Source organism: Quercus robur, chromosome 8, assembly GCF_932294415.1.
Source record: "Quercus robur chromosome 8, dhQueRobu3.1, whole genome shotgun sequence".
Classification (NCBI taxonomy): Eukaryota; Viridiplantae; Streptophyta; class Magnoliopsida; order Fagales; family Fagaceae; genus Quercus; species Quercus robur.
Genome location: NC_065541.1, coordinates 42,603,980 through 42,734,094, shown reverse-complemented (window position 1 = coordinate 42,734,094; position 130,115 = coordinate 42,603,980). Strand labels below are relative to the sequence as shown.

General features: G+C 33.8%; 11 protein-coding genes across 17 annotated transcripts in view; 8 read left to right on the top strand and 3 right to left on the bottom strand.

Moving 5' to 3' along the window:
- Window positions 1–8,366: 8,366 nt before the first annotated feature.
- LOC126695575 (protein TPX2-like) lies at window positions 8,367–14,217 on the top strand. 4 transcript variants are annotated; one of them, XM_050392386.1, is made up of 19 exons: window positions 8,367–8,679; window positions 10,033–10,118; window positions 10,250–10,455; window positions 10,570–10,806; window positions 10,888–10,987; window positions 11,080–11,205; window positions 11,317–11,430; window positions 11,517–11,687; window positions 11,796–11,858; window positions 11,948–12,028; window positions 12,122–12,280; window positions 12,374–12,505; window positions 12,601–12,681; window positions 12,765–12,884; window positions 12,979–13,145; window positions 13,236–13,344; window positions 13,443–13,502; window positions 13,583–13,677; window positions 13,793–14,217. In XM_050392386.1, exons 1-19 carry the CDS (start codon window positions 8,505–8,507, stop codon window positions 13,887–13,889), a joined length of 2,379 nt encoding a protein of 792 aa, XP_050248343.1. In that variant the 5' UTR covers window positions 8,367–8,504; the 3' UTR covers window positions 13,890–14,217. The 4 variants fall into 4 exon arrangements, with proteins under 4 accessions (XP_050248343.1, XP_050248340.1, XP_050248344.1 ...); XM_050392383.1 differs by having other exon boundaries at window positions 8,368–8,679; window positions 10,558–10,806; XM_050392387.1 differs by having other exon boundaries at window positions 8,369–8,679; window positions 10,558–10,806; window positions 11,535–11,687.
- Window positions 14,218–15,002: 785 nt separating this feature from the next.
- LOC126695576 (putative E3 ubiquitin-protein ligase RING1a) lies at window positions 15,003–24,140 on the bottom strand. 2 transcript variants are annotated; one of them, XM_050392390.1, is made up of 10 exons: window positions 23,536–24,140; window positions 23,359–23,401; window positions 21,384–21,442; window positions 18,274–18,355; window positions 17,985–18,105; window positions 17,855–17,896; window positions 16,789–17,280; window positions 16,444–16,551; window positions 15,518–15,733; window positions 15,003–15,261 (listed from the first exon to the last, which is right to left on the bottom strand). In XM_050392390.1, the coding sequence occupies exons 1-10, from the start codon at window positions 23,885–23,887 to the stop codon at window positions 15,232–15,234; spliced, it is 1,545 nt and encodes a 514-aa protein (XP_050248347.1). In that variant the 5' UTR covers window positions 23,888–24,140; the 3' UTR covers window positions 15,003–15,231. The 2 variants fall into 2 exon arrangements, with proteins under 2 accessions (XP_050248347.1, XP_050248346.1); XM_050392389.1 differs by having other exon boundaries at window positions 16,789–17,310; window positions 23,536–24,134.
- Window positions 24,141–37,331: 13,191 nt separating this feature from the next.
- Window positions 37,332–39,415, bottom strand: LOC126695574 (squamosa promoter-binding protein 1-like). The gene is made up of 2 exons (XM_050392382.1): window positions 38,835–39,415; window positions 37,332–37,899 (listed from the first exon to the last, which is right to left on the bottom strand). The coding sequence occupies exons 1-2, from the start codon at window positions 39,179–39,181 to the stop codon at window positions 37,662–37,664; spliced, it is 585 nt and encodes a 194-aa protein (XP_050248339.1). The 5' UTR covers window positions 39,182–39,415; the 3' UTR covers window positions 37,332–37,661.
- A 14,471-nt stretch (window positions 39,416–53,886) lies between these two features.
- LOC126696312 (uncharacterized) lies at window positions 53,887–56,894 on the top strand. The gene is made up of 3 exons (XM_050393074.1): window positions 53,887–54,273; window positions 55,318–55,561; window positions 56,616–56,894. Exons 1-3 carry the CDS (start codon window positions 53,891–53,893, stop codon window positions 56,892–56,894), a joined length of 906 nt encoding a protein of 301 aa, XP_050249031.1. The 5' UTR covers window positions 53,887–53,890.
- A 1,252-nt stretch (window positions 56,895–58,146) lies between these two features.
- LOC126696311 (uncharacterized) lies at window positions 58,147–60,040 on the top strand. The gene is made up of 2 exons (XM_050393073.1): window positions 58,147–58,699; window positions 59,762–60,040. The coding sequence occupies exons 1-2, from the start codon at window positions 58,148–58,150 to the stop codon at window positions 60,038–60,040; spliced, it is 831 nt and encodes a 276-aa protein (XP_050249030.1). The 5' UTR covers window position 58,147.
- A 6,419-nt stretch (window positions 60,041–66,459) lies between these two features.
- LOC126695572 (mitotic checkpoint serine/threonine-protein kinase BUB1) lies at window positions 66,460–71,855 on the top strand. Of its 2 annotated transcripts, XM_050392380.1 has the most exons (14): window positions 66,460–66,627; window positions 66,744–66,882; window positions 67,479–67,636; window positions 67,761–67,851; window positions 67,978–68,088; window positions 68,183–68,270; window positions 69,090–69,193; window positions 69,270–69,341; window positions 69,426–69,515; window positions 69,598–69,755; window positions 70,530–70,584; window positions 70,673–70,807; window positions 70,897–71,018; window positions 71,234–71,855. In XM_050392380.1, exons 1-14 carry the CDS (start codon window positions 66,560–66,562, stop codon window positions 71,418–71,420), a joined length of 1,578 nt encoding a protein of 525 aa, XP_050248337.1. In that variant the 5' UTR covers window positions 66,460–66,559; the 3' UTR covers window positions 71,421–71,855. The 2 variants fall into 2 exon arrangements, with proteins under 2 accessions (XP_050248337.1, XP_050248338.1); XM_050392381.1 differs by lacking the exon at window positions 67,479–67,636 and having other exon boundaries at window positions 66,744–66,857.
- Window positions 71,856–72,870: 1,015 nt separating this feature from the next.
- LOC126695571 (ADP,ATP carrier protein 3, mitochondrial) lies at window positions 72,871–76,463 on the top strand. The gene is made up of 4 exons (XM_050392379.1): window positions 72,871–73,038; window positions 74,530–75,022; window positions 75,211–75,582; window positions 75,931–76,463. The coding sequence occupies exons 2-4, from the start codon at window positions 74,552–74,554 to the stop codon at window positions 76,225–76,227; spliced, it is 1,140 nt and encodes a 379-aa protein (XP_050248336.1). The 5' UTR covers window positions 72,871–73,038; window positions 74,530–74,551; the 3' UTR covers window positions 76,228–76,463.
- Window positions 76,464–83,921: 7,458 nt separating this feature from the next.
- On the top strand, window positions 83,922–85,421 carry LOC126695570 (pollen-specific leucine-rich repeat extensin-like protein 1). The gene has a single exon (XM_050392378.1). The coding sequence runs from the start codon at window positions 83,944–83,946 to the stop codon at window positions 85,195–85,197; it is 1,254 nt and encodes a 417-aa protein (XP_050248335.1). The 5' UTR covers window positions 83,922–83,943; the 3' UTR covers window positions 85,198–85,421.
- Window positions 85,422–85,831: 410 nt separating this feature from the next.
- LOC126695569 (transmembrane E3 ubiquitin-protein ligase FLY2) lies at window positions 85,832–100,500 on the bottom strand. Its single transcript, XM_050392377.1, has 15 exons — window positions 99,787–100,500; window positions 98,651–98,723; window positions 95,610–95,737; window positions 95,061–95,176; window positions 92,904–92,964; window positions 91,493–91,559; window positions 91,312–91,389; window positions 90,985–91,142; window positions 90,841–90,900; window positions 90,616–90,709; window positions 88,979–89,146; window positions 87,583–87,911; window positions 86,809–86,925; window positions 86,562–86,730; window positions 85,832–86,150 (listed from the first exon to the last, which is right to left on the bottom strand). Exons 1-14 carry the CDS (start codon window positions 99,964–99,966, stop codon window positions 86,629–86,631), a joined length of 1,731 nt encoding a protein of 576 aa, XP_050248334.1. The 5' UTR covers window positions 99,967–100,500; the 3' UTR covers window positions 85,832–86,150; window positions 86,562–86,628.
- An 8,730-nt stretch (window positions 100,501–109,230) lies between these two features.
- On the top strand, window positions 109,231–113,199 carry LOC126695568 (protein ACCELERATED CELL DEATH 6-like). The gene is made up of 4 exons (XM_050392376.1): window positions 109,231–109,373; window positions 109,484–110,389; window positions 111,508–112,040; window positions 112,380–113,199. Exons 1-4 carry the CDS (start codon window positions 109,331–109,333, stop codon window positions 112,998–113,000), a joined length of 2,103 nt encoding a protein of 700 aa, XP_050248333.1. The 5' UTR covers window positions 109,231–109,330; the 3' UTR covers window positions 113,001–113,199.
- A 16,122-nt stretch (window positions 113,200–129,321) lies between these two features.
- The window catches only part of LOC126695567 (uncharacterized), a 7,379-nt gene continuing 6,585 nt past the window's right edge, over window positions 129,322–130,115 (top strand). The window contains exons 1-2 of one of the 2 annotated variants that reach the window (XM_050392375.1): window positions 129,322–129,631; window positions 129,722–129,949. In XM_050392375.1, the coding sequence (XP_050248332.1) occupies window positions 129,419–129,631; window positions 129,722–129,949 (441 nt within the window). In that variant the 5' untranslated portion in view covers window positions 129,322–129,418. The remainder of the gene's footprint in view (window positions 129,632–129,721; window positions 129,950–130,115) is intronic. The other variant, XM_050392374.1, reaches the window with a different exon arrangement.

Sequence of the window (130,115 nt, the reverse complement as noted above, 5' to 3'; positions counted from 1 at the left end):
TTTTTTTTTTTTTTTGGGTGCAATTACTGCCATTACAATTTATAGCCACCACTGTCACACAACTCACACCACCACTACCACAGTACCACCTGGTCCACCTCTATCCCCACTACATAATTTCCCTAACAATATTCATTTTCGGACACAATCAACACATCATGCCACCACTGCACCATTGTCGGTGTTACAACTCACAACCATCATCCCATCTTATGAAATATTAATATATTTTTGTGTGCATCAAACAATTGGAAAATTTTCTTTAAAAATTTTCAAAATTGCTACCAAATGTTTTTTTTTTTTTTTTTTAACTCTTTTTTCCCACAAAAATTTTCTATTGAACTAAACCGAGAGTTAATTATAAATTTTGTAGATAATTTTTATGAGCTTTGATTTTTAGTTGTATTTTTTGGCGTGATGAAATTTGAGAAGAGCCATAATAAGAGTTCAATATTTTTTTTGATAAGCATAATAAGAGTTCAAATTACTTGAGCAAGTTGCCGATTCTTTTATTTCTTGGACTTTAGATCATTTTAAAAGCTTGTGCTCCTAAGCTGGAATTGTCATTAAATTAGAGCAGGCGTTATAAATGATGACGTGGACTAGAAAACTACATGTGAATCATGTGATCAAAAATAAAAATAAAAGATGGGTGCTTTTAATTTTAACACCCGTGGAATCGGCATGTGACTTGATCCATATATAAGCAGCCTTTTTGAGATGTGAAAAAAAAATTTTATATATATATATATATATATTTTTTTTTTTTTATTGTAGGGATGATAGATCCAGTAGTATATATTGGGCTAAGAGCCTAGTACGAGGACTCCTAATAATCCGAGGACAGATAAACATTGTTATAGAGGTCGGCATTAATGAATAAAGGAAGGGATCTGGTCATGATGGTCTAAGAGAGTAGTCTGAGGAGGGATACTTTCTCAGTTGAGCAAAACAGAGGTCAAAAGGTGTGGTTTGCCATCCAGAGCAACATTATGGGAGATTCTATTGATAAGAATGCACATCATGGAAGCATGAGACAAAGGAGAGTTATGAAATATCTAAGAAAAAGTTGTACTACCGTTTTGAATGCTCTGTAACTAACTCTCTGATCACATTAATGAGAAAGTGATACCTGAATAGTAATTTTCAGCCTTACAGCTATTCTCAAAGACTTCAGGAATGTGTTAATGGGATAAGGATCAACACCAGCGATTTGATCTACACGTAGAAGGTGGAGATGAAAGGAGTGAAGCAATATAAAAGAGAAAGAATGCACTGAGAATAGGGATCGGAGAATTAAGAGGAAAACACTATAGCAACAAAAACTGTGTTTGTAATCCAATTCAAGTGATATATACAATAACTAATCTCCTCGAATTGTGCCGATGACGATTCTCTTTAGATAAAACTAGTCTATCTTTACTTTCTTGTCATCTGGATCTATTATAATTGTTACTCAACTCATTAGAGCCTAATTTTTTTAACTCACTCTCTACAAATTCATTGTATTGGGCTCTTTGAGCCTAGATCCTTATACCTTTTGGGCTTAGGAACCAAATTGTGACCTTACATATAAATATATATATATATATATATATATATATGTATAAAATAAAGTATGACAAAATTTGGCTACAAACTTAGTTGTAGTCAATGTCTATAACTTCACTCAATATTTTTTTTAATGGATGTAAATTTTGATAAATCCACTATTGGATAACATTTGCTTTTGATATCTTCTATACTTTTAAAATTTCTAGAATATCAAAGATCAATAATTATGTTATTAATCAAATGATTAAATTTCAAATTTTTGTAGTCTAAAATTATACATAAAAAATAAATTTATAAATCAAATAGTAAATAATATCAGATTGACACTAAATCTGACATACCTATTAGGAACATAAAGAACATGCTTTCCAATAGTTAAATTTTGAAAACATGTAGTCATATTAATTTTTTCAGTAGAAGTTGTAGATATTTGTTACAACCAAGTTTGTAGACAAACTTTCTCCTTTAAAATATTTAAAAAAAAAAAAAAAAAAAAAAGTATCAAGATTTCACATTAGGCGAATGATGTGGTATAACTTGGAGTATTAAATTTTAAGTTGGTAGGTGCCTAGTTTGAATACTCAACAATACGGTTGACAATGGGTCTGTTTGGATTGAACTTATTGTTGCTAAAACTGAAAATACTGTAGCAAAATAATTTTTGCTACACTGTACCAATAGTTAAATTTTGAAAACATGTAGTCATATTAATTTTTTCAGTAGAAGTTGTAGATATTTGTTACAACCAAGTTTGTAGACAAACTTTCTCCTTTAAAATATAAAAAATAAATAAATAAAAAGTATCAAGATTTCACATTAGGCGAATGATGTGGTATAACTTGGAGTATTAAATTTTAAGTTGGTAGGTGCCTAGTTTGAATACTCAACAATACGGTTGACAATGGGTTCGTTTGGATTGAACTTATTGTTGCTAAAACTGAAAACACTATAGGAAAATAATTTTTGAATGTGTGAATAGTACCATGGGACCTATTTTTAATATTTTTAGTACGTGAACAGTGCTGCTACAGTGATGAACAGTAATTTTTGTCCATGAACAGTGAACCCATGTGAGGTTACTGTTCACGTGCAGGGGAAAAAAAAAGTGGAAAACGTGAACTGAAGAAATGTGGACGCGCAGACGCGCACCCCAAACACATACAATGCATCCAACTAGACTTGGATCATACATTTCCGCACGTCTATGTATTAAGCTTATTAACCTGAAATCCTGTAATAATTAATTAATTTAGAAATTAGACAAAGATAAACCATAAAATTTTCATCTTTAGTTTTAATTATATTGCCAGGAATTAATGGTTGTAAAGTTGTAATACATATATATCTATATTTATGGAAAAATAATAAAAAACCATTTGGACTAAGAGCTTGTAACTCAGTGACATTGATTGGTCTCTTTTATTAAAAGAACGAAAGTTCAAATTCTCCTTCCATCACTTGTTGTAACAATTATCCGAAAATATAAAAACTCTTAGACTTCTTAATAAAAAATGGACCGTGAACCCGCCAACCTAGAACAAGACCAGGCCCAATATCCAAATAGGCACGTTACTGCTTAAAGAGAAGCTGAGGTTGCAACAATTTATGACAACCTTAGATGGGGTCTCAATAGCCATCCCTCAACCATGGGGGGCGGTTGAGGAGGCCTTCTTTAGAGTTGCTTAGATCATAGATCATCCATGACAAGATAATGGGCTAATGTGAAATTTTGAATATATGTTGCCCAATGAGAATGAGTGTGACGCCAAGGCACAAGGCCTTTATTAAATCACATCCATAGACAACTTTATGTGTAATGGTCATGTGTGTTTTTTATCTCCCACAAGTTTGAACATTAGACTACTTTAGGTGTTCCACGATTTCGGTTGAGAATTAAAAGAAAAGAACTATTAAAGACTCTTACTATCTATCTGAGCAATTTAAAGAGATTTGTGTGGATAAGGGGATTCATAGACAATTGATAGTTAATGATACTCCAAAAGAAAGGTCAATGATCAATTTCACAATCTAATCTCCCTATATCCTTCTTGTAGGATGTATATTAGTGGCTCCAAAGTCCAACCTAGCTATATCCTATATAAAGTGTCCTCTAAATTAGTAGTCTCCACTCCTAATAGTAAGTTTTTACATATGGTAACAATTTCACTTTAAATTAATAGGGGATTATGGATCATACCAGTCATGTCATCATAGATTTTCTTTTCTTCAACTACGTTCTAAGTAGATCAGTGGATTAATGAGATGCAAAAGTCACCCCAGGATGCGATTTGAGACTATATGCCTTGATTTTAATTAGTTCATTTCATGCCACTTTTGTTGGATAAACGATAATTATTACTAATACTGTCTAGGCTTAGTACAATAGAATTCATATTTGAATTATGTCTGTTTATTATGTCTTCTCAGTAAAGGGTCATCACCATCTCTATAATCTATATCTTGTCGGGAACCCTATACAGCAAGACAAGAACGCATAGTTAGTTTGTATATATGTGTCTGTGTATTTTTATATATGTGCATGTATATAATTAATTGGTGTGATAGTGTATATATGTGTATCTGTGTGAGAGAGAGAGTAGTTGTTGGGAGACCACAATTTAACTCCCTACAACCATTCTAAAAACAGGTCCAAGTGATGTGATGTTGAATGTATAAAAGATTTGAATATGTTTTTCTCATTACCAATTGGTTTTGAAATAGAATGGCACAGCTCACAATCCAACAAATGGAATCAGAGCCAAGGTCATGGGTTCGAATCACGAGAGTATTATTGTGAGGAGGGATTGTTGGAGAGACCACAATTTTACTCCCTACAACCACTCTAAACTCACAATTAAGTTGGATTTATGATCTAATAAATATATTCAAAATTTCATAGATCATCCCTCCAACTTTATTGTGAGTTTACTTGGGCGCAATGCAATCCACGTTAATGAAAATATGAAAACCATAACGCACACGACACTTTTCTGATAGATGATTGATACGGGAGGCAATGTCTGGAATGTTTAATTGAAGACATTTCTTCAATGCATCGACAAAACTTCCATGGAGCTCCCTTAGGTTTTGCACGTTTGTTGAGTCTCTACTGAAGTTAATTTTCACAGCAACTGATGGTTCGCCAGTAAACCTCTCAAGGAACTTCATGCAATACCCTACGAAGTTTTGAGACCCGGCCTGTGGGACAGAACTGGAATTCACACCTTGCCATGGCTGATCCAATAAACAAAATAATAAGAGTTAGATACAATACTAGACGAGCCATTATTTATATATAGTTAGCTTTCTTTCTTTTTCTTTTTTATACAAAATAGAAATTCTAATCTAATTTAATCTAAGTGTATATGTGTGTAAAACTTCTTTCTGAAGAATTAAACTCCGGCCCTTGCCCACCACATTTCATAAACACTTATATTTGTAAAGTGACCATCACGCCAATGGTACACGGTGGTATATATAGTTAACTTTTGTAAAAGCTAAGTGGGTGATCAACTTTATTGGTGGTGTTATATTTTAATCAACAAATGGTAAAGATAAGGTATAAAATTCATGTTTTAAACCATCCAATAAGAGATTGTCACGTCAGTTTTTTACTTAAAACTCAATACATCCTACTACACATAATAACATCTCAATAAACTCATAATTAAGTTGGATTTTCAAATGGATATTATAATTTATTAAGTGTGGTTGTGTCTATTCTTTAATATGTAATATGATGCTGTGACATATTGGGATTGTAGGGGTAAAACTTGGATTTTACGGTTTACACCACATCTTTATAGAAGAGTAATACTACCGCCACAAATTATTTTACAATATTTTTACAAACTGTTGATATGACCAACTTCTTATTGGTTCTCATTTTGGCCCACCATTAACATCATTTTTTCATTTATCAATAACTATTCACCACAACAGTTGTTTGTAAAAAATTTTGTAAAAAAGTTTGTATCTCTAGCATTACTCCCTTATAGAATTTAATCTCTCTATATATATAACACTTCATAATCTCAAAGGTTGTTTACATTAATAGTTTTAATTCATAGTTCTAAGTAGACTCAATTACTGTTAATTTGTTGTTGTTTTTTTTTAACATGCAAATATCATGCTCCACAATGTATGGGCTATTGTTAAAAATCTTTAAAGACTTGTATATGGTATATCATTAACTCCAGAAAATTTTAATGTGTCATGGTATAATTTAAATATTTGGTGGAGTCGTGAGTCAATTACGACTCTTCATGCAATGCTAGCTTGCACCTTATTACAGTAGCATACTTAATCAATGATTCACCGATCTTGGAGACCTTGAGAGCGGTTATCACCTTATGATTAAGCTTTTGTTAGGGGATCGACCGAAGTTTTAAAAATCTTGACCATTTTTTCCACTTATTAATGAATATGTGGTTTATATTTTAATCAACAAATGGTCAAGATTCTCATAGCTTACACAATGTAAATCATGATATATTTAAGTTGGTTTTGCATAAAACAAGATATTTCTAATTTATATAATACCATTCCTTCAATGAAACTTTTTTTTTTAAGAGAGTTTTAACCTATGGCGTCCGTTTTTAATGATGATTCTTTATTATCAGATCAAGACACCAATCGGTTTTTGGTGTAGGCGGAGATTAAATCTCAAATTTTTTATTCAACCATTAAAGATTTTACCCATTGAACTAACTGGAACCCATTTTCAAAAAAACTTTTTTGGTGGATCAAGAAACCACGTGTGATATTGAATTTATAAATAATAATAATAAATTTCCATTTTGGCATTTCCTCTCTCACGATATGTGGACCCCATAATCGTGTGAAATCCACACCCTATGTATGCCTACAAGCTTCCTAATCTAATTGTGAAACGGGCCCTTATAAACCTTACAAAATCCTATTCCAATTGCAAAAGGGACCCTTGTTAACCTTGCTGAAATCCTGCTCCAATTGCGAAAGGCATCCTTATTAACCTTGTCACCTTAGCACTCATGGGCTCTAATATCATCTATTGGGGAAATTACACCTGGGGAAAATTCCTATTGAGTAGTTAATAGTATAACATATAGTAATACCACTTAACCCAAAAAGTTTAAACCTATGGCTTTGGGCCCAACTATATTATATTAACCTTTCATTTTTTTTCATTATTATCTAATGTAGAACTTCAGTCACAATTCACACGCATATACTCAAAAACGATACCTTCTCATGTGCATTTGTGTAGGGGGTGTTCACGGTGTAGATTTAGGCCATTTTTAGCATCACATTTTGTGGTGCGGTTTAGCCAAAACCATAACCACACTGCACCTCTTTTTTTAGTCACTATGTGGTGTGATATATAAGATGCGATTTGAACGGTTTGAAGCCGATATATTTTTCAAATTTTCAATGTCTCCCCAATGCTTCTCATATTTTTCCTTCATAGATTGTGCCATTTCTTTTTAAGAGAGGATCACCATCAATGCCACACAATCTATGTAATTCATTTTGAATGCCCACCAACTCACAAAAATAAGTATTTGAAGTAACAAATAAAGAACCAAAAAACTATCTTTGCAATTCATTTCAATTAAATTTTTTTTTTTTTTTTTGAAAACTAGGGTTATTAAACTATAAATAATATATTAATATATAGAGATGGTACAGTGCGTTAGATTTGTACGGTTTTCTTATTATAAAACCACAAATTGCACTGTATGCACTGCAATTGCAATTATGTCATTTAATTGGCGATTTTAATGCGGTTTTTACGATTTGATGAACACTCCTATATGTGTGTGTGAGAGACAAAAATTCCTCTTATTACTTTAACCATTACAAGTATCCTTAAAGTGTAATTGCAATGTAGTAAAGAATTTTTGCTTTTGCTCAAATATTTTCATAATAGAATAACACTATGATAGATGTACTTTTTTCGGGCTGATTGAGTAACGAAGATTCAAGAACTTCTCATCAAATATAAATAAATAAATTCTTAGACATAATATTGTTAGAAAGGTAGAAATTCTATAGTATATACTTTTTTGTACACCATTTTCTTTTTACTAACATACCTATCTAATCTAAACCGTTAATATAAGAAGATGTTATCTTATTTAATATATATTATTTTATAATAGTAGCAATAGATAGACAGTTAAAATTAAGTATGATCTATTTTTAAAATTTTAAAAAAAAAAAAAAAATCATACTATAGTACAAAATGATTTGCTATATGAATACCAAAATTGCCGAGCTTTTTATAGAAGGTGGGGCTTGTTTGGATAAAACTTTAGATACAATATCTAAGGTGTATACTTCCTCACAACAACAACAACAAAAACCTAAGGTGTATAATACATTAAATTTCTCAATTAATTTTAAAATTTTGATTACACTGTCCAATAAAACACAAATAATTTGTCTTTTTAAGGATAATTAAATTCAATCTACCTTAGTGTTTAAATTTAATTAAAGAATCTAATGTATTGTAGTTACTCATTAGGATTTAGGGCTAACTCAAAATCTTTCCAAGGAGCCCCGTTTATCTTTTAAATAACGCACACAAACCAGAAGTCAAAAACCCTTTTGTTTTTTTAATTGGAAAAGTAGAACGACAGCGTTTAAGGACAATAGGACCGTGAAATATGACCGTTAGGAAAAAAGAGAGACACACACACAGAGATCCGAAGAGTTGCTTGCTTGCAAACGTGGCCGTTGGATTTTAGAGAATAGAGTAATAGAGAGACACACTCCCCCTAAATTCAAAAAATTCGACCGTTGCAAATCCCCAACGTTATACTTCTCTCCTCCAATCCACCCCCCTTCACACCAAACACATATCTCTCTCTCACTCCTACTCTCTCTCACAATAAACCACCAAAGAGATCTTCTCTCACAGAGAGCCTCTCTCACAAATCCCTTCAATTCTCTCGAATCGGTGTAACATGGCAGAGGATTCAGATACAAAAACAACAACAACAACAATGACTACGACGATGATAGACGAGGCGTACGAGTTCTCGGCGCCTCGGTTTTACGACTTTATAAAGGGAGAGACGGAGGAACAACTACTAAAAGCCGAACTGTGGTTCGACTCCGCTCTCAGCTACGCCCCATCACGTACGTATATCATCCTCACTTCTTCTTCTTCTTCTCTTTATTTTCTACAAGAAGAAGAAAACTCAGGATTTTTGTCTCGGTTTTTTGCTTTTCTTTGCAATGTACTCACTTTCTTGATTTTTCTTTAGGCAATTTAAGTGGAGAAAATTCTAGATTTTGTCTCTGAGTGTTATTGGATTGGTCCTAATTTTAGTGTTTATAAGTGAAGTGTAAACTATCTTGGATTTTTAGGGTTTCTTGTCTTTGATTTGAGGATAATCGAAATGTACTCTCTCTCTCTCTCTCTCTCTCTCTCTCTCTGAGTTCTCCGCTGTGGTTTCTGTTTGGTTTGGTTCGAAGTTGGGGGTCTCTTTTTGTGGACTGAGTAAATTGATATTTTCTGCGTTTTTGATTGGTTCTTGAATCTTAGGGTTTGTATTTTCATTTCTGTATGCGAATCTTTCTTGAAATTTTAGGGTTTTCGTGTGAGGCACTCTTTGGAAATTTTTTTAGGGTTTTGGATTTGAATGTAATTTTATCCAATTTTAGGGCTTTTTTGGAAGTTGAAACTCATGGAAATGGATTTTCTCTGTGGAAATTGTTAGACTCTGTTTGGCAGTTGGGAAAATTGAGCAAAAGAAACGAAAATGAGTAATTTTTTTTTTCTCTTTTAATCTAAATAATTTTCTCCTTTAAAAAGGGAAAAGAATAGGAAAAGCCTTAATTAAATCAAGCAATGAAATCCGAAATTTCTGTTTTATCATTTGCATTCCACATATTCTAAGAAATCAAAGGGAGGTTTAGGGTTCAAGGAAACCTTGTTTGCCATATAGTGTATTTTCTATAGCCCTTTTGTTTGCCATATTGTATGTTTGTGTTTTGGAATAGAATGGTTTCCATCAGAGAGAGATGAATTGGGAGTTCTTTTGGTTTTTGTTTGTGATGAATATACTGTATGTTTGGTAGTTGAGAAAATGTAAGAAAATTGAGATTCTGACTTCTCTCTAAGAAATAAAAGATTCTGCTGGTGTCAACTAAGGTTGACTAACTCTTCTTATGTAGGTAAAGATGGTTTGAATTAGGACCAGATTTTTTATAGGATTACAAATGACAAATAATGCAAGATTTCAAAGTATTCATTCCCTTCTTAGTTCTTACTTTTCCAGCACTTTTTGTGCTATCAAATAGGCCTGTAGGGGTTGTTCTGTTGCGCGTTGATTAGTGTTTCCTTTTGAGGTGGATAGGATTTTGGAATATGGATTTTGCTTACTCCAATTTATTGCATTTGTGCTTGAGTTTCAGATCTTATGCTTGTTGCTTTTTTTTTATTACTTGTTCAAAATGTTTGATCTTTCTGGGTCTTAATCTATGCAGCTTGCATGCCTAGAATCAAGACTGGCAGTAGATCTTTTAAAGTTGAGAGCTTATGTGACTTCAATGAAGCAGACCAAATGCAGAAGGTGGTGTGATCATTTATGTATTTCTAATTCCTTTTGGTCAAAAATGGCCAACTAATTTTCTGATATCAAGGGTTTCAAAATTTGGCTTACTAGTTTTCTGATATCATTGGTCAATTAATTTTTTCGTGCAGACCTCAGAGTCATCAGATTCCAAAGCTACTACTGATAACTCAGAATCTAAGCCTGCTGAAATTAAGGAACAGGAAGTGACACCCAATGAGGCCAAAGAAGGAAACAATGGTCTTCTTGCTAATTCAAGCATCCTCCAGGTTTCTGCTGATAAGGGGACAAGTGAAGATGATAAGGGAGTGAGTGCATGCACTCAAGAAAACGGATGGTTTGTTTCTCCTAGCATTAATTAGTGATCCATATAAAGTCCAACATGTTAATACTGTGATGCTTATTCTCTCCCTTAATTGCATTTATTTGCTGATTTCAGTGTTTCTTCCAGTGTGAAAGTAGAAGCAAGCGATGATAAGTTGGACAAATCCAGTATTCAATTAGGAAATGAAGCCTGCACACCTAAGCCGACAATGACTTCTCAGAAGGGAGACCGAATGACTGATTCCAAGAAGCACGAGACAGCTAAAAAGATAGCTAGTTTGGTTAAGAACCCATCAACACTGAAGCCTAAAAATCAGTTGCAGTCATCAAAAACCAAAAGTATCAAGCCATCAAGTGTGAAAAGGTTGGTTGATTTCCATAGTCTGATTTGTGTTGAAATCTGTTTTTATGCTAATGTACTGATTGGGCTTCTCAAAATTTCTAGGGACACGAATTTGAAGAAAAGCTCTGCTGGAACTCCCAATTTAGCTCAAGAGAACCAGGCCATCAAGCGGCAGAAATTGGAAGGAGGAAGAACTAGACAGGTAAATTTTTACGAATTTTCTTTTCTCTTCTTTAACTATTACTGTTTTTATTTTAAAACATCTGAAATTTTTTTTTCCACTTAAAATTTCAGATAATTAGTCTTAAACCTCAAAATTTTCCCCACAAATCAAAACTGGGCATTACCAGTAGTAGCACTTCCAACTTGTTCTCTTCAACTGCTGAAAAAGCTAATAAAGCTAATAAAGAAGACAGAAAGGTTTGCTGGTTTCTCCGGATCCTATGAATTTATTAAAATATGTTACAGTTATTATTGTTTTCCATTCTTCAAGATTTAACTCATTGTGACTCCTTCTTGTTAATTTAAAAGGTTTATGTACGGGAACCACCAAAACAATTTGTTTCAATGGCAGAAATGATGAAGAAGTTCCAATCAAGTACTAGAGACTTGTCACTGCCACATGCAAATGGTTCTCTTCCACATGTAAATGACTCCAACTTTAAATTCACCCTTAATTGTGTGCATGTCCTTTTTTATACATATCAAATTCCCTTCTATATTAAATTTAGGGTGCTTTCATTATCCAGATGAAACCTAAACTCACACTGACTAGACCAAAGGAACCTGAATTTGAAACGGCTCAACGGGTTCGCTCAGTCAGAATAAAAAGTACTGCTGAGCTTGAGGAAGAAATGATGGCTAAAATTCCAAAATTTAAAGCTCGACCGCTGAACAAGAAGGTAAATTTTCTATTGTTTACTGTCCTTGTGGTTCTCTTCGTCAGAGATGTGGTCAACTTGTGACACAAATGTTTCTCTCTTTTTTTCCCATTCTCCTCTTTGTTACAGATCCTTGAGGCTCCAACATTACCTGCAATACCAAGAAGTGCACCACAGCCACCGGAATTTCAGGTAAACCAGAGGAATGGACTGAGAGAAATGGATTTTTAAGAAAGAAAATTGCTATTAGATATCAGACTAATATTTTTTATTTGCCGCAGGAATTTCATTTGGAGACAATGGCTAGGGCAAATCACAATGCAGAATCAGCTTCTGTAGCTTCGACAGAAATGTCCAATCAGGTTTGGTTTGGAGACTAATGCCCATCCCTGTGAAATTTATTGTGTTTTTATACTATACTTCTTGGTTTTGTTTACTTACTATGTTTATAACAGAATAATAATCCATGGAAGCCTCATCTGACTACACCAAAAACCCCCTTACTTCATACATCATTGAGGGCCCGTCCCCACAGGGTGAAAAGCTCTTTTGAACTTGAGCAGGAAGAGCTTGAAAAACAACCAAAATTTAAGGCAAAGCCTTTGAATAAGAAGGTATGACTCTGCACCTATATTATGGACAATTTATGTTGGTTAATTTTACAACAACCTAGTATCGCTAAAAATATATTTCATATTCTTTTATAGATCTTTGAAAGTAAAGGGGAGTTGGGGATGTTCTGCAATGCAAAGAAACAAGTGACCATACCTCAAGAATTTCATTTTGCAACAAATGAGAGGATTCCACCGCCTGCAGCTGTTTTTGATTTGTTTGACAAGGTAGTCATTTTATGAAAGGTTTTGTATTCTATTCAGATTACAAACAAATATGAATACATCAATTGCAGTTTCTCATCAACTTATTTCTTTTGCAGCTTTCTTTGAATTCAGAACCTCGCCATGACAATACGATTCCAAGAAACACTAATCCAAATCCGTTCCATCTCCGCACAGAGGTGTGTGCCTATTAATTCTTTTGGTCAATGGGGGACAATTGAGTTATGGTTACGACTAACTTGTTGTGGCTTTCTGGCATCAGGAAAGAGGAGCTGAGAAAGAGAGGAGATTTTTTACAGAACTCATGCAGAAGCAATTTGAAGAGGAAAGAGCTAGGGTTCCCAAGGCTAATCCATACCCTTATACCACTGACTATCCTGTGGTACAGAAACTTAATTCAATCTCATTTCAATTTCAATTACATTAGTAATGATGAAGATGGTACTATGTTAACGATTTACTCATATATTATGCAGGTTCCACCAAAACCAGAGCCCAAGCAATGTACAAAACCAGAACCCTTCCAATTGGAAAGCCTGGTGAGGCATGAGGAGGAAATGCAAAGGGAAATGGAAGAAAGGAGGAGGATGGAAGAGCAAGAAGCCCAGATGAGAATTTTCAAGGCGCAGCCAGTATTGAAAGAGTAAGCAGCAATTCTTAACAATAACCTTGCATGCATGCATATGTAGAGGAAGAATTTTATTTTTCATGGTTTTTTTTTTTTTTCATGCAGGGACCCTATCCCAGTTCCAGAGAAAGTGCGCAAACCCCTCACTGAAGTTCAGGAATTTAATCATCACGTGGATCATAGGGCTGTGGATAGATCTGAGTTTGATCAAAAGGTAAAGAATTTTACCAGCTTGCTTGTTTACATGGCTTTGTGTGTGTGTGTGTGTGTGTGTGTGTGTGTGTTTTAGTGCTCATTAAAGTCTATTTGCAGATTAAAGAGAAAGAAATGATGTATAAGAGATATAGAGAAGAGAGCGAGGCATCTCGGATGGTATGGATGTAATTAATTGTTTTTGCATTATTTTATTGTCAATATGAGAAAGCTCAAAATTTCCTGGCACTGTTTTACAGGTGGAGGAAGAGAAGGCCCTGAAACAACTGAGAAGAACATTGGTTCCCCATGCAAGACCAGTGCCTAATTTTAATCATCCTTTCTGCCCTCAAAGGTATGAATAACCAACTCCTACTGATTATCAACAAAAAAAAAAAAAAAAACTGCTACTTATTCCGCTTACAGCCTTCTTGATGGATTGATTAATTAATGTTGGCATGATATAACAGGTCTTCCAAGGAAACAACGACAGCAAAGTCACCAAATCTGCGTGTGCTCCAGAGAAAAGAAAGGCGAAAACTGGGCAGTGCTTATCATATGAGATGAGTGCTTGCATTGTTCAGTGGACAAGTGTTCAAGCACTCTTGAACCCCGGTAAAAAAGGGTCCGTACAAGTCAATGTGTACTCCCACATAGTTTGCAGCATTGGAATTTCATTCTGTTTAAGGGTTTGTACAACCACATAATATAGTTGCAGCATTGGGAATATCATTCTGTTGTTACTATATTGTACTATTGTTTCAGACTAAATCATGTAAAGTTGTACCTTAGAAAGAAGATATTAGATATGTACTAACGATTCAAGGACTAAAGATTCAAGGATGCAAATTCTATTAAATTGGAACAATTAATAAATGGATTGTGTTAACTGGCACCGCACGGTGCCGCACACCCCTTTTAGTGGAAGAAACTGAAATCTTCTTTTCCACATACTACCACCTTTGTTTAGACCTTTGGGCTTCATCTTCTTTTCCACATTATTTTGAACGATGATTGTGTTGTTGATTTTATAATCTTTAAACCGTTCAAAATTCAAATGCAAATTCTTTCTGCAATGGGGAAGTAAATTGTCTAATTAAGCAGCCAAAAAAAAAAAGTTGAGTGAAAATAACACGAAAATTCCTTTAGCTTTCGCTGCTTCCAAACTTTGCCAATGGTATTATTTACGAAAGCCTCTTGTTACAACTAAATGCTGTTATCAGAAAACAACAAAAACAACCACTAACGCAAGCTTAAAAACAAACACCACACGGCTTGGTCTCCATGGGAATATTTTCTGAAAATTTTTGCCTTCAAAAAGAGATTTGCTTCCAGCTGTATTTTGGTTAAGTTACAAGAGTCCATCTTATCTTGCAAGCCAAAAAAGAGGATTAAAAGTTATAATAAAGAAAAAGTCCCAAAAGGTCATATCAGTGTGCTCGTACTGGAATTTAATTTTGGTGGCCCCAGACAGAGCTCCTTGCTCAACAACCACAGTACATGATGACTTTCATAAACACAAATAACGTCTGACATACGGAAAAGAAACGCTATGTAATAAATAAGATGCAGCTGTTGTGTGCTCGTACTGGAATTTAATTTTGGTGGCCCTAGACAGAGCTCCTTGCTTAACAACACACAGTACATGATGACTTTCATAAACACGAATAACCTCTGACATACGGAAAAGAAACACTATATAATAAATAAGGTGCACCAAGCTGTTGTGTTTTGCATTCACGCTGTGTAAATTTACATTATCAACAATGCAACTGGGAAAAAAAAAATGCTTCAATTGGGTTCAATTCATCCTATGACTATCATCCTCTACAACCTCTCTTATCAACAGCAAATGCAATGTAACTTTTAATTTTCTCCAGAACGCCAATAGCAGATCTTATGGGTTTGACTAAGTCACCTTCCGCCGGTATGCTAGAATCTGAAAGAACAGAAAGAAGTATAATTTGTGATTGTTTCAAAATAATTCTATATCAATTTGTGAAGAGCATCCAGAATCAAGCATGCTTGTAACAGAACCATAGAAAATGGAGTTGTAATTTCTTCATAAGAGAATACGAAGGCTTTGCAGTTTTTGAAAAGTCTATAAATATAAGTGAGTTAGCTCACAGTAGTATTTGGTTTCAACAGACTGCCATAAGAAAATATTCCCCCATTTCAGGTAAATGCTTACTCACCAAATGATTCTTCTTCGAAATGCAATTGGCTTTAAGCCCTCCCAAAGTTTCTTGCCCTTCCAAAATGTGCAGACACGGATCTTCCAATATGGGAGCATGACCTGGATCACCTGCATCTTCCAAAAGGCGATTGGCTTTAAAACCTGAAGTTTCTTGCCCTTTTAGCGCCAGAATTTCAATTTCTTCAGCTTGCAAAGGTACCTGGCGAGCAATATACTGCATAATAAATGCATTACAAAATCAGATGAGGACCAGAAAAGTTGGGGAGGGAACTGAATATAATGCCAAGAGAAACAAATAGAATTACACTACCTTTGTCATATAAGAATGCCTCCAGAAGTGGTGAAGGGACAAAACTAAACATGTTCATGTCTTATCAGAAATTGGGAAGGTCTAGGTTCCTCAATGTGGACCAGACTAATCAACTCATAACTAAAGACTATATGCATTAGAAACTTCCTATAATCCAGCCTAATTGAAAATCAAGAAAGGCAAAACTCAGAGGTGCATGGTTGTGCTTTGTGAGCTGCAAGCCATGACTTTCTTTTGGGCAAGCAAAGATGCAATAGAGGCAAGGCATTAGTCAATGTGGTGCTCCCCAGTCCAATAGGATGTCATACCGATCTTCTTTTTACCCTGTTCATTGCCTTACTATTTTTTCCTCTTTTTTTTTTCTTTTTTTTTTTTTGGTTGTTACATCTATATTTGTATTGATTGGTATTCAGGTCAAATACATCCTGGACCTAACGTCCTAAAAGTATCCCACTAAGCCTAGGCAAATCAGCAGTAGGGTCAGATATTACCTGCTTTACATGTATCACTACTTTCTTGGCAGTGATGTTCTATTACTAATGCAGTAATGCATTATAGAAAAATGAAGCAAAATTTACTACTCTAGGAATAAGGAACTGAGACAGAAATCTTACTTCACATAGGTGTTTAACAGACAAACTTGGCCGACAGCAAAGGTGCGGCTGCTGCAATCTTGGTATACTTTGTAAGTCCAAAGAACGAAGCATGAGATGAATATCTAACTGCACCCAAAAAAAAAAAAAAAAATAGAGAGGGTTTAATAATGGAGGATGTGAACTTACAGGCACAAATCACTGGTGGACCATATCAGGCCATTGAGGTGCTCACTAAAAGCCAAGGACTTAATAAAATTTTATTTCATCACTAGCTGGACTTATTATTTAGCATCCTTGAGTTGGATTTGTCACCCATGGACCTATTCATAACTCAAACAAAAAGTGCAACAGACCCTTCTATACCTCATCGTTTTTTTCCTCTAAGCTCCGGAGATATTCAACCAGCTTGGACAAGCGAGTGCTTTGGGCACTCTTACTGTTGTAACCACTAGCATTGCCATGCCGTGTGTGACTCCGGGTACCAGCCCGGCCCCAAGCAAGCATTTCAGGGTTCCAAACAAGACCAGGAGATATTCCTCTGTTTTCTCTGCTGACTTCTAAATCATTTTCAATGCACCCACCATCTGAATTGGCTGCTGATGAAGAAGGCTGGGAGGACCTGGTTCCTGCCCGTCTCTTGCGTCTTCTCTGCCTGAGTTCTGTACCTTGTTCATCAGCAGAAGATGAATCTTTATTATCATTTTCATCCTCATTGTCCTCAGATCCTTGAAGTTCAATGCCTCGGCAGCTCCGTCGCCTTGAATGAGTATTCCGATTGTTGCGCTGTGATCTAGTTGTAAATGTGCTGGGTGTATTACCCAGTTGGCGTCTCTTAACTAGAGCTTCTGATTGTCGCTGTAAAATTTGGGCAATTGATGCTTGAATCTGTTCAACAAAGCATTAAAACAACATATTGATAACAAAAATATGCACTAATCCCCTCTATGGAACACTAGGAGGCCTTTTGGAGTCAATTTGTCTATTAAAGAATGCCTACAAGTAAAATCACATAATGAGATGGTGAACACAAAGAATATGTCAAGTAGTGATAATAGTTGCTTGGCAAGGTATCTAATGAGTAGAATGTCCATGTCACAAGAACACCGCTCATGTCCCAAAACTGAAATTCTCAGCACAGTCAGAAGCCATAATTCTATGAGTATTATCATTGTAGGTGATACCAGGCAAAAAAAAATCATGAGATTTGCTTTATAATATGCATGGTTATCCACCCCATTTAAGATATCCAGACAGGAGTCTGCCATAAGTGCTTCTTTTTTTTCCTGAAGTTAACAAATATTTTTTTATAATATAGGGAAACTTTCTAAAGAAGAGCCCTTTGGGCTCACCTCTAGCCAGTAAAACCTAAAAATAAATGCACTTGCATCTGCAAGCAGAATGCAGTTATATGTTTACCCAGGATTCTGACCTGCTTATTGCGTGTCATCTCCTCTTCATGAAATGCCAATTCCTGAGACCACATACTCAGTAAGTCAGCGCATGATATGAAAAACACTATCAGATACATTCAACCAAAGGCAATACCAATCAATCTATACCTCCTCCTCGTACTTATCAATATCTGGATATAAAGCTGCAATTAGGGCATCGTAGTTTGGATCATCTCTCAAAGAACGCCGACTGGCGCAATGTGTGCGGCAAGCAGGACACTCATTATTCCTGAAAAGTAAGCATCTATTTAAGTAATAAAATTTGGCTTACTCTCTAAAGTATTTGTACATACTATTCACTAAATGAAACTGAGCAGAGGCATGACATGTAAATCAGGATGCTAGTACTACCATGAATCAAATAAGGATGAGACAGGACTGGGCCAATGTTACTTACCCCATTCGCATTGATTTGTCAATGCATTCCCTGCAAAAGCGGTGAAGGCATTCCATTACAGTCCGTGTTTTCTTAATAATCCCTGTACAGGCAACAGGCACGATTAATGCTTCCTTTACCAGATTAATAATTAATCATGAATGATTAGGGGAAAAAAATGAAAATTTTGGTATCCAAGGATATAATGAACTGCAGAGATAATGGCTTAGAAAAGCCCAATCAGCTACAGGTCTCTTAGACCCATGCTCTAGTGATGATTTAATCAAAATCAGAACTTTTGGAACAAAAGGGACTCCAAAATGATATTAATAGCCTTAAACAGTGAAATTAAACTAGCATTCCCATTTAACCTACAGAAACCCTCACTCAATGTATTTGCTTTTCTTTTTTTCTTTTTCAATTCAGTCACCTTTTTCCCCTTCTTTCAAATATATGGTAAAGTTCAAACAATTTTCTAATTATAACTAGAAAATCTATCCCATCATGTTTGCTCTTTGAACTTGGTTGGGAGGATGGCATTACAAACTCAGAATTCCATTTGTACATACATACATACATACATGCATACATACACAAATGCATACACACACATACATACATATATATAGACAATAAACAAGATTGTGAAAAGTAATATGGACATATACGGATATGACCAATCATTAATGAGAGCACATTTCCTCAGTTGGAAATTACATACATATATTATATATATCACTACCAAGAACACATTCCCTCAGTTGGAAATTTGAACAGCGATATGAACAATCTCCAGCCCTTCCCTCACAAGATAACATTTGATTTTCTCTGGGAAAAGTGAATATTAGTAGACTTGATTCTCTTTATACATACAACAACAACAACCAAGCCTTAGTACCAAAATTCTTCACCAATTTTTCTCATGAGTTCAGTGCAAAATTTAAAAGAATTGTCAGATGCTACCAAACAGCTCCAAACCCCTGCATTCCCAATCCCCCTGCTTCTTCCAACAGGGCATTACTTCCCTGGCTTTTGATTGACAACTCTGACATTCAAGCATCTGCAAGCTGTATAAGTAAAAGGACTTTTTCTCAAAGACAGAACAGAAATTCCTCACATATTTTAAGTACCTGGAGTTGATGTTCCTGCATCTTAAATTAATTAACTATGTTGGAAGTATGTGGTTAAAAGATTAAATTTACCATATCTCAACAGTTTAAGCTTTTGGGACAATCGATAATTTAACATGATATTAAAGCATGAGATTCTGAGTTCATCCCCTCCACTCTACCTCCCATTTAAATTCCCTCGTGTTAGGCCTCACCTATTAAAATGTAGTTTCGGCTCACACGTGAGGGGGAGTGTGAGAAGTATGTGGTTATGAGATTAAATTTACCATATCCCAACAGGTTAAGTTTTTGGGACAATTGGTAATTTAACAAACTAAAACTAGCAAATTTTTTTTAGAAGAAGTTTTTTTTTTCTTTTTCTTTTTATGATAAAGGTCTCCTTGAAAAGTTCCACTCCAGGAAAATGAGAAATATATGTTTGTTAATTCCTCTCCAAGAAAATGAGAGACATTTGTTCGTTAATCATTAGTCCATTTTTCAAGACTGTTTTCAGATAATGTATGCTTTGGAAGTCTCCCTTGTATACTGCTCATGTAGGAAGACCCACCAAACACTTTCTCAATATTTTGAATGACTAATGCCTTAAAGATTAATTATAGTACCATTTTTCTTTCTGGGATGTCTCCTATGTATGCTTCCCATGTACTTGGGTGCACCCCTCTCTGATTGGCAATACAATTTTACTATTTAAATCACAACACAAGGTAGCATAAGAGATAGGAGGAAAAGCCAATAGCCCTTGGGTCAAATTGCACCTCCACCCCCTATAAAAATGGATGGTGAGTGAGGTTGCCAATTCAAGTCCTATGGGGCGCATAAGTTATTGACCTATCAAAAATAAAATAGTAAGAGGAAAGAAAAAAATAGTTTTCTTCTGCGATGATCAACCTAAGCATATAACTAGAGTACAAAAAGGGTAAGGATCCAACAAAAAGTCAATTGGAGGGTGGAGGTAGAAGGAAAATAAGTGCAAAAAGAACTTCAACCAAAATGGTGTATAAAATTAGATTTAGTTCATCATTACACATAACCGACATAGAGTAAGTCATATTCTAACAATGTGCAGTTAGTTACACAGACATCCATCAGTTTTGTTCTGTCAAGGCCATGTCTTTGCTAAATTATTAGTCATCACGTTCTTTCTCACTACCCCAAGTCACGCCCTAATTGGCCTGTCCCTCATTCACATGTAAACAGAACCACAGCATTCCATGCTCAAGTTAATTTTGGTTTGAGTTTGAGATACACATAAAAACACTTCTGCATTCAACTTGTGATTTTTCAGCCAGTGCTTTTGAATGGAGGTCATCCCTGCCCTGACCAGTAAAAGCGTGGTTCACTGGATGAATGGTTCCATTCCAGACCAATTGGATGAACCAGGTGGCGGGCAGCATATGGTCACCCGCCATTCTATATGGCACTTGAAGCACATTGTGGCCTGAATTTGTCCTTTGCAAAGTGGCCCCTCAAGTAGGATCTGAACATGTGGTTGTTGGCTTCATGTGTAAGTCTGTAACTTTCACTATTGACGTTGTTAATGCTAATAAAACAGATTCTCAACTTATTCTCTACATCAGAGAGAATACCTATCAAGCTGAGTAAGCATGACACTGCAACAACTAGCAGCCTCAACATGACAATATTGCTCTCAACATGCAATATTGCAACCAGAAAAGTTTGACACGGTTATAATTGTTATAGATCGATTGATCCTTTCAACTACAATTCCTAAGTTCTGATTCAAGTAACAATGACATACAAGATCAACAAACAGAAGAAAATGATAACATGACTTATTGCTAAGTGATATTTCTTAACCATGTTTGATTAGATATTCCCTCCTCATTTTACAATTTTTGTATTTCCATATACAAACCTTTTTTCAGGCACAAGTGCCCAGCTTTATAAATTGTATCTAGTGTTATTTGAAAACACACAACAGCATAAATATTGTTAAAAAAAAAAAAAAATTGATCACACAATGTTCAAAACAAACCATACCGAGACAAATAGGACACTGCACATCTTTACGAATGTCTGTCAGTTGCACAAAGACAAATCTGCAGCAGAAACCAAAACCACATTAAATTACTTTGCACTTAGTCACTCACCAATACATGCTGAATGCAGAATTTATACAAGCTACTTGTTGATTAGAGTATACAGTTATACACAAGCATTATTGAAGTAAGACCATATGTAACTCTCTTAGCTGTATCCTTTAAATACTGGAACAAAGTAACCTTTCTCTAAAGAAATTTTTGTGGTTGATTTATGATTTGATGTTCATACACCTATCTGATGGATGTAAGCTTCTAAAGGCCTGAAAATCAATGGTTTCTTGATAATGGAATGTTGAATGCTACCACTGCTACCAGCCCCCTGGTCCTTCATCCAAACATTCTAAATTGCTCTTTTGAAAGGATCTTCATCTTCTCCCTGCTCTTTCCCAATAGAGCCCCTAAGTTTCTAAAAAGAGGAAGCAGTTATTTTAATCTTTGTTGAAAAGTTCCCTCATGTCATCCTTCTATGGTGTATATCTAGATAAAATTCTCAAGTTCTGGTCTTAAGGTTAACTTCTATGTTGACATTCTTAGTACTTAATTGACTACAATGCGTAGAAGATTGTCAACAGCTACGGTTATAGAATATCAAAAAAAATTTCTAATGAGCTTACCATGGATCCAAATTTCAAACTAGCAATTAAATCATAAATTAAACTTGGAAGAACTTCCTAATATTTGCTTCCATTCCAATTTTTAAGTGATTCCTAATTTCAACATTATCACCAACTCCATCATTGCTTAAATCAACTCTTTCTTGGGTTTGCATTGAGCTTAATTTACTAAACTTTGGACCCAGTCATGTTATTAAATATTTAATTTAAACGAATCCTCCTATCAAAAATATCAAGAAGAATTAAACCCTCCACCAATCACAAATCAGAGCCTTAAACTTTGAGAAGCAAGCTCTACATCAGAAACTGTCCATCAGTCCATTTAACAAGGGAGCTCAAAAGGATCTAAAATCAAAGAAAAAAGAGTATCGAAGATAAAAGAGTGGTGATGCTTGTTTTCACTTTCAAAGTTAGACAAGTTGCTTGAACGATGAATGCAATAACAACATGTGTAGCTTAAAGAAACCACCCATCTATCATCACAATTAAGAACTTGAGACCATAATCAGCATGAGAAAGTGCCAAGTCAAACAGCACATCGTATGAGACTATAAGAAAAGTGAGAAGGAAGAAACACAGATTTGTAACTGTAGCAAATAAGGTAAAAAAATAAAAACTTTGATGTCATGCATCCTAAAGACTTTGCAATTGCAATTCAATGCAAAAAGTCCTATTTGTTGTGCCTACCAAAGATAGTAGTGATGTTATACAACTCATTTCCCAAGATGATGTGAACTTTGAATAACTCCAAATTAGCCCAATAAACCAATCGATGGCATGGAAGTGTTTCAGACAAGTTGGTTACAAGCATATGCTTGTTAACGTTCAAGTATGTTTTTTTTTTTTTTTCCCTTTAATGAATAAAAAGAACATGGACATTAATCTAATAGTACGAGGATTCAAAAACATAAAAGTTGTAACTATAACAGATTAACTTAAACTCCTTTACATTTTCCCAGATTTGAGATTGGTCAAAGCACACAAGCAAGATACAGATCGCAGCATGCAACAATCTATCCGAGCAGGACAAAAACAAAAAGAACAGTGCCAAATACAACGGCAATCGCGTTCATCGAAATACATTCTAGTTCAACGGCAATTGGCGTTCAGCGAAATACACTGTAGTCGTGCCAATTAACAAGAAGAAAACCCATCAATGGTTAAAGCAATAAGCATCCAAATAAACCTTTAAGCAGTACCCAAAAACAGACATACACGATGGCAATAGGAATCAAAACAGTGAACGAGAAACAGTTGAAAATTAAAGCAATGAGATAGAGAGAGAGAGAGAGAAAGTACTCGGGTTTTTCTTGTAAGTTAGAAGATGGGCTTCCCTGAGAATCTGGGAAAATAAAGGCAATAGCTTGAGCTAATCGTGAAAACAAAGCAAGACCCAGATGACAAAAATCGATTTTGCAACAGTCCAAATGGGATTTCTAGAGAGAGAAAGAGAGAAAGAGTTAAGATATACGTAACCCTCTGCTTCTGCATCTTCTTCTTCTTCATTTTCTTCTTTTTCTTTTTCGTGTTGCTGCTGTTGTTTTACAGTTTGCTTATCTTCTGCTTCATCATCATCACCATCACCATCACCATCTTCTTCTTCTTCTCCTCCTCCTCCTCCTTCTTCATCTTCATCGTCTTCTTCTTTTACTTGTTGGTCTTGAGGTTGTAGTTCTAGATGTTGTCCTGCTTCATCATCGTCATCGTCATCAACAATAACTTCATCATCTACTAGTGATTGAGGATGCGGTCGTGATTGCTTGGCATGATGCTGATGTTGCTCCTCATCGTCCAGATTTTCTGACAAACAACGCTTCTGTGCAGGCATTGATACTAACACAACTTTTTTTTTCTCTTTCTTTCGGTGCGTGTGTATTTGTTGGAGAGAGAAAGAGAGAGAAACGAAGAAGAAGAAGAAAAACGAGATGAGATTTTGGGGTGGCTCACATATATATATATATATATATTAAGTAAAAATAATAGTAAAAGGCATGGTAGCTCTGGGAATGGAGAAATCGGAAGTTACGGCAATGGTCAAGAAAAAGCAGCACATGGTAGCTTCCTCTGTCCCTCTTTGCCCTTTTTTGTCATTTCAATTTCCTCACAAATACACTATTTTTTTTTTTTTGGCATTGATTTTCAACTTTTGTATCCCATACACAAAATTCGCCACTTTAAACGTTTTTTTTTTCTTTTTTTTCTTTTTCTGATAATTGGCGCATAGATGTGTTTTGTGTTCTTGGAATCATTCCTAGTACACAACACAATTTAATTTTAAAGTTTACGAGAAGATGTCATTTGACCTTAAATTCATTGTCAAAAGGCTTGTAGTTGAATTAGCACCTCTCCATGTACAAAGTATTTGGAGGTCTAGGGAGGAAAGAGTTCGAACTGCGAGATTAACAACATGTTGTAATTATTTCTCAAAAAAAAAAAAAAAAAAAAAAAAAAAGAAGAGGGTTTGACAACCGCACACCCTTTACATGATGGTCACTTCACACATACAAGTTCTTGTGAAGTGGAGGTAAAAGCTGAGGTGTAAGTATCATGAAGAAGAATTCATACACATATACACTTATATTAGACTAACATATGATTTCTATCTCATAAAAAATAAAATAAAAAAACAACAACAACAACAAAGGGTTTAGCATTTGCATGGAATCAGGGATTTGAAGATGTTATGTTTTAGGTTGGCTTTGATGTTGTTTTTGTTTATCTATGTCCTAAAGCTTATGCCTCCTTCATGAATTCCTATGGTTGTGTCTAATTGCAAGTCTTTTTTTTTTTTTTTTATAATTCAATTACTGGAAGGTGATAAATTTTATAAATTTGTATGTTTGTGTCTGATTGCAATAGTCTATTTTTTTTATATTTTTAATAATTTGATAGTTGGCATAGAGAAATTACAACATTAAGTGTCTATATTGAAAACATTAAAAAATATCATTTAAAGTATAAAGTTTTTTTTTTTTTGAGAGAGAGAAGTATAAAGCTATTTGATGCTGGAATCTAAGGAATACAATATACAATGTATTTTATTTTTTTATATTCGTAGACTTAGTAACTCTGTTGCTCACAACCTAATCAAATATGCAAGACATGTTAGAGGTTTCTTGGTGTGAATGGAGGATATTCCTCCACACCTTCAAGCTATACTTTTAGCCGATAATGGCTAGTTTTTTCTTAATAAAAGTTACTGACGTTCTTTCTCAAAAAAAAATATTTATGAGATCAAAAAAGAATAAATGGAAAGTAAATATATTATAGTTTTACTATTGTACCCTTCACCTTTTATTTGTTTTTTCTCAAACTAGTGGTAAAATCGGTTTTTCCCCATTTCAATAAAGGAATAGGAGTTTCTCCCACTTTTGGAAGGAATGCTTAGAAAGCAATAGAATCTAACGAGCTTTCTCTGTTAACCATTCTATTAACTCATATTAAGATTCTCATAAAAAAAAATATATTAGGATTCTCAAAAAAATAATAATAAGAAATTTAAAATAAAAAAATAAAAAAATAAAAAAAAATAAAAACTCTTATTAAACTTCGAAATAGGGTAATGCATACAAAATTTTTGCAAAAAAAAAAACCTTGTTCAATTCATTCAATTATTCAACCCCATCCCAAACATACTAGAAGAAAAGGCACACAATTGTGGTAGAATGTATACATGGATGGGAATTTTCTTTGCAAAAAGTCCTCCTTTTATTTTCTTTTCTTTTTTTTTAAATGTAGTTGTCTTAACATGTCTATGTAAAACAAATTTTTGGCATAGTTATTTATACATAATGTTGGGAAATATAGACCTTGGTTGATTTTAATAAATTACCCAAATTAATTTATTATTCAATTATGCAATGATCCAATTTAACATCCGGTGATGGCAACCATATTGCAACAATAAAGAGCAGCGAAAAATAAATTTTAACACAAGCGATATGGTTACGAAGCGAAAACCCTAACTAGAAAAACTCTACATATGGCTTATAGATTACAACTAGACTAAAGAATCTACTAAATAGAATGGAAGTTTATTATAATGCAAGTACAAGAATATCTCAAATCTTAGTTTTGCTACTTAGTACTTATAATAGAAACTTAATTACACAACCATATGCAACTTCAACCCAGTTGGACTCTTTTACTTGTGGATCTCTTCCACACACGAATACTCAATCTATGTCTAACACTACAACAACAACTTGATTGATGTAAGTTCTTGGTACAACAACTTCACTTGAGACACTCCTTGATCTTCAATACAATGTATGAGACTTTACTTGGTACAAGCCCTTGACACATAGACGTTGCAGCAAGAACCCGTCTTCAATGAGTATTCTCCTTATTTTTATGATTACTTAATATGACCTTGGATATGTCATGGAATCCTAGTGCACGGATTCCTACCATGGTCATCATCAGTTGCAAACTGAGAAATTAGTTTACATGAGGCTCAATAGGTTGGCCTGCAATCAAGGCAACAAAACCTTCAGCTTCTGAGCAGATTATTGAGTTGTTACTTATGTCTTCAATGTGCATCTTCAAACCTAAATCTAGACACTAAACTTAATAGAACTAGGATTTTGAATATGAATTCCTCAACAAAAATTACATTTAAACTTAACACATAATAATTATGTGGTGCTTTGTTTGAGAAATCCAATAGGAGTATTTTTTCAACATTCACATCTCTAAGAATGTGATGCACTAATATCATGTTTCATTCAATTTTTTGACTTATAAGAATGACCTCATCAAAAAAAAAAAAAAAAAAAATTCAATCTCACCCTAAAAATAAAATAATTCAATCCAATTGGGATTTTCCTGGAATCCAAACAGATTCGGAAACTAACCATATCCACCATAGAACACCCACAAGCACAACCGCGACCCAAGTCGTTTGCTTGAAACCCCAAACACGCTTGCACCTACAAAGCACGAGGCTTGGCCAAACATACCCATGAGAAACCCACCGCATGCTGCCATGCTAAGCCCATGTGAAACCCATAGCTTTTGCCAACATTTTTACTTCTTGTAATGCAATTATGCTTGCATGCGCAATTCACTCTCTTTGGGATCACAAGATGAATGGTACACAACAAATATTTTTCTATATGTAAAAGGATAAAAAGAACAATGTTTTCTTTTTGAAAAGCACAAGATGTGACCACCCTTTCTCTGCAAAAAAAAAATAATGCAAAGCAAGTATTTTATAGTTGTACAAGATAGGTTTAAAGAGACAGAACAAAACCTAGTTAAAAACATAATCAGGAAAACATACTTCCTCAATCTCGCTTAAGCGAGTCTCGAGTGAGGTACACTAAGTCTCGAGTTGATTTAAGTAAGTTTCATTTTGCTTGAACTACTTCACTTTTGCTCAAGTGGAATCTTCTATCAACACTTCTTTAAGTAGCTTCAAGGCAATTTTGACCAGACTTTTACAAAGAATAAAATACATCAAAATCTTTAACTTTTATTACAACCAAAGTCATGAAATTAGGCAACACTAAAATCTTAACAAGGGGGAGAAAAAGGTTCAGGGGTTATGACTTATGAGGATTCAATGAGAGACTTTAGGTTATTTACAAATATGTCAATTCCTAATCTTGACACAGTTCTTGAAATCTTGCATGTTTGGTATTTTATTTTTAAAAGTAGTCATCAGTTTCTATCAAAAAAAAAAAGCTTAAAAAACATAAATTTTTTTTATAACTGGAGAACAATTTTTTTAGAAACTTCATCTATTAGATCTTTCACGACCTATAAAAAATTTTCTTTGTTACCCCAGAATGAAAATTTTTAAATCATCTTACTGACATGTGTTATATATGTGAGTCTGATTTTAAATCTGATGTATATATATTTTGGTTGAATGTCTATAATCACATTACATGTATCCTCATTATTCTACCATTGACAGGTCAATCACAGCCTGAATAAAGATCCATATCAAGAACTGAGAACGTTTTGTAAAAAATTTCTTTTCTTTCTTTTTTTTTTTTTTCTTTTTTTTACATAGTACTGCTTTATCGGGACCATAAATAGTATTTGTATTAAAATGTAATATCAAACCATATTTGTTTTTTAGACCCGACAGAATTTAAAATTTATAGATCCTGCTTAAAAATGATTGTTTTTTATTATCAACTTAAGAAACTAATTGGTTTTTTGTAGAAGGGGAATTCAATTCTCAAATATTTTATTCAACAACAAAAAATTTTACTAGTTGAGCTAACTGAAATTCAACCTCAAATCCTATCTTTGTATTTTATCAAGGTAATTAAAAAAATATACATACATACATATATATATATATATATATATATATATATATTCAGGCTAGATGGAGCTAATGCCTAAAGGGCTACTCAAACTATAAAGCCTAAAGGGTTACTCAAACTAACGCCATTTACTCTTTTTTTTTTTTTTTAAATCATGTTTAATTGTCTGTTTGGATACCACTTATAACTGAAAACTAAAAATATTATAATAAAATAATTTTTAAATATGTGAATAGTATCATGAAACCTAGTTTTAAAGTTGTTTTTGCTGAATTCCATACTTGTGGGTCTCGTGAACTGTGTATCGTGAACAATGCATGAGACCCACAAAAAAAACACAGACTTTCATCTGCTTCCCTTTTCAGTGCAATCCAAACCCAGCCTAAGTTAACTTGTATCAATTGAACTATTTTTAATCAAGCTTGTCTGGCAAGTGGCATTTAATATTCGATATTAACCCGATCGCTCACACTCACCGTAATAACCACTCACCAAAGCTTAATTCAAGCTGCTTAGCAAAAAAACTAAAAGTTGGTTGAACCCATAAAACCAATCAAAGTTTGAGCATAACCATTTTTTTGACAAAGGCCGGGCAACTTCATTAGATAAAAAACAACATTACAAAATACAATTCAAATTATCCTTTTTGATCACATCCACAAACTGATCAAGCAAGGATGATTCATTAACAAACACCTACCACCTATTGTTAAGACCCCATTTGGTTAAGCAATGAGCTGCCATATTAGCTTCATGATTTATCCAAGAGAAGTCCAAGGAATCTAATTCTTTAGCCATCTCACAAGAATCTTCTACTATACTTACAGCTTCCCAAGAAACAGAGATAGGCATTTCCTCTTTTGGAGCTCTGTTAATAGTATCTATACAAATCTTTGAGCCGACTTCAATTACTACTTTCCTCAAATTCAGTTCTTGAGTCAATAAAATTGCCAATCTAAATTTAGTTCTTGACTCAATTTAGTTTAAGTATAACCATTAATCTCTATAGAACTTGAAGTTTAATATTTCCAATGACTTGATTCTAAAAAATAATTAGTATGCACACTAAAATAACGAATTAGGGCCTATTTGGTGAGTAAGTTCAAACTCACATTTTTACATTTTAAACAACATTACACATATTTCCACACACTTTTTTACCCACACGTATTTCAAAAAACTCTAAATAACAATTCTCAAACTACTCTACCAAACACCCCCTTAGGGCTTGTTTGGTAAGCATACTCAAATACATTTTTTCAGTTTTTAAACAACATTATATGTATTTCCACACACTTTTTCACCTACACATATATCAAAAAATTACAAATAGCATTACTCAAACTTTTCTACCAAACAGACCCTTAGCAACTCTTTTTTTTTTTTTTTTTGGCTACATTAAATTGGGGGTAGGAGATCAAACCTAAACATTTCTATTAGAATTCTCAGGCATCAATTGAACCAAGGATCATTGTAAATTGTAGATTTTTTTTTTTTTTTATAATTCAATTGTTGGAGTGAAGGGATTCAAATCTTGAATTTCTCTATTGGAAACACTAAAAGATGTCAATCATTTGTTTTACAAAGTTCCTGACAAATATAAGAGCAAGCCAAAATAATTTGAGGATGACCAAACTAAACAACATAATACTCAAGTTTGGCCTAGAAAATAGCAAGTTGAAAATATTATTTAAGCTTGGGTTTTTCAGCAATCAAGCAATATGAGACAACCTGGATTCTTTGGTTTAGACGTAACCAACTCAGAACAAGAAGCAAGGACTTTCCCATTTCTCAGATTATTCCTAGTGCTCAACAACCTACGTCTGACTATTTCAGGTATAATCTTTCTTCTTGAGTTCCAACTTCCAACCCAATACCTCCTCAGGTCAGTTAGGTTCCTCCTTGAGTTTCATGCGTCAAGACTAGGGTGAGGCAGGTTTGGGTGTGATTGTTCAAAATTCTCAAGGTCTGGTCCTAGCTTCACTTTCTGAAAAGATCACTCTCGTCTCTCTCTCCTTTAGTTGATGATGTAGAAGCTATGGTGGCAGCAAGAGCTATTCTCTTTTCTCAAGAACTTGGCCTTTCATCCTTTGTTGTTGAGGGAGATTATGAGATTATCATCGATGCTTTGAGAAGTGAATATGATTCTTTTGCCTCCTATGGCCATTTGCTTGCTTCTGCAAAATCCCTCGTAACTTTCTTTGATATGATTTATTTTTCTCATAGTCGTAGACAGGAAAACATAGTAACTCATAACTTAATTAAACATACAAGATGTTAGTAGTTTAATGATGTGGATGGAGGATATTTCACCTCACTTTCATGATGTCTTAGTCGATTGTGGTTAACTATCTTGATTAATGATATTCATCATCTTTCTTCTTAAAAAAATAAAAAACCTATATAAGACGAATCTGAGCGTTAGGCATCTCATTACTACAGATTCTCTAAACTTTTTTTTTTCTATTTGTGCAGTTTTTTAAAACACCAAACTTTTAAAAACCTTAAAAAAAATAAACTTTTTAATAATAAGAACAGCTTTATTTATTTTAATTTTTGTGGACTTTTATTTATAGGATGAGAGGAAATTACCTCACATTTTTCTTTTTCGGTCTTGACTCTTAATTAAGGGTCCATTTATTATCATTGTTTAAACAACAATTTTCAGTATTTAAACAATATTACACGTATTTTCACACACTTTTTCTCACCCACTCGTATTTTCAAAAATACAATCAACATTAACAGGCCCAAAATTACCTCATATCTTGTAACTCAAAATATTGAATGGGCCTGACATGGGCGAGGACATGATTCAAGAAAATAGATGAAGTGTGGGGTCATATTGATCATACAGCCCACATCGCAAATGTTTGGGCTTGAAATTATCTCCAACCTAAGTTTTATTTTTGCCAGCCGGCAAAGAAAATCCAGCTGTTCACGTCTTCAAGGTGATCCACGAGGGCCCATGCACCCATATTTACAGACAATTGAATTGAGGAACCCCCACCCAGATCATAGATAATAACTATTTTTTAAACCTTGTCAATACCAAAATCTATTTTCTTATTAAGAGCTAAGACTTACACTTTGGGATTCTCCACAAAATAAAAATAAATAAATAACAGACTTACACTTTAGGCTAATGGGCTTACACCTATTAAGTCTTAACCACTGTTATAAAATGTAAAAACACAGTGATGGTGTGATACGCTAATTGCCACTAATGTTTCTTTAAAAAAAAACAATTGCCACTAGTGTTAAAGCGTAATAACACCGTGTCAAACTCAAGAGCTTGTATCTTTTTTTTTTTTTTTTTTTTTGAAAACCAAGAGCTTGTATCTTAACCGATACTTATTGATTTTTTTTAATGAAAACGTTTAACTGTTTAAGGTTCTAGAGTATTTTATAACTCATAATATATATATATATATATATATATATATATATTTACAAGATAAATGTTTAAGACAATTTATCCTTTTTCTAAAGTCTAATAAATATATATAAAAATTGTTTAGTTTGATATGAAAATTTACAAAAATATCCACACACAAAAAATTAGCATCAACTATCAAACTTAATCTGGACAATGATTTTCTATGAGAATATTATAATTTGTGTAGTGAAATTCTTAGAAAATTTATTTTCAATATAAATTCTCAAATGATATAACAAAAGAAAATAAAAATAAAAAAATCCAATGAATTAATCCACAAAGTCACGAAGGATTAAAACTTAAACAGATGCAAGAGCAAATTTCACCATAAAAATGAAACTAAAAAAAATAGAAAACACCTTGTCTCTATAGGCACTTGACCTCCCAATCAATTCTCTTTTGGGTACTGTGAGAGTACTTTTTTTCTTCAGCACACTGGCCCAAGAATCCTGGGCCAAATAGTTGTAGTTTAGTGGACTGGGATTGGTTTACCACAGCTAAGGGGCAGTTTAAGAACCAAGTGACACACATGGCATGTTTCCTACAATACACATAAACTAGCAAAACAAGAATATTTGTATTGAACAACAATGAAAACGGCAAAAGAGGGCAAAGTAATCAGGAAATACACAAAAAAATTGTTAGGGATTCTCAAATTAATAAGAAATACTTCATTAGTTTTTCTTAATTATTGTTACAATGTGCTCACTAAGACGTGATACGAGGTTCAAATAAGCTCAAAAATTACAGACTTTGATGGCTATCCAGGCCTCTAAGACTTGTAAAATTTGAACCCTTTTGAATCCAAATATATGCTATAGTGGCTGTTTCTAGGATACCGAGAGATATTTCACTGTTTTCCCTTAAATTTGACAGAGTTCTCTTAATGGTTTCTTGTCGATATTTTTTATTGCTCGCTCAAAAATTCCACTCCTTTTGCTGGCTGCCTTTCCCCCTTTTTATAGTGTAATTCTAGGGTCCCGAGGAACTATTGATTCCCCTGTTTTGCTCCTTAGGTATCAGAGCCCGTTTTGTGCCTATCACCCAGAAGGTTAAGCCTTTCCCTGTTTCTCATATTTTCCTCCTTTTGGTGCTGTTTCTTTGAAAGCCCATGGCTGACTTTCCATTCCGGAGTGCGCTTGTTCCCAATTTCACGTTCCTCAAACCTCTTACCCCTTATGATTCAACTTTTGGCCATCCTTCCTCTTTGTCATTTTTTCCAAGTGAGCAGAATCCATCTCTGCTGGTTCGAAGGTCTTTGCTGCTACTTCCTTTTTTATAGCTCCTCATTCTGATTCCCCGAGGTACCGTTCCCTTGCATTGTGAGTGGTTACTCTAAGCTTTCTGTTTTTCTTGTTGCATCTCTGGTGCCTGAGAAGGACATGTCTACCCTTCATTTCTTGTGTTTTTGGCATTTCCTTTGAGCTGTCTTAATCTTGTCTTAACTGTGCTACACGTCTCGGGGATTCCGAGTCTTTGGCAGCCTCTGGGGATCCCGACTCAGCTCTTTACAGTGGTCTTTCTTCAATCTTCTGATCTGGACCTTTTTTTTTTCTTTTTCTTACTTCTTTTCTCATAGGCTTTAAGGCTTGTCCCTTTATGGCTTTTGGGCTTCAAGCCTTTTGGGCTTACCACCTTTTCTTAGCTTCACTTTCTATGGCCCCTTGTGTTATTTTTTTGGACCTGGGTGTTGTGATTTTTTAAACCTCAACAGGTACTATTAGGTCAATTCAATTTTTTTAGTGGGCCAAACTCTTTTTTTTCCCTTTTGCCCTAACCCTTAAAAAGTTTAATAAATATTTCTCCTATAAAATAAATTTGAAATTTGAGGGTGGCAACTTCTTCTTTTTTTTTTTTTTTTTACCCAACCTTCAAAATTTTTAATAAATACGTGTGTATTATAAAATAAATTTAACAAGAGGACTTTTTTTATAGAGAAATTTTATAAGGAGACATGTGTAGCATCACTCATGCGTTTAGACTGTTTAGTTGATGCAACTAGTATATTTAATGTTGTCTACTAAAATAACAACAGAATAGAAGTATATTTAATGTTGTCTACTAAAATAACAACAGAGTAGCTTGTTATGATACGACAATTTTGTCCATACAGGGTAAAGCTTGTGTCGAGTGTCTTTTTACACCGAATACGTTATGATTCGGACACATGTCTATTTTTGCATAGGCATCTACATCATATCGTCTACAACGCAAAAAAGCACTGAACACAAGCCATATTTGTCCAAACATACTATTAAACGGCCATTTATTAAAAACTTGACACTTGTCCCACCGCTATTGAAACCAATTTGATTACACAACTTCGTTAAAATGAACACTAAAGAATACATGAAATGAAAGATTTAGTGAAAATAACCAAAAGTGAAAATATCATATTAGTTTTTACATTTTAAGATTATTATCAATTTAGTCCCTATATTTGGGTAACAACCAATTTAGTCTTTGTTATTTTTAACTTGTAATCAATTATCATTAGTAAGCAAACGGTAGAGACTAAATTGACTATAAGTTTAAAATAACATGTACTAGATTAACTACTACCAATATATAAGGATTAAATTGACAATATCCTTAAAATGTAGGAACTAAATAATATTTAGGTGAAAAATCTCTCTCTCTCTCTCTCTCTCTCTCTCTCTCTCTCTGAGCACCAAATCCTATACATTAGCTTGATTGTGTCTGTGCTGCTTCGGTCTTGCTTCTACATTTTAATTTGCTTTACCATAATATTAAATGATAAAGTGTCCGGTTATTGTGTGCCCTTAGAGAACACTTTAAACTTTCTATTTTTAAAAATATTTTTTCGGGAATTGAAAAAGTTGTCGTTACTTTTTAATTTTTGAGAAATTTTTTTCCAAAAATAGAAATTAATGTATACCCTAAAGACGCACATGAGTAAAATCCAATGATAAAAGTTAGAATTTCTCATGATTTGACATTTTCCTGTCCACTTTGCCTATCATAAACTCCAATGTCACCATTCAGCAACCAAAAAAAAAAAAAAAAAAAAACTCCAATGTCACCATGTTGTGCTGCATGCACCATGACATGGATGCTATGATGATGCTATGTAACAGAGACGATATTCACAAATGGTGGATTCCACCTACCTACTATTCATGTAAGATGAGGCCCTGAGAGAGTATCACACATCACTATATTTTCATAATATTGAATAATTACTCCTTTAATTATCATAATCATATATATATATATGGATTAGATTCAAGTTACATTTAGTGTAATTCTAAGTAATGTTATATCATCCAATAACTTGTTAATAATTCATATTTTGAAAATTCTACCGTTAAATTACATGTTTTATATATTTTTAACATTCATGCCAATTTTCATGTCAATTGAATTTTATTTACCATTCAATTCATAAACTCATCTTTTATGCATTATTTTAAACAACATAAACTTGAATTTAAACAATTTATTAATGACAATACTAGAATCTTTTATCACCTTGAAATTTTGTAAGTATGGAGAATTTACGAAGATAATGTAATCTAACGGTGGATTTGTCAAAATTTGCATCCAATTAAAAAAATATTGTATGGCGTAATATTGCTTAAAATTACATCATGTGTAACTTGAACCTATTCTCTTTTATATATATATATATATATATATATATAATTTACCAATTAATGTGAAGGATTTTTGAAAACAAATAACCAGTTGGATTTTGTGTATCATGAATGATGCATGCTAGATATATATGGCAAGAACAACAGGTATAAATATAATAGAAGAGCCGTGGGCCATTATAACTATAATTCTCACCTCATTTTGTTAAGTTGGAACCTTTTTTTTTATACATCAATAGGGGGTGAGAAGATTTCAATCCTATATGTATTAAAAACATCAAAAATACCAACCAATTGAACTTTAAAACTCTTTGACACATATATTGATGCTAATAAGACAAGACAACATAACAAGTATTAGCAATTTGCAAACGTTTCGAAATCAAAAAAGGACTGGGACCTATCATAATGCAATACATGCTAGTTCTTTATTTTTGAGAGAGAGAGAGAGAGATGATCCTAGTGAGACTTTATATGTGTGGTGTGAGACTGTGAGTTGTGTGACGATTTAAAGTAGGCTAGCACAGTGATATGAAGACTAAATGTCTCTTCAACACAACCGTACACACATACCTTTCTTTTTAAAACTAAAATTGTGACTTCCGTGGAAAAATAGCAACCGTGCATGATTATGTACAAGTGTGTGTAATAGACGGCACACAATTGAGAATATCTAAAAAGAGTGGAGCGCATTTGATATAGAGTACACCGTGTATGAAACGGCACTTATCAAGACAAACAGAACGTATTAGCGTGTATGAATGGGCAAAACAAAAAATTTCAATCACTTCTTATCAACCTACAATTCCTCGCCGCTGTTAAAATTCAACAAAATACAAAAATCTAGTACATCATTCATTCATGGAATCCCATTTCCCACATGGGATCCCATCCGCGTGCACCTACATAGTAACACAGGTCCCACATGACATGGGCCCCCTACATATATTATTAATGATCCTCAAACATTGTTTTCAAAAAACAAAAAAAACGATCATCAAACATTGCAGATGCTTTTCAGTGCAATAAAGTGCTTGCAAAGATATTTTAAGGAATATATAATACATATATTATTATTATTATATATGGCCCCTTTAATAACCATGGATTACTAGGAACCTTAAGAGCTAATACAGTCCATAAATCAGATTTCAATCATCAGGTACTCTGTTATTATTATTTATTTTTTTTTTTTTATGGGAAATGATTAGGTACTTGGGACCTTTCAAATTTCATAACTACAATTTAATGCACACTCTGTATAAATCTCAAAATGTATTTATTAAAACAGTTCAAAACTCTGACAACACGTAACCAAAATGTACACCATACAAATATATTTGATGCCTACAAGTTTTTTTTTTTTTTTTTTTTTTTTTTTTTTTTTTTTTTTTTTTTTTTTTTTTTTTTTTTTTCTTGAGAAAGAGATGCCTACAAGTTGGAACCCAACCACCTTCAAACTTTTTTTTTTTTTGGTGAAAAAAAGTTTAGTTGAGGAGAGGCTACCTCCAAGGCAAGCCATAGGCAGACAAGATAACTTTACATTGGACTTACGGATCGCCCACCAAAAAGAATTGTTGATAGCAGAATTCGAACTTAGGCATCTTAGACAAAGCATTCGAGTCTTATCAACTAAACCAACCCCGTTAACTACCACCTACAAGATTAAAAGTACCCTTCCTATCCTATCCCTTTTAAGGTAATTAAATTGTGCTTATGCACCAGTGTAATAACAAGTAAAAAGGCAGCATATTTCATACAAAACATATATACTTCCTATGAAAAATATAAAAGGTGAAAATGGAGTAGCTAAAACAGTCGTAGATGCTCCAAAAGCACTTTAGAAACAAATAGAGTATTCAGATATTCTAGCATATCCCACTTTCCAAAATGCATACGTTTTGCATACCATAATAGCACATTACAAACTAGTAGGCAGAAAATAATAGATAAAATAGATTAAGCCCTAATTAATTAAGGGCCAAGGAAGGAAAATACGTGCAAATCATAATCTAACCTTGCAAAATATACAAAGTTAAATTGCTTAGCCAGGTACTAGATAGTCTATACCTCCAACTAAAATTAGCAACTCTAGAACCATGAATGGAAGTTGCTAAGCCGCAGGCATTTGTACTCAGCCTAAATAAATTTCTTGAGAAAATCCACACTACAAAGTACACAACAGCACTAAGTTATTATCATTGCATCCTATGACAGAAGAGAGAGAGCATGCTTGTTGAGAGGAGGCATAGTTGGATTATCTTATCTGATCTGGAAATGCTTGTAAGTGGAATTTTCATGGATGGTTATCTTAATTCTTCCCCTATCATCAACCTGTCCACAAACAAGATCCTTCAACTGATGATTGCCACCTATTCCCTTGCGGCTTGACCCTTCTGCATGAGACTCAGCAGAGTTCTTCCTTCGTCGCTCATTATGTCCGGCCAGACGCCTGCGGCAACTCCTCTTTGTTTCATCAAATTCTGACAGCTCATGAAATCTGCACCACAATATCCACACATTTACAATGAATATATAGTTCAATTACTGAAAAGGGAAAGTCCCAGTTCTTGGTTTTGGACATTGGAAGACTAAGGCAGCGTATAAGTTATACAAAGCAGATACATATATTTTTACCAAGATTAGGAGATAGCATGTGTCAATCTGTATTAACGTTTAATAGATTATGAAACTAACGTAGAAAGTTTTTATCTTTGTACAGAAATGCAAAGCAATTTTGAAATCCAATACAATATATTATTATATATGACCCTCTCAAAGCACAGAAAATTAAGGAACTGTTAATGACCATAATCATGCAATTCAAACGGAGAAAGAGCTGTTTAAACAATAATATATATATATATATATATATATATATATATATATACAGATTACACTGCATTAGCTCAAGGTACCATAGTGCCAAATTCATGAGTAAAATATTATATAAAACAACCTAAGTTGAAACAAACATTTTGTTATCTTTAATATAAAATGAAAAATACACATACCAACAAACTGTTCTGACGGATTGTTTGGAAGATTCTAATTAGCCTAGCTAGAGTTGCATTAGAAAAATCTAAATTAGAAACTTTAAAAGGGACCGCACCAGCCACAACTAAACTAACCGTAGCCTCAAATTCCAAACTTCTTGGGATCAGCTATTGGGAACTTGCCTTCTAAATTTTTGCAAATTTTATTGTTCCTTTTTTTCAATCCAAAAAAAAACAAACTAATAAGCCAATAAACAAAAAGACAAGCTCTTTTTTTTTTAGGAGGCCTCAAATTCCAACACAATTGAACAAAAGTGACCCAATTGAACAACAATTATGAATTATCCCACCCATGAAGGAATTCAGCAGCAGCAACAACAACAAAGACAAAACACCATGAAATTCATCACAAATGAAAAGAAAAAAAAACCCCCCAAACCTGCTGCATTGTTGACAAAACCTTTGCCTAATCCCACCCACAAGCACAACCTGGGCCTTAGCATGCTGCTCACACACCTTGTGCCTCCTATGGTATGGCTTAGCATCACTCAAATCAGCTGTGCACTTCTCAGCTTGACAACACCTCATCCCATTACCTGCAGTACTCCCACCTTTCTTTCCATTATTTCCAAAACCAACACTACCCACCACCCCTTTTTGCCTCTTCTCCTCCTCCTCCAAACTCTCAAATTCCTCATCAGAAGACTCCCTCATCGCCTCCTTCTTCACCGCCTTCTGTTGCTTCTCCATCCTCTGGTAATTCCCATCAGCCTTACCAAGACTCATGATGATGGTCTTACTCTTAACAAAAAAAGTGAGAGAAGAAGTTGGAAAAAAAGTGTGTTGCAAAAACAGATATTAATGAATGATCAGTTCAGTTGGGTAGGGGTGTGAGGGTTGGAGTGACTGAATGAGAGATGAATTATAGTTGGAACATGAAAAAGTAACAATAGAAAGTGTGTGAGGGAGTGAGGGAATTAGGACCACAGGGTGGTACTGGTGGTGGAGCTGCTGCATCTTTTTTTCTTTTTTCTTTGTTTGTTTGTTTCTTTTTTTTTTTTCTTTTTTTTAATTTGTTCTTCTGTTGTTGTCTCTGGGGCTGATTGACTGACGGCCTGTTTGGTTGTATGTTTGTTTTGTTGTACATGGGGGAGGTAGTGAGTAAATTTTTTTTTTTTTTGGTTGAGGGGGGTGGATAATTAGTTAATTACTAATAAGTAAGCTTTTCTTTCTACCTTTTTTCTTTTTTTAATGGTAATAAGTAAGCTTTTCAAAGCTGATAATTGGTAATAATCAAATAATGTCAATTGTGAAAGAAACGTGACCACCCGGGTAGAGAGTAGTGGTAAAGACATGGTGTACATTCTAAATACTAAACAGAGAAGTCCTCGGTCTTAGACTCTAAAATGTTGGCCTAAATTTCTCTTATTCCTAAAGTCCTATTTCTCTCTCTCTCTCTTATTTATTTATTTTTGGATAATCCTTAAAGTCTTAATGTAGTGGGTTGTACTGTAGTATAATTTACTCCGCCTCTCATTAAAAGTTATCATGATTTTTTATCACCAACAACCTAGGTCCCCCTAATCAAAAAAAAAAAAAAGATTTTTTTTTTATTGGTTATATATATATATTTTTTTAGAGTTGCGTCTTCCTTTCAAAAACTTAGACCCCTTCCTTTTAATTAGTCTAACCCAACTAGCAACTACTTAACTTAAAAACTTAACAAAAACAAAATTTTAAAATAAAAGATAAAAATTTCTAGTCAACCCAATATTAAAGTACTAGTATCAGGTGTTCTAAATGCTAAATATTTAGTATTTAGAACACCAAATATCAAAAACACTACTGTACGAGACATTTCAAATGTTATATTAAAGTAGCAAAAGTAATTTTTGGTTTGTGAAAATAAATTATTTTTGCAATAGTTGGTGCTCTTAAGAAAGAATATTATTGTGTTTTTTTGTCGTTGTTGGTAGATGATTGTATCTTAATGTATTAAGAAACAATGATTTTGTATATTTATCTTAGTTGATAGTTTGTTAATACTATATAGATACCTATTTGGTTTTTTTTTCTTATACTTTGGCCCCTCTAACTTGAAATTCTGGGTCCGCTCCTAATTTTGATTGAAATTGGTGGTGTAATTTTGTTTTAAAACTTAGAACTTCATCCCTCTCTTTAATATGTGTTTGTTTCTAAAATAAAAATGAAAATATAAGTGGTAGGCCTAAACAAGTGGGACAAACATGTGTAAGCTTTTTAATGTAAGGTAAGGCGAGATTGAATTCAAATTCTTCCTACTTTAATACCATAATGATAAATTAAGGATAAATTTAAATCCAAACATATTTAGACTCCAACCACTAATAAAAATATTTGTTTTTGTTATGTTTAATGCACATGATCCACTTAACTCAATCAATCAAATGAGTAATAAACATGATATGACGCATATCATCTTTTTATTAACAGTTGGAGGCCAAGATTACAAAACATGTTTAGAGCGCTACATTTTTCATAAATTAATTATTCAATTCTAGCAGTTAAGAAATAAAAAATATTAATCAATAAAAAAAAGTCAAAAGTAACAATATTCACACACGTACACACACTATCTTTTTTATGTCTAGGCTCATGGGCTGTGAGTCTTCTCGTGAGTGGTGGGCCCTAGGCTATGGTTAAAGAGAGAGAGAGACAGTGTATGTGTGGTGGGGGGAAAGAGTTGGGTGGGTGATGAGGGGGTGTGGGAATTAGTGACGTGGAGCTATAGGATTGGTGGATAGGGTGGTCCTCATTGACTTTGGGATGACTTGACTAATGGGAAATCGAAACGTGTGGGGGTCTTATCGGAGTTGATGGTGATGAGGAGTTTGGTAGTGAAGGTTGGGTCTTTGTCCTATTTAAGTGGGCGTGGTACGATTCCTAATTACAGTGGTGGGGACATTGGTTTTTTTTTTAACTTTTAGAACTTGCTGACGACCCAGTTAGGATCCGACCCGATTGGTGTAGGACTAAGGAGTGGGGGAGACTGGAGAGAGAAAGCTAAAAAAAAAAAAAAAAAAAAAAAAAAAATCATGTGCCGACTGCCAGCCAAGATGCCCAAAGTGGTCCTTCTTCTCCTGATAAGTGATAATAATCATCTCTTTCTTTGGGTCACGGTCGTGGAGTGGACTCATGGTCAAGGTTATTTGCTAAAAGCAAATACCAAACTCTATTCATTCGACGATTTTGGAAATCCATTTGAGAATTGAGCCCTCATAACTTTGTACATTATCAATAAGTTTCAAATCCCATCTCTGTTGAATTGATTGTAATGTGTTTATCAGGGAATTTTGGTATTTTGTCAGAGTATTTTGTAGTAGAAGATATGTGAGACAGTAGACACTGCATGATGATTCTAAGATAACAGTGTCTTTTCCTTTCTTAATTCTACCATAATATCTATATATATATATATATATATATATATATGTGTGTGTTAATTTAGAAAATTTCAAAACTACTTGCAAATTTAACAAACAGAGTAGCATTTTTTTTTTTTTTTGAGAAATAACAAACAGAGTAGCTGATGTCATTGGATAGTATTAAATTGACTTCATTTCTGGAGCCCATATTTGCTGTGCATGTGAGAGAAAGCAACCAGCCCGGGGCAGAATGGGTTTTCACCTCACAAAGAAAACCATGGTGGGGTTGAAACCGTTGAATTATTAATTGGTTTGGATAAGTGTCAATTTAATTTCTCTCTTTTTATTTTATTTTATTTTTTTTTAAGTTATACAAAGGCATACAAAAAAATTTGACAACTCATTTGAAAAAGAATGAATCTCAAATATGAAATGAGGATGTCAGAAAGCCTTTGAAACCATCAAGGATTACCTCCTCAACTCACCTGTCCAAATACCTTCAGAGCCCGAAAAATCCTTTCTTTTTTTTTTGAGAAGCAGAGCCCCAAAAAAAAATCAGTACTCCTCTACCTATTAGTCATAGAACGTGTCATAGGGAGCATGCTAGCCCAAGAAAATGATGGCAAGAATGAGAGAGCCATGTACTACCTAAGCAAGAGACTACATGTTTATGAGAACAAATACACACCTATAAAGAAATCATTTCACGCTTGTTGAGTTGGCAAGTTTCATTAGTTCTCATTTAGATACACCATTAATTTTACTTTTTTTATTTACAACTAAAAATTTGGCATATCAATATATGTCATAAATTTTTTTTTTTTCATAAACTTTATCTTTTTATAATCAAGTTCAAGTCAACAGAGGATGGTCTTGCATCTTATTAAGAGGAGAAAGTTTATACACACAAAATAATTCACAATTGTTGATATGACATGCTATTAGTGGTTAATAAAATAAAAAAAAATTTGATGTATGTGGTGAGCTCAAATGTGGTCCAATAAAATAAAAAAATTTAACTCAATTTTTGTGATTTTTTTTTCTTTTTTGTATTTTTTACAAGTGGTTGATGTGATGAATTCTTATTGATTTTCATTTGGACCCACGGTGACTTTGTTTTTTTGCTTATCAATAACCACTCACTACATTAACAATTTGTAAAATATTTTGTGGTTTTAGTATTTTCCTTTTCCACTATTAGTTAACCATACGTCTCTTTTTCTTTTAATAGGATGTTGCCACATCACCTACTATAGTACACATATGGTTGAGAAACAATGCGACATTTGTTTTTCTATTGGAGGGAAACTAGGGATTCACGACCTCAATGCTTCATGTTGAATGGAATCCACAGTATAATAGTCCTAGGATTTGGAGTTGTATGTGGTCACATTAGTATCACAAAGTCACATTAGAATCAAGGCTAATTCTTTTGTAAACACGTCAATTCTTAGTGGATTTTTTTCCTTGATGGTTAGCGGTAAACCCTTTAAGAGTTTTTACTTTTAGGGATTTCTCTTCTTAACCATATTACATGTGATATTTATTTTTCATTGTTTATATTTTGCAATATGCTATTTATATGGATTAATCATGAACTAATTTTCAAAACATAATTGGTTAATTCATCATACTCGGTATAACTAAAATTGATTAATTGGTTGAGATTAGGGTCTAAATTTTCTAATGGGTACAATAAAAGAAAGATGGTGTGGCGACTTCAAGAAAATTTACAAGTTGTAAATAGGGATTTTGAACCTTATAGGATAGATGGTAAAAACGTGTACGTATGAGTAGAAACAAAGACAAATTGCAATGCTCATATAATAATTGAACTTGATAACTAGAAGGTAAAATATTTTAGGTATAGTCTTGAGTCCAACCATAATCCTAGATCCATATTTCACAATGTGCTCACATGATGTTGTCACAATGAAAGATCTTAATAACATAAGCATTAGATTTTTGTTTTTTGGTATAAAATTGAAGGACTATATCCAGTGTAGGAGTTAGAGCATTGAGAGGATCTTTCCCTAGTATGAGGGGACTGAGAAGGATGAGCCTCTAGTGTTCTATTTATCATGCCCACGGTAAACATTGGATAGCCAAGTGTGGAGCGGATATCTGCTAAAAGCATTTAAGTAGTAAGCCCACCCTAAGATGGGTGCTCACCTATTTTGATTCATTTCAAGATTAAAAAAAAAAAAAAATTAATGGGTTCAATTAATTAGAATATAAAAAAGAGTATGGAACAAGGGAATATATTAGTATTGGTAGTAATAGATTGAATTAAAAAAAAAAAATCTTCAAATAAAACAGAAGTGGTTAGGGGGGGGGAGAGAGAGAATTGATGTGACTACGACTCAATTGAGTGAAAGTTTAAATTATGATTTTAAAGATTATTTTAATTATCAATTGTTCTAAAAGGTTAAGCTAATGAGATATGGTAAGTAAACTCAAGACCTCTCGCTTTGGCACCATGTTAAATTGTTGTTTGACCCAAAAGTTCAAGTTGATAGGATATGGTAAATTTAATAATTTAATCACATACTTCTAACAAAACTATGGTATTGTAAAAGCCTTCACACATATTGAAAAATTACTCTAAAATGAGATGCAAGTTGGGTACAACCTCAATCTATCTATTTTATGTATTTATGGGAAGTCCAAAGGTCTATTTTATGTATTTGATCATTCTACTAAAAAAAAGGGGTTTGATCATGTGATATATGTACTTATTTTGTTTATATATATATATGTATATATGTGTGTGTGTGTGTATACATTTTTGTATGTATATCTCTTTCATAGCAAAGAAAAAAAAATCTCCCCATCTAGGTGCCCGTTTGGATCCACGTTTCTCAACTTATTCCTGCGTTTGCATTTAAAACTCAGATGGGATCCACGCTACAGTAGGTAAAATAAACGCAGAGATGATTTGAGCTGAAATGCAGGAATGAAAATCAGAGACGCACCGTTTCATTAAACTCCAAACGCGTGTGCTGTACTGTTCATGGACACAAGCTAGCAACAATAATCGCACAAGCCCAGCTGATCTGATCAAAACGGTGATTCATTTTGCACAAGCACAAACTGATCAAAATGGTGTGCTCTGTTCAACGATCTGATCAAAACGATGCTGTAATGTTCATGGACACAAGCCAACAACAGTAATCACACAAGCCCAACTGATCTAATCAAAATGGTGATTCATTTTGCACAAGCATAGACTGATCAAAACGGTGCGCTTTGTTCAACAATTTGATCAAAACGGTGATTCATTGCACAAGCACAGCTATCTAATCAAAACAATGCGCTCTGTTCAACGGCTATTTTCTCATTATCTTCAGCTTTCTTCATTTCTTTCAACTACCATGGTAGAATGTCTTCAAAGCTCTTTAATGCTCCATCCGAATCCTCTTCAATGTATTGCACCTACCCACCAACCACAAAACCATCAAAACAGAGCACACACGGTACAAGCAAACTCATTACGCGAAACTCTCTAAAAAGATTCCCTCTATTCTTCCTTCGCTCGAGCTCACTTTCTCTCTGCTTGGGACATCATTGTCGCCACTGTGGGTCTCTGCATTCACAGGTAAGTTGTGTTTAACTTCTCATGCTCTCTGATATGTTGGTGTGTGGTTATATTGTTTTCCATAAGGCTTCATCAATCTGTGGTTTTTTGTGTTCAATGTTTGTGTATGGTTTTTTTATGTGTTTTCCATGACACTAGTATGTGGGTTTCTCTCTCCTTCGTGTAATTTTGTGTGTTTCTCTTCCTACCTCTGTTGTATTTGGATATATATGTGACTTTGCTTTGCATTTTTCATGTGGGCATGCCTAACCGATTATGATATGCACACAAACTGTTTGTTGAAATGTCTCAATGAGTATAGAAGGAAATTGTAGCAAAAATGGTTAAGGGGAAATCGAAGGACGGTGATAATGACCCGAGAGTTGACTGGAAAGATCCTAAGGAACTATAAGCTTTTTGTGAGTTCTGTGCTATTCAAGTCCTAGAGGGCAAGAGGGCCAAAGGATTTTTGACCAAAACTAGGGTTGACAAAGTGATTGAGCAGTTGGGTGATATGGGGAAAATGATGACTTACTTGCAAGTTAAAAACAAATGGGATTATCTAAGAATGAGACTGGGTTAGGTATTGATGCTGGAACTGGGATGCTTGAGGCCAGTGATGAGTGGTGGAACCGAAAGATTGCGGTTATTTCACTTTACATAATTATGAAAAACTTTACTGTCTACAACTATATATATTGTGTTCTAACTACTGGTTGTCCACATGTAGGCAAGTCCCAATGCAAAAACCTTTAAAAAAAAAAAGGTCTACCAAATTTTCACGCCATGGACATTATGTTTGGAAGGATGGTTGCAACGGGGAAAAATGCATTCTGCACGAGTGGTCAAATACCAAAGGAAACCACCGAAAGGTCTTGGGACTTTGGTAATAGCACAGAATTTGTTGATCCCCAATGTGAACCCTTTGTGAATGTTGACCCAATGGAGGTTGAAGGTCCATCATCGTCGAGGGCAAGACCGACAGTGAATAAGGGGAAAGGCTTGACAACCAATGTCCACTTTTTCAAGCCAATTTGCAAGAAACCCAAAAAAAAAAAAAAAAAAAAAAAGCGTTCAGTTGCGCAAGAGATGTACGACTTTTTGAAGAGCATCTCAGATGTTATTGTTGAAAGTGGAAGCGTAAGTACTCGTACACCATTTGCTTCCACAGTAACTACTGAGGTTAAAGCAATTCTGGACATAGTGTTGAGTCTTCCTAGGGTGCAATCGGGTGATCGCCTTCATCTGTTCGGCACCCTCTTCTTCATGGAAAAAGTAGAGGGTAGGCCCATGTTTGTAGCACTGAGCGATGACAAGGACGTCCAACTGAAATGGCTAGAGAGGCAGTACCAAAGGCACCCTGAATATCATTTTTTCTAAAGGAAAGGAGATTGTCTCGATAGAATTGCTTAGGCTTGGTGTTGTAGTAAACGGATTTTCAATGTTGTACCTGTTGCAATTTTTTTTTCTTTTTTTCTTTTTATTGGTAGAAACTATGTTTACCATGAGTGTGTATGTAAGACAATCATTACTAATTAATTGTTATGTAGTATATGCTTACTTGTTCCTTTTTCTTATGCTTACATGGTCCTTTGCTTGTTGCATTTTCTCTTTTTTTGGTGAATTTGGAAACTAGTAAAACTTTTTCTTTATTTTTTTAAGGTTTCTATTTAGTATATCATACACCTGCTGAAAAAGGTTACCTAACTTCATTTGGATGGTGGCTTATGGTTCTTGTCAGCAACTCTGTAGTGTTATGCATTTGATATGGTTTCTGATGTAGGATAGCCCTCTGGATTGGATATTAGGGTTGCCTAACCTCAATATGGGTGGGCCAAAAGGCTCTTGATATTGTGGTTCATTGATCTCTTTTTTAAAAAATTTTCATATATTCTGGAATAACCCAAAGGGAAATGTTATCATTTACTTGGGGATGGAGGGAATATCTTTTTACTTTTAAATTTAATAGCATTTCATTTGTTGATGCAGGAGCTTCGTTTTATTATTGGTTTGGTTCCAATCTTCAACTTATCAGCAACAATTATAGGTACTAGAATGTATGTTGCAAATATTTAATATTTATCATTATTTGAAGTAATATGTTGGAAATTTCTATGGGATAGTGGTAATATTTTTCTAGCATTGTCACTTCAGTGTCTTTTTGTTACTCTCCTTCTTTTAAATTTGACAGCATTTCATTTGTTGATGCAGGAGCTTCGTTTTATTATTGGTTTGATTCCAATCTTCAACTTATCAGTAGCAATTGCAAGTACTAGAATGTATGTTGCAGATGTTTAATATTCATCATTATCTGAAGTAATATGTTGGAAATTTCTATGGGACAGTGGTAATATTTTTCTAGCATTGCCACTTCAGTGTCTTTGTGTTTCTCCCCTTCTTTTATGGGAATTCATGTAGCTTAGGAGATGCATCACTTGGCATAAGGCTTAGCTGGTTTTGTTCTTTTTAATTAGGTACATGGTTGTTATCCTTGGTTTCTAGTAATATGTTGGTTACTATTGTTATCCTTGTTTGGCATGCATTGGTGATACCTAGAATGGTGGTATTCATACTTGTGTTGGAAGTTTGGCTATCATGAGAGTTGTAAGGTCTAGAAAATAATGACCAATTAGAATCTAGAAGTTTTCAATGGTTTGAGGGGCTTTTGGTTCTTGTACTTCTGAGCTCAGTTTGGGAAGAGCTCTCTCCAATGTTGGTATGACATACTTCAAAGCGACACTGTTCCCCTTTCCAAGAAAATACCTAAAACTTCTATGTTGAATTTCTCGCATTTTATTTTATTTATACTTCAACTAAAAATTAGACAGTGGTGCATTTTAATTGCTTAAGGTATTCTAAGTTCTGAGCTTGTTTTGGATGGAATTGGCTTAAAGGTTGCTTTGCATTCTCTAATCTTTTAGCACTTAAAAGCCTTCTTATCATCTATTGCTGTTATTACTGACAATGTAGATGTACACTCATTTAGAATCCTTAAAAAAACAATAGAGTAGTGTTTACTGTTCTTTTTTACTAAATCAACTAAGGTTTACAAAGTGGTATATCTATTTGAGATGTTTGTGATTGTTGATTGACTGGCTAATAATCCATGCAGGGGAATGCTATAGCTTACTCAATAGGCATGACAGGATTATGATGATGAATAAATCTGAACTCTAGTTCTAATAGTTCTTCCTGCTCTCATAAAAATAGGGTAGAGAGTGAGCAAATATAACACCCACTTATATATATAACAAAGAAGCAATTATGATACAAAACTAGTTCATAGTACACACCATCCCTCAAGAAAACTTGGTTCTCGCTTAGATGGTGGTGGAGCAGTATAGTACTGAGGAGGTGCCACCACTGGTGGTCCTTGATAAGGGCTTGTGTTCAAAATTGCATATTGAAATAATGTGTGGAGAGAATAAAGAAAGGTCCAGAACCACAATTCAACTAAAATATAGAATTTCTAGTTTCTACCATCATGATGACATTTCTTCTGCCTTATGAGAGAGTTAATATTTAAGATAAGTCTATCCAACAAAAATATTACTATGTTATATTTAAAGTAATTACTTAATAGGTAAGAAAAATTAATTTATTAGTTGGTGAATTCTAGAGGAAGACAGATAAGTTCAAAATCAATATAGAAGTTGGGACTTGGGACTAGTCTCTCTTTCATCACATGCCAAGATGGCAAAGCAGGTACCTTTTTATTTTTTTTACTTTTATTCATTTTGAAGTTTCACTGTTAAAGGGTTGGATATTGAAACACATGGGAACCATGTGAGCCGAAGCTTGAGTTTCAAGCTCACATTAAAAGTGAGGAAAGTCTGAAACTGTTATAGTTGTTGGCAAACCTAGCTAAGAACTAAGAAGTGAACTTTGGTATCTACATACTATTACATTATTTAGAAAAGTCTGAAACTTTGTGTGCTATTTGATGGTCTTGTTTAATTTATTTGATTTTTAGATTTGTTGAAGTTTAAAAGATGTTGACTGTGTGCTGATCGTACTCAATAGATTGGTTATGGTGACTAGGATGTCACAAAAGTGTACTAGTCTTGGTATTGATAAGAGTCAAATTAATCATAGAATAGAAAAAAGCATCACAATTTAATGAGGCTATCTATAAAAAGCATCACAATTGGTATGAGAATATCTGAAATTTCAGAATGTTTAAAAACCTCTTTCTAGATGGTTAAAAGATGTGATAGAAATTAAGGCCATTGAAAGCAGAGCATCGCAGAAACCTTGTTTGACAATTGCCTAGATGGGGTAATAACTTCTTTCTTTTCTGTTAAGCCTATCTTTAATGAGGTTATCTGTTCATTTGTACATGTAATTAAAGTCGGTAACATATGCAAGGACGCAGACTTCGACCTGAGCGACGACATTGTACTCGCAGCATATATAACTGGGTGTGCATGTGTAACTTACGTGGAGACCTATATGACCAAAGTACCAATGCATACGAACATACAAACAGGGTATGAATGGGTACAGTATACATTAACTAGAAATGTGAATAAATGTCTAAGAACTTTTAGAATGTCAAACCATGTGTTTAGACAATTGTGTAATACATTGCGCACCTAGTATAGATATAATGGTACCAGAAGAGTTTGCTTGGAAGAGTTTGTAGCCATGATATTGATGGTACTTAGTCATGCTGAGGGTAACAAAATGGTGCAAGATAGATTTCAGCATTCGAGTGAGATAGTGCATCGACACGTGGTCATGGTAGTTACATTGTTAGCCACTGTTATTGCAGTGGACATTATCAAGCATGTTGATTGTACATTTCGGGACGTGCCAGAACATATTCAGCATTTAGATCGATACTGGCCACATTTCAAGGTACTTTGTGAATTTATCTTGACTTGATTTTATTTAAATTATCTTTATGGCCATATCACATATTTCATTAAACATGGTATTTTTGTGGCAATGGTTAAGGTTGCATTAATGCGATTAATTGGGTCCACGTCCCCATGGTCGTACCAGTTGATGAGCAACACCCGTACTATGACAGGAAGCATATCAAAACAACAAATTACATGTGTGCATGTGACTTTGACATGAAATTCACATTTGCATGTGTTGGATGGGAAGGATCAGTGCATGACACAAGGATTTTTTTAAACTGCCTCAATAATGAGAGTTACAACTTCCCAAAAGCTCCAGCTGGTTTGTAAATATGCAGCTTAATTATAATATTAAAGTATGTATTATGTAGTGAAAATACTAATGTAATAAACATGTTCATTTGCAGGAAAGTATTATCTTGTTGATTCAGGGTACCCTATGAAGAAAAGGTTCCTTACACCATATAAGGGGGAGAGGTACCACATCCTCGAATTTGAGCCTCGTGAAGTGCTACATCATCCAGAGAAGAGATTTAATTATCTTCATTCATCACTCCATTCAATCATAGAAGGAACTTTTGGAGTTTGGAAGAAAAAATGGAAAATTTTGAAAAATATGCCACCCTTTCATATACGCATTCAAGGTCACATCATTGTTGCTACAATGGTTCATCACAATTTCATTAGAGCACATGAGAACAATGACGTTGAACATTCCAGATCTGCAAAGGGCACATCTAGACATAGTGAGAGAGGTCATTACGATGCCGTGACACATATGATCTTAATCTTGGATGAAACTGAGATAAAAGAGGTTCAGAACAATATTACAGAATCGATATGTGCAATGTATCCGTCGTAGGACTTAAGTTGTTACGGAAATTATATTCCCCTTAATTGCTTATGGTGATTATTATTTTTGTCACAATAGAAATTAGTGTGGTTGAAAATGCCATTAACATTATGGAAATTTTTTTGTGAGGACCATAATTGATGGTTCACAAACTTCAATAATGTAATATCATTTTTTGTTGTATTGTTGGTAAGTAGAACTGATGGCTCACAAAACTTGATTGTAATACCTTTAATTTATGCATTTGTATATATCGTTATATGTGAAACTCATGGGTATTGCAACAGTAGATTTCAAACTTATAAGGGACTTTTTTGTGGGGACCATAATTAATGGTTCACAAACTTCAATAATGTAATATCATTTTTTGCTGTATTGTTAGTAAGAAGAATTAATGACTCACAAAACTTGATTGTAATACCTTTGATTTATGCATTTGTATATATTATTACGTGTGAAACTCATGGGTATTGCAATAGTAAATTTCAAGCTTACAAGGGACTTTTGAATAGACTCCAATGTTATATATCTTTAAAATCTATTTTTTCTATTTTACACACTTATTTTTATAAAATAACCACATATAGTCTATTATACACATTTATTCAAATGAAATGTTATTTTTTTTACACCATAAACAGTAATCATGAGAGGAGAGAGAAAAGAAAAAAGAGTGAGGTGAAGAGAGAAGAGAGAAGAAAAAAGAATAAAAAAATCATTTATAATTACTTAACTGCCACCGTTCGTCCGTTCCTTCAAACCAAAAAAAAATCGAGACACGATATTCTATTTATTACTTCACAGTTACAACTTACACGTTTATCACATCAGAGAAAACAGAAGAGAGAGAGAGAGGGAGAAAGAACGCAGCAGAGAGAGAGAGGGGGAGAAGGCCGGTGGAGATAAGTGTTGCCGGAAGGACAAAGCCGGCGGAGATCGGTGTTCACCAAGCAGCAGCGCCTCGTCCGCCTCCCTACTACAGCTATTCCTCCTCCCCACCGCTAGACTGGGTCAGATCGGCTTGACTTTTTTTTTTCTTCTTATTTTCTTGTTTTGATTCAACTTTGCTGTTATAATGAGAAATTAATTTTGTTTTGTGTTTTGATTATGTGAGACGTTTGAGTCTATGAGGGAGAAAGAATTGTTTTTTATTGAGTTGTTTGATTTTTTAAAGGTGAAAAAATCATTTGGAGTTGCTGCAGTGCTCTCCAAGTCAAGAGAGTGTGAGTTGTGACCCTCTCTCTCTTATAAATTTATACTATCTGAACTGAGTGTCTTTGTTATTTCTTATTTGTGTGATTCGTGAATACGCAAAAGATGTTTGTGAAAATGTTTGATGGAAACTTTGAAGTAATGTTAAGCTCACTGATGATAAAAATAATTGGTCGAATCCTATGCTTCTAGGTTCCTAATGTTTTAAGCCTGTAGTGTGCAAGACCTTCTTTATATGAGCTAATTTAGACAAGCTGTTGGATTTCTGGTATTAACTATAATTGTTATTATTGCATCTCAATGGTGGGGTTGGGCGCACACTTGTGTATTTGTTCTTATTGTCATCATTGCACACTTATGTTTTGTTCTGTCATACTAACGATCATGCATATTTCCTTTTGGTCAGTCATGGCTAAAGCTTCGACATCCAAGCGAAAGCAAAGTACAGAGGCCAAGTCTGCTTTCTGCCGAAGGTCCAAGAGACTAAAAGAGTCTGATATGGTTCTCAATGAGCTTGATAAGGTTCTCAAATCATTGATGGAGCGGGAGGTGAAATTCTCCTCAATTGATGATAACTCTTTGAAGTTGTTTGATAGAGAGGGTTGGGGAATCATGTATAATGATTTCCCTATCCCTAAGATGAGTTGGGTCAAGGAATTTTATGAAAACTTCAACAATATAAATGAACATTCAGTCGAGACCACTGTGGAAGGTGTCATGATTCATCTTACTACTGCTATCATTGCTAAGATCCTTAATATTCCACTTCTTGGTGATGTCTCTAGTAAAGAGTCGTATATAACTAGAAATGATGATAATCGTGATGAAGTCATGCGATTCTTTACCGATGACCCATTATGTCAATGGCCAAAAAAAGCCACTACTTTTAATGCCAATAAATTTGTGAATCCTATTCATAGGTTAGGTATGAACATCATGATCGCTAACTTGTTCCCTACTGCCAACCGGGGAGAAGTTACCTTAGGTCGGATGCTTTTTCTTTATGATATGTTTAACAACCGACCTATTGATCTTCCACATCACCTCTTTCATGTGATGTGTTCTGTTAAAAAGAGTGAACGTATTGTTCTCCCTTTTCCATCCTTGGTTACCAAGCTGTTGTCGCATAAGGATTTTAATGTTCCTGAGCCTAAATATCTCAAGGTCCCTAAACGTCAAAGACCCTTCAGTAGAGCTTCTTTGGATTATAGTATAAGCCATCTTCGTAAGCCTGCTCCTGATCTAGAGCGTCCTGCATCTCCCAATCCCATTGATCCTTTTCCTGAGAATGATGCTACGACTGCTCCTCAGTCACCTCCTACAGAACCCTTTCAGTCCTTGCGTGCCTTTAAAGATGAGATAACAAGATACATGCATGCTTTTTTTGATAACATACGTCAGGATATGGACAGACGCATGCGTGATTTTATCTCACTCCAATAATAATATTTACCTTGAATTTCTTTTAAAGACACCAAAAACCCAACAACCCTAACTATCAATTGCTGAGTGTATATAGATAAATAAATATAATATATATATATATATATATATATATAAACGCACATATACAACTCATTGATGGAGCGGGTGGTGAAATTCTCCTCAATTGATAATAACTCTTTGAAGTTGTTTGATAGAGAGGGTTGGGGAATCATGTATAATGATTTCCCTACCCCTAAGATGAGTTGGGTCAAGGAATTTTATGAAAACTTCAACAATATAAATGAACATTCAGTCGAGACCACTGTGGAAGGTGTCATGATTCATCTTACTCCTGCTATCATTGCTAAGATCCTTAATATTCCACTTCTTGGTGATGTCTCTAGTAAAGAGTCATACATAACTAGAAATGATGATAATCGTGATGAAGTCATGCGATTCTTTACCGATGACCCATTATGTCAATGGCCAAAAAAAGCCACTACTTTTAATGCCAATAAATTTGTGAATCCTATTCATAGGTTAGATATGAACATCAAGATCGCTAACTTGTTCCCTACTGCCAACCGGGGAGAAGTTACCTTAGGTCGGATGCTTTTTCTTTATGATATGTTTAACAACCGACCTATTGATCTTCCACATCACCTCTTTCATGTGATGTGTTCTGTTAAAAAGAGTGAACGTATTGTTCTCCCTTTTCCATCCTTGGTTACCAAGCTGTTGTCGCATAAGGATTTTAATGTTCCTGAGCCTAAATATCTCAAGGTCCCTAAACGTCAAAGACCATTCAGTAGAGCTTCTTTGGATTATAGTATAAGCCATCTTCGTAAGCCTGCTCCTGATCTAGAGCGTCCTGCATCTCCCAATCCCATTGATCAATTTCCTGAGAATGATGCTACGACTGCTCCTCAGTCACCTCCTGCAGAACCCTTTCAGTCCTTGCGTGCTTTTAAAGATGAGATAACAAGATACATGCATGCTTTTTTTGATAAGATACGTCAGGATATGGACAAACGCATGCGTGATTTTATCTCACTCCAATAATAATATTTACCATGAATTTCTTTTAAAGACACCAAAAACCCAACAACCCTAACTATCAATTGCTGAGTGCATATAGATAAATAAATATAATATATATATATATATATTTATATATAAACGCACATATACAACTCATTGATGGAGCGGGTGGTGAAATTCTCCTCAATTGATAATAACTCTTTGAAGTTGTTTGATAGAGAGGGTTGGGGAATCATGTATAATGATTTCCCTACCCCTAAGATGAGTTGGGTCAAGGAATTTTATGAAAACTTCAACAATATAAATGAACATTCAGTCGAGACCACTGTGGAAGGTGTCATGATTCATCTTACTCCTGCTATCATTGCTAAGATCCTTAATATTCCACTTCTTGGTGATGTCTCTAGTAAAGAGTCATACATAACTAGAAATGATGATAATCGTGATGAAGTCATGTGATTCTTTACCGATGACCCATTATGTCAATGGCCAAAAAAAGCCACTACTTTTAATGCCAATAAATTTGTGAATCCTATTCATAGGTTAGGTATGAACATCATGATCGCTAACTTGTTCCCTACTGCCAACCGGGGAGAAGTTACCTTAGGTCGGATGCTTTTTCTTTATGATATGTTTAACAACCGACCTATTGATCTTCCACATCACCTCTTTCATGTGATGTGTTCTGTTAAAAAGAGTGAACGTATTGTTCTCCCTTTTCCATCCTTGGTTACCAAGCTGTTGTCGCATAAGGATTTTAATGTTCCTGAGCCTAAATATCTCAAGGTCCCTAAACGTCAAAGACCCTTTAGTAGAGCTTCTTTGGATTATAGTATAAGCCATCTTCGTAAGCCTGCTCCTGATCTAGAGCGTCCTGCATCTCCCAATCCCATTGATCCTTTTCCTGAGAATGATGCTACGATTGCTCCTCAGTCACCTCCTGCAGAACCCTTTCAGTCCTTGCGTGCTTTTAAAGATGAGATAACAAGATACATGCATGCTTTTTTTGATGAGATACGTCAGGATATGGACAGACGCATGCGTGATTTTATCTCACTCCAATAATAATATTTACCTTGAATTTCTTTTAAAGACACCAAAAACCCAACAACCCTAACTATCAATTGCTGAGTGTATATAGATAAATAAATAATATATATATATATATATATATATATATATTTATATATAAACGCACATATACAACTCATTGATGGAGCGGGAGGTGAAATTCTCCTCAATTGATGATAACTCTTTGAAGTTGTTTGATAGAGAGGGTTGGGGAATCATGTATAATGATTTCCCTACCCCTAAGATGAGTTGGGTCAAGGAATTTTATGAAAACTTCAACAATATAAATGAACATTCAGTCGAGACCACTGTGGAAGGTGTCATGATTCATCTTACTCGTGCTATCATTGCTAAGATCCTTAATATTCCACTTCTTGGTGATGTCTCTAGTAAAGAGTCGTACATAACTAGAAATGGTGATAATCGTAATGAAGTCATGCGATTCTTTACCGATGACCCATTATGTCAACGGCCAAAAAAAGCCACTACTTTTAATGCCAATAAATTTGTGAATCCTATTCATAGGTTAGGTATGAACATCATGATCGCTAACTTGTTCCCTACTGCCAACCGGGGAGAAGTTACCTTAGGTCGAATGCTTTTTCTTTATGATATGTTTAACAACCGACCTATTGATCTTCCACATCACCTCTTTCATGTGATGTGTTCTGTTAAAAAGAGTGAACGTATTGTTCTCCCTTTTCCATCCTTGGTTACCAAGCTGTTGTCGCATAAGGATTTTAATGTTCCTGAGCCTAAATATCTCAAGGTCCCTAAACGTCAAAGACCCTTCAGTAGAGCTTCTTTGGATTATAGTATAAGCCATCTTCGTAAGCCTGCTCCTGATCTAGAGCGTCCTGCATCTCCCAATCCCATTGATCATTTTCCTGAGAATGATGCTATGACTGCTCCTCAGTCACCTCCTACAGAACCCTTTCAGTCCTTGCGTGCTTTTAAAGATGAGATAACAAGATACATGCATGCTTTTTTTGATGAGATACGTCAGGATATGGAGAGACGCATGCGTGATTTTATCTCACTCCAATAATAATATTTACCTTGAATTTCTTTTAAAGACACCAAAAACCCAACAACCCTAACTATCAATTGCTGAGTGTATATAGATAAATAAATATAATATATATATATATATATAAACGCACATATACAACTCATTGATGGAGCGGGAGGTGAAATTCTCCTCAATTGATGATAACTCTTTGAAGTTGTTTGATAGAGAGGGTTGGGGAATCATGTATAATTATTTCCCTACCCCTAAGATGAGTTGGGTCAAGGAATTTTATGAAAACTTCAACAATATAAATGAACATTCAGTCGAGACCACTGTGGAAGGTGTCATGATTCATCTTACTCCTGCTATCATTGCTAAGATCCTTAATATTCCACTTCTTGGTGATGTCTCTAGTAAAGAGTCGTACATAACTAGAAATGATGATAATCGTGATGAAGTCATGCGATTCTTTACCGATGACCCATTATGTCAATGGCCAAAAAAAGCCACTACTTTTAATGCCAATAAATTTGTGAATCCTATTCATAGGTTAGGTATGAACATCATGATCGCTAACTTGTTCCCTACTGCCAACCGGGGAGAAGTTACCTTAGGTCGGATGCTTTTTCTTTATGATATTTTTAACAACCGACCTATTGATCTTCCACATCACCTCTTTCATGTGATGTGTTCTGTTAAAAAGAGTGAACGTATTGTTCTCCCTTTTCCATCCTTGGTTACCAAGCTGTTGTCGCATAAGGATTTTAATGTTCCTGAGCTTAAATATCTCAAGGTCCCTAAACGTCAAAGACCATTCAGTAGAGCTTCTTTGGATTATAGTATAAGCCATCTTCGTAAGCCTGCTCCTGATCTAGAGCGTCCTGCATCTCCCAATCCCATTGATCAATTTCCTGAGAATGATGCTACGACTGCTCCTCAGTCACCTCCTGCAGAACCCTTTCAGTCCTTGCGTGCTTTTAAAGATGAGATAACAAGATACATGCATGCTTTTTTTGATAAGATACGTCAGGATATGGACAAACGCATGCGTGATTTTATCTCACTCCAATAATAATATTTACCTTGAATTTCTTTTAAAGACACCAAAAACCCAACAACCCTAACTATCAATTGCTGAGTGTATATAGATAAATAAATATAATATATATATATATATATATATTTATATATAAACGCACATATACAACTCATTGATGGAGCGGGAGGTGAAATTCTCCTCAATTGATGATTACTCTTTGAAGTTGTTTGATAGAGAGGGTTAGGGAATCATGTATAATGATTTCCCTACCCCTAAGATGAGTTGGGTCAAGGAATTTTATGAAAACTTCAACAATATAAATGAACATTCAGTCGAGACCACTGTGGAAGGTGTCATGATTCATCTTACTCCTGCTATCATTGCTAAGATCCTTAATATTCCACTTCTTGGTGATGTCTCTAGTAATGAGTCGTACATAACTAGAAATGATGATAATCGTGATGAAGTCATGCGATTCTTTACCGATGACCCATTATGTCAATGGCCAAAAAAAGCCATTACTTTTAATGCCAATAAATTTGTGAATCCTATTCATAGGTTAGGTATGAACATCATGATCGCTAACTTGTTCCCTACTGCCAACCGGGGAGAAGTTACCTTAGGTCGGATGCTTTTTCTTTATGATATGTTTAACAACCGACCTATTGATCTTCCAAATCACCTCTTTCATGTGATGTGTTCTGTTAAAAAGAGTGAACGTATTGTTCTCCCTTTTCCATCCTTGGTTACCAAGCTGTTGTCGCATAAGGATTTTAATGTTCCTGAGCCTAAATATCTCAAGGTCCCTAAACGTCAAAGACCCTTCAGTAGAGCTTCTTTGGATTATAGTATTGGCCATCTTCGTAAGCCTGCTCCTGATCTAGAGCGTCCTGCATCTCCCAATCCCATTGATCCTTTTCCTGAGAATGATGCTACGACTGCTCCTCAGTCACCTCCTGCAGAACCCTTTCAGTCCTTGCGTGCTTTTAAAGATGAGATAACAAGATACATGCATGCTTTTTTTGATGAGATACGTCAGGATATGGACAGACGCATGCGTGATTTTATCTCACTCTAATAATAATATTTACCTTGAATTTCTTTTAAAGACACCAAAAACCCAACAACCCTAACTATCAATTGCTGAGTGTATATAGATAAATAAGTATAATATATATATATATATATATATATATATATATATATTTATATATAAACGCACATATACAACTCATTGATGGAGCGGGAGGTGAAATTCTCCTCAATTGATAATAACTCTTTGAAGTTGTTTGATAGAGAGGGTTGGGGAATCATGTATAATGATTTCCCTACCCCTAAGATGAGTTGGGTCAAGGAATTTTATGAAAACTTCAACAATATAAAGGAACATTCAGTCGAGACCACTGTGGAAGGTGTCATGATTCATCTTACTCCTGCTATCATTGCTAAGATCCTTAATATTCCACTTCTTGGTGATGTCTCTAGTAAAGAGTCGTACATAACTAGAAATGATGATAATCGTGATGAAGTCATGCGATTCTTTACCGATGACCCATTATGTCAATGGCCAAAAAAAGCCACTACTTTTAATGCCAATAAATTTGTGAATCCTATTCATAGGTTAGGTATGAACATCATGATCGCTTACTTGTTCCCTACTGCCAACCGGGGAGAAGTTACCTTAGGTCGGATGCTTTTTCTTTATGATATGTTTAACAGCCGACCTATTGATCTTCCACATCACCTCTTTCATGTGATGTGTTCTGTTAAAAAGAGTGAACGTATTGTTCTCCCTTTTCCATCCTTGGTTACCAAGCTGTTGTCGCATAAGGATTTTAATGTTCCTGAGCCCAAATATCTCAAGGTCCCTAAACGTCAAAGACCCTTCAGTAGAGCTTCTTTGGATTATAGTATAAGCCATCTTCGTAAGCCTGCTCCTGATCTAGAGCGTCCTGCATCTCCCAATCCCATTGATCCTTTTCCTGAGAATGATGCTACGACTGCTCCTCAATCACCTCCTGCAGAACCCTTTCAGTCCTTGCGTGCTTTTAAAGATGAGATAACAAGATACATGCATGCTTTTTTTGATGAGATACGTCAGGATATGGACAGACGCATGCGTGATTTTATCTCACTCCAATAATAATATTTACCTTGAATTTCTTTTAAAGACACCAAAAACCCAACAACCCTAACTATCAATTGCTGAGTGTATATAGATAAATAAATAATATATATATATATATATATATATATTTATATATAAACGCACATATACAACTCATTGATGGAGCGGGAGGTGAAATTCTCCTCAATTGATGATAACTCTTTGAAGTTGTTTGATAGAGAGGGTTGGGGAATCATGTATAATGATTTCCCTACCCCTAAGATGAGTTGGGTCAAGGAATTTTATGAAAACTTCAACAATATAAATGAACATTCAGTCGAGACCACTGTGGAAGGTGTCATGATTCATCTTACTCCTGCTATCGTTGCTAAGATCCTTAATATTCCACTTCTTGGTGATGTCTCTAGTAATGAGTCGTACATAACTAGAAATGATGATAATCGTGATGAAGTCACGCGATTCTTTACCGATGACCCATTATGTCAATGGCCAAAAAAAGCCATTACTTTTAATGCCAATAAATTTGTGAATCCTATTCATAGGTTAGGTATGAACATCATGATCGCTAACTTGTTCCCTACTGCCAACCGGGGAGAAGTTACCTTAGGTCGGATGCTTTTTCTTTATGATATGTTTAACAACTGACCTATTGATCTTCCAAATCACCTCTTTCATGTGATGTGTTCTGTTAAAAAGAGTGAACGTATTGTTCTCCCTTTTCCATCCTTGGTTACCAAGCTGTTGTCGCATAAGGATTTTAATGTTCCTGAGCCTAAATATCTTAAGGTCCCTAAACGTCAAAGACCCTTCAGTAGAGCTTCTTTGGATTATAGTATAGGCCATCTTCGTAAGCCTGCTCCTGATCTAGAGCGTCCTGCATCTCCCAATCCCATTGATCCTTTTCCTGAGAATGATGCTACGACTGCTCCTCAATCACCTCCTGCAGAACCCTTTCAGTCCTTGCGTGCTTTTAAAGATGAGATAACAAGATACATGCATGCTTTTTTTGATGAGCTACGTCAGGATATGGACAGACGCATGCGTGATTTTATCTCACTCCAATAATAATATTTACCTTGAATTTCTTTTAAAGACACCAAAAACCCAACAACCCTAACTATCAATTGCTGTGTGTATATAGATAAATAAATATATATATATATATATATATTTATATATAAACGCACATATACAACAGAACTTACAATCTCCATCAACTTAGCCATTAACATCATAGAGCAAATTCAAATGTCTCCACATTGTTTTAAGAAGTACAACTACATACATATCATAAACTGTTACTTGCAATAGTACGATTAACGTACAAAACAAAGGTAATAATACAAGTCTGTATTATTATTTTTATACAAATCCCATTATGGCAAACACATATGCCTAATTTTGACTTCCTCAAACCTAGTAGAGAAGATAAGCAATACTAGAAACATGGCCCAAGATACTACTAGATTTATTGTCAACTTCTTTACTTTCTCTTCAGAAATCATGCGTGCAGCCTTGGCTCTTTCAGCCTTTCTTTTTGTAACTCGCTCCCTTTCCAATGCTGTGGCTGTCAAGGCGTGTGCTTACTTCGACTCTTCATTGGCAACTTCCATTGCATGCTCCAATTGCTTGAATTTGGCGATAACAAGGTGCTGTTGCTGCACCATGCGTATAACAAATATTAGTGTCTAACCACTTGAAGAACTTGCATGCACGGTTATCGTCCTGCATAATACAACACAACACATAAATAGGAATACAAAGAATTGGTTCTTTAATGCACAACACAAATATTTTATCAATACTTGGATATGGTACTTATTGGCGACCAATAGTGATAAGTATAAAACCTCCTACTAAATGTATGAAGCTTCAGTGAAGTCCTAATGATGCAGTTATTAATGTCACAAAGATGGCCATCATAACTGGAAAGATAGTTACTCGTTTCCGATATTGGCATATCTTGGGCTTGAAAAAGAAAAATAGAGAAGAAGGTGCATATGTAAGTAATCAATATAATGCAAGAAATAAGAGAGCTAAATAACATCAACCTACTAATAAGCAATCTCACTGGTAACAAGTTGAACTACTAGTTTGCTGCTTAACTAGTAGCAATTGCCACAAGTACAAAATGATCTAGGTTGGATTCGGTAATATGTTAGCTATTCGGTAACACATCTCATCTCTAGTAGTTAGCTCTAACAAAATGCAAGACTCAAAATAGAGATGTAGAGAAGAATGGAAACTGTCTAATTTTGCGTAATACAGGTTAATACTTCTCACTGGATCAATAATGGGGATCATGTCTTCCTAACAAAGGTACCTCAACCTTAAGGCAGTGACACTAAATTTGCAGTTGTAAACCATTCACCTTTCAAGAGTATAACCTTTTACGTTTTAATTAATCACCTCATATGTATTTTGATAATCATAATCACAGTAGATCCAGAGCACGAGAGATATCAACTAGGCTGATTTCTATGTAGGTGTATATTAAAAAAAAAAAATCACAAGTTAGAGAGCCTCAACACAAAAGTCAAGACTGAACCCAAAAGCAAAAATCTTAAAGGCAAACACTCATATGCATATATGTACGGATTTTGTTAATAGGTACATTGAACAACAAAAAGTATCATGGGCAAAGGAAGAGACCTGCAGGGGCAAGGGTGTAGCAGGGTATAAGGCACAGGAAGTGAGGAAACAATCAATAACAACACATTTTGGATAACTATAGAAAAACTTCTAGAGGATGTTGTCCTTGGCATTGTAGTACTCAGAGATCAAATGCAAATTATAAGAGGATAATCAATTTGAGATGAAAGCACTACAATGCCATTTATAAGTGACCATTTATAACATTTTGAGATGAAAGCACTACAATGCCAATGATGAACATGACACTCATTACTAGTTGTAAGGCAAATCCAAACACCAATGGTGGTTCCCACCATAGAGTTTTTGTCTCTTTGCGATGTATCATGTATGGTTGAACCACCTCGGTTTCAATTTGGAAATCGGAAACCTTCTAAATTGAAAAGAGTTTGTTTGATGTCAAAAGTTATCAAGACTCAGGCTGTGAGTCATGTGATCCCTGTTCTGATGTGATATCCATTTCATTTAATTATTGAAGATGGACTCAATAACATACACACAACAACAAACAACAAAATTTATTCTAATTCACAAAGACCCATGAGTGAATTTCCTTTACCAATCCAATGTTGTTTATATTATAATTCTATAAACAACATTCTCCCAAACCAGGTCTTATTTCCCAATATGTGCAGAAACTCCAAACACTCACACTATACATAAAACAACCCCATTTATCAACAGCTTCAAAATCATCAAACCCAAAAAATGCAACTTGTACATATATGCATAAGGTGGTTTTCTTTTTTATTGCTAAGTTACATGCTGGGTCTAGAACTAACAAGCTCACTCTTCGTCCTGTTTTTATAGAGACAAAATCAGATTTTTTCCAATCTCTCAATCTACACAATGTAGGTCCGTAAATATGTAAATACATTAACCAATGGCATAAATGCACTTTTAATCCCTACATTTTGAACTTTTTCCATTTTGGTCCTTACATTTTATTTTTTCCACTTTTAGTCCCTAAACCAATTAGCGCGTCTCATTTTAGTCCTTTCCGGCATCTAACTAGCGGAAAAGGCTGACGTGGCAACTAGAGCGAATAAAAAAATAATATAAAATACCAGTCAGCATTTAATTTTTTTTAAAAATAATTTATAAATTTTAACTAAATAAAAAAATTAAAAACAGAATTAAAAACAAGAACACAAAGAACACAAAAACAAACCCAGAACCAAACACAAACTCAAATTTAAAAACACAAAAAACACAAAAAAAAAGAAGAAGAAGGAATTCAAAATCCCAGAATGGCAGAACACAGGAGCATAGACCCAAAAAAATCATACATTCTCAAACCTTCCTCTCTCTCTCTCTCTCTCTCTCTCTTCCAAAACTCTCACAAATATCTCTCAAACTTTATGGCTGGCCTCCTTCACTCATCACCACCGCCACCACCACAATCGGCAGTGGTTTTTTCTTTCCTTTCTCTGACCGACCCTCTTTTCTATATCTCTCGATTTGCTCAAACTCATACCCAAATGGCTCAAGCTCATCCTCTTTAGATTCTATCTCACAGATCGGTGTCTTTCTCTCTTAAATCGGTGTTTTTTTCTCTCAGATCAGTGGGTCTCTGTCAAATCGATGGATCTTTCTCTTTCATCTCTCTATCTCTCTGCTTAGTGGTGGAGATCACGGTTGAGGTTGAGATAGATGGTCGTGTATTCCGATGGTGGGTTTGTGGGTTGTGAGATTTTTTTATTTGGGTTTGTGGGTTGTGATTCTGATGAGTGGGTTTTCGAGTTGGAGATCTGGGTTTGTGGATTTGTGGCAGATTGGTGGGTTTGTGGGTTGTAATTTCGATGAGTGGTTGTAGATAAGTGGGTTTATGGGTTTGTGGCGAAATGGTGGGATTTAGAGGATGGTGGAGATCAGTGAGTGTTCGAGTTGGAGATCAGTGGGTTTGTGGGTTCAAATTTCTGGGTATGTAGATCTTGAACGGCACTTGATTCACAAAAATGAGATGTGGAGGTTAAAGGGCAAAACAGAGGGATTGAGCTGGGTTTGTGTTTGGTTCTGGGTTGGTTCTGGGTTTTTGGTTGAGCTGGGTTTGGGTTGAGCAATCAAGTTTTCTTACAATATTCTTTTATGATTTTTCTGTGTTCGATTTCTGGGTTTGTATGATTTTTTTTGGGTTTGTGCTCTTGTGTGTTCTGCCATTTTGAGATTTTGAATTCCTTCTTTTTTGTTTGTTTTTGTGTTATTTGTGTGTTTAAATTTGAGTTTGTGTTTGGTTCTGGGTTTGTTTTTGTGTTCTTTGTGTTCTTCTTGTTTTTAATTATGTATTTAATTTTTTTTATTTAGTTAAAATTTATAAATTATTTTTAAAAACAATTAAATGCTGATGTGGCATTTTATATTATTTTTTTATTCGCTCCGGCTGCCACGTCAGCCTTTTCCGCTAGTTAGATGCCGGAAAGGACTAAAATGAGACGCGCTAATTGGTTTAGGGACTAAAAATGAAAAAAATAAAATGTAAGGACCAAAATGGAAAAAGTTCAAAATGTAGGGACTAAAAGTGCATTTACGCCTTAACCAATCTCATTGCTAAACAAAAAACAGAGCTGATCAGTTTATCAGTTGTGGAATCTTAAGCAAAAAGAACAAAAAAAAAAAAAAAAAAAAACCAGCAGATCCACATCTCTGTTTATAGCGTTGATCATCACACGTTTCAAACAACAATTATTGAAATCCAATTCTGAAAATAGAAAGAAACAAAGAGAAAACACACACAAAAATCACAGTAATGAGAATATTGTGAAAGGTACCTGTGATTTAGAAGACGAAAGATCTACAATTCACAAACTCAAAAACCCATTTACCCATAAATTTAACAAATGGGTCAGCAAGTGAAATTGGAAGAGGCGTGAAATGAGTTTATGGGAAGAGAGGTGTTAGGCTAGGAGAGGTGTTAAATTGGAAGAGGACGAAATGGGTTTATGGAAGGAAGAGTACACGCTGGCGTCGGACTGGGGTTGTCTTCCTCATGGATTTCTCACCTGAGCTCTTCGCCGACGTCAGACCGATATAGGTCATCCTTGTGGATTTCTTTGGTAGGCGTGGACCTCTCTGAAAGCACAGGTGTTAGCTAAGGTACGATGAGGAGTGAATAGAAGAAGGGGGGAAAAAAAAAGAGTAGACGTTGTATTTATTTGCTACAGTACTTTCAGCTGAGCTACAATACCCGTATTAAAAAATATCATCCACGTTTTTTCACTTATTTGCTTCAGTATTTTCAGTTTTCAGCAAAATTAGTTCTATCTAAACAAGCCCTAGGAAGTAAAAGGGGAACAAATCATTTGTGGATAAAATAATATATTTGAAAAATAATAAATTAACCAACCAAAATCATGGACTCAATTCCCTTCACTTGTAAAAAAAAAAAAAAAACTTGAGAAATACTCATGCTCATAGAATATTACAACTAACCTACCAAAAACCATTGACCCGGTAACCTTCACTTGTTAAAAGCAAAAATGAAAATGTAAGGATATAATTTTCCTCGAACTCACTGTGTAACAATTCAAAATATTATTTTTACTTGTTTTTATATTTGTTATTCACACTTATTTAAATAATAGAAACAATTATATGATTTATTAGGAGAATCCAAATGGATTTGAGGGAAAATTTTGTCATACGGCCGGAATCAACCAGTTGTAAAATTGTTAAATTTTTACTAGAAACCAGAAATAGAAAAAAAAAAAAAAAAAAAAAAAGAGGCTTAAATTTGAATCAAATGAATTCAAAAAGTACCATTTGCCGCTTCTTTTGGTAGCAAAAAAAAAAAAAAAAAAAAAAAGAAGTTCAAACTGAAGAAACCTCTTCCGAGTTATCGCTCACGGGTTTCACAGAGAGACACACAAAGGCCAAGTCCAAGCCATGGCTGTGATCTCCAAAGACTCCCAAGACACAAACTCTGCTACTGATCCTCTCTTGTCCTGGCTCTGGTACTCTCTCTCTCTCTCTGTCTGAAGCATTCAAACAAACACATTATTGGCTATTTGTTGTTGTTGTTGTGTGTGTTTAATGGTGATGATTTTTGGTGTGGTGGATCCGATTCCAGGTCGATCAAGAAAGCACTTCAAGAAAAGGATGGTTCCGGGTTAGATCTCACAAAGCTTCTCTCCGATTGCTTCGACACTTTCAAGGACAATACCCAGTACCGAAACGACCTCAGGTTTCTCAAGATTTGCTTCCTCTACGTAATTTCCTCCTTTTTCTTTTCCCATTTCTCAATTTCTTCTATTTTGCTTTAAAAAATGTTTAATGGGTTCACTTCCCTTGTCTTTTTAACTCACATTCACTTTAGTTTCAATTGCTTTATTAGTTTTGTTTGTGTATACTGTATGGGTGGCTATTATGGGTTATTGCCTTTCATTTTCAATTGGGCTTAATGGGTTATTACTTTTAGGCTTAAATTTTTTGTGGGTTTTCTTGGTTTCTCGGTTTCATGTAACTGACCCCAAAATTTTGGGACTAAGGCTTGGTTGTTTTTGTGTTTGTTTCACAATTAAGTTGCTTTAAGTTGAACTGGGTTAGTCTATATAAGTCGTTTTGTTTTCCAATTCAATTGCTTGGGTTTTGTTTCTTTATGGTACTTTCATGGATGGTTGAGTTTTTTTTTATATAGATTAAGATTTTTGATGGGTTCGTTTGGTTTCTGTATATATTGATGTTTTGGTTGGGACTTACTTGTTTTTGGGTCATTTTGTTTCACCGTTAAAGTTGCTTATATGGTGCTTGTCTGTGTTGGTTGAAAAGTTTGATGGGCTTAATTTGGCGTTCTTGTTTTTTGTAGATGGACGTTAGTAATGATTTTGAGAGTGTTTTTAGAGAAATGGTGGAGAGTGAGATATGTATTGACCATTCTGTGCTTTATGTATGCTACGCGTCCTTTCTTGAATTGAAACAGAAGTTGCATGATGCTCACCTGGTTTATCAGTATGGAATGTTGAGGTCTCTCTCTTTCTCCCTCCCCAATTTGTTTGTCTGTTTGTTTCTCTCTCTCAGATTGGAGGTGTCTTATCCTTTTGGTGTTTCAAGTTGTGTCATAACACTAGTAATGTTACTCTGCTGCTAGGAATGCCAAACCGGTTGAGTTGTTGAAGAAAGCTCATGCCTTATTTCTTGATAGATTGTCTGAATCGGTGAATGCTTGTTCACTTCAGAAGGTATGTTCACGTGCCAAATGGTGCAGCTCTTTCTTAAGGAAAGGGTGGAGGGTTGAAGTTTTAATTAGCTGAACTTCATATCTATATGCTATGTCAAGATTCATCTTTTTTCATTTCCATTTGCAGATCGGTGAAGGTGAAACTATTAAGTTTGAGAAAAGTTACATTAATCCATGGTCTGCCTCCACCGTGAAAGATCTATTGAAGAAGCTGAATACTCAAATAATAAAATATGATGTGAGGCAGTATAGTCTTTATCTTCTGCTTAGTTTTGCATATAGTAATCTCATTAATAGTTGGTGTTGTAATTGCTTTTTGACACATGTTTCAGGGATACCATCACAGTACAAAAGCTTATACAGGAAAAGTGACCCTAACTTCTTTAAAGAAGTCATCAAGGAACAAGATTATTGAGATAGGTGATGCTCCACATTAGATTCATTTACTTTGATATATACACATCAATATATCAAACTGCCATTAAGAATTTAGTTTTACATGAATCTTTCTCTTTGTATAAAATAATTTTTCAATGTCAATCATTTGGATGAACTTTATTTGATTTAAAAAATGCAATAGTTTAGCAATAGAAATAATCACTCTAATTTATGATCGGATATCTAAGATTTTCAAACATGAGCAATAAGTTAGTTTCTAAAATTATGAGATCTGACTTTCTTGAACAGACTATAGACAAACAGAAGTGCATTCACACTTTTAAACCAGATTGAAAATTCTGGGGAAGAACTGTTATTCAATTCTGTTATCATAGAATGAAATGGAAGAGAGAAACTCTTGCCCTCTTTCTCTCTTTCTATAACGGATTTGAATGGATTGGAATATGAAGTTGTTGAGACAAGTTATTGAGGCATTCTAGAAATTCTTGCTTGTCTTACTTAATATTCAAGTTCTAGCTTTTTACCAAAAATGTGAGTAAACCCCTGAAGTTGTGTCTCATATAAATAATTGCTTGCCACCATTAATTTATTGTTGTCAAATAAATTAGTACCATTCTGGAGCAACATATGTGCATATCCATTTTTGTCAGTTCTGTTTTCTGGCCATTTCTCTTGAAGGATATCACTTTCTTAGGTTTTTATGCTTAGGGAGGAAGAAAACACATCTCTGAGTTACCATTTTATGATTTCTGAATTTTAAATAAAGGCAAGAGTTAGATACTAGGACTCTAGGAGCCCAAACTTGTTTACCCTTGATTGTGTGCATTGTGATACTCAAAGGTGGAAAGAAGTACCAGATCAAGGGTTGTGCTGGTCAAGGTGGTTTTGCTCAAGTATATAAAGCATATGTCAACAGTAATCCAGATGAAGTTGTTGCACTAAAGGTAATTGCTATCTTAGTATTCTCCTTCTTGACCAGATTTCTTGTTGGATTATATCAGTCTTTGAAATTTCTGGCAGATACAAAAGCCTGCTTTCCCTTGGGAGTTCTACATGTATCGTCAACTAGATCAGCGCATCTCAGAGAAGGAAGTATGCCTTTTTCTAGTGTTCCAATGTTTAATGTCAGTTTCTGGTTTTAGTTATTCACTTATTCTTTATATCTCATGTAATCAGAGATCAAGCTTTGGCATTGCTCACAGAATGCATCTATACTCAGACTATAGCATACTTGTCTTTGACTATCTAGCCCAGGGAACTCTTCAGGTTGGTTTATCATATTTTTTATAATCTATGTTATTGGTTTTAGTCCTCTGTAATACTCAGGCTACAAATCAACCTTGGGCAGGATGCCATAAACTCCTATCTGGTCTCTGGCAAGTCCATGGAAGAGGAGTTATGCATTTACTACACAATAGAGATGCTCTATATGCTAGAAACTTTGCATGGTGCTGGCATCATTCATGGTGATTTCAAGCCTGATAATCTGCTTATTCGTTATTCTAGGTAACAAACTTTTTCATTGTGGGTCATTAGACTCATTACTGTGTCACCTCTTAAAGGAACTTTCATGAAACAACAGAGTGCAATTTGTACGTGTTAATGACAGCTTTTGGTTCAATCTCTTATATATCATCAGAATGTTAAATTTCTATTTTGGTCCTCCATTTTGCTGTTTTTTCTTTTAAATTCTGATTCCTGGCTTATTTGTATGTGGTTGTTTGTAAAAAGCTTCCATTTTTGATGTATGGGAGAAAATTCATCTCTCAAAAATAGCGATTGCAATATTTAGATATTGTTGCAGCATCAGATTGTTAGACACTTCCTAACATACTAAAGACACTGTTTTCCAAAATTATCAATTGCTGGACAAAGTTGCTATACACTCTTTATGCACATTCACTGCATCACATAAGAACTGTAATATAGGCAAGTCATACATTATCTCAAAAATTGGTTTGTGTTTGATAAAGTCTAGCCCCCGATTTAACAGCATCCCTTTTTGTCTTGGCATCTTTGTTGGATTTTTACCTTCTAACTTGTATAATACTAATGTTCTTGCCATGGATTCTCACACTGCATAACTTATATCTATCCACAATAAATGCAGAAGAATATTTTTGTATGTCAAACCTTTTTTCCATGTTTCACAATGCTGCCAAAAGATAACCTATATTTCTCTAATGCATATTTTCTCATGATCAGACACTAATGTCATTATACTATCTGCAATTTGCAGATAATGTCTTTTTGAATTTAATTACCTGACTGTTTTGGCAGGGGTGACCTTCTAGAAGATGGGTTTCATGACCGAACTGGTTCTTGGCAAGATCAGGTAATTTCTGTTTGTAACTTTGTATCAAAGCCTAAATTTTATTTTATTTTTTGAGTTGTTTATAATTAATTAGAATTCTATTTTCCAGGGTCTTTGCCTTGTTGACTGGGGGCGGGGTATAGACCAACATCTCTTTCCTGACAATACAGAGTTTATGGGAGATTGCCGGACTTCTGGCTTTCGCTGTATTGAAATGCTGGAGAATAAGCCATGGACATATCAGGCCAGTCTCCACTTACATAATATATCAAATGCAGTTGCTAGCACTAATGACTAACTTCATATTAGACCTTTTCTTTTATTTGCCTCCAGGTAGACACATATGGCCTTTGTGCTGTTGTCCATTTGATGCTGCACAATTCTTATATGAAGATTGAAAAGAAAGCATCATCTGATGGTGGATACATTTATCTACCCAAATCACCTTTTAAACGGTATTCGCTTATATCTGCATAGTCCTAGGCATCTGTTGATATTACTGAGCACTGTTCTCTTGGTTGATGGAAGAGGATGCAATAGTTAATTTTTCTTAAATTTTTAGTAAATGTCAATTCAGAATTTGAGATATATAGGACTGTAAAAAGAACATCTTTATGAAATCTCTCTTATATTTAACTCACTTTCATACTTTTTGTTTAATTGGCTTCAGATATTGGATTGACCTCTGGAAGGATTTCTTTACCAAGCTGCTTAACATGAGCCCTGGCATTGATCACATAAAGTTGTTGCAGAATTTGAGGGAATCATTCCAGGATTACATGTGCTCTCAACCTCAGCTAATAAAGAAACTAAAGGAGTTACTGGTGAAGCAAAGGGCTTCCTTGTGTTCTGCTTAGTGTCTTTGGTCATTTCCACCAAATCTTAATTCTTAAATTCATGGAATTGTCAAATTTATGCACAGTGCAACAAAAGCAAAATTAGGTGAAACTCTAGGTTAATTTTACCTAGAAATACATACACATCCTTGAACTCCATATTAAGATTTCTGAGAATGTAAAATTACTCTTCCGCACCCCCCTCCTCCCTTCCTTCCTGAAGTCAGTTGAGTTCATGAGAGGATTTGTCTGATGGAGCACTTGCAAGTGTGAAGCTTTCTGTCTTCAGAAGAATAGTTTAAGCTTGTAAAGAATGTAGTGAGTTGGTATGCTTGTATATTTTAGCAAATTAGTACTGTTGATTTCTGTGTATCATATTCAAATCTGTACTCTTAGTGGCCTCTTGTTTTAGTTCATTGATTTTCATTACTATTTCAGCATTCTTTTTTCGTGTTACCGTTTCATACCCTTTCACTTTGTTTCTATTATGGTCCACTCATACTCTAATATGATGTAAAGCTGAAACCCAAAATATTTGTTACTTGCAATTCTTTCTTCCAATTCAGGTGCTTGGGCTGCTGAGCAGACGTGTTTCGTGTTCTAATGTATAACTACTCAGCATCTCAAAAAGTCTCAACATCCATGGACTTGGCAAGAACTAAAGATGTATTAACCACCTTTTTTAACATACCACCATGCTGTATAGTCTGGACATGAGGCTTTGTTCTGGCACTTTTCAACCTAAAGTATCTCTTCTCCAAACCTTGATTATTGAAAGCCCATTGGAATATCCACTCCTTGCCCTGCCTTGGAAGAATTATAAGTTTCAGGTCATGGAGACTGGAGTTAGAGAAATTCTACTTCAGTATTGTACATTATTTGCTAATTGTACAATGTTTGCATCATGTGTGTGTATAACCTACTTACTTTTGATTTACTTTATTATCAAATTATTCAAATATTAACAAGAGACTTGTAGCTTAATAAGCAGTAAAGCAGTTCATGATATTTTCAACGGAAACGTTCATGATTCAAATCCTCGGCTATTAAACTAAGAGAGAGAGAGAGAGAGAGAGAGAGAGAGAGAGAGTTCAACCACCTAGATATTTAGATGTATGGATATAAATTGTTGGATTAGATTAGCACGACAAAATGATCATAGTGTGTACCGAAAGCATTAGCAGCCCTTAAATTCATGGTCAACAAACTTGGATGGTTCTCTTTCTTGTCTAGTCACTACCATATAATCGGAAACAAAATATTACTATTATTATAACGGATAAGATCAAATTGCAATAAGGAAATTACCAAAAGATTATAGGTGGAGATCGGGCCATTGGGCTACGTAGACCAAGCCCACACTCTCACTTTCCCTAATACTCACGAGTCACGAGTCAACTCACTCACTCACTCACCCACTCCCTCCCACTGACTCATTCACTTCAGTGGCACAAGCGTGATTTAAGCAGGATATGAAGGTGAAAAGCGTAATTGAAAGAGAAACCCTAAATGGCTGCATAGAAGTTTCCCATTTATATATTGGGAGCCACCTCCTTGGTCATCGTCTTCCCCTGACATTCAGGACGTAGCGTTCACTCTCTCTCTAAACCGTTTCTCTCTACTTCGGCGACCTTCTCAGGTTAGGGTTTTTCTTCTTCGATCTCATAGTCTCAGATGTTTGAGAATCGAAAACGAAACGTTTCGAGCTTGCTAAATTGTGAATTTGATTGTTTTGTGGTGATCTTTCTTTTCCTAGAGGAAATGAATCCGGTCCGAAATGATGTGGTTTGTCATTTCTTGTTTTTTGTTGTTTTTGTGGGGGTGATCTTTGCGATTTTGCTTTCATATATATATATATATATATATATAAAATCCGTGTTTGGTTGCTGAGAAAATTGAGTAAAATGATAGAAATGAGAGTTCACTATGTTGTGTTTGTACGGGGATCATTGTGATTTTGCACTCATTTTCTTTTTACGTTGTTTGGTTGCTGAGAAAGTTGAGAGAGAGTAAGGTGAAGAGCATTTCAAGCTAATTTAGTTTTGTACATTTTTGGTTTGTATGATGATAAGTGGAGATCTTTGAAGTTGGTTTCAGTTTTGGGTTTTTTATCTGATTGTTTTATAGATCAGTCTAAGATCTGAACACTTATTGTTTAGCCTATGTTGAGGAAAAGAAAGAAAATGAAATCTGGGTCTTAATGTTTAGTATCCATTGCAATTAATTGCGGTACTTGAATCAGCCTCAGTTTTGTGGAACCTAGTGGTTTGTTATGCTCAATTGTGTGGAATTCTGTCTTTAAATATATTCTTTTTATTTCCACATCTTTTGTGCAACCAATTGGAACCAATAATAGTGTACACTCTAATGGGTGGGGCATTGTTCATAGTAATGGGATGATACTTTTTGTTTGTAATGAAATGGTGAAATGATCATGTGCTGGTAAAATGAGCTTTTATTATTATTGTTAGTTTGAATAAAGCTGGTCTTTTAAAGCAGTGTTATGAAGGTGAAAACCCTGTATGAAGTCTTACAAGATTATTTAGCTGTCATTCTGTCATTTCAGCATTTCATTTTTAAACAAAACGAAGACGTTCATCCAATTAAATTCAGAAGTGCCCTTTGTGGACCTTTGGAATTTTAATTCAAGTCATGGTACAGTTGCAAAATATCTTAATGTTCACTCTGTTATCTGTTTTTAATACGTGGTGGTGCGCCTGATTATGGTTTATGCTTGATTTGTTTCCATGCTCTACATATGACTAGCATAATATAACAGCATTTCTTTAATGACGTTTGTAATAGAATTGCCCGTGAAACAAATGGCTATTCCTTTCATAGTGTGATTTACAAAAGCCTATCCAACACTGAAAAATACAATAAGAATTTATCCATATTGCAGTGAAGGGTAAAAAAAAGGGGGGGGGGGGAAGGAGGGGTAAGGTGATTTTCTGTTTCGGGCTGTTGTATGGAAAAATTCTTTTTGTCACTTATGGTTGGAAGTTGCAAATTTTATGTTTTTTGCAATTGTGTGTATATGGTAACTGAAGATCCGATAGTGTTTAGAAACTGATGTTGATTACCCTTGCACATTTTTGTGTGTGTATGATATAATGTTATTCCTTTGCAGGTCACCGTCTTGAGTCACAAACATGGCGGATGGATCACAACATCTGTCGGTATTTCAGAAGATACACGGGCAGTCTTACCTTGTTTCTAGGCTTTCCCCCAATATGCCCCCCATGAATTATAGTGCAAGTAGTGCTTATGTCAATGGGGGTTTGCTGAGTTCCCTGCAGCCGGCATCCCAGGCTACCGGCTTGGCACAATTTTCACCTCTGTCTCCTGTGTTTGTACAAGCTCCATCCGAGAAAGGTGTTAAGGGTTTTCTTGTGGATTTTCTCATGGGAGGAGTTTCTGCTGCTGTTTCCAAGACAGCAGCCGCTCCAATTGAACGTGTTAAGCTCCTAATTCAAAATCAGGATGAGATGATCAAGGCTGGTCGATTGAGTGAACCATACAAGGGAATTGGTGACTGCTTTGGGCGAACTGTTAGGGAAGAAGGTGTCCTTGCTCTTTGGAGAGGAAACACTGCTAATGTTATTAGATACTTCCCCACCCAGGTCAATTTCCTCTCTCTTGTTGTTTGCTGGTCTTCTACCGTTTCTGTCTTTTCTTTGTTTCTTATTGGTGGAACTTTTTTTGTAGTGTAATTTTTAAGGGAAGTGTAGATCATAACTTTAACTATTACTCTTTGGTTTTTCTTTTTTGCGCTTTACTGGTAATGCTTGTATTCCTTCATGTATACCAGGCCTTGAACTTTGCTTTCAAGGACTACTTCAAGAGCCTTTTCAACTTCAAGAAAGACAAAGATGGGTACTGGAAGTGGTTTGCTGGTAACTTGGCATCAGGTGGTGCTGCTGGTGCTTCATCTCTTCTATTTGTCTATTCCCTAGACTTTGCCCGAACACGTTTGGCTAACGATGCAAAGGCTGCAAAAAAGGGTGGTGAGAGGCAGTTTAATGGTTTGGTCGATGTTTACAAGAAAACCATCAAATCTGATGGTGTTGCTGGGCTTTATCGTGGATTCAACATCTCATGTGTTGGAATCATAGTTTACCGTGGTCTCTATTTTGGAATGTATGATTCTCTGAAGCCTGTGGTTCTTGTTGGTGGGTTGCAGGTATGTGACAATCTCCAGTTGCAGTCTGTTTCATTTGTGTTTTTTGGGTTTGTTGATAAGCATCCCTTTCATTTCTCTGGATGAATTTTGTGTTTCATCATTATGTTTTTATCACTGGAATGGGATCATTCAGCCAGTCTGCCTTGCCTCGAAATCTGCCCTAATTAGGTTTACTTCAGAGACTGCAATTTGTCCAACTTTGGATTTGTGAATTAATGCCCAGCTCCCAATTATTTTTGTTCCGTGCATGGAATGTTGGCCAAAGTTGTACTGCAATGCTTTAAATGATGTTTATAAAGTTTCCTAGGCATGTTTTATCTTCACTTTTCTCTTGTTTGGTGTTTACAGGATAGTTTTCTTGCTAGTTTCTTGCTGGGATGGGGAATCACAATAGGTGCCGGACTGGCTTCTTATCCCATTGATACAGTACGTAGAAGGATGATGATGACCTCTGGAGAAGCTGTCAAATATAAGAGCTCTTTGGATGCATTTAATCAAATTCTCCAGAAAGAGGGTGCTAAATCACTCTTCAAGGGTGCTGGTGCAAACATTTTGCGTGCCGTTGCAGGTGCTGGTGTGCTTGCAGGTTACGACAAGTTGCAGCTCATAGTGCTCGGCAAGAAATATGGATCTGGTGGTGGTTAATATGGCACAAGTTATGGTGATGAAGATGATGATGATGAGTGTGTGCCTTCTTCAAGAGTTGAATAATTTTGGTGAACAATAGTGCCAGTATTTAGGGATTTGATATTAGAAATTATAGTTCTGAAAAACATTACTTGAATTTTGAATGTTTGTTATCTGTGCTTGAGCACCTCCAATGTGTAGTTTCTGTTTCTTTTGATGGAGAATAATTAGTATCCGTTCGGATACAGCTGCCAGATTTGGCGTTTTGGCTTTTTTTTTTTTTTTTTTTTTTTGGGGGTCGAGGAAGAGCGTTTCATGTGATTATGCACTGTAGGTCCTGTGTAGTGTTCACAACACTCACAAGTACTTAATTAAGAAAAAAAAACTTTAAAACTGAATATTTTTTACGAATTTAAAAATTATTTTACTACAGTGTTTTTCAGTTTTTAGTAAAATAAGCAGTATTCAAATATAGTATTGCCCAAAACCATATGCTTTGTTGGAGTTGTAGAGAGAGATATATATATATATATATATATATATATATATATTTTTAAGCTACTTATGTGGTTTTGGATCTCATTCTAGGAGATGATGGAGGGCTGGGACTGCTAATATTGATGGATCCCGTGGACTGTGAAGGACTTGAGTTCGGTTGTGTTATCTTAAATACCTAGGACTCATTTGGTAATGTTATTCTAGTAATGATGTTTAAGTATTGTGGAAATATGTTTGGGTGAAAAAGTATTGTGAAAGTACATGTGTTTAAACAACAAAAATTGTTGTTTAAATAATACAACCAAACCGGCCCCTAATGATTGTCCATCCCATGTAATTACAACATGATTATGAATATGAGTTAGTTCTTAGGAGTAATTTACTAGATTACTACACCTGGTGCTGGAAACAGCAAGCTAGATTTTTGTACGGTGGTTTTTAATGTTTACGAAGTTTTGTTAGAGCACTTATTACATGGGGCTCTCCAAATCATCTTTTAAAGTTAAATTCGCATGGGCTGGAGTTTGCAATTACCAAAAAGTCCCTACACCTAGTTCCAAATTGGCAAAAATGACACTGCTTGGAAAGATTTCATGGTAAACAATATTGTGTCAAGCGAGTGTTTCCAAAGAAGGCAAAGAGTGGGTTCTAACTTCTAAGTAAAATTCAAAATTATTATCAAGAGTGGACGTTATTGGGAATGACTAAATTTTCCCGAGAGTTATAAATTGAAATTCTCTAAAAAAGAAGAAGAAGACAAATATGATTTAAATTCTCTTTCTTCTAATTAAGCATTGTAGCTATTTTTTGATAGTCGAAATATTGTAGCTTTTGTACCTACTTTTCACTATTTATTTTATCTCCTTCCCCTCATTTATTAAAAAAAAAAAAAATGTTAATAGTGTTATATACTTATATTATGGTAATGTATATAAATGGAGCAGTAACTCTAATTTTACTTCTCTATTAACTGCCAAATGTGATGCTTGGAAGGGTGCTTAGACTTTGCTTTGATCATGACCTTAAAATCATACTCCTATAGTAGACTAATAAGGAGAGTTTGGAAGAGTGCTTTGACTTTCCCAATTTAATCAGAAACTAAAATAGTACTATATTATGTGAAGGGCAAAGAACAACAGCGTGGACTTTCTCTTTAAAGCACTTTCCTTTCCAGGGCAAGTAAAGTCTCTCTCTCTCTCTCTCTTGCACTCTTCAACACAAAAAAAAAAGAAAAAAAGAAAAAGAAAAAGAAAATCTGGGCTACTTGGTATATGTTGATTCAATAACATTTTGAATCTCTAATCTCTTTTATTTTTTCTCTGAGCAAAGAATGCCAGACAATTTACCTAAAGTCTCCAAATCATTGTTGACCGAAGAAGAAGAATCCATGTGGGAAACTCTACCTCCTGAAATCCTAACCCTTGTTCTCATACGCCTACCTATCAAATCCATCCAAACTTGCACCTACGTCTCCACAAAATGGATATCCCTTATCCGAGACCCTAACTTCATTTCCTCTCATCTCAACCACTCCAACACCCACACCCATCCCATCCCCCTCTTCAAGTTCTGCTCTCAGAGCTTCTTGAAAGCAAACTACAGCCTCAGAAGAAGGGACACCCATGAAAAAGAAGCATTCACGTTGGATTGGGACAACCAAGAAGTACACACTAGGTTTTCCTTGCTGATGATTTATTACTCAAATATGCTGACCAATTCATTCTCTGGAACCCTTATCTTAGAATGTCAGTCTACGCTCCTACACCCATTGTCCGCTTCCGCACAGGGTGTGATGGGCCTGTTGGTTTTGGATTTGATGACAAAACCAACGACTATAAGGTGGTGAGGCTTGTCACCCATGAGAATGCAGCCCAATATGGAGAGTCTAGACATGAGGTGGAGGTTTACTCATGGTGAATGGAGAATGCTTACTACTGCTGCTATGGCTCCCCATTGGTGCTGTGCATGGTTGTGACCCGCTGGCAACTTTTGTCAATGGCGCTTTGCATTGGGTTGCTTTTAGGAAAACTAATAACAATAAATTTCTTTGTTTTGTTATGGTGTTTGATTTGAGGGAAGAGGTGTTTCACGAGATAGGACTGCCTAAAGTTAATTTCAGATAGTAATATAGATGGGAATCGGGTTTTTGTGTGTTTATTTCGGCATATCAGAATTCCCTTGCCATGTTTTATGAGGGGTTTCCGAATCCCACTCTCAATATATGGGTGATGAAAAACTATGCAGACGCGTCTTCCTGGACCAAATTCGTAATTTCGGCTTATCAAGGTCCCATAGACTACAATCCAAGGGTTAGAGGTTTTAGGAAGAATGGTGAGGTTATATTGGAAATGAATGTAGGACAATTCGTCTCGCAAGACCTCAACACCAAAGAGAGTAAAGATCTTGGGATTAATGGAGATGGTTATCCTTTTGTTGGTTCTTATGTTAAGAGTCTAGTTTTGCTTGACAAACCCAGCCGCGCGTGCAATTTCTTACTAAGGAAAATGAAAGTGGAACACCAACAGGCAAGATGCATGGTATTTTCATGCTTTTTCATTTTCTTCTTCATTTATACTTGACATTAATTATGAGTTAGATATGAATATAAATTCTTATTCTGATTGATTACCTTAATTGAGTGGCTTTATATTTAGAATAGATAGCTTATCAATGTCATGGTCGTTGTCGGTTATATTCAATGTGCATGGCATCAATAGATTTATAGATGTACTCATATTCTAGATTAGTCAGCAAAATAAAAGATTTTAAATTTTTTTTGATGGTGTTTACTGTTTGGGTTGTAGTTGTCATAACGTTAAATGTATGTTCCATGAACTATATTGTATTGCCTCTTTGTGGTTACGGAAAATTATTGGATATTCCGGGAGTATTATAAATGCGTATTTTCCATTCTCACATGAATTGTGGATTTTACCATAAATTTAATTAGTAGGATCCACAGTTATGTGAGAAGGGGGAATACGCATTTATGATAATCCGGAATATCCAATAATTACCCTGTGGTTACACCATATTATTTATGGATGATTTGTAGTTTGGTTTTAGTGTGTTTATAGAACCCCACCTTCCCCTCTTCCCCCCACTATCTATTTGAAAAAAAAAAAATTAAGCACTTAATTGTATTTGCCATGCTTCATGCTTGCATTGGGGTGAAGATGCTTGCCAATGCTGTGTGTGCGCGTGTGCACGTCTTGTCTTTACAACATTTGGTTACTAATATTTATATAAATTTGTATAAGCACTGAATGTGAGTTATAATTCTTCTTCTGTGCAATCATACAAGATGTTTTCCACCCATTGTAGCTCACTAAGGAATATATTCCCTTATTTGGAAGGGAAAATTCTGGAAATTCATTGGTAGTTAGCATCTTTCTAGTCTTTTATTTTTTGTAATTGAAAGCATGTTGATGGAAAAATCAATCCTTGGTTCAAAGAGTGATTTGTGACTGTAGCAACGAGATCTATGATAATTATCAAAAGAAATCAAAGCGATCTATAATAATTTGTGATTGTTTCTTAGGAAGAGATAGTGGTTCAGTTTGTGGTTTTTGGATATATTTTCTTGTTATGGAAGATGCTAGTTTCCTTCACTGTTTTCCCATTTGGGAGGTTGCTTCTCTACTATATGACTTTATTAGTTTGGAGGCAGCAATAGGTTGTAGGCATGAGAAGCCTTTCCTTATAGACATCCTTCTCATCCCACGCCAACTCGGTGCAGGTGGGCTTAATCCAAAATCCTAACACAACTACCAAAAAAAATCTACCAAGAAGCGAAGCTGACAACTTTTTTTATGCAAGTCATTTTGCTGCAAATTATTTCTTTTTATAATGTACTAATTTTCTTAGGTTTTTTTTTTTTGTTTTTTTTGGGAGAAGATTTCTTAGTTTGTTCTTTACGTCAAAGTTATCTTTTTTAAGGGAAGGGTTAAATATTTCTCTTGAGCAATTTAAGAAAGAGGACATTTGTGTTATGAATGAAAAGAGTGCACCTATGACCAATTATTGTTGAGCAGGGATGGTAGCCTGCACACAAGACAAATTAAACACTAGGGATGTACTTTTTGATAAATGTTGGTTGATTGTATATTTCATTACAGTTCCATGATTCAGAGTATCATTTCCTCTTTGATCCATTTGAATTGACTAACCGCTAGGGACGCATTTATGAGAGTATGTTGAGAGATGAAACAAAGCTTGAAACTTTGTACTCATCATGGTGAACATAAAGTATATTTGATTTTTAATTAATTTCATTACTACTTATAAAAAACAAACCCCCCTTGACTTATAATTGTATTTTGTATTTGTCTGGTTGGCTTTGTCTTGTCTTTGAGTTGTTTTGTTTTGGTTGTAAAGAACCCTAGATGTCATATTGGGTGTGTCCTTTGTTGTATTCTGAATTGTGCAATATTTCTATTCTCTTATTTTCTTTTGGAGCTTGGTGTCTTCTCTTTACAATTGCCCTTGGTTTAGTAGCAAGATATCTTCTTATTATATGATTGCTGGCATGAGAACCTACTTAGATCATTTACCCTAGCCCCCATTCCCTTTGGTGCACATGTTCACACGGTAAATGCTTGGAGTATGTCTTAATTTGTATATTTCGAAAAACTAGAAATCTCTGTGTAGGGATTTTATTTTTTAGTAGTTATTAAATTGATTAATACTACTTTATCTTTTTATGGTATTAGATCATAAACACGAATGTACTTACAGTTTTTAAATTCTTGCAGGAACTTGTGTGATTATGGTTTCTAATGAGTTGTACATATGTAATAGACTTCAGCTCCGTGAAAGAAAGATTCTAAAAAGTTTTTTTTTTACGATATTTAAGATATGTTTGGTAATTGTTTTTTCCTCTTATTTTCTATTTTCAAAAACAATTTTTTATTTTGGAGACTAAAAAACTTGTTTAGCAACCTAAAATGGACAGAAAATAAAAACTGTTCTCAAAACTCAATTTGTGAAGGAAACTAAAAACATGCAAAATATTGTTTTTAGTTTCTAATTTTCAAAAGTCAATGAAAACATGCATTTAATTTAATGAATTTGTCTCATTTAATGAGTTAGCATTAGAGTTCAAATCATAGTAACAACATATTTTAGTATTTTCTGTTTTTTTCTTCAAAAAACTATCATTTTAATTTCAACTCACCAAACATGTTTTTGATTTCAAAAATACAAGAAAATTGTTTTTTCTTTATATTTCCAAAAACAAATTTTTGAAACAAAAATTGTTACCAAACATAACCTTAGTTTCTTAGTATTTTCATTAGTTTGTCATGTCAATATGGATTGTAGTTGTTATAAACTTATAACATTAAGGAGTTTATTTTGTTACATTTGGGATACACCACTCTTATGTTATTGTTTATTGATGATTCGCAGTTAAGTTTCAATATGTTTACAAAAATTATTGTGTGTGAACTAGATAACAATTATATGTATCTAATGTGTTGTAAAGGTATCTATGGAATATTCCAAAACTTGCAATTAAGTGGGAATGAATCGAATTGGTAGGAGGAAACACTTACTCTTTCCTATTCACTCAAAACATCAAACTTTCATTCCTCTCAAAATTCGGATGAATCGGAAGGAATAAAATTAAGTTTAATGAAATTTTTACTAGAACTCCCATAAAAACGGTATAAATTTAGACATTTATCTTAAAATAGGGATATAATAGTAATGTTGTTAAAAAATAATTTCGCGTGCATTTTCATTCATGGACTAGGTAACATTATTTGGATGATTTGCCACAATATAAGTAAATTATGCCCATTACTATACATTCAAGTTCTTAAGACTCGAAGTTATGGTAGCCGAAATGGTCAAGGAGGTGTGTGTGTGTGTGAGAGGAACCATCCGTGTGTGTTAAGGCTTAAGACTGTACAGGTATAATCCTATATTTTTAGAGGTGGACAATGGGAGACTAGAATCTAGAAAGCTGCTTAAATACTGGGCCTGGGCAAGAGTGATGTGCTGCACAAGTAAGGAGCCTGAACTTCTTTGGCCCTACAACTATTTAATTTATATTCTAACACTTAGTATGCTCCAATAAAAAAAAAGAAAAAAAAAGAAAAAAAGGGAAGAGGTTAGGATGCAGGTTCTGAATAATTTCACTTTCAAATTGGTTCAAAAAGTCCCTTATTCTGATGAAGCAATATCTAGAATCATAGATAATAGAAAGACTAAAAAAAAAGAAAAAAGAAAAAAAGGGAAGAGGTTAGGATGCAGGTTCTGAATAATTTCACTTTCAAATTGGTTCAAAAAGTCCCTTATTCTGATGAAGCAATATCTAGAATCATAGATAATAGAAAGACTAAGAGGCTGTTTGATAACGTTGTTCTAATAACGTTGTTTGTATTTTTTGAAAATATGTGTGGGTGAAAAAAAATGTGAAAATACGTGTAATACTGTTTAAAAACTGAAAACATGTGTTTAAACACATGTACCAAACGGCCCCTAGAATACAGTACTTAGAAAAAAGTGATACAAAAAACCTTCATAAATTGGTTATTTCAATATATTTTTCATCACAATATTTTTCAGGCGGTGTCAGCCTGACTTTCAAATATAAATATTTGAAGCTAATCCCATGTAATTTGATTATCACCTCAAGACATCTAACACAATACTTGTTTAACAGTCAATCCCTTCAATCTTAAGAGAACCTTCCTGTCTATGGGCTGCTGAACCTGTCTTTCTCTAGCTCCACTTCAAACAACTAAGAAAACTACATGGAAGGAGGTAGGTCTTTATCATGCGCATCGTCCTCCCTCCCCTTCAAGCTTCTTCGCCAATCTCCACAAAAGCATTTGTCTGCAACTAATCTCTAGAGTAATCTTAATCTTAGCAAACACCGCTGAATAGTCCCATATATATTGGTACTACTTTTTATTCATTTGTTTATTATTATTCCTATGACCTAGCAACATAGCCAAGCCATTCCTTCAAACACCAATGTAAACTACAAGAATGGCTTATGAGTTATGAGACGGATAAGATTTTGTTTGGGGCCTTCTGTATCGGTTAAGTGTCGCTGTAACGGGTCATTATAACAATTTCTTTGTGTCTTCATCGACAAAAGAATGAAAGGGTTTCAGTTAGAAATGGACTTGTCCATGATTATGCAGAAGACTTGGCATTTCAATTGAAAGGGAAAGAGCTCCTACTTAAACAAACAAGCTCATTACCATAAACTCACAATGCAAAATGGCTTCATCTCTGGTTTCTTCCTTGACCACCCGAGCCATAGTCCTCTTACTTGTGAACATATCTTTCTCATTCAACAATCTGGCAGCAAAACATAGACACCATGCCACTCATCACCACCGTTTTCATAGCCACTCCCCTACATCAAACCTAAGACTCCACCAAGCCTATATTGCCCTCCAGGCATGGAAAAAAACAATCTACTCTGACCCAAAGAACTTCACTACCAACTGGGTTGGTCCTTCTGTGTGTAGCTACACAGGCGTGTTCTGTGCACCAGCTCTTGATGACCCCGAGATAAGAGTTGTTGCTGGCATTGACCTCAACTCTGGTGACATAGCTGGGTTCCTCCCTAATGAAATAGGCCTACTCTCTGACCTTGCACTTATCCATCTAAACAGCAACCGCTTTTGTGGCATCATTCCAGAAACTTTAGCCAACCTTACACTTCTCTATGAGCTTGATCTCAGTAACAACAGATTTGTAGGTCCTTTCCCTTCTGTTGTGCTCCCTCTTCCCACTCTACGCTTTCTTGATATCCGCTTCAATGAATTTGAAGGGCCACTGCCTCCTGAGCTTTTCAACAAAGAACTTGATGCAATATTTGTTAACAACAACCGCTTCACCAAAATGATTCCACCAAATTTTGGTATAAGCACAGCCTCAGTGGTGGTGTTTGCTAACAACCGGTTCGGGGGCTGCATTCCACCGTCTATATCCAACTTTGCCAACTCTCTAGAGGAACTTGTTTTAATCAATAACAATTTGACAGGGTGTTTGCCACAAGAGCTGGGATATCTCTACAAATTGAGGGTGTTGGATGTGAGCTCTAACAGTATAGTTGGTCCTATACCATACAGCCTGGCAGGTTTAGCTCACTTGGAGCTACTAAATCTTGGGCATAATATGCTAAGTGGGATTGTATCAGAGGGAGTGTGTCTTCTGCCCAGCTTGAAAAACTTAACATTCTCATACAACTTCTTTTGTGAGGAGCAGGGAATATGCCAGAATTTGACATCAAGAAAAGGCTTAAAGTATGATGATCGTCAAAATTGTTTTCCAGAGAAACCATTGCAGAGAAGTGCGAAGGAATGCAATGCCACTCTTGAGCACCCTGTTGACTGCTTCGAGCATCCCTGTGCTGGTGCTGGAGGAGGTGGTGCTAAAACTGCTTTTGGAACTGCTTTTATTCCTGCTGCGGCACCAGCAATAGTGCCAGTGTCCTCACCTTTTATCCCTCCAAGTTACACATAAAGCAACCATATAAGGTAGTAACTTTCAGAAGCAAAATAAAATCCAAATTTGGGTGATACAATGACCTTGTAAATTACTCGTGTGCAGCTTGTAAATAGATATACCTATGATTAGAAGAAATCACATCTCCCTCAACTTGAAAAACCATGTAAATGTAAACTCTCAAAGATTTGGAAATGGCTACCAGATTTAGTCCAATACAAATAAAAATTTGACAGAAACCATGACTGCTTGGTCACAGCTATCTTCCTCAGGCAGATAGCATGTTTATTCATTAGCTTGGATAAGTTGGGCTTGATTACATGGTCCATTACATAACATAAATAATCAGGAACATCGCTTATACGATGCATGACTTGTAGCCAGTTACTTTTGTATGATCAATGTCCTATTTTACCCAGCTAGAAGTAACTGATCTGAAATCTCATGCTAGCACGCCTGTGATCCCTTGATATACAAATTCACTTTTGCTTTATAGTTTATACCCTACAAAGGGATTTTGGAGAGATGTAGATAAAGTTTTTAGCGGGTTCTAACCATCTTCTGAGTTACTTCCTTTTAATCACTGTCCTCATTCTTATATTACTTTTTGCAGTAATTATGGAACCTTCAACACATTGAACATACACCCATATGAAGTTTCAAGCAAAAAAACATTTACTTTAATTGACAGCATCAAATTGAAAGCCAATTTGGTTTTCATCAGAATAGCCGTCAGCTCTCTCACCCCACTCAGAAAACAAATAAACACAGTGGGAGCCCAAGATTGAAAAGAAAAAGGATTTACACCTGTTATAAAATTGCTAAATGTACTAAAGTATTACAATTTATATTACAAAGACAAGAATTATCAGCTACGGACTGTTACAGAATCTGTGACAGTTTTGATTATGTTGTATCTCACCTTTTCTTCTGAAGGTGAACTCAAGGTGAAAAGCAATTCTATTCCCAACCTGAATAAATAAATAAATAGAAGACATGATTACAACCAAAAGATGGGACAAAAACAATTAACACTAACAGTTCATGTCAAAAAAGACAAATTCTACAATTATGAGCAAATATATTGAAAAGCCAGGAAAGGAATGTGCATGGACGAAGAGGATGAATTCAACATGAAGCAATGCAAGTTTAAATAACAAAATTTTGATTAAAATGATTTGATTTCGATTTTGTAACAATTGGTAAATAATTTCCAAAATTCATGATGTTTAATTTTCATAAAAGCACATGAGAAAAATCGAATTAGAAATGCTATGTGTAAAAAAAAAAAGTAGTCCGCAAAAATTCACATAATAGCTGAGCAGTAACCTAAAAGTTCAAAAATACCAAATGTTTGCATGACAATGAACATCATCTATTACCAGAATTAGTGAGTTGGGTAATGTCAGTTGGTCCAATATGATATAGAAACAAAGTAAGAAGATGCTCTTATGCTGGTGGTAGCGGACGCCGGCAAGTTGGGCACTCCATCTTTATATCCATCCATCTTTGTAAACAACCAGAGTGGAAAAAATGATCACACGGTGTCACCTGTAACATATTTGAACTCAGTCCACTGTTCATAGAAAGACAACCAACAAATTACAAGAAAGAATCCCATCTGAATACCATGCAGTCATTAGATCGATGTGTAAAATCGATGGAAGTCATGCAAATGACACAATCAGTAGCATGATTTGTATCTTGATCAAACCTTCTATAGTAGCTATATTTCTCAGGCAGAATCTGCAAACCATAATACCCAAAGTGAGATTTCCATAAAGAATGCAGTCATGGAAATTTTAGAGTATAATGCACTGTGGGGATATAAGTACACCTCTCCTAACAAGTCTAGCTGCAATAATGCACACCGCAAAATAAAACACAAAAATGAGAGAATAATTATTATTTGCATAGATATTAAAAGTCTCATTGATCTGTAATCTTTCTCTGCATGAATTGAAGCCCATTAAATGAAGAGAGGATTAAGTAATTCAATGTTCCTTTTTTTTGGACAAGTATGAACTAATTCAATGTTCTTGTTGAGTTGAACTACTTAGAATCAGGCGAACAAAGCCCAAAAACATGAGAAGTCAGGACAATTCTTAATGCTTAAGAAGTACTGAATGGTAAGCACCATTTTATATGTTCACATTTTATATATTCTAATATCAAGATTCAATGGGCAAGCAAATCAATTAACAGGTAGTCAAGCTCAGGACTAGAGGTACAATAAACACAACTCCTTGGTCAACTAAATTCCTCAAAATTCTTTTACCTAGAGCAATCATCATATATTTATGATACAACAAATTGATAGTGTGTGGTTTAGAGAATATGAGTGTGCTATGCATGAATGTGCCATCAATTGTCAAAAGAACAAGGAAGAGAGTTGAATCCAACCTGGCGAGGAATGAACCAACGAGAACCAAGGTAGTGCTGGAGAAGAAGAATAGATGCTTGGAGTACAATAAATACACACAAACAAATACACCAACTCCTGTCAGGTTCAATGCGCATGAAGTTGTGAGGGCAGCCAAATATATATAATGGGATTGCTAGCCGAGTAACAGTCATGCCTAAGATGTAATGAGGATGCAAAGGTTTTCTTGAGTCACGAACAACATTGGTGATTATTTGAGGTATCCAAAAAGAGTACAAAAGGAGAAGAATAGGTCTCAGAAAATTATGGAACTCATACATGACCAGAATGCCTCCCAAAAGGATCCCATCTGCAGATATATGCAACAGTTAGATCAAATTAGCCCAACAATTTCATACAAAGAATTTGATAATAAAAATATAATGGTCAAATACATAGTCAAAGTAGAATGAGCTCGTGTATTTGAACAATGGAGCAGAGTGGAAATCATTAAGATTTGAAAGTTAATAAGTATTTATTACATCAATGGGACTAAATTACTAAAAGAGAAAATAAAAATCATATATTAATGTTGCATAAGTAGCATGAGAACTTGACAGGGGCATGGTAACTACATGTCTTAAAGACTGGCTTATTTAGCCCACAATTATTTATTTATTTTTATAAGTTTATGGTTGGGCCCAAGGGGAGGGGGGAGGGGAGATTCACCTACAATTATTAATATTAACATAATGCTATTCTAATAGGCTGTCATAGCAAATATACTCTAAGACTGTGAAGAAGGTACTTTTGGAACTACCGTGCAGTTATAAAGTAATGTGACTGAACTGTATGTAACAATTTTTCATATGGTAGTAGTCATCACTGATCACACTAACAAGACATGATTCCATATGGCTACAGAAATGAGGATATTCAGTGTGCAATTTTTCTCTATGCAACATTCTAGTTCTTGACAAAGCCTGAAATCTCAAAGTTGGGTAGGCTTATTTCCAAGCTTTTGGTTGACAAGGATTCTTTGGTGTCCACTTCTTTATACTTTCAAAAATAAGCCTATTATCTAATTCAAAGGAGTTTAATAAAAATCAAAATAATGAGGATATAAAAGTAGATTGAATAATTCAAAATCACCCCAAACCACGACACCATGTACTACTCTTACTCTAATTTCACTTCTCCTTATTTTTAGCGTTTACTTGAGAGATAAACCAAATAAGATTAAAAAAAAGAGGTTCTGAGCACACTTGCGTATGAGAAGGCTAGTAAACATAAAGGGGGCGAATGTGCAAGAATATACTTAAGGTGTGCACTATTTCGGAGTGTGCATCACCTCCAATAGATCTTATAAAGAGAAGTTACACCACAACTGGAAGAGTGGCATTGAAAAGACAAACACAAAAGTTCCATAATACTTACAAAAACGACTATATAGAACTGAAAGCTCACGCCTCATTGTCTCCCAACCTTCACCATTATTCATAGGCCTACTTGCCTTCCATATTGCAAGAAGATATCTCATCTCAAAAATTGAGAAGACCACAAACTTGAAAAAGGCAGCAGTTGCAAAAGCATTGAATAAGGATTCTGTATGCAAAAAAGCAAACACACCTGGTTAATGATGATGAGTATGAGGTGATTAATAAACTAAGCCAGAATGGTCATTATACAGGATGCAGGAGCAAAAATATGCAGAAGCAGTTGCACAATTAAGGTATGTCGTATGTAAACAAAATGAATTACACTCTTGCATACAAGTTATAATAAGAAAGCCAACACAGTGTATGCATTTTACACAAAAGTGCTGAGATTTTAGCATCATAATAAATGTCGATACAAAAAGAAAGGCTAGAAAGCCATTTTCCCTGTTGTGTAGCAAGCATGCATTTAAACAGTATGTTATTGAGGTGTACAACTTGGATTTTCCAAACCCAGATCTGATGATATTATTATCAGACAAGGCCAGTCAAATTGCATTCCATATAAAAAAAATATTTAGCTCATTTGGATGACTTTCAACTGGCATATTCACCAAGTTAAACCAAAAGTACGTGAATAATTATTTTAAGAATCTAAAAATTATACCATAGTTTTCAAACAAATGGTCAATTAAATGCTAGTATACCATCACCATCGTTTATAAAAATACATGCAACTTCAGGTGTGGCTCACATATCAGGGTGCTCTATCATCAGTTAGTACAAGATTACATGCCTATTGTAAATTTAAATGATGTCATTCTAATTTAGCACTGGATGCAAATTGCAAGTGGACGGCATTATCGGAAGTACATACACAAATCTGCTGTAGGTAGGGGACAGCTATCCCATTGTGTAGGCCAGACATTGAACCCAAAACTAAAAGGAAACAAGAAGTTTTGGGGGGGGGGGGGGGGGGGGGGGAAGGCACTGTGGTCATTTTTTCCATTAGGGTCATTGTTGAGACAGATTTCTTTCCAGAGTTGGTATTTCACTTTGCAAGTGAGACAATCTAACATGTGGAGGGTACAAACAAACCAAAAATGATAAGTCAAAGGCATTTGACATTCTCCAGCTATATATATATATATATTTTATAAGAATGATATATATATACGAAAGGCTACTCTATGCATGAAAAGCATAGAGCAAACCCAAAAATTACAAAAAGGGAAAAACAGAGTAAAGACAGAAAAGAAAACCAAGCAAAAGATTAGTTACATTCTCCAGCTATATGGAATCCTTAGATAAATTATGTAACCAAAAGCTTGGGTAAAGTAATCAGATAGAAAAAGTTAGTATTTCCTACTGCAGTTCTATAATTGCAAAAGAATTCTTATTTGTACCAACACTACTACACTTTGTCAAGAAGTAAATAGCTGATTAAACGGGTCCTCTAAAAATCTTGTAACTAAGATAATTGTAATAATCTAGTCAAAAATTATAATACATATACGTAAGTTTATAAAATTGTACATAAAAGAAAAACCTCTAGCAGTCTCTTTTCAATAATATTATTTTTACCTATCAAAAAAAAAAAAAATCTAGTACGCTAGTATTGGTTATTACTACACTTACCAACAAGTATTCCAGCTGTCAGATGGAGAAGGCAAAGATAAGCATCCATGATAGCTTGTTGGCCAATCATTAAAATTGAAACTTTGGCAGCTCCCTAACAGTGGAAGCAGAACCATGATTTTTTTGTGAACTCAAAAAAGCTAAAAGAATATTGACAAAAACACATATACAGAAGCTATGACTTTTATAGTTTTATTCTCAAGTACATTTTTTAAAAGTTCTTACAGATTGAGTGTTGCCATGTTCCATCTGCCGAATTAGTAGAAGAACTTGAAGGAAAGAGACCTGATGAAAATGGTTAAGGAGTCCACGTAAAACAGGCTAATACATTCTGAATAATCTAGGCGAATAATGATAATTAAAGGATACAAAGGTGACCATCAAGGTGTAGTTCACTGCCTTGTTATAGTAGACCTCAATGTTGACAGATGTAGCATTTATCAGTAAGGGTGAGAAGCAATCCCTATCATCATCCACTGCAGGACTTTCCATTAACCCTTCTATATGATAACGATCACGATCCCCATCTACAAGAATATATGAAATAACTAAGTAAACCAAAGGGTAGCCTTTTTTTTAAAGGACCAAATGTTTCTAGAGCCAAATAAGGTCAAAGAGAAGGGGGAAACAAAAAGAAAATTTTAAAAATATATATATATATATATATATAAATATATACACTGAGAACTCAATTACCATTTTGGTTCGATGAAACGCGTGAAATTTGAGCTGCAATTTCAATATTACAATGCTTCTCCATTTGATAAATTGGTGCTGCAGGAAGCAAGAATAGATATTACTACAAGATTGAAGCAACAAGGACATAACACATTGAAGCAACATGGACTTAAGTTCAAGGTGAAGAAGACAAGAATACAATGTTTTCTTCTCCATATCTTATCCCGTGGAGATTCTTGGAACACCTGGGATGAGAAAACTCCTAGCTGTACAAAGAAGTTAGAAAGGTAGAAAGCATTCAGAACCCTTATAAACAAACTTACATCAATAGATGACAGCAGTAGTTTTGTGAGCAATGTCAATCAAACCTAATGCAAGCAATTGTCAAAGAAAAAGCTGCTAAGTTTGAGAACATGCAAAGACTAGGATTCAGAATAAAAAACTGGGGCCCACTAACATCCCTAAACAGATCTAAGATTCCGGCATCAAGCCAACCCAATATTTATATGTACCAAATTTATGTAGAGGAGATGGAGATATGGGATATGGATACAATGCAATGCAATATGAACGCAGCGATATGTCAATTCTTGAAAGTCTAGGATATGTTAACTAATTAATATATTAAGATATCTTCACCATGTATATATTTTTTTTTTTGATCAGTAAGATATGTTTTAAATTTTCACAATATATTATACAAGTTTTTAGATTAAAATACAAATAACATACATCAAAAAGAATAAATTAAGCATAAATGATTTAATTAACTTAGAAGCTATAAACCAAACAAAAAAATTATCCAGATCCAAATTTGATGTTTATTGAATGTAGAGTTTTGAATGTTCCTAACTTTCAAAGATACTAGATTTTATATTTTACATATAAAACTTTTTTCCTAAAAAAAAAAAAAAAAAAAAAAAAATCAACTTTTGCCCCCGAAAAGTATGTGATGTACTTCAACTGTCACAGCCATGGTCTACTGTGTCCCACTGTATAAAAATCATTTCAGTGAAGTTAATTTCATTACTAAAAAGTATGTATCTGATACATATCCTGCTGTGTGCTGTGTATCCAGATTGGATACAAATCAGATAAGAGTATGAACAATTTAGGTTATTTTAAAGTATCTTCTTAGTGCCAAGTCCAATCCCATCCCAATAAAGGCAGGGTGAGTAACAAAATATTCCTGATAAAAATGTCGACATATATTTCATTTCCATGCAAGTGGTATAAAAGGTCATATTTAGTGCACAAGGATTCCACTTTTGCGGGGATTATATGTAACACACGCGCTCATACAGGATTGATTCTGTGAAGCATGACCTCACTCTCCACCCCTACTTTAAGTGTAAACTAACAAAAGAAATCCCAAATCAAATTTGTGATGCCCAATCAAGACCAGGGTTAAAAATTGATGAATTCGAAACCCAGTGATTAACACACTCCACTACTATCAAATAAAAAAATTTATAAGGCAAATACAGCAAGATATGACTCAGCATATCATCGGGCAGCAAACAGTGACACCAATTTCATAATAAAGTCATTTTAAAGCAATATAGACTGTGGAAATCAAAATCTTAGATGATATGAGTGAGAAGCATTACCAAATGATATGGATTAGATAAAAGATAATCATCTTCCTGACTCAGCTCCCCCTCTTTTCCACTGCAATATGGTAACACATTAAAGTAGAGAATAGCAATTAAGATGATGAATAACATTGAATTAGGTAACTCAAATTAACCTTAGGAAAAATGAAATATGGAAGCAGATAACATGCAAATTGATATTGTTAACAAATCAGTAATGTGTTCTACAATGCAGTTATTACTTCAAACTGCCTATCATTTCATTATGTCCCAGAAACTGTCCAAAGAAGAATACAAAAAAATACATAAGAAATTCCAACAACTGACACAATGAAACTTCGGGAAAGTTTTATCACTTTTGTGTGCCATCCAACATTTTTTAAGGCATTTAGTCTTATTAGCCTTCCAACAGAAAATTGTGAATTTATGTGAAGAAAAATCAACTTAGACATTCTAATGATTTGCTTTGCTTCTCATTTTAACTGCTATTACCAAATTATGCATGTTAACTGAAAAAATCTAACGTAGAGTGATAGAGAAAGGAGAAGGGAGAAGGCATGAGAGTTTTATGTGGTTCAACCACATGGCCTACATCCACTAAACAAGAGCTCAAACAGCTGTATCATCTTCGTTAACTTAGATGATGATGCATTACAATAGAACCCATTTTTGTAATGGGAATGACATACACAAATCAATCACAATTTTGAATTGATTGTTCAGTCTACCAATTTCTTGATTTATTCCAATCCCATAATTTTCTCCAATAATCAACGATTTTATAACATGGAATGCATAGTTTTAAAAACCGGACCAGACCGGCCGGTCCGACCGGTTCAATTGGGAACCGGGAGTCAGTTAGGTCTGGTTAAAACCCAAAACCGGTCAAAAACCGGGGTTGAACTGGAAATTTTTAAAAAAACGGTTTGATGCCCGGTTCGGTTTTTAAAACCATGATGGAATGTACAACCTCTCAAGTTGTGCATGGTATCCTTGATAAAATGAGCAACTTGTAAATATTAAATCTTTCTTTTTTGAAGTACATCTTCCAAATTTGTTCGTAATTCTCTTTTGGAGTACAAGAAAGGGGCCAACAATGGTTACTACGGCCAAAATAATTAAAGGATCCATTAGGATCAAAAACTTGAAATGGGGTCACAAGAAAAAGATTTGAAATTCTTTTTTATGTGAAATAAATAATCAACTAGGATTGGAGGAAAAAAAAGAGAGGAGGATTTGAGATTTGTTTTTAAAAATAAAGGATCTACTAGGAGCGGAAAATTTTTTTTTGATTATATATATATATAATCAATATATATTGATAACAAATAAAGATTTATTGATATAAAAAAAGAGACACCCTAGTACACAGGGGTGTACAGATCAAGTACAAAAATTGAAGAAAATATTTGGTTTCTCCACACTGACAACCAGTCCAATAAGGCTCTAAAAAGAGAAACTTGAGATTAGGGAGAGAACTCTCACTATCTTCAAAGCACCTACTATTTCTTTCCCTCTAAATACACCACATCAAACAAAATTTTAGAATTTGTGGAGTAGTGTGAGTTTAGTTTGAGTATGGGTCATTGTCATGGCGAGCATGTGGATATTTTGGAGTTTAGGTCCAGTTGGTTGTTGTGACTAAGGATGTGGAAGTGATGACAAGAAGAAAACAAAAGGAAAGCAAAAGAAAATGACCCATGATTAAACTGACTTGTGTTAGCACTAGTCACTTGGATGATGATACATTATAATAGAACCTGTTTTTATAATGAGAATTACATACACAAATCAATCGCAATTCTGAATTGATTGCTTCAATCACACAATTTCCTTTAGAAATCAATTTTTTGATTTATTCCAGTCTCATGGTTTTTTTCAATAATCAATGCCTTGATTTGGTCTTCAATAATATTGAAAGTATATACTTTCCTATATTAACCTATACCTCAAACTAGTTGCTAGACATAAGTATGGCATTTTCAAACCAGGGTCAAACACAAGCAAGTGTGGTCATATGAACTTTAGACTATTTAGTACAATTTTTCACCAGCCGCAAAGAAGACCTTCACATAAGAAGAACAAAGCACCAAGAATAAACATACCACATAGAATATAAAAATGTTTATACAGAAACTAAAGATGTATGGCCATAAAATTCATGAAATTCACCTGTTAGCTACCATTCGAAGTTGTCTAAAAGGCCATATATATACACCTTCCACCCTGATTTGAGCACCCCCAACATTGTGTTCATTGTCAAACACATCATGGAAAATAATTACCCCCTGGGTTAGCACCATGAAAAGCGAAAAAAATTCATTTATATATAAATTATCGAAACAGGAAAAGTAAACATTAAAGCAATTATAGTTATTATATATTAACTATTTCAGTAAAAGAGTATTGAATATATGTTCTATGATGAGAAGATAGCGATTGTGAACTTTTCAGTTGTTGATCCTGGTGATTTGGGGTTCTGAAAGTATTCATAGATTGAATTACATGCATACCATTAAAATGACACGTATTAGAAATGATGAATAGGAAATCATTGTCCTGGCTTCAGCATCAGGAACAGATTGTGCAAGCTTAAATCAACGAAAATTTTTATAATGATGTTTAGCATATCTCGCACTTATGCATTACTTTAAAACAGCATGTTATTCATAAATGCTGACTTTAATATGAACTTCTTTACCGACAATTCCACCTACTCACCTGAACATAATGTACACCGGTTATTTTTGTTGGTGTACTAACTAATTCAATCATTGAATTGCCTGAGGATTTCCTCAAATCTGGAAACCTGGAAGAGCCATTTGTGGAATCTAGAAATTTCCAACTCCCTGCAACTCAGATGCCCAGTTTGTAGGTAATCAGATCAAGATATAAATACTCACCAATTAGGATGATTAACTTCACAATGTGTTCAAAATGATCAACTGATAATATTGCGTGCACATTAAAAACGACAAAAAAATTTAGTAAATTGTACAATAAATTTATTTCTATATATATGTACAAAACTCCACCAGAAAAAATATGTGCATAAAGCCCACATGCCAAGCAATTATTAATAGGTCTACATCTCAATACATGCGACAAATATTAGGCATCTCATTACTTCTAATATCAAGAAATATTATAAAAAATTTATTCAGGTATAGTACTGCTATATTTATTTATCAAAGTATCGGGTGTAGGGAAATAGTTACTCATATGGGTCATATGGCATTAGAGAAACGGGGAATTTTGAAGGTGTTAACTTTCCTATTGATGGGCTCAACTGCTCAAGTTTTTGCTTTTGAGATTGCTCTTACACATTGGATATCTATTGATGGCAATAGTCCATCTTCATCGTTCTTTTAGTACACAGCCTTTCTGCTTTAGTTATCTTTTTCTTTCTATTTTTCATTGAGTTTATAATACGTTTCATTAAAAAATTCAAGTGGGTTAACTAAAATATTATGGGGAGATTTTTTTTTTGATAAGTATATAATATTATGGGAACATATGAGTTTGCTTTCCTCTTTCATTTTTTATAACAGGAGATGCAACTTGAATAAAACAGGGGCGAATTGAAGAAAAAACTGAAGTCACCAATTTGATGACACGTATGGTTGATGTGAACAATCAAACCCAACAAGTGGCAGGTCAAGCTCAACAAGTGGTTTGTCAAACCCAACAACCAATGGAGGCACCTCTTCCATCATTTTTGGGTAGTATACTATACCCCAAATGCCACCACCACCACCACCTGTGATGCTGATTCCCTAGAGGGAGAAAAGAAAAAAAGAAAAAAAAAAAAAAAAGTAATGAACTTTGAGTGTGTGCCTATCAAGCTCTATATCCAATTTAATGAGTGAACCAATAAGTTGTAAATAAGTCCATTACATAATTATTGATAAATCCTAATGAGCGCATGCCATCAATTACAGCAATGGCTCAAGTTTTCTAATCGCAGTCAGATCATACCTTCAAATGTTACAGCAAATAATGCAATTAGTTGGTGAGTGCAAAAATTTAATAATGAAGAGAACTTGGCGGATAAAACCTAAGTTGACCAAGCCAACTCAATCAACAACACGTTATTTTGTTTGGGAATATTTTGGTTTCATAATAACACTAGAATCATGAGAACTGCTGTCCACCCCTCTTCTTCAATGACATTCTACTTTCATTATTAGAGCCATCAGAATCTACAAGAATTTTCCAACTTGGGTTCCTTCATCTGCTCCATAAAGCATGGTTATATACTTGTATTATCAGGTTTTTTCCCCCTATTGGGAGGGCGTGAGGGGGGTGGTTTGATGTGTACAGTTAGTTTCATTACTCTATCAAAGATGATTGAAGCATACTTCCACTCAATGACTTAGGAAGTGAGCACAAACTTTACAGGTCACAAGCTCCTAAATTTTCTAATCAAATAATGACATAAGATAGAAAAATAGTCATTATGAGGTATATGACAATAATCAGCTCAAGTTAATGTCTAAACAAGATATCAGCTGGCAAAAGATAAGAATAAACAGAAAGAACAACATAACCACTGAAAAGTGAAAAGGAATTAAAGCTCGCACACAATGAAGCCCAGTGGATATTATACACAACTCAGACTTGCCAACAATCTTCCTGATATTATACAGTTCTCTCTCAATGTCTCACCGATCAGTTTTAGCCATAAAATCAACCCTTCACAATATCCTCAACTATTGCCAAGTATATCATTTCATGTAACTCTTTAAAAAGCAGTGTTCAAACCTTTCCCCTCTATTTATACACACACATGCGCAAAATACATCTACTTTACACCTTCCATGTATCAAATGAAACATGGAAATCCTAACCATATAGTATCACTAATCATATTCCTACTATAGTTCTTGTGGGGAGGTGTTGGAGATGAATTCAAGTTTCATTTGGTTAAGTGGAGGCGTGTTTATAATCCAATTCAGAAAGGTGGTTTGGGTGTCAGAGATTTAGTTGAGTTCAATAAGGCCTTATTGGGAAAGTGGCTCTGGTGATATGCTCAAGAGAGGGAGGCATTACGGTGGAGGGGGGTGCATAATAAATATGGTAGTATGTGGGACAATTGGTGTTCTAACCGGGTTAGAGGAGTATATGGGGTGAGTCTTTGGAAGAATATAAGGGTGGGATGGGATCAATTTGCTCATTTCATTAGCTTCTAGGTAGGGTTTTGGCATGATTCTTGGTGAGGGCAACCGCTGTGTGATAGGTTTCTTTAACATCATGCTGTCTTTTTTAACATTAGGAAACCCAATTTCTCACTTAGTTTTCTTCACCATCATGCTGTCTTTCAATCTAAACTCTCTGTCCAATGGCACTCAACTAGCCGTAATAAGCAAGAGATGGAAGTCATAATGTCAATGTAAACAACAGGTTTGAAAATTCAAGCAGACAACGCAATCAAGCCATGTTTTTGATCGTAGATGAATGATTGTAAGCGTGAACATCATCAATTTGTTCATTGTCATAACTTTTTTGCGAAACTAATTCACGTTGGTAATATTATCCTAGAGGAACATGTCATCATGAACTACAAGTTTGCTTGTAGTTGAATGGTCAGCAAAAAATAAAAAACAAACCAAAGCTATACCAAGCTCCTCATATTCCAAAGAGACAATAAGGAACACATAATGATGTCATATGAAAATACATGCAATTTGTAGCAGACAACTCTTGCAAACAGCATGAGTATAATGAAGAGATGATTGATTCACAGTATATAAGTTGCAAACCTCTGTAAGTTCCTGTTATGTTCCATGCAGAAAATGGGCCCAACTCACTTTCATCTTTTCTTATAAATAGCCACTGCAAAAAAATAACAATATCAACAACATGCAAAAGCTATCACATCCATTCAGAACACTTTGGAAAAAAAAATTTAATTCAATTTAAAACAAATAGTTGACATGAAAAATTGTGAGAGTACTGAAATTCCAAATTTGAAAATGCTTTTAGGTTAACACACAACTGAATAGAAATAAAACTTTTTTCATGTGGTTAGATTTAAAAAAATAATGTGCATCACAAATGGCATTCCCTATAATAAATTAAAATATCATAAGGTCCAATATGTTGTAAAGGTTTTGATGACAATTTACTTGAGATTTTTCTCTGCTAATCCAGGTCCTGCACATTAGGACAACTTGTAAAGCTAGGAATTCCTCAGTTATAAAGCACTTGCATTGATCTCCATGAAAAATGATCATTATCAGTAATGATTCAAGATATGGATTCCCCCACTGCGCCCCCCCCCCCCCCCCCACACACACAAAAAAAAAAAAAAAAGTTATGTATTCCATTTACTAAAGTCTTGTTCTTTTGACTGTCATTCCTCATTTGCTCATTCAAAGAAATATTAACCTCCTGTTAACCAATTGAAACACAATTGAAGGGCTAAGATAAACATTTGAAGCACAAAACTGCATCAATGTAAGATTATTCTTCTTATAGCAGGCATTGGAGGGTTATAATTAGGCAGAAAAGAATTCTTTTACTTACACCACTACTAAACTCTGCTCTTCTAATTTCACTCAAACAATATGATCTAAATTCTTTATTGTGTCTATAACCCAATGACATTCCTTAATCTGCTCTGTCAATCTCACTCTACCAACATCACTCGACTCTAAGTACAAGCATAAAACAGTACAATCCATCACAGATTCACAGTTCCCTAAACCATCAAAGATGCCAAAATGCAAAACATTTATCAAGTTACAGCAAACGTAACATTACATGATCAGACCATTAGTTAACCAACTTACACTACTACATTCAAATTCACATTCTTTATCCTAAATTGCCATTAAATAAACAAGTAAATACAATACGCAAGAACAAAATTAAACACAGATTTTTGGAAACCAACCTCATCTCCCCATGAACGAGCTCTCTCCCGCAATGGTCTCAGACCCGCCACCGGCTGCGAAAGCACCAAACAAAGCCACAATCCAAATACAATCCGAAACACAAACCCCAACCCCCTCCTCTCAAACCGCCAAAAACTTGAACTTTGGCCAATACCCATATCAAAACCCAACAAAACCATCCCAAAAAATTCAACTCCAATTCTTCACTTCTTCTTCTTCTTCTTCTGCCTCAAACTGATTTTGTAAAATCCAAGAAAACAATCCAATACCCATTACAGCATAGAGCTTAAAGAAAAGACTTGGGCTTTGCTTCAAATGGAGTCAAACATAGGAACCACCAGCCGAAAATATCAGATAGAAGAAAATGAAAGCTTAACAACTAATAGACCACAACCAAAAAAATCCCACAATTTTTAGCAAGCAAGGAACCCTTCCTTAACTACCAAAACCATTACCAAAAAAATACAATATATCTTAATAATTACCAAAAACCAAACACTTAAGTACAACCTTGTAGAATACACTCAAATAATAAAACAAAACATGCTGTACGCTAATAGATTTGGGAGATGAAAACTAATAAAGCCTGGGTTAAGCTGATTGGAGTAGTTGGTTGTTCATGTGTCTCTTGGTCTCGGGTCTTTGCTGCTTTGTTTTGTTTGGTTCTGTTCATGGGTGTGCGCTAGTGTTTTTGTTTGAGAGAGAAAGAGAGAGAGAGAGAGAGAGAGAGAGAGTTCTGGGTTTTTGAGGAGAGGAGTGGAGGCCACGCGCTGGAGGGAGGTGGATGACACGCGCCAATGGGTTTGGTGGTGGAGTGGAGTCAGTCAGTTCTTGGCGTCACCAAATGGTGTGCTTGGTATTGTCCCTTTTGGGTGGTGACTGGTGACGCTTCTTTTTGCTACGTTTTTGTTTTTGTTTTTTTTTTTTTTTTTGAGAAACAAACACACATACACAAGAAAGAGGGAAAGGGGTTCTAACATAAATGCACACCACAACTCTACTCAAAAGCCATGGTAACTTTTAAGGGAGGGTGGGGCAAGTTATATTACATACAACACTTTCTCTTAAGTAATGTGGGACAATTACCCATTCTTTTTTTTTTGAGAAACAAACACTTTTTTTTTAATTAATTAATTAATATTAATGTTTTTGAGAAGAAATATTATATTTATATTTATTGTTTGTCCAACCAGATTTATAAAAGGGCAAACAATATTTGACATTTAGAATAATGTCATTTATTATTGAATTGGTACTAAACATTGAACAATTCCTACGCTAATAAAAACTATACTTTTTTTATATCATATGCTAACAACTACATGATTAGTTGGGAGTTATTATATTTATTTATTTTTTTTTTCGAGAAACTTATTTATTAATCTACTTAACATTAAACAGTCCAAGCGGGTGAAGCAATAAGTAATAAGTAACAAAACAAATAAAATTGTATGCGTAATTCCTATTAAAAAAAAAAAATTTGTATGTGTAACAATTTTCTAACATTTTTCATCAAAATGTAGAGCATCCCACTACTACATTAAAAGTTGACTTGTCGAATGTTGACAATGTGGTACACTTGGTACATGTTATTCAAGAACATTGTTGTATTTTATTTTATGTTATGATGGGTCAATTGCACATGGTTTTTTTTAATAGATTAGTATTTCATGCCATGCATATCACAATGACCTATTATCCATGTTTAGTGTATTTTTTTTTTTTTTAATAGTTATTCTCGTCTTTTCATTTTCAATTTAAGGAACTGAATTATTGCTTATTATCCTACCTCCAATACCCTTAAAACTAATTTATTGGGTAGTGTATTCCATTCAACAAGCTCTTCCCTAGTAATGAGTTCATTAACGATTTATATATTCTTTTTTTTTCTTTTTTCTTTTTTAATTTTTTTATTGTGTCGTGGTTCATGGAAAAAAATCGTACTCTTCAAATTTTTATTTTCAAAATATTAACTTTATCATTTTTTTAGTATTTCTAAGAAAAACATCCAGAGTTTATATTCTTTTTTCACTACTGTAATTATCGAACTTATCAATAAAAATAAAAAGTAAATAAGGAGGACTTAGGGGCTGTTTGGTAAGAATATTTAAATATAGTTTTTTGTTTTGCAATCCATAAAATGGTAAATCCCACACTTGAATTTATTGTTTGTCTAATATTATTAAAATATAATTTTCAAAAAATTGTATCATATCTTCCTGATTTAAAACAGGATTTTGAAAACGGTTAAGAGGGTGTTTTTAGGATACAAAAAATGTTTTTAATGATATAATTGTAAATAAATTAAAAACAATGGACACCACATACTAGTTCAAACTCTTTTATCTCTTAAATTAAGGAGTTTATCTTTATCATAAAAAGAATTCTTACACTTCAAATTTGAAACTTATCATTAAAAAAAAAATGATGAGCTCTATTCCCTTATCATTATTCACAAAAAAGAGTTGTGGGGATGTAAGCCCAAATATATATTGGGCATTGGGTCTTGTCCGAGGAGGTATAGTGGTCCGAGAATAGATCAATAATGAGGAAGAAGTAAGACTTTGAACTTCACGAGCAAGTTATGACTATAAAGACTGGGAGGGGTAGGCTAGGAGGAGTATCTCCTCAGCTAAACGAAGAAGGGGTCAAAAAGTGTGTTCTGTCATTTAGAATGACGTTTCAAGAAGTTCTATTAATAAAGATATGCACTACGAACGTACAGGACAAATGGGAGCCAAGAAATATCTAAGAAAAAGCTGCTACCACGATATTGAATGCTCTGCAGTTAACTCTTTGGCCGCATTTATGTGGAAAAGACCCCTAAATAGTGCTGTCTTGGTCGCCCCAACTCACAGAAGGCTTGTAAGGGTGTCCGATGGGACAAACACTCAAGTAGTGGCTTGGACGATCGACAAGCGGAGTGCCAAGATCATTCAAAGGAAGATATATAATGTAAGAGACCCCTGAGGAAAAGGAGATCGAAAATAAAAAAGAGAAACACTATAGTAATCAATAACTAAATTTGTAATCAAACTTGCGAATTAATATATAAAAACTGATCTTCTTGGACTGTGCCGAGAACAGTTTTCTTTAGATTAAACTAGTCTATTTACATTTTATTGTCATTTGAATCTACTTTATTTGTTGAACGATTCATTAAAGCCCAATTTTTCAACTCACTCTCTACAAATTCATTGTATTGGGCCTTTTGGGCTTAAGTTCATTTATCCTTTAGGCTAGAGACTCAAATCTGGTCCTTACAAGAATAATTTATAGATTCTACACATTACTTTTTGTAATTTAAAAAAAAAAAAAAAAATCTTAAAAATAGAAATGGTCTCCCAAACAATTATTTTTGTTTTTAGTATTTTGTAAATTATTCTTAAAAGTGGGAGCCAAACACGTAAATTATAAAAATTATTATCTGAAAACTAGTTTCAAGTTTAATTTTTTGAAAATTGTTTTTATACTGTTTTGAAAACAAAAACAAAAATCCTCCTAACAATTAGGTCTATGTTACACGTATTATAAATTTTATTTACAAAAACTTTTATGTTAATTTTTAAATAAAATTATAATTAAGAAACTTATTTACTATTATATTATTAATATGGCACAACCAACATATATTTAAAATCCATTATTTTTACTTTTTGAGATGCAAAATCAATAATTATGCTTGTTTGTATTTAGATTTCACTAATATCTACTTTTAAATCTGATTAACTTTATCCATTCTGATTTTGAAAACTTCTTTTTAAAAACATCTATAACAAATTTTGTCAGTAAAATTACGTAAAAGATCCAAGCATCTGGAAAATAATTTAGTCTTTTTATAAAATCTATAGTTTTTATATTATTTTTTCGAAGATAATTATGATTATTTTTGTGGTTATCCTTTTGTTATCCTATTTCATTATCGTCTAAGTCTTTTGTTATCCTATTTCATTATCTTCTAAGTGTTTTGGATGAAGTTCTATTTGATCTATAAGTTTTCATATGAATTTTATATTATATTTTTTTATATATATTATTATAGAATTATCAAGAGATATAATTTACGATTTAATTTTCTATTCTTCTTTCATTTTTTTTCTTAAGTTTTTTATATTTATATCGATCTTTTTAGTAAGTATTTATAATTAAAAAATATTTAAAAATAGAAGGAATACTATTGACAATATAAAATTATAATAAAATAAAATTTAAAGTATAATATATTTAAATCTAATTTATGATAGTCACTATTGTAACTTCACTTAATAATAGAATAAAACAATAGTGTAAAATTAACCAAATAAAGACAGATTTAATACATAACTTGATGAATCAATTAATACTAACCAAACTAAGATTAGTTTTATACAAAAAAATAAAATTAAATATCCCGCTTCAAGCCTCTTTTTAAAAGATAAAATTTTATTATTTTTAAAAAAGAGTTTTAATTTTTGGGTATGGCAATGCATGATGAATGAAATTTCCAATTTTGATCATTTAGGTGCATAGAGAAATAAAAAGTAGATTGTTTGGTATGTAGTCAAATGGGGGGTTGCATGACTAAAGTTAACAATCTATTGTGTGAAAGACCTGTTTACAAAAATTAATACATTTAGTTGCTATGGGAAACTGATCATGAAGGATGATTCAACAAGCTTACTGGAATTTCTTCTTTTGTAGAAAAGAAAAAATTAAGATTTTCAACTAGGTCGATTTTTTATTGACACATAGTTTTGTGGCTTTATTGGGGTGGAAAAGAGACCAAACAACCCATTTATGATATTTTTTTTAATTATTTATTTTTATTTTTTGTTACCATGAAAGGAATTACAAAACAAAAGATGCCTACTCTAATTATTTATTTTTTTTTTCTTTTCTGGAAAGGAACCTACTCTAATTCTTGAAGGTACATATTGTCCTAAGTCAAAGAAAATTATTTACAACAAATCTATCTAAGACTATGCCATCTTCTTTGAACTTGAGTAAAATCTTCCAAAATGATTGAATTTTGCTAGTTTGGTGACCTGCTTCCCTTTAGACTATCCTGCAAAAGTATGGATTTTGGTAACAGCCTCTCCTTTTTGCCAGAGGATCAGCCTTTAAACACAACCGTTCCTTGCCTACACTTTCCAAAATGCTAGCCCTCCTCTCTTTCTCTTCTTGTTTATGTGCCCTTGTTAGAATATTTGCATGTGAGTAATGTAGTTGATTAACTAGTGAAATCTCACATTGGATGCTAATGAGAAAAAATAATGGTTAATTTAACATAGTTAAGCTTATATACTTATTGGATTTAAGTCTTTGTCGGTTTAAGTGTGTCTTCATATGTTATATTAATTATTAACCATTTAGGGAACCCTGCTACCAGAATTAGGATATGCCAATATGGATCTTCTGTTCTGTGATAGTCTTCCTACTGCATTTTTGTTGTTCCATGATTGTATCCTTCCATGGCAATGGCCTAAGTGGCCTAAACTGGCATTCTAATTTTTAAACTAAAATTTTGGGACTTTTTTCTAATAAGTACTATTTAGCATTTTTCTAAGATTTTTCATTAGGGGCGGCGTTAGCTTTGGTCCAGGGAAATATATATATATAAAATTTTTTTTGACCCCTAAAATAAAAAGTTGAACACCCTGACTTTAAATCATTTTTAAGTTCAACTGAAATAAGCTTGAATATGATTATTTTAACAATCTATTCTTGCAAATAAAGTTACAATTAATTTATACATTTGACTGAATCTGTGAGTATAGTGGCTGAATTTGAATGTGTTTTTTAATTTTTTATTTGTTAAGTGGAGATTGGGGCATGGATCTGTTAGTAGTTAACACTAAAAGACAATTAAACAAAGGGTGATTCTTAAAAAAATTAGATAAGGAACATGGGATAGGGGAATGATTGGGTGAAGACAAAAACAAATATTAAAAAAACAATTTTTTTTAATACAATCACAAAGACTAATATAGTTGTCAAAATTGAGTTGAATTGTTAAATAAAAGAATTGTACAGAGTAAAGACATAAACTAATTGATAAAAATATTCTAAGTAAAAATAATTAAAGTTCACTAAACAACAGTAATGAATTTTTTTAAAATCTGAGATAGAAATCTTACTTTAGTTTAATCTAAGTGGGACAAAATTGGCTTCTACCATTTTGGGCAAAATAAATAGCATTTTACCCCCTTTCCCAAACTAATTAGGGAAATGCATCTTTTTTGAAAATCGACTTTCTCAAAATCGAGTTAAGTCCTGTAATGACGTTTTTAAGAACCTATAGTGACGTTTTTAAGGACCTATAGTGGCGTTTTTGAACTCAAGATCCATGAAATCGAGTTATATGTAAAAAATTGCATGTAACTCGATTTAATGGAAATCGAGTTACAAAACGTCACTATAGGCTTCTTAAAACGTCACTATAGGCTTCTTAAAACGCCACTATAGGGCTCTAGGATTTTTATTTTTTTATTTTTAAACTCGATTTTAAAAAAGTCAAGTTTCAAAAGATGGGTATTTCCCTAATTAGTTTAGGAAAGGGGGTAGAATGCTATTTATTTTGCCCGAAAAGGGCAGAGGCCAATTTTATCCAATCTAAGTGTATATATATGAAATTCCCCCCCTAGAGACTTGACTTAAACCCGACCCTTGTCTCTTGATCCCATCAAAACTTGTACTTATGAAGTGATCATCATGCCAAGGGTGCATGTTGGTATTGTATTTAGAAACAATAGATTTTTTTCTAAGATTTATTCTTAGCAACCATAATTATATTAAGAAACAATATACGAAATGAACTTATAATTTATCTCTTTTTTTCTTTCGAGTACCATGGACAAATTTGTAATAGGAAAATCACATAGACTGTAAGATTTATCTACTACTCAAGATTTATTATTTTATTAATCCCCAAGAAAAAATTTGCCTGCTATTGTATTTCATCAAAATGTAGAGCATCCCCACTACTACCTTAAAAGTTGACTTGTCGAAGGTTGACAAAATGTTCTTCAGCTGTACAAGTTATTCAATGATATTTTTTTTATTAAATTTTATGTTATGGGTTAATTGAAAATAAATATATCATGCCTATGCACATCACAATGACCTGTTTCATCAATATCTAGCGTCTTTTTTTTTTTTTTTTTTTTTTTTTTATAGTTATTCTGGTCTTTTCCTTTTCAATTTACTTAAGGAACTGAATTATTATTGCTTATTTTCCTACACCTAATACCTTTAAAACTAATTTATTGGGTAGTCCACTCCATTGTACAAGCTCTTCCAAGTAAAGATTTCACTTTCCTCTCCAAAAAAAAAAAAAAAAAAGTAATGATTTCACTAATAATATATTCAACTATATCCAATCATAATATTTTCCTTTCTTTTTTTATCCAGTTCATGGAAAAAGGCATATACTCTTCAAATTTTCAATTTCAAAATATTTAGTAAATAAGGAAGACGTCAAGAGTTTTGTAATTTAATTGATACTTTTTAGTATTTTCAATTGAGACATTCAAAGTTCAAATCTTACTCCCACCATTGTAACTATTGAATTTATTAAATGAACAAAATAATAAGGAAGACCTATGTTACGCATATTGCAAATTTTATTACAAAAACTTTACCAAAAAATAATAATAATTAAGAAACTAGTTTATTAATATTATAAATAAGTACTTATTTATAATATTATTGATATGGCACAAACAACATAATTTTTTGTATGAAAAACATAAGTTGTTATGTTAGTTGTAACCCTTATGTATTAGGGTAAGTTCAATACATTTTCATTTTAATCCTTTATGTTTTATTTCGTTTTCATATTAGCCTTAATGTTCATTTCTTTTAGTACGTACTTTGACTCTCAACAATATATTTTTTTGCTTACAACAATGATGTTCATACATTCCATATTACTTTAGAATTAGTATTTCATAAATAGTTAGGTCCTTTTGTAGTGGTACTCTGATTATATAATATACTTTGTAGTGGTACTTTGATTATATAATATATTTTAAGTCTATTTAAAAAACTCTATATATTATTTTCGTGTTTGTGTGTTTTAATAAGTATTACTGTTTCCTTAAAATAAAAAACTTGAAGGCATTTATTGATCAAAATATTAATTGAAATGGTTACGAGATAGCCAATATGAAAATGGAATTAAACATGAAATGTTAAATTGAAAATTTTGAAGCGCAAATGGCCAAAATGAAAACAACCACATATTTAAGGGGCCAAAAGTATACTTTATATATATATATATATATATATATATATATATATTCCAAACTGGTTTTGAGAAAAATTACTTCAACTTATTATGTGGTCTATGATCCAATTGTCAATGTGTACTTTTAGTTACATGATCTATTTACTAAATTATGTGACTTGTTTAAAAATATATATGCATGCATGCTTTTATAAATCGTTACGTAATAAGTTGAAGGAGATTTCTTTGAATCGATTTGAAGTAAATCATTGTCTTATTTTGATCCCCCAACCTAGGTATGTCATTGATTTTGTAATAAAATGGATAATCACCTTTGGGATTTAACTTTTTCCTATAAGAAATCCAAATCAAATAATTTCTATTACGTTAATTCTTAGTCATTCATTGTTACTCTAAGCTTGTGTTTGAATACTTGAATTTAGATTTGAATTTTAAAGTGGTGGATTGAAATGTCTTAATTCTAAATCTATAAATATTGAAGTATATATGTCTCGTGGATTTCTAAAATTTTATGGCTTTAGAAATTATTTCAAATTCTAAAATTCTAAAGTTTAAAATCTTTGTTGGATTTTCCAAATTAAATAATTTCTATTACGTTAATTCTTAGTCATTCACTGTTACTTTAAGGTTGCATTTAAATACTTGAATTTAGATTTGGATTTGAATTTTAAAGTGGTTTGAAATGTCTTAATTCCAAATCTATAAATTTTGAAGTATATGTTATGAATTTCTAAAATTCTATGGGTTTAGAAATTATTTCAAATTCAAAAATTCTAAAGTTTAAAATCTATGGTGAATTTGTCAAATCCAAATCCTTGGCCATTTTTAAACTATTAAAACAAGGTATTTGAATCTTAATTACTCAAATTCAAATTCATATACCCAAATCCTGCTATCCAAATACATCATAAGTGATCCAACCATCTTTCTTGGAGAAGGTTGCATACTTGCCTTTCATTCAGGTACGTCATAGATATCACCCTTAAGATATTAAAATTAAAAATAAAAATGTCAAGGTCATGCGTGACAAATCCCCTTTTTCTTTCTTAGTTTCAATTTTTAATGAAAAGGTAGTGTATTTTTATTGAGAAATCGAAAAGGTAGTGTTTTGTATTTCATTTAGGAACCGAAAGTGGGCTTACATCAGGTTGCAATTGCATTAATACCTCCTCTATGACATGGGCCATCTCCTCCAACTCCAACTACATACTGACATAAATTCATTCTCATTTTTCCAATAAGCGTGTGTAATAGTGTGTATGACAAATACCCTTTACCCATTTGCCTAAATTGTGTGCTTACCTCTCTCGTTGGACATGGAAAAAACTCCTGCCACGGAAGCTGAGGACCTTGAGATTGGTCTCTTCCATTCTCTTTACAGTTTACATACAGTCTAATTATGTACACTTTTTAAATTTGTTTTTTCAACAGTCCTAACATATGGTGCTAAGTTTTCTTTATGGCTGCAGAAAACCAATATTATGGACTTCCTTTGTTCCAAGCCACATCTGAATTCAGCTGCAGCGTGGTGTCAGAAGATGTTAAGATAGATGTAGTGCCAACACAAACCAGAATGGAGAGAAGACTGATCAGGATCGAACAATTAACCAAAAGATTCACTTCAAATCCAAATTCCAGCAGTCTGTTGGCGACAAGTAGTAGTAGTTCATCGAAGTCGACCAAAGAGCAGTCCTTGGATCACACTAATTCGGAAGAAGAGAATATAATTGGCGCACATAGATTCATGGATCTTGATTTTTACAAGGCTGTCATAAAAGATGATGTTGACGGTTTCATTGATACCCTTGAACGAGTTTCAACAGAGAAGGAACTATCTCTACGTGCTATTTTTGACCAAGTAAGCCCCTCTGGGAACTCATTGCTCCATATAGCCGCTAGCTTTGATAATTGTGACACAGTGAGGCTGATAGCTAAACACTCCCCATGGCTTCTTTCCAAGAAAAATTTCAAAGGCGATACGCCACTCCATATTGCTGCCAGAGCCGGATACCTAAACACTGTCATGAAGTTATTGGTTCTCAATTCATCTGAGCCTGAGGCTGAGAGTGAAAGCACAACTTTTTTATTGTGTTTGAGGGCTCAAAATGAGGAGGGAAACACTGCCTTGCACGAAGCTCTGATAAATGGGCATGAAATGCTGGCCTTTTCTCTAATATACATGCTCATGCAAGAACCTGAACCGCTGTATTATTTAAATAACAAGGAAGGGAAGTCACCATTGTATCTGGCAACTGAGGCTTGTTTCTATGGTTGTGTCAGTACTATGTTGGACCAAATAATTAAGTATGACAACCAATATGGAAAGCTACAAGGAAAGTCACCTGTTCAAGCTGCCATTATGAAGCAGAATACAGGTAAAATTATTGCTGCTATTAACTTTCAACATGGTTTAATTTCTATTTCTGTTGCTGATAAAGGCCTATTTAATTAATGGAGCTATGGAATAGATCAGTATAAACACCCTTGCCAATGCAGTTCTTTGACATCAACGGTCAAATTTTCCCATCTCTAACTATCTATGCATAAGAAATAATATATATATATATATATATATATATATATATATATAAAAGTCACCTCATTGGTAATAGCAAAATATCTCCAACCTATCCTTAAGATTGTAAATGATCAAGTTGTTTATAAACAACTTGTATTTAGTTCGATAAAAAGTTCGTTCATGTTTATTTATTTATAAACAAGTCAAATTTGAACCTCAGTTTTATGCTTATTTAATAAAAAAGAAAAAAAATAAAAATAAAAATCATGAACATGCTCATGAACATTAGGGTCTAATACAAAACAAATTAAGTCGAGACTTCTTTATGAGCTTGGAAATAAGCTTGATATGAGTGTGACAATTAAACTCATATGTTACTAAGAGAAAGTAATTAACAGGAAACTGAGATTACTCATCCAAACTAAATAAGTTTGATATGGGCTTAATAACGTTACCTGTGTTGGATTAAAAGCTCAAAACCTTAATATTGAGCTCGAGTTCAGCTTGATTAATAAATCAAGCCAAGTCGAATTCAAGCTTTTATATTTTTTGACTAACTCGAGCTCGAAAATCATTTATGGGACTTGGTTCAAGATGTCTGAGTTTGTGTCAAGCTTGAACATGTTACATTTATTATCGAACCAAACTTGAACACTCACTATTTGACAAAACTCAGCTCATTTATAGTCTTACCCTGTTTTATCCTAAACTTGCTCCCCTCCCACCATATGGGAGTTTTCTTCGATGAGACCAAATCATTTAGAATAATTTTAATTTTGGATAAATTTTTCAGTAAACATAGTTAGTTATTATAAATTTATTTGTAGGAATAGATTATTATTGTTATTATTATTAACTAAATTATTTATGACGTAACCAAACCATAAAATTGGGATCATTTCCTTTTCTAATTTTCTATCTACTGGTCCAATTTTGAAAAGAAAAATTCACACTAAGAAGTTTTTTAAATGGCAGATATTTTAGATTTGATACTCAAGAAGAAGCCAGATTGGATTCATTTACGGGATGAAGAGGGAAGGACACCTCTCCATTGGGCAGCATCTATTGGATACCTTGAAGGTGTTCGTCTCTTGCTTGGTAGAAATGCTTCCATTGCCACTGAAAGGGATAAAAATGGTCTCTTCCCAATTCACATAGCCTCCGCCAAGGGTCATGTTCATCTCATTCAAGAGTTGCTTCAGTATTGGCCCAATTCAAGAGAGTTGCTCAACCATAATGGTCAAAATATTCTACACGTTGCAGCTACAACTGGAGAACTTAATGTAGTGAACTACATCCTTAAAACTCCTGGACTTGAGTCGCTTATAAACGATACGGATAATGATGGAAATACACCCTTGCATTTGGCCACCATGCATTGGCATCCCAAACTTGTTAGTGCTTTTACGTGGGACAAGAAGGTGGACCTAACATTGATTAACAGTGAAGGATTAACAGCTCTTGATATTGCTGAATGCTCTATTGGAAACACGTTGACCTTTCGACAGGTATATGATTAGTTAGGATTAATTTTCTCTTCATCAAAACGTTTAGTGACCAAATCAATCATTAAAAGAAGAAAAAAAATTATTGCGACCTTTTTCAATAAAGATTTCACCACATGCATGAAACATTTACAAAAAGAATTCATTTACAGGATATGGTCAGTCTTTTAACAAAAGATATATATATATATATATATATGGATTGATTTCAATATTAGTGTTGTTTACATTAATAAAAGCCTCGAACATGATTTGAATAATTAATAACATGGCTTAAAATTGATTAATTTGCATAATCTAGGTTTAAACTAATAAACAAACTATTCTACGTTGTTGCATCAGCGACTGACAATGATTCCATTAAGAGCTGCCGGTGTGCCAAGAAATCCTAGTGCCAATGCTCGAAGACAATGTTTTATTAGATTGGAGGAACAGAAGACGGACATCTGTAAAGACAAAGTCAACACACTTCTGTTGGTGTCCACCGTTGTTGCCACAGTGACCTTTGCTGCTGGATTTTCAATTCCTGGTGGCTATAACTCCTCTGGCGAAGATTCTGGCACAGCCACTTTGATAACACACAACTTATTTCACGTTTTCATTTTTTGTGACACTATAGCAATGTATAGCTCCGTTGTTGTTGCTGTCACTCTGATTTGGGCTCAATTAGGGGACGTCCATTTAGTGCTTATCGCGCTTAAAACAGCATCACCACTTCTTGGAGTTGCACTTGCCACAATGTCTTTGGCTTTCTTGGCTGCAGTATACCTTGTTGTGAGCACACTCAATTGGCTTGCCAATGTTATTATGATCATGGGTTTGGTCTTCTTGGTGGCTCTTATAGCACTCTACTTCTTACTTTGGTTCCCGATGTCATCGAGTTGCCTTATATTGCGTTACGTATCTTACTATCCTTTTTGTCTTCTGGTACTGGTGGCTGGAAGTGGTGAATTGGTAGTGTGATATGCTTAATGCTTGAGTGGCTGCACTCTGTTGTCTACATCTTTTCCTGTAATGCTTGTATCGTGTACTCTTTGCTATCATTATATATGACTTTGAGATGTATTACGACAGTATTTTGTTTTTGTTTTGAGTTATGATGGAGATATCAACCTATCATATATCATATGTATACTATATTTGGGTTTAGAAGCCTCCATCAAATTGCAGCAATATTTTAGATAAAAACAATTGGCTTATTTGTTCTTATCTTCATCTTCTACGATTTCTAAGTTGATAAAAATTATAATTTGATTACAACTCTAATTCTTCATCTTATTATTAATTCATTTTTTACAAGAAGTTTCTTAATACACTATAAAAAGAATTACTACTACGTTCAGGTTTATTATTGTTTTTTTAGATGACCATGTGCAAGTATATCCACATATTCACAAAAAGTATATTTAGATTAGATAACAAGATATATATTATAATACAGTTTAGAGTTTAATGAAACTCTATTATAGAGCTTAATGTTAAAATCATATACACTACATAAATTGGATTTAAAAGTTGTAGTTATACCAAGTACATAGCTGCACCAAATTGCAATAGTGTTTTAGATAGAGTTGGGCTTAGAAGCCATAATTGCACAAAGTTGTTGACCAAATTATTACAGTAGTGTTTTAGATAGACACAAAATCACAATTGTTTTTATCAACTTTTTCTATATATCTCTATCAATTTTTTAAATAAATACAAAACTTGGTTGTTGATATCTTTTATTTTTTCCTTCACATTTTTTGCTAACATTGCACATATATAAGACTTCCTCCTCTCAATTTTTCTTTGTAACTTTGAGTTTATGTGTTGTTTTATATATATATATATATATATATATATATATATATATATATATATATTTTTTTTTTTTTTTTTCTTTTTTTTTCGATGCTTCAATTATAATTGTTCCTCATTTACGTCATTTTTTATTTGGCCTTTATTATATTTGGGTTGGTTTAATCTTCCTGGGTAGTTAAGCAGTCTGTTTTAATCTTTCAATCTCTTTTTTCTTTATGTGAAAAACGGTATTGCTTTATATCTTTTTTTGGGGTAATAGGATTTGAACCCATGTTCCTAAGGCTGCACTTGTTCTAGATAGATTTGCTAGAGATGTACACGTATTGCTAGAAAATGAACTTATATAATAAAGTTTTATCTAAATTAATTTATTGCTAAACTTATCCTTAGTCAAGAGCTTTGTAGCTTAATATTTTAATAAAATATTAATTTAATAAGATGCAACTTGAGGGAAAAAAAAGTGTGCCTTGTGTGGGATTTACATTTAGAAAATTTTTATAATAGACTTTTAGTTTGAATAGAATTTAAATTTGTTTTAAATTATTATTAAATCAGGCAACTTGAGGGAAAAAAACATGGGTTGTATGGGATTTAAATTTATAAAATTTTGATAATATGCTTTTAGTTTGAATAAAATTTAAATTTGTTTTAAATTATTGTTAAATTTTATCCCTTAGTTAAAATGTGAGTTGTTTTTATTTATTTATTATATATATGTATATAATTAATTTACTAATTAGTGAGAGTAACCACTTAACCCAACCACAATTTCTAAACCCAACTAAAAAAAACAAAAAAGTGGGTTGTGTAGGATTTAAGTTTAGAAATTTTTGATAAATAGACTTTTAGTCTAAATAAAATTTAAATTTGTTTTAAATTATTGTTAAATCTTATCCCTTAGCTCTCGTTTGAGAGGAGAGAATGGAATGAAATAGAAATGAATAAAAAGAATAACTTTAGAATATTCTTTCCTTCCCTTACTTAGGAGCTTTAATAGAGGGAATGGAAAGTCCATTCCATTGTTTGAGAATTTAAGTGGGAGGAAATGAAATGGATAGGAGGAAACACTCATTCTTTTCTATTTCCTTAAAACCTTAAATTTTCATTCTCTCCGAAATTGGGAGGAATGTGAGGGAATAAAATTAGATTTAATGATTTTTTTTATTAAAACTTCCAAAATACCCCCTATATATTCAATCCTTTATTTTAAAATAGGGGTCTAATAGTAATATTGTCATAAAATAAATCTATTCCATTCCCTCTATGTTACTCCCAAACAAGATTACTTACATTTCATTCATTTTTATTCATTCTCATTCCTTTATTTTAAAACATTCAATCAAGGATATTTAATTCCATTTCATTCCTTTCCCTTGCTTAAACACATTCCATTCCATTTCTTTTCATTCCCTTATGATCATTCCATTTCATTCCCTTATGAACTTCCAAACGAATAAGCAAAACGTGGGTTTTTATTTTATTTTATATAAAATTAATTTACTAGTTAGTGAAAGTAGCCACTTGGCCCAATTACGGCTTCTAAACCCAACTTTTATTATACTTGAGGAAAAAACAAAAACAAAAACAAAATCATGGGTTGTATGGGATTTAGGTTTAGAAAATTTTGACAATAATAAAATTTTAGTTTGACTATAATTTAAAAAATTTAAATTATTGTTAAATCTTATCCCCTAGTAAAAATGTGGGGGTTTTTTTTTTTTTTTTTTCCCTTTTATAAAATTAATTTATTAATTAGTGAGAGTAGTCACTTGGCGCAACCATAGTTTCTAAGCCCAAGTTTTATTATATAGTATATGATATTAAGATAAATTAAAGAGAAATTTTAGGGTACACACTTTTTTTTGTAGTTGCTAAGATTAGGCTACACACTTTAAACAAGTAAATTAGTAACTTTTTTTATTAGGTTAAGATAATTATACATTATTTATTATTATTATAAAACAATGTCAAAAATCGTATATAAGAATGAAAATATCTTATTCATAATATAAACATATTTACCATTATATATATATATATATATATATAAATATATATATAAATATAAAGTAACAACTTATTAAAAGAGTGCAATAAATATGTTTTTTTAGAATGCATAAGATGATTAAGTATCTTTTTTTGTATTTTATTTTTTGCCAATATCATGAAACAAAGTGTGTAAGGTATGCTCTAAACTCACATGGATTTGAATTTGTCATTATTTTTGCAAATTTAGTATATGTTAGGTGACTGTTTATTGATAATAGTGGGCATGAATGCCTAAAAGTGTCGTACGTTTGATTCTATATTTAGAATAAGTTTTGATTAATTTACAATATATATTTAATACTTAATTAAGTTATATATGATTCTTAATTAAATTGTGCATGGGTATAATACTAGTTTCAAATAATTGAGTGATGTTAAATATGCTATAGTTTTTGCTATATAAAGCTTAGAGACTTAAATTTACTATCGCAATTTAAAAATTAAAAAAAAAAATCACAATACATACCTATAAGGGATGTCTCCACCAAATGAATCCTGGGCTGAGGAGGGCCCATTCGCAGCAATTTATACGATCTGGGTTCGGCCTAAGTCCTCCTATCAAAGACCAGAGGACTAAAGGAAGTCGCAGAGTAACTTGGCCTCCCCGCTGAGGTAGGTCGAGAACCTTCTGTCGAGGAGGAAGATGTTTCCTAGAATGCTCACTGAGAACCTAAAAGAGACAACACAACACCCAAAGTAATAGTCACCTTCATATTAATTAGGTCTTCCTATCTAATGTCAATCGCATTAAATGATGAATGACCAGCCTGAACAATGGAAACTCTCCAAAAGTCTTCTTTCATGATCAAAAGGTAGTAGGAATTGGGGAGCTGTTTGATGGGACAAGCATTCTCTGACATCAAGCAAGAAAATGCATGGTTGGAGAGGGAGGAGCTAAGGGGGTAAAAGGGGACCTTCCCATGAGGGAAGGGGATCATGCTTTTTGGAGAAGAAAAGATAGAGAGAAAAGGAGAAAGTATTGTAGTAATACAGAGATCATTGTGTACCTTGGCGAAAGCTATTTTTATTCAAATATAGCCAGATAGCTCATCTTGATCCCTAACTATGTGTGTTCAGTCTTCCCACAATGGATTACCTCCTTGTGTCTTACAAATTAGTTGTATCGGTTTTTTTTTTTTTTTTTTGGAGAATAAGTTGTGTCGGTTAATTACATTGAGATTATCCATTTCTTAGTGTTTTTTACCCCCACAATACTTGTATTATAATATATATATATATATATATATATATATATATATGTATATAAAACCTAAATTAAGCCACTTGAAGCAATATATATAGTATGTAATGTGAAAATTGTAATATATTAAAATAAAAAAATTATTATATATTCTTAATTAACTAAATATTAATTTTTAAAAAATCTTATGGATTTTTTTTTTTTTTTTTGCCATTACAATTTTAGTTGGAGTAGAATTTTAAATATCTTGAAACTTAGACAGATTTTTATATAAATTAAATCATCATAAAAATTAAGAAATAAAAAGATATATATAATTTTAGATGGAGTAAAATTTTTAATTTCTTGAAGCTTAAGTAATAGAGTTTTTTATTTTTTATTTTAATTATCATAAGAAATAGAGTTTTAACTTTAAGCTAAATTAAACTATCACGAGATGATTAAGAAGATAAATTAAATCAATAATTATGAGGGTGTAAAAATTTGTCATAGGGAGAAGATAATCACTAGGCGCAATCATGATTTCTAAGACCCCAAATTTTATTATATAAAATATAATAAGAATATGATATATATATATATATATATATATATATGTGTGTGTGTGTGTGTGTATTGAAAGCCATAAATTGTGCTAAACTATATTAGTTTAAATCTATTATAATGTATACAATTATTTTTTAATAAATAATTAAGCACTAAACAAATTTTGATAAACTAAAATTTGATATTTTATATAAAAAAAGAGAAAATTTTAAGTAAGTTGGTTAAATGTTAAATTCTTTTATAAAAAGTATGCAATTTGACTTCTTCTTTTTTTAATCCAACTTTATATATTTAATTTCGAAATTGTGCCCGAGTCTTGATCAAAGCTTCCATAAACCCACCTTTTGAAATCGCGCAATATCTATTTCACATATCAATTATCTATACACACAAATGCCACATAGCAAAATAAATTATGGGAAATAGATATAAATAAAATTAGGTAATTTTTAGGTAGTCCTGGAGCAGTATTTCAGGCTTTCAAATAAGGGGTGGACCTTATACGTAGGACTCACCATGGGGTCCACCTCCTATGTGAGAGCCTATAGTACCACTCCGGGACTATTTAAGTTTTTCCCGGTGGAATTGGTAGGGAATAAGTGCATGCCAAATTGATGTGTGTGTACTTTGTGTGCATTAGTCATTATGGCGATGTCATTTTGCATTACATCAAGCTTAATTCAAACCCCCTCTTCTTACGAAAATGGAAGACTCAGTGAAGAAAGAGGGCCCTACATGTGTTGACCACCCTGACTTGATAATAATCACAAGAATTTAGATTCAACAAAATAAAAGTAATACTACATTCACAATATTTTCACAATAATTTCACAACAAATTCTAAGTGATAAGCTGTTACAAATTCTAATTAGACTTAATATTGATATTTCTTTTTAACCCACCAATAATAAATTGTCGTATAAGATTTGTTGTAAAAATATTGTAAATGTAGCATCACTCCAAAAAAATATTTTGACCCCTCAAAAATAATCTTTAACCCCTTAAACAAAAAAGGGCTTAAATAATAACAATAAAAATTAGCTCAAATAACAACAAAAATAATCCAAACAAATACATGATTAGACCAAACAACAAGTGAACAAATTATTCAACAAAGAGAATATTCAAAAAAAAAAAAAAAAAGTGCCTAATTATTCAAATTTGCAATTCGTTCAATCCATTACATAAAAATAATTTTTAATTTCATTTTTCCTTCAAATTGTACTAAGAGAAATATTGTAGTCATAAGTTCTTCTTGGCAATGCTGATAATTATGCTCTTTTTGGCTTTCCAGTTGCAATAATTTTGATCTTCTTAACAATTTGGCTCGCAATTATAGCAAATATCATTTCTCTCTCTCTCTCTCTCTCTCTCTCTCTCTCACACACACACACTCATTTTTCTTCTCTCTATTATCATTTCAACTCTCTCACAGTTTATGTAAGAAATAGAGACTTTACAGCGGAATATAAACAGAACCAGCCTCCATGCAGACCAGCTATTCAAGCACGTTCTGAATTCCAGTTTGTACAACCCACATGCAAAAACGTTTCTCTAACGATGTTGCACACTACTAGAGTGATGCAAATATAATCCACAACTTAAGAGCCTCACAACACTCTTTAAACACTAAGAAATGCAGAATTCGTTCTCTATTCAATGAGTACCACTCTTGGTGTTTATATACACACCACTTCATTAATATTGAGTGGGATCATGGGTTTAGTGGGGTAGAGTAACGGTTCAAACCATTACTTCATAACCCCTGAATTTTACAATTATCCTAAGGTATATAGAGGGACATGCCCACTTTGGATGTCCTTCCATAGTCTTTTCAATTTCTAACATCTCCTACTCATCCACTGTGGGCATGGCACTATTATCCATCTCTCAAAGTGTTTCTCAGTGTGTTCATACTGGCAAATAGGTTGTGTGACCATCGAGCACACTTGCAAAAATATTTGGGAGCACTATACTAAATCTTATACTGAGACCAGCATAGCATCATCCTTTAAGTGTCTTGTTATGCCCTAGACATATGTTAACACATCAAATCAAGCATCTCTAACCCCTCTTGAGTTTAATACTCAGACTTATGCTTGATCCATCATAACTATCTAGATGTACTCACGATTATTTCACTACCAAAAACACTATAACCTGTCGACAATTAGTACAGATATAAGGATGTGTTACAAAATAGTCTTCCCTTTGCACTCATTTCCTTTAACTTTGGTCCAATTGCTTTCCCAGCAATGTCCCTTTAGACTAAATCCATCATGGCCATAGGTAACATGCCAAAGTAGTAGACATCAAAACCTCAGCTTCATGACATAGTCAAAAGTAACAAAGGCATAAGTAAGATCTTAATGAAAGATCCATGGGACTCACACGGTGAAAAAGCAGGGATTTATTTTCTCACCTCCACTTTTGGTCAAGCAAGCACATGTAGTATGAAATACAAGCTACGGTGGAGTTCTCTTAAGTAAGAGCATATATCTTAACTCAATACATCATACAAATCTTAGTCTAGTCGCTACTCAAGTGCCTAACTCGAGTCCTTTATTAGCTTGCCACCTCAGGCATCAAATTAAGGTCTTGCATCTGGCTAACAACAGGCTACATAGATCATGGGCTATCCATGTACGGTCTAATTAAGATAAATATATCATAGACCTCATCTTAATTCCAACTAAGGACATCTATTTGTGTCAACCATCTATATATGCTACATAAGCATTAAATGACACAATATCTCATCTCTGCTCGCTACTCAAGCGCTAGAGGTGATTGCTCATATGAGTGAGCCGACCTAAGCCTGCCGACATACCTTTCATACCACAGAACTCATCATATGGTATATGCATGTGTAAACATACATATTATTAACTGAATAACATCATATACATTAAAACAAATATCCCAAAAGAGTACAATAATTGGTAACTAAAAACAACATATCATCATATTCGATGTAGCCCTATACTCCTAACATGAGTTCGAAAGACATCCCTCCCAATAGGCTTTATTAGAGGATTGGCAATCATGCGGCTTGTAGAAATGTGTTTTAGAACCACTTCATTGTGAGTAATCATGTCTCGAATGTAGTGATATCATATATCAATGTGTTTGATTTTTCCATGATACTTAGAGTCCATAGCATGGCAGCACAAGCAAGTGCTGCCATGCTATCACAATGTACCATAATGGGATCAGAGGCATCCTTGACGACCTCAAGATTCTGAAAGAAACTCCTCAACCAAACTATTTCTTGAACAGCTACTGAACATGCTACATACTCAACTTCCATAGTTGATAATGCTATATAGGGTTGTTTCTTGCTATTCCAAGTGATGGCGACATTATTTAGCAAGAAAGCATATCCAGATGTAGATTTGTGTCCATCTAGGTCACTACCCAATTAACATCACTATAACTAATCATACGTAAATTTGAACCCTAATAACAAAGGACGTAGTCTGCTGTCCCTTTAAGATACCTTAATATCCTTTTGATAGCTTGCCAATGATCAAGTCCTGGATTAGACTAAAATCTGCTAACTAATCCAACAAAATAACATATATCAGGCCAAGTACACATCATTGCATGCATTAAGCTTTCAACTACATTAGCGAACACGAGCCATCTTTTCTTTTTCATCTTGAGTCTTAGGACACATATCCAAGCTTAAGCTCTCATTTTTGGTGACTAGAGTATCTATGGGTTTGCAATTATGCATATGGAAACACCTAAGAACTTTCTTAATGTAGGTTTGTTGTGATAAACCAAAATGTTTCTTTGAGCGACCCTTGGGGATTTTAACTCCTAGAATATAATTTGCCTCACCCATATCCTTCATCTCAAAGTTAGAGGACAACCACCCTTTTGTGGTGATAATCATCTCCATGTCATTACCTGCCAATAATATGTCATCAACATACAATGACAAAATAATGAAATTTCCCTTGGATCATCTTATGTAGACATAATGATCTTTTTCGATCATCATAAACCCATTCGATAGAACGGTTCGATGAATCACAGATACCACTATCTAGATGATTGCTTTAAACCATATATGAATCGCTTGAATTTGCACTTTGTGCTCTTGACCTTTGGTCACAAAGCCAATAGGTTGATCCATATAAATTTCCTCATCTAGTTCTCCATTGAGAAAAGTTGTCTTAACGCCCATTTGGTATAATTCCAATTCAAGTTTGCAACAATGGCCAAAATGAGTTGAATAGAGGCAAAACTTACAACTGGAGAAAAAGTTTCCTCGTAGTCAACACCCTCCTTTTGAGTGTATCATTTTGCCACTTATCGAGCTTTATACCTTTCTATTGACCCATCCGCCTTGCGTTTGCTTTTAAGAATCCATTTGTTCCTAATTGCTTTTCGCCCTGATGGTAGGTTTACCAGATCCCAAACCTGATTAGTCTTCATAGACTTCATTTCGTCATTCATTGGTTTCATCCACTCATCACTAACAAAAGATGAGAGAGCCTCTTGCACAAGTCTTGGCTCATCATCATCCTGTGAAGCAATCATGAAAGCTTCCCCTTCAATCTCGAAACAACAATGAGGAACATTACCACGATTGCTTCTACGTGGCTGAGGTTGTTGTGGATCATCTTGTAGTGGTGTGCTCCCATTGTCTCTAGGATTTTTCGGAATTTCTTCCTTGTCCTCTACTAGTCTACTTGGGGTGCCTTCCTCTTGATCCATCATTTTGATAAAGAGTCAAGTTCTTTTCAACCTCACATTTGTTAGGGAATTCACTTTCAATAAAATCAACATCACATGACTCCAATTCAGTCACACTTCTATCAGGTTGTTCACCTATCAACATATAGCCTTTTGGAATGCTCAGAATATCTTATAAAGATACACTTCTTTCTTCTAGGCCGTAACTTCCCATATTTATGAGAAGTATTGTGAACATAACTTGTTGAACCCTATGGCCACAAGGTATTCAAGTCAAGTTTCTTGCCGGCCCATAGTTCATAAGGTGTGGAAGATACTAATTTAGAGGGCACTCGGATAAGTTTATAGGTTGCAGTAAAAAATGCATCCCCCCAATACAAAATCAGTAGATTTACTTGCGCCATCATTGACCTAACCATCTCTAGTAGTGTTCGATTTCTCCTTTCTGCCACACCATTTTGTTGCGGTGTATAAGGAATCGTTAACTGCCTTGTAATTCCCTTTTCATCACAAAGCTCCTTATATTGCTCAAATAGATATTCACGCCCACAATTAGTTTTGAAAGCCTTAATGCTCTTGTTTAATTGATTCTCAACCAATCTTATGTATCATCTAAAGCAATCTAAAGCCTCAAACTTATGAGAAATCAAATAGACATAATCGTAACATGTATAGTCATTTATAAATGTGATGAAGTAGAAACCTCCATGCCTTGCCCTCACATTCATTGGACCACATATATCAAAGTGGATTAGTTGCAATGGAAAAGATGCCCTTGTAGCTTTTCCAAACAGCTTTCTTTTTTACTTTCCCACTAAACAATGTTCACAAGTAGATAAAATGACCTTAGCGAGATTGCCTATAAGGCCTTCTCTAGCTAACCTAGTCATCCTCTCTTGCCCTTTATGGCCAAGCCTAGTATGCCATAAATTTGAATTATCTGAAGTAAAAAAAAAAAAAAAATGAACTATCATTATTATAATATTCAATATCCAAAAAAAAAAAAAAAAAAAAACATTTGAAATAAAACCATGGCCATAATAAACTGTTCCCAAATGCAATAAAACATAATTATTCTAAAAAATAAACCAAAAACTAAGTCTTAACAAAGTAACTACGGAAAGTAAGTTCCTCTAAATCTCTGAAGCATACAATATGTCGTGGAGTAATAGAGTGTGACCACCTCGTAACTCTAACTTGTAGGTACCAATTCCAAGTACCTCCACACTAGCTCCGTTTGCCACCTTGATGTCTCTACACTCAACAGGAATCCGATGGTACTCCACAAATCCTACTCTATCTCTCACTACATGTTCTGTTGCTACTGAGTCTACAGTCCACATAGGAGCAGAATTAGCAACAAGGACATGACTAGTTACAAAAACATGGTGAGATGTAGGAATAGGTGTTTCCAGTTGATTTGAACTCTTGAATCATGGAGGACATCGCCCTAAGATGCTGCTTCATTGTATGTTCAGAACGCATCTTATATGAATCAAATTTCATTGTTAAGCTAGTCAGTCTAATGCCTGATGTCCCTCCATATCTTAGCTTAAGAGCTTTCCACATGTCTTGTGTAGTTGTATACTACTCAAATTCACCAATCAGATCATTGTGCATGCTGCTCAACATTGTAAAGCGCACACACAGATTTTTCTTGCACCAACTTTCATAGGCAGCAAAATCACGTTAGTGTTTCTCAATGCTTCCCTCATTTCAATACAAAATTTCACAAATGGGACATTACACATGCATTTAAAAAATTTTGATGTTCGATCTAAAATAAACTTACATAACCAACACACATCGCAAAATCAAAAAATTCGCTAAACTTCTTAATCATCTCTTGCGCCACTAGTGTTTATTACTAAGCTTGATTTTAACCTATCTATGCAAAATTATGTATGGGAGTTGATGCAACTCAACCATACTCCCACTATTCCATATTTCAATTCTAAACATATTTACAAAAAAAAAAAATGTTTTGAAAATAATTTACCAATATCATCAATTAACTAGTAAGCCAAACATGCTATCACAGTTTAAACTCATGAGCACAAATCATATAGGCATGTCATTATTTCATTAAGAAATATTTATTGTTTTGTTACATTAAATATAATATTTAACGTTGTGTAAATATTTTTTTTAATACCATATTTCACTAAGAAATAATAACGGAATTAAATAATTTAAAAAAATTAAAATAATTCCATATCATTGAAGCATATATCTTTTCCGTTTCATGAGAAATAAAAGCTAGGCTTGTATAGTACGTTTCACCTAAAGAACTCATTTATCAGTAGGCTTAATATGTATAAAATAGAAAAATCTCACAGGAGACAAGGATCCTAAATGTGGCACATGGACCCACTGTACAGTGCATGCTAATAGTAGTAGAGTAAATACAAACAATATTTAGGAAATAAACTATTGGGGGACCCCATTTTTGTTTTTTATTTGCTATCACTCTAGCCCTTTTGGTGAGTGAAAGACATGTGATGTGCCTATGAGAGTGGTGTTTGCTAAAAGATTAAAACAGGTTGTCTTCAACCTTCTTCCTTTTGACTTCTTTTAGCAAAAACGAGTTTTAGACTGAAACTTTAAAGGTTTATATCTTTTTCATTTCAAATATGTTTTTGATGTACCATATTCCGATTTAAAGCTTATAACATATAGATTCATAATATGTAATCATATTTTGAAAATATAAATCATATAAGAGCAGTTTCGTCTTTAAAGTTTCAGTGTTCTAATTTTTGTCGAACTATTTCTCATGGCACACTTATAGATTTGCCATGAAACTTAAAGCAGATATTAATACATGTAATATAAAAAAAAAAATATTAATTTCAAGGCACAAAATGCTCAGAATCAAAATTTTCCATAGAAGATCATGTGAGGTGCATAAAATTTCATAGCATATTACAAAAGCATAAAACGCATTCGAAACTAATCATATATGCCTATGACATCAAGAACAACCTATAAACGCTCTAATCCAATGTAAGAAATAGAGACTTTGTAGTGGAATATAAACAATCGGTTTTTTTATATACCTTTCTTGGCCTAAACCGAAGATTCACACAGGAGTTTTGAGATTGTTCTACATTGTTTAGAATTAGCCTTCACGTAGACTAGTTATTCAAGCACGTTCTAAATTCCAGTTTGAATAACCCATGTGCAAAAACGTTTCTCCGACAGTATTGCACACTACCAGAGTGATGCAAATATAACCCACAGCCTAAAAGTCTCACAACACTATTTAAACACTATGAAAAATGCAAAATTCATTCACTGTTCAATGGGTACCACTCTTGGTGTTTATACAAACACCACTTCATTAATATTGAATGGGATAATGGGCTTAGTGGGGTAGAGTAACGGTTCAAACCATTACTCCATAACTCTTGAATGTTACAATTATCCTGAGGTATACAGAGGGATATGCCCACTTTGGATGTCCTTCCATATTCTTTTCAGTTTCTAATAGTTTATTACTCTCATCTCAACATTTTCAATTCCTACTTTGTCTTTTTTTTTTTTTTTGCTCTTTGCTAGTGGAAAGAAATTGTAATACTTCATGTATTTGCATTTTTTTTGTGCATTGATATATTTAACGCTTTATTAAATTTTGAATAATTTAAGTTTCTTAATGATCACCCTAAAAGAAATTCCTAAAGCCGCCATTGGAAGAAAGGGATGGGGATGGTGACTTCACTTGCGATGTTATTCCTAGTAGAGGACGCCTGGAAGGCTATGAAGCGGTTATAGGAAAAGCTTGTGAAGAAGCATAGCAAGCTCGACCATAGTAGAATTATGTGAAATAATGCACACATAATGCGATGTTGTCAATGATGAAACCTTAAACTTCTCGAATATTTGTCAGTGTGTACATTTTCTGAAAAATGTGTACATTGATTGTATAGAATTGTATGCATTATTTCACAATTTGTGTACATTGAATACACAAAATTATGTAGAATTATGTGCATTCTTTAAAAAACTGTGTGCATTGAATGTATATAATTGTGTACAATATTTGAAATTTTGTGTACTTTGAATGTACAAAATTATGTACATTGAATATATATAATTGTATACATTCTTAGAAAAATGTTTACATCGATTGTACAGAATTGTGTGCATTATTTCACAATTTGTGTTGTTGAATACACAAAATTGTGTACATTCTTTGAAAAATTTAACATTGTATAGAATTGTGTACGTTATTTGAAAATTTGTGTATGTTGAATACAAATTTGTGTACATTCTTCTAAAAACTACGTATGTAGAATATAAATAATTGTGTACATTATTTGAATTTTTTTTAATTTTTATGTTAAATGTACATAAACGAGTACAATATTTGAAAATTTGTGTACTTTGAATTTATATAATTAGGTACATTATTTGAGAAATTGTATATATTGAATATACAAAATTGTGTGCATTCTTTGAAAAATTGCGTATATTGAATATACATAATTAATGTGTACATTCTTTGAAAAATTATGTACATTGAATGTATAGAAATAAATACATTCCTTGAAAAAAATGCATGTGTTGAATGTACATAATTATGTATATTCTTTAAAAAATTGTTGTATATTGAATATATAGAATTGTGTATTTTTTTTTTAAATTTGTGTACGTTAAATGTACAAAATTTTCTACATACATTAAATATACAAAATTGTATTCATTATTTGAAAAATTTTGTATGTTGAATATGCAAAATTGTGAACAATATTTTTTTTATAAAAAATATATGTTAAATATACAGAATTGTAAACAATCCTTGAAAAATTGTGTATGTTGAATATAAAAAATTTACTTTTTTTGAACAAATTTTGTACCTAGGTATATTTTGAAAGGCATAAAATTGTGCCTTTTTTTTAAGAGAGTTTCAATCCATGGCTAACTGGAACCATGCATAAAATTGTGCTAAGCTATATTAGTTTAAACCTATTATAATATATATATATATATATATATATATATATCTGACTTTTGGTTGACCTTTCCATAATTTTCTATATTAGCATTTTTTATTTATATTTTTTAATTTGATTTAATTCAAAAAAAGAAGAAGAAAGACTCATGTAAAAAAAAAAAAAAAAAAACTTTAGGATTAAGAAAAAGAGAGAGAGAGAGACTCTTGTTAGGACTCTCTATTATATATATATAAAGCAATGCGGCTTTGCCTTAGATGAGAGATCTCTTGGTAGTGCGACGAGTTTTTGTTTTTGGTTTGTGTGTGTTGCAAATACGTTTGGTAGTCTTCTCTTTGATTTATGCTCTATGGAAATTTGTATTTGGTTTTGGTTTGTTAATTTGAGTCACAGATAAATATGTCTTTGAAGGTATTGATTAGCAATGTAAATTTCTTTTTGTTTTAGGTGCAACCCTTAATCTTTGAATTTGTGAGGGAGAGCTATTTTGGTTTGGGTACTTTCTAGGTTTGGTTTTTTTTTTTTTTTTTTTTTTTTTTTTTTTTTTTTTTGTATGTACAGCCTCTTGCATTGATTTTGGTTTTTGGAGTGCCTTCAAAACAAAAGGTATGTAACGTTTTCTTATCAGGTTTAAAATTAACATATATGAGAGATATTTTGGTCAATTATAAAAAGTTTGAGGAAACATAAAAGGAAAAAGAACTAAAGAACGCACAATCTGATAAAAAAAAAAAATAGTGACTGTATTAGGCAAAGGCTTTTGGTGATTGCTGTATTTATTTTTGGAATTCTTTATGTTCATATGTGTGTATGTGTTGGGTTTAATAGAATTGGAATTACCTTTGAAACTTTGGTTTTGATTTAATAATGAAAGAAGAAGTATGTTCCAATATTTGAAATCTTTTGTATATGTGTTGTTGTAGTTTAAACTTGGTATTTGAATTGTTAAATTGTTAATTCACAGTTTCATCGTTCATCTATTAATCATGAATAATAATATTGTTATTTGCAACCATCATGATATGGTATCAATGATGTGATCATTTCGAATGCTTTCCTTTAGAGTTTAGATAGAGTCTATTTTATGATTAAAAAAAAAATTACAATTAAAAGACTTTTGAAATTAATTTAAAAAAAAAAAAAAATTATTGGATAGGTTGGATCTTAAATTACTTCTATTAAACTCCATCCTTTATGGCATCATTAAAAAGAAAACTCATATAGATATGTATTAGGATATTATTTGGAACTATCATATTGGACTAACATATTACACATGGTACGAAACTAATTGTAACATCCTATGTTATAAAATAAAAATTGGGCCTATGGTTATCTTCACTTTTAGGTAAAATAAAAACTCTATTAACTAAGTTTTAAGAAATTTAAAATTCTATTTCAAAAAATTTCCATAACATTAGATTTTATTTTAATTATTTTAATCATCTATCATAATAATTTTATATTGTAAAATAATAAAATTTATACATTACATACAATCATTATTTAAGTTACCTTCTAAATAATGGAGGATATGATAATACAATTTGTAGATCTATTATCAAGATAACATAAATTAGATTGGTGGTGGACATTAGATTTAATTGCAGTTGAGTATTGTGTGAAGTTATCACCATAGAATAATAATAAAAAGAATTTTTCTAAATCATTATATTGAATAATAAATTACTTTTTTTTACTCAAAAAATTACTTATTTTCATTCATTTTCAAGTTATATATTTTTTATAAGTCAAGTTATAGGCCTTTAAGCAAAATAAATATTTTTAATTTTTATTTAACTATCTCGTGTATCGTGTGTGTTAGTTACTGGTGTACAATATTTTTTAATAATAAAATAATTAAGCACTAAAAAAAAATTGATAAGTTTTTTTTGATATTTTATAAACAAAAAATACAAATTTTAATTAAACTAGTTAAATATAAAATTCTTTTATACAAATTATGTAATTTGACTTTTTTTTTTTTTTTGGTGGTAAAATCCAGCTTTATATATGTAATTCCGAAACTGTGCCTGAGTCCTGAGCAATCATACCCACCTTTACTGTGACATTGTTTTGCGCTACATCAAGCTTCAATTCACACAAAAAAGCTAGCGAAAATGGAAGAGTTTGCGAAGAAAGGGACGGGGACAGTGACTTCACTAGCGGAGATGTTCCCAGCAGAGGATGCCCAGAAGGCCGTGAAGCGCGTGCAGGAAAAGCTCGCGGAGATACAAAACGAACTCAACCGCGTACGAGGTTTCATCTCCGACAACTCTAATCTCATCAACCTCGTCCAGAAACTCCCCGAACAACTCCACCACAACATCATCGTAAACACACTCCTTTTACCTTTTCTTCTATTTTTTTTCACCAATGGTTAATATTTTTGAAACTTTGTCCGTATTTATGTATTTGCATAGGTTCCGTTTGGAAAAGCTGCGTTTTTTCCGGGGCGTTTGATACACACGAATGAAATTATGGTGCTTTTAGGAGAAGGGTACTATGCAGAGAGAACATCGAAACAGACTGTGGAGATTTTGAAAAGGAGAGGGAAGGTTTTGGAGTCCCAAGTTGAGTCCCTTAAGGCAATCATGCGGGACCTTAAAGCCGAGACTTCCTTTTTCGATTCTACGGCTTCCGAAGCTGCGGTACGCCTCTCTGTCTCTCTCACTGTTTATAAGTTATTGGAAATATGAATGATTTTTATGAGGCATGAAAATTGAATTCATTTTGAGTAGTCAGTGAGTGTGTAGTGTGAGCTATTGTTGTTTTAGTGGATTGAGTTAGTTTACAAGATAGGACCTCGCAATGTTT

Bases quoted from the DNA above. Each gene is read 5' to 3' on its own strand.
- LOC126695575 (XM_050392383.1), top strand. From the start codon at position 8,505: ATGGCAGAGGATTCAGATACAAAAACAACAACAACAACAATGACTACG. The intron at 10,988-11,079 runs GTAAATTTTTAC...TTAAAATTTCAG, and splicing joins AAGGAGGAAGAACTAGACAG to ATAATTAGTCTTAAACCTCA. The intron at 12,885-12,978 runs GTACAGAAACTT...TATATTATGCAG, and splicing joins ATACCACTGACTATCCTGTG to GTTCCACCAAAACCAGAGCC.
- LOC126695576 (XM_050392389.1), bottom strand. From the start codon at position 23,887: ATGCCTGCACAGAAGCGTTGTTTGTCAGAAAATCTGGACGATGAGGAG. The intron at 18,106-18,273 runs GTAAGTAACATT...CTTACTTTTCAG, and splicing joins GACAAATCAATGCGAATGGG to GAATAATGAGTGTCCTGCTT. The intron at 17,897-17,984 runs GTATAGATTGAT...ATGTGGTCTCAG, and splicing joins TTGATAAGTACGAGGAGGAG to GAATTGGCATTTCATGAAGA.
- LOC126695574 (XM_050392382.1), bottom strand. From the start codon at position 39,181: ATGAGTCTTGGTAAGGCTGATGGGAATTACCAGAGGATGGAGAAGCAA. The intron at 37,900-38,834 runs GTTTGGGGGGTT...ATTGTGGTGCAG, and splicing joins TTTTGTCAACAATGCAGCAG to ATTTCATGAGCTGTCAGAAT.
- LOC126696312 (XM_050393074.1), top strand. From the start codon at position 53,891: ATGGAGCGGGTGGTGAAATTCTCCTCAATTGATAATAACTCTTTGAAG. The intron at 54,274-55,317 runs GTTAGATATGAA...TCCTATTCATAG, and splicing joins TTTGTGAATCCTATTCATAG to GTTAGGTATGAACATCATGA. The intron at 55,562-56,615 runs GTCCCTAAACGT...AAATATCTCAAG, and splicing joins CTGAGCCTAAATATCTCAAG to GTCCCTAAACGTCAAAGACC.
- LOC126696311 (XM_050393073.1), top strand. From the start codon at position 58,148: ATGTATAATGATTTCCCTACCCCTAAGATGAGTTGGGTCAAGGAATTT. The intron at 58,700-59,761 runs GTCCCTAAACGT...AAATATCTCAAG, and splicing joins CTGAGCCTAAATATCTCAAG to GTCCCTAAACGTCAAAGACC.
- LOC126695572 (XM_050392380.1), top strand. From the start codon at position 66,560: ATGGCTGTGATCTCCAAAGACTCCCAAGACACAAACTCTGCTACTGAT. The intron at 67,852-67,977 runs GTATGTTCACGT...TTCCATTTGCAG, and splicing joins ATGCTTGTTCACTTCAGAAG to ATCGGTGAAGGTGAAACTAT. The intron at 68,271-69,089 runs GTGATGCTCCAC...TGATACTCAAAG, and splicing joins GAACAAGATTATTGAGATAG to GTGGAAAGAAGTACCAGATC.
- LOC126695571 (XM_050392379.1), top strand. From the start codon at position 74,552: ATGGCGGATGGATCACAACATCTGTCGGTATTTCAGAAGATACACGGG. The intron at 75,023-75,210 runs GTCAATTTCCTC...CATGTATACCAG, and splicing joins TTAGATACTTCCCCACCCAG to GCCTTGAACTTTGCTTTCAA. The intron at 75,583-75,930 runs GTATGTGACAAT...TGGTGTTTACAG, and splicing joins TTCTTGTTGGTGGGTTGCAG to GATAGTTTTCTTGCTAGTTT.
- LOC126695570 (XM_050392378.1), top strand. From the start codon at position 83,944: ATGGCTTCATCTCTGGTTTCTTCCTTGACCACCCGAGCCATAGTCCTC.
- LOC126695569 (XM_050392377.1), bottom strand. From the start codon at position 99,966: ATGGTTTTGTTGGGTTTTGATATGGGTATTGGCCAAAGTTCAAGTTTT. The intron at 95,177-95,609 runs GTGAGTAGGTGG...GTGCTAACCCAG, and splicing joins CCGGTGTACATTATGTTCAG to GGGGTAATTATTTTCCATGA. The intron at 92,965-95,060 runs GTGAATTTCATG...ACCATATTGCAG, and splicing joins CTTCGAATGGTAGCTAACAG to TGGAAAAGAGGGGGAGCTGA.
- LOC126695568 (XM_050392376.1), top strand. From the start codon at position 109,331: ATGGAAAAAACTCCTGCCACGGAAGCTGAGGACCTTGAGATTG. The intron at 109,374-109,483 runs GTCTCTTCCATT...TTATGGCTGCAG, and splicing joins AGCTGAGGACCTTGAGATTG to AAAACCAATATTATGGACTT. The intron at 112,041-112,379 runs GTATATGATTAG...TTGTTGCATCAG, and splicing joins ACACGTTGACCTTTCGACAG to CGACTGACAATGATTCCATT.